Genomic DNA, 121,896 nt, shown 5'->3' with positions numbered 1-121,896 from the left:
GCTACTCGGGAGGCTGAGGCAGGAGAATGGCGTGAACCTGGGAAGTGGAGCCTGCAGTGAGCCGAGATCGTATCACTGCACTCCAGCCTGGGCGACAGAGTAAGACTCTGTCTCAAAAAAAAAAAAAAATATATATATATATATATATACATATATATATATATCTTTAAAATTCCTGGAGTTATCGTCTAAGATCACTGAAACAAGAGAGCCAGTATCTCCATTTCATCCTGAGCATAAAGCATTTGTAAGTAAGTGTAGATTCTGTGACAAATAAACACACGATTATATTTCAAGGGATAAATTTATTATTTTCACTACTGGGAGGTAGGTAATCTCAGTATAAGCATTCTTTTTCTCCTTTCTTGAAATCTGTAAACAGCACCCTGTTGTATGTACAAAAGGCTGTCTCAGTGAAATACATTTTTTGATGTGGTTGGTTTTGCTCTTATTCCTGAATAAACTAAGTCTCTCACCTAATCCATCTTTCATTTCAAATATCAATTTGCTTAGCAAACCCTTTTTGTGCATTTTACGTAGGTGAATCTCAGTCCTAGCTCCCTCCCCACCCGGTCAACACACCTCGCATAAATGCAGACATGCCTTTAGCCAGGCATGGTGGTGTGCACCTGTAGTCCTAGCTACTCAGCAGGCTGAGGTGGGAGGATCACTTGAGCCAGGAGTTCAAGACGCAAGTGAGCTATGATCATGCCACTGCACTCTAGCCTGGGTGACAGAGTGAGACTCTGTCTCAAAAAAATAAATATAAATATAAATATAAATGTAGACATGTAAGACACAGGGCTGCTTCTGCCGAGCGCTCGCAGTTCACAGAGGTTATAGGTGAATTAATCCCAAGTGTAAGGTGTACTGTAAATGAAATGAGGTCTATTATACATAGCAAACTATACTGTATATATTCTCAATTATTTAACTTGGCATATTGGTAACTGTATTGTTAGCCTGCTATTAATACTCCAAACTCAACATATTACAGGGATCCCTGAAACTTAAGGACTAGGTTAGCAATATGCTAGCAACAACATTTTTGTAACATTCCTGGTGCCAAGTAATACAACAGAGCTTCTCACATCTTCAGAGCATTTTTTACCAGAGAATTTCATATCACTCAAGCAGTAACTCATTGTCTATTAGACTAACACAACATGATCATGAAACTGGATGGCAACAAAACTCAAATGGACTAACAAAAGATGTCTATGCAGGAAAAGCAAATTTTAGTTTCAGGATTATTAGTAATAAGAACCTCCAATTTATCCCCACTGGAAAATATGCAACATGAAAAGTAAAAGGAAATTGTTTTAGAAAAATTCCATATAACACAAGATTTTCACATAGTCTCCAGTGGTTAAAAAGAAAAAAGAAACAAGGAACATGTTTAATATCTTAAAAAACAGCACTTAAACCTGCAAAAATGTGAATTATTTGATAAATACTTAAAAAACATGTTAATCATGTTTAGATTTGAAAATGTGGCATCAATGTGAAGCAGTGCATTCAACCCTCTGTATCAGGAGACAGCGGTGCTGCCTGCCCAAGACTGCAGAGAGCAGAGACACAGCTGCATCTCTCAGCACTCTCCCCGGCCCCCAAGAAGAGATTCCAATCACAGCATATTCATTTAAAAAGTATTCTAATATAGTAATTAGACTCATCAAATACAAACTTTTTTTCCCCTTTAAACTATTCTCTAAATTTGGCCAAACTAAGTACTTGACATAAAAATCCTGGCAAAGAGCAGGGGTCCCTGCGGGACTGTGTGGCAAACCCAGACATTCTCTTGCCTTAGCAGATAAGTCAAAACAAGGACAATCTAAGAGGCCATTCCCTCATCCAATTAGCAATTGAAGGGTTAGAACTGAAATAGTCACTGTTAGAGCACAGGAAACAGACACTTACATACTCAAACACACCCCACCAGCCCCGCAACGCTCACAGCTGACAACGGCTGAATTTCATTACAAGCAAATGATTTAATGATAGCTTTGTTAAGATGGTGAAACCCCATCTCTACTAAAAATACAAAAAAATTAGCTGGGTGTGGTGGTGGGCGCCTGTAGTCCCAGCTACTCGGGAGGCTGAGGTCAGGAGTTGGAGACTAGCCTGGCTAACATAGTGAAACTCCACCTCCACTAAAAATACAAAAATTAGCTGAGTGTGGTGGCACACGCTTATACTCCCAGCTACTTGGAAAGCTGAGGCGGGAGGATCACTTGAACCTGGGAGGCAGAGGATGCAGTGAGCCGAGATTGTACCATTGCACTCCAGTCTGGGAGAGAGAGACGGAGGCTCCGTCTCAAAAAAAAAAAAAAAAAAAAAAAAAAAAAAAAAAAAATCAAGTAGAATGCTCAAACAAGGATATTTCCCTTCAATGTAAGACAAAAAGCAGCAGCCACAATTGAAAACTTTACTCCATAATGAAATCAGCATGAATTCTGAAACTAAGACATTGGGAAATTGCACTGGTTTGCTGAGGCAAGGCCCATGTCTACCCCAAGGAGTTAGCAGTCTCCATGACAACCTGACTCCATTTTTAGTCTCCCAAACCTTTTTCTGCTTGAGAACCATGAGCTTGAGTTACTGCTGACAAATATTTGATTTTAACAATGAATTTAAGGTTTAATGATTTTTTACCTTTCCTCTGAAAGACAGTTGAAAAGGACACAAATGATTCACAACAGAGGTTTATGTTTGAGGTGATCACCACTAATACACACTTTGAAAAGTACCATCACCATATATATATTTGCTTTAAAAAAATTATGACAAGCTTCAGGTAAAAATAATTTTTAAAGGGTCCATTTTTCATTTACGTACAATCAATACATCTTATTTACATATATGACTGAATCTTTATTCTATTTTCTTCATATAAGATATTTTAACTGGTAGGTAACTGCTCTATTCTGTTTTTATAGAAAGACTAAACACCTTCTTATTTACAGGCAGTTTTGATGATGCTAGTTTGTCTCCAAATTACGTACTGAATATAGTTAAAATCTTAATGAATAACATAAAAATTAAGATCCGGTATTAACAGACTATTTTATGGGTCACACTGGATATTCAAGGAGTCAGCTGCCTAGTGTGTGACAATTACAGCTGCAACAAAACAGAAATCAAGTGTGGTTCTGAAGACCTTGAAAAAGAAGTCTGACTTCTAAGACATTAACCACTGCTTAATACTGCTACTGATGGCAAATTCTTACACTGGGTTCATTTCTTCCCTTGTAATAACACTGATTTTTCTAGTGATATTTAACTTTAAAAAGGTATTTTACTTCTTTAACCCTCAGAGAACTAGTATATTTTGGCAACTAACCAAAAAAATAATCAGACACATGTATCTTTGCCCATAGTTTCCAAAGGGTTAAAGTGCAGGAATTTTCTATACTGCTATATAAGGCACCTTATTCCACTTTTTTCTTAAAGGAAACTTTTTCTTTGGTTTCTTGTAACTTTTCAGTGAGTCTATCTTTTGTTTCTTCCATTTTCTCTGTGATAAGCTCCTTTGTCTCTTCCATCCTGTCCTGCAGATACTCCTTGACGGGTGGCGGCGTGGACATGTAGCCATGACTGCGCAGATACTTCACAGTGACAGATGTTCCTCCCAAAGTCACGGTATACCGAGCAGGTGTTGCAATCTTAAGCAAAAAGCAAACAGAGGCAAATCAAAACCTGGTTATTACTGTCATCTTAAGCAAAAACAAGTTAAAATTAAAATTCTTGGTAATAACCCATCAGAATAAATTGCCTCATTGTTTCACAAAGCTAATGTAGTAATATCCTATAGGGTTTTCCCTCCTAACAAGAGATATTTCTTCTGTAAACTCATTTTATGAATGTTTGTCCTCTACACAATCCTGACCCAGATAACAGAATCATAGCACTGATGTCCCTAATCGCATGCTAGTAAACTTGGGGGACAGGTCAACCTGGAAATCAGAAAGAGGACTCAGTACCAGTAAAAATAACAGAGGAACACATGTTTCTATTCTTTAAAAGCCCTGCCATCCTGCCAGATGCTTTCTATCTGGAGCTAAACTAGAACTGAATGTCTTCAAATGGTGAGAGGCAGAGCATGAAACCACTCTCTGTTGGATTTAGGTTAGCTTCACTTCCAAATCCCTTTCCTTTGACTGTTCTAAACCTATGCTACCTTCTCATCACAATCTACCCTGAGTCTCAAATCCTAGCCACTAATTTACAGGAGGCCAAAAGTAGTAAAATGGCACACCTGCTGCAGACATGCACAGGTTTAACGTTAATTGGAACTTTTAGGACCAATACCAAATAGCAGATGGATGACTGGTCAAAGAGAACCATAAAAGTAAAAAGGCTGCATCATATTCTAAGTCAAAAATCAGGTTGGGCGCAGTGGCTCATGCCTGTAATCCCAGCACTTTGGGAGGCTTAGGTGGGTGGGTCACCTGAGTTCAGGAGTTCAAGACCAGCCTGGCCAACATGGTGAAACCCAGTCTCTAATAAAAGTACAAAAATTAGCTGGGCGTGGTGGCAGGCGCCTGTAATCCCAGGTATTTGAGAAGCTGAGGCAGGAGAATCGCTTGAACCCAGTGGCAGAGGTTGCAGCGAACCGAGATCGTACCATTGCGCTCCAGCCTGGGCGACAAGAGTGAAGCTACCTCTCAAAACAAAACAAAACAAAACAAAAAACATAGGTGTTGGCAGGTACAATGGCTCACGCCTATAATCCCAGCACTTTGGGAGGCTCAGGCGGGAGGGCTGCTTGAGCTCAGAAGTTCAAGACTAGTCTGGGCAACATAATGAGACCCTGCCATCTATTAAAACAAAAAGAAAAAGAAAGAAGAAAAAGAAAAGAAAAATACTTAGCCGGGAGTAAGTGGCATGTGCCTGTAGTCCCAGCTACTTGGGAGGCTGATGCAGGAGGACTGCTCGAGTCTAGGAGTTCGAGGCTGCAGGGAGCTGTGATTGCACGACTGCACTCCAGCCTGGGAAACAGCAAGATCCTGTCTCAAACGAAACAAAACAAAATGCATAGGTGTGTTGTATAACAAAACCCTGAAAGAGCTGTCTGCTCTATCTCTAATTTCTCTCCTAAACTCACGTTAAGCAAGCTTTCACCCATACCTCTTCACCAAAACTGCTTTCAAAGTCACAGTGACCTCTACAAAACTAAATCCAGTTGTCAATTTGGAACCAGCCCCTGAACCACTGGAACCATCCCACACAGCTTTCACCTTCCCTTCACTTGGCTCCAGGCCCTCAACTTGCTGGGCTTCCTTCTAGTTCATGGCGGCTTCTCATTTTTGCCAATTCCTCCCCTTTCACCCACCTCTGAACATGGTGTGACAACATTCGATCCCTGGACCTCTTATTTTCTCTACCTATCTCACTCTCTGGTCTTTAGTGCCAACTGTACATGGATGATTCTTAACTTTAATCTCCAGACTGAACTTTTCCCCTGAATTCCAGTATATACAACCACCTCCATTTGCATATCTAATAAGATCTCAAACTTAATGCAGGTGAGTCACTTAATAGGGATACGGTCTGAGAAATGTGTCATTAGGTGATTTTATTGTTGTGTGAAACTTCACAGAGTGTACTTACACAAACCTAGATGGTGTAGCCCTCTGCACACTCAGGCCACAAGGTATAGCCTATTGCTCCTAGGCTACAAACCTGTACAGCACACTACTGTGCTGAATACAGTAGGCAATTTTAAGACCACAGTAAGTATTTGTATACCTAAACTATCTAAACGTAGAAAAGGTACAGTAAAAATATGACATTCATAAAAACATGGGACCTATGGGACCATCACTGTGGCAGTCCATGGTTAACCGAAATGCTGTTGAGTGGCACATGACTGCATGTTCAAAACTGACCTTCGGATCTTCGACTGTCCTACTTCAAACCTGCTTCTCTCAAAGTCTTACTCATCTCAGAAAATGGCAATTCTATTCTTCCAGTTGTCCGGGCCAAAAACTTACAAGAAAGCTTCAACCCCTCTTGCTTTTCCATAATTTATATCCAAACCATCAGAAAACCCCAGCAACCACGTCTTTAAAACGTATCGAGAATCCAACTACTTCCTGCTACCACCTGGGTTCTGGCCACTATTGCCTCTCAACTAAAATACTGTAATCACCTCACCTCACACCAGGTCCCTTGGCTTCTCCCCTGATCCCGCCATGGTCTGTTAATAGAGCAGCCAAAGTGATTTTGATGGAACAGAGGCAAGATGCTTAAAATTGGCCAGTGGCTTTCCATGTCCTCAGGGTAAAAAGCAAAGTCCTTTTAAGGGCCAACAAGGCTGTCCTGATCTGATGACACGCTATTCTCTGCCCTGTTCACTGATTCCAGTCACACTAGCTTCCCTGCATCCCTCAAATACTCCCAGGATCCTGCAGCCTCAGAACTTTGTCTTTCGGATTTTCTCTGTTTGGAATGCTCCTCCCTCTTGGAGGAGCAACTCTCTCACCTTCTCAGCAAGGTGTGCCATCTCCCATTGAAAAACAAATCCATACCCCCATCCCTGGTTTCCTTTCTTAGCAGTTACCATCATCTACGTACACATACTTTGTGTGTGCATGCATTTCTAACTTCATCTTGTCTCCCCAACCCACTACCACTCACTACACTATCAGCCCTATGAGGCAGGTATTTTGCACTGTCTTCTTTGATTCGTTTATTCCCAGTACCTAGAATGGTACCTGGCACACAGCAGAGGATGACTAAAACTCTGGGTGTATTTCAAAGAGATTATGAGGCAGTCAGTGAATACATCCCGTAGCCAACTGCCACCAGACCATACATGCCATACTTCATTTGGGGACTTTGTCTTGTTGAAGCAATAAATCTGTGTCTGTTGCTCTATTTGAGAAACTGGGGATTACAGATAATACAAAGGAGAATCCCCTCCATATCTCCTACTTCACAGAGGAATAGTGAGGGGGAAGAAACACCACTGGCACTCATCTCCCTACCATGACGCCTACAGCTTCATTTTCAATCCCAACTCCACAAACACGTGCTGAGCATTTTATTCACCTACAGAACATAATACCAGGTGCAGTGAAAAAAAACAAGAAAGAAGACATGATTCTGAGTTCCTGGGAGCTCCTAATCAAATAAAACAAACACTTAACACCTAGCACACACTGTGCTATCAACTGTCATGCTATGGGAGTGGGATAAGGAGCAATTAAATTAGGGAAGGTTTACATCAGCATGATAGTTTGACTTACTCGGGTTAAAATTATACCCACCATAATTAGAAACTTGATAATTTTTAAATTTAATACACTTTAATGTAGAAAAACTCAAAAATTAAATGTTAGCCCTCTCATCAAAATTATAATAAAAGAGGAAATCTACCAAGATTTCAGAGGATGCTAATGAGGATGACAGAATGAAACAATGCTACTTTTGAGTAATGCTGTAAAACTGTAATTCTTAGATATTCTTGTACAACAGAAGTAAAATAAAACATCTAGTTTCTGTGTTTTCAACTTCCTTAGGTAGAAGTTTCACAGACCCTCATAAATATTTGTCAGTTTAGAAAATGAGATTAATATGGCTAAACTCCACACTTTACAGTGAGTCTTCCCTTCCAAAATAAAGACCCATAGGCATAGAAGCTATCAAGATGATGCTGTCAGGCCGGCTGCAGTGGCTCTCATCTGTAATCCCAGCACTTTGAGAGGCCGAGGGCGGGCAGATCACCTGAGGTCAGAAGTTTGAGACCAGCCTGACCAACATGGAGAAACCCCGTTTCTACTAAAAAAATACAAAATTAGCCAGGCATGGTGGCACATGCCTGTAATCCCAGCTACTTGGGAGGCTAAAGCAGGAGAATTGCTTGAACCCGGGAGGCAGAGGTTGCGGTGAGCCGAGATCGCGCCATTGTACTCCAGCCTGGGCAACAAGAGTGAAACACTGTCTCAAAAAAGTTGTCTGAATCCGGAGAATAGTTATAAAGATTATCAACTTTTAAAATGAAACATATGTTAGGTTAAAATCTAACAGAAAAGGGTTTATCATATAAGACAATTTGGATTAAACCTATTTTACTTGCTAAGAAAAGATGAATTATTAAAAACAGTAAAATAGGGGGACCTCCTCTTTTGGCTTTGGAGGCCCCCCCCTTCTGTCTCTGTACAGGGGAGCTTCTTCCTTCTCCCTTCCTTCTTGCCCCTTCTTGCCTATTAAACTCTCTGCTCCTTAAAACCACACACAAAACAAAACAAAAAACAGTAAAATAAATGCTAAATTTTGCTAACAAGTCAGGTGGCATGCAGATCACTGAATAAGAAAAAACAAATATAATTATACTTAAAATAATTATATCTCCATTTATCAATGGGAGCAATGTCAAACAGATGACTACTACCATGGAAAATCACATAAGTCTAACAATTATCTGACCACAGGAAGTTATGAATGATCTACCAATTTTTAAGGCATTTCTTCCTAAAACCACATTTTTACTTCCACTTTATTTTGTTATCTTGTACTCCCAGCTACTCGGGAGGCTGAGGTAGGAGAATCACTTTAACCTGGGAGGCGGAGGTTGCAGTGAGCCGAGATGGCATCACTGCACTCCAGCCTGGCAAACAAGAGCGAAACTCCATCTCCAAAAAAAAAAAAAAAAAAAAAAAAAAAAAAAAAAAAAAAAAATTATCTTACATTATTCACCAGGCATATCAGAGATGAAATACAGCGTTTCAAGTTACGAAATACAATTGGAAGCTAACATGGAGTCTCATGGGAAAGTGAGCAGGTCACCACCAGTGAGTTCTGAGGAGCAATGGGTTTGTTACAGTACCCACCTTAAACAAGGCATATGCTGTGAGGGCATTTCCACTCTGGGAGTTTTTCAGGATGCTTACCACACTGTCAGGTAACCCAATGAGTTCTAGAAAAGGAACGACATTCACTCCTCTACAAAAAAAAAAAAGTAATTTTCATATGTACAAACTTTTAATGATATTTTCAAAAATTATATGAAAATACCAAAACCACACTATAATTTTATTAAATTTTGCTTAAAAGCTGATTCTACATTATCAAGCACTTTACCTTCACTCTAAGAGAACATCTTACTTGATGTGCAATATGCAACATGCACACAAACATCACATCACATGGTATCTTACCGCCTACAACTTCTATTTGCTTCATGTGGGCATCCTAGTATGTTTAGAAAAATAGAGGCAGTTATTAGAATAAAATTAACAGCTTTAAGTAAACTATGAGAAAAGGATCAGAATCATTTGCCTGGTCTTAGTTTCCTCAACCAAATACCACTTCCTTAGAATGCTCCAACTCACATTTTAAGACCTAAAATTTTTACCTTTAAAATTACATGGTTTGTTTGTTTGTTCTGTTCTGTTTTGAGACAGAATCTTGCTCTGTTGCCAGGCTGGAGTGCAGTGGCGCAATCTTGGCTCACTGCAACCTCTGACTCCCTGGTTCAAGCGATTCTCCTGCCTCAGCCTCCTGAGTAGCTGGGATTACAGACACGCAACCACCACGCCTAGCTAATCTTTGTATTTTTAGTAGACATGGGGTTTCATCATGTAGGCCAGGATGGTCTCCATCTCCTGACCTCATGATCTGCCCGCCGCAGCCTTCCAAAGTGCTGGAATTACAGGCATGAGCCACAGTGCCCAGCCAATTACATGTAATTTTATGTGTAAAATTGCACTGTAAAAGCAAGAGATATTTTAACATCACTTTAGTCTGTTATTATGCAAAGAATAAACGACACTATGGGTTTGATGAAAACTTCAATTACTCTAAAAGGATGCTTCTATTCTATTAAAAGACTTAAGGCAGGTGAAGGAGCAATTAACATATACCGCGACAAATTTCTGGAGACAGGAGAGAAGGCAGAGAAAGTCTCCAACTTGAGCTGCGACTTCTTCGTTTCCAGCTTCCTGATTATTAACATTCCTGAGCCCCGACTTTTATTTCCAGTTTCCTGATTATTAACATTCCTGAGCCCTGGCTTATTTCCAGTTACATTCCTGAGCCCCGACTTCTTTATTTCCAGTTTCCTGATTATTAAGTCTTGAGCCATGACTTATTTCCAGTTTCCTTATTAACATTCCTGAGCCCCTGACCTATTTCCAGTTTCCTGATTATTAACATTCCTGAGCCCCGACTTCTTTATTTCCAGTTTCCTGATTATTAACATTCCTGAACCCCGACTTCTTTATTTCCAGTTTCCTGATTATTAACATTCCTGAGCTCCGACTTCTTTATTTCCAGTTTCCTGATTATTAACATTCCTGAGCTCCGACTTCTTCATTTCCAGTTTCCTGATTATTAACATTCCTGAGCCCAGGCTTCTTTATTTCCAGTTTCCTGATTATTAACATTCCTGAGCCCCGACTTCTTTATTTCCAGTTTCCTGATTATTAACATTCCTGAGCCCAGGCTTCTTTATTTCCAGTTTCCTGATTATTAACATTCCTGAGCCCCGACTTCTTTATTTCCAGTTTCCTGATTATTAACATTCCTGAACCCCGACTTCTTTATTTCCAGTTTCCTGATTATTAACATTCCTGAGCCCTGGCTTCTTTATTTCCAGTTTCCTGATTATTAACATTCCTGAGCCCCGACTTCATTTCCAGTTTCCTGATTATTAACATTCCTGAGCCGTGACTTCTTTATTCCCAGTTTCCTGATTACTAACATTCCTGAGCCCCGGCTTATTTCCAGTTTCCTGATTATTAACATTCCTGAGCCCAGGCTTCTTTATTTCCAGTTTCCTGATTATTAACATTCCTGAGCCCTGGCTTCTTTATTTCCAGTTTCCTGATTATTAACATTCCTGAGCCCTGGCTTCTTTATTTCCAGTTTCCTGATTATTAACATTCCTGAGCCGTGACCTCTCTATTTCCAGTTTCCTGATTATTAACATTCCTGAGCCCAGGCTTCCTTATTTCCAGTTTCCTGATTATTAACATTCCTGAGCCCCGGCTTCTTTATTTCCAGTTTCCTGATTATTAACATTCCTGAGCCCCTGACCTCTTTATTTCCAGTTTCCTGATTATTAACATTCCTGAGCCCTGGCTTCTTTATTTCCAGTTTCCTGATTATTAACATTCCTGAGCCCTGGCTTCTTTATTTCGTTTCCTGATTATTAACATTTTGCCATGATGGCTCTTGCTCTCTTTGGACACTGTGACCCTTCGCCCCTAAATCAGAACGAAGACATTCACCTACATAAGCATCACATTTATAACATACACAATAGTCTACAGTTAATATATAATCTAGATTACAGTTTCCTAAATTGTCCCAGTATGTCCTTTATGGCTATTTTTCCTGTCTCTCTAGTCTGCTTTTCTCTAGAAGTGCTTCTCAGCATTCTATGGTGGAGGAGGGCAGCATGCAGGCTGGCTACTTGGAAGGACATCTCTCAACTACTTTCGCACAGGAAAACGACAGAATGGACACTGTCCACCTCAGCACATCACAACAAGGGACACATAAAGCCAGTCTGTCCATCCTTAGTGCAGCAGGACGAGCTGCAGACAAAACCCCTCAGACACTGAGTTAAAGAAGGAAGGGCTCTATTTGGCTGGGAGCATCGGCAAGACTCACGTCTCAAAAAACCGAGCTCCCTGAGTGAGCAATTCCTGTCCTTTTTTTTTTTTTTTTTCTTTTTCAGACAGAGTCTCCCTCTGTCGCCCAGGCTGGAGTGCAGTGGCGCAATCTCAGCTTACTGCAAGTTCCACCTCCCCGGTTCATGCCATTCTCCTTCCTCAGCCTCCCGAGTAGCTGGGACTACAGGTGCCCGCCACCACGCCCGGCTAATTTTTTGTGTTTTTAGTAGAGACAGGGTTTCACCATGTTAGCCAGGATGGTCTCGATCTCCTGACCTTGTGATCCGCCCACCTCGGCCTCCCAAAGTGCTGGGATTACAGGCGTGAGCCATCACGCCCGGCCCCTGTCCCTCTTAAGGGCTTACAACTCTAAGGGGGTCCGCGTGAGAGGGTCGTGATCGACTGAGTAAGCAGGGGGTACGTGACTGGGGGCTGCATGCACCAGTAATCAGAACAGAACAGAACACAACACAACAGAACAGAACAGGGATTTTCACAGTGCTTTTCCATACAATGTCTGTAATCTACAGATAACAGATTAGGTTCGATCTTTAACTACCAGGCCCAGGGTGTGGTGCTGGGCTGTCTGCTTGCGGATTTCATTTCTGCCTTTTAGTTTTTACTTCTTCTTTCTTTGGAGGCAGAAATTGGGCATAAGACAATACGAGGGGTGGTCTCCTCCCTTATTAGTATTACTGAGTTTGCCTCTTGGTGAAGGCAGGGTCGGTAGACCTCCACTGTAAAAGCAGCTTTCCCTATGTCATTAAGAAAGAGCGTTGCCTAGATCTATTATGATAACGGTAGCGGTAAACTCTTAATTTATTTTTAATATTAATTAGGGAAAAGATGTCCCACTCTGTGACTTCACCATAATACTAAGCAGTCAGGGAGCACCCTCGGTAGATATGGCTGATCATCCTCAAGAAAGGACTATTAAAATTACTTATCATCAGAAGTCAGAGGAAACCAGAACAACTTAAGGGAAGTTTAAAGAGATGAATTAAAAAATAAACTATGAGTCCAATCTCATTTCTTCTATCTTCTATCTTCAGTTTCAATTCTTTTTCAAATCTCTTTCTAGATAACAACTAAATCTCATTAAGATACGGTTTAGGCCAGGCGTGGTGTCAAGATTTGTCTCTATAAAAAATTAAAAAATAAAAGATCATACAAACAATGGACTGAGACTCCAAGCACAAGCTGTATTGTCACTGGCCTGCATCCTTTGTCAGATAAAGAAGCAAGCATCTAGTTCCAATTTTTTTTTTTTTTTTTAGATGGAGTTTCGCTCCAGGCTGGAGTGCAATGGTGAGATCTCGGCTCATGGCAACCTCTGCCTCCTGGGTTCAAGCGATTCTCCTGCCTCAGCCTCCCAAGTAGCTGGGATTACAGGCTCTGTAATTCTGTAGTGTAATGCACCACCATGCCTGGCTAATTTTTGTATTTTTAGTAGAGATGGGGTTTCTCCATGTTGGTTAGGCTGGTCTCGAACTCCTGACCTCAGACGATCAGCCTGCCTCAGCCTCCCAAAGTGCTGGGATTACAGGCGTGAGCCACTGTACCCGGCCCCACTTATTTCTAAACTGTTGATGACTTTTCTTAAAAATAACTTTCATTTCCTCTGGAATTACTGAACGTGAAGTATTAATGAGGGTCTGATTCAAACAGAAACATCTACTGTTTGTCACTTTCTACTCTGAAGTGCCCACAGCCAGCCAGGAATCTGTGCTTCTCAAACTGCCAGCTTTACAACTGTTTCCACAGATGAAGAAACACACAAGGACAAAAGCACATTCACCGTCTGGATAAAGTGCAGTAGAAATCAATCAGGGTTTTGCCTCACGGTGGATCTGTAACTTTAGGAACTTGAGGTCTCAAACACAAGGCATCTAAATGCAGGGACCACATCATCATTGCTGAGCCACACTTGATCAAACTAAAGCACTTCTGGACATAAGACACCAGATCTCTGCAAGGCTTTGCCAGATAGGAGCGGCAACAAAGCTCAGTTTAAAATAAAATCTATTAGCATGCACAATTTAGAACTCCCTGAAATAAAGTATTTCAAAAACCTGAGAACTTCATCACTCTGTCATTCTAAATATAGAATGACATTTTGCTCTACGGTGCCTAGAAAGGCAGTAATGCGAGCTGTCAGAGTAACCAAGACAAACACTGGTCAGTAATGAGGCGTGATGTCAAATGCCCATCTTTCCAGCTACAAACTATTTTTCTCCCCTTCTTTTAATAGTAAGTAGGCAACAAGCAAATAACACAGAACTTTTCCCAGTTAAACAAACGAACAACACTAAAATATAACTAGCCTCTTGTCAGGTGAATTGACAATCTGTATTTAGTATAATCAACTTCAATTTTTAAATACAATCATCCTACAGTGAAAATATTCGAATTCCTTTTTCTTTCATTCATGAGTTTGATTTTTTTAAGCATTACTTGTGATTAAGATCTTCATTTAGAATAAATTGACTTTCAAATTTTGAAGGATCCAATAAAAACCCCAAGGAGGACTGTTCTGGAAAGCAACCCATCCTGCCCATTATAAATTCTCTACGTGATGCTATGACAGAATTGACCCAGTGGTCGTGGCGGGGCAGTAGCGGTGGTCTAGCAACCCGATTCCTATGCTAACAAATAGCCCCGAAGCAAGGTGTAATGGGGAAGGGTATTATTTTAAAGTAGACAGTTGTATCACCATGTTTACATATAAGCATTCTGCAAAAAAAGAGGGAGGAAAATAAAACTAAGAAAGTTGCATTTTACAGGGGATGACAGAGCATCACCCACAACTGCTTTAGATGCCCACAGCACTGAAGAAATCTTAAGCATTATTAAGATCACTAGATTATTCTGGGTCTACTTTTTCAGTTACAGAACTTTTACCAGAGAATAAGGAAAAGTTAAAGGAACAAAAATATTATTCTTAATAGCCTAAAGGAGAATCTCATATTCAATTAATTAAAAGCTTGAATTTCTCCCTCTAAGGCCAGCCAGGAGGCCGAATGCCTTGCCTTATCATACATGGGCAACCTGACGAGGGCAAAAGAAACACATATGTATTTTTCATGTCATCTTTCACAGACTGAATCACAAAAATCCTCCATGACTCAAAAAAGAAAATTTAATATGTAGAAATCCATTCATTACATAGCAGGACTGAATGCCTACAATAACTTTTGATCAAAATGGTAACTTTATTTTCTGTCAAAAAACCAAGGGCAGTTTTGAAGACTTCTATAAATATTAAACATGTCCAAAAATGTCATTAATAAACCAAGAAACAATTCCATAAAACATACACCTAAAGAATCTTCTGCAAGGAAAGATACAATTCTTAAAGAAAAGGATATGCAATGAAGAAGGATATAATTAAATAAGAGGAACATAATGTAAAGATACAAAGTGAAACAGAACAGCATCAATTACACAAGGTGAAAAAAAATCCTTTTAGAAATTTTGTCAAGAAACCTATGTGGTCCTGTGTTCCCAAAAATAGGTAGTTTCTATTCCATCATCCTGGAAGAGCTACTTATAGCTTAGTCTGCAATAGGCTGCTTCTAAAGAGTGAGCTTTACGTACAACACTAACCATATTTTGTTAATGTCTTGATATCAAGCCATTAAATATAATCAAGCACTGAAAACCACTCAACTCTGGAAAGTATAAAATAATTCTCAACCAATTAGGAGAGTTTACTGAAGTGTCTAAGTCCTTCATGCACACTGAGGAATGGGCACTCGGCCGACTAGTGGCAGAAATGGGAAATCACTGGTCCTCCTGCGCCTAAAGCAGTGTGAAGCAAATAACTTACCTTAAGGGGAAGGCACAGTACTAACAAGAGAGATGCACTTTAAATTGTATGTTTCAAAACACTGGGAGGCTAGACCTACTAGATTCATTTCTGATCAGAACAAAAGACCTTTCCTTGACACTTACTGGACTTGGGTAATATCAATGCAAACAAATTAGCTGGACTTTGGCAAAATCTTGCAAATTTCCCACCAAAACCATACATATGGCAAAATAGACATCTTTTCACATTTATGAACATTCTAAGAAATATATAATTATGGAGTCATGGTGCTGCCAAATTTCTGAAATTTGATTATTTTATGTCTGTGCTTTCCTGAATGCCAGGATGAGATCTGCATATAGGAGAGTGTATGCTTTGAGATCAGATGCACCTAATTGGGTTTTTAGTCCAGGCACCACTTCTTAGCAACTGAGTTATTTTGGGAAAAGCTGAACTATTTTTACTTCTCCTTGCCTAATCTGTTTTCTCATTCATAAAATGGGTGTAACTGTGTAACTTGCTTTATATGGTTGCTGGGAGGATTAAATAAGATGAAACAGTTAAAAACTGCACCAGATGCTTGCTCCAAACAGTAAGCAAATGTTAGCTATTATTATTAAAATGTGAAAAGAGCTATGAAAAACAGTTATCCTCTATTGATGAAAAACATTAAAGCATTTAAAAATCTAAAGCTATCATTAGTACAATTAAAAAGATTAATATTCTGGTAAGACAGGGAAAGACATTCAACTAAGCAAAAACTTACTTCAAGGCTGCATAATAAAATGTTCCAAACCAAACACCAGAAGTTATCAGATGCACTGGAATCAGAACTTTTCCATACTGTCTAAATGTCTTCTTGAATCGTTGATAAAGACTAATAGATTTGTCTTGCAAAGGATCAGGCTCTTCCTTTTTTTCCGGAGTTCCCTGAGCTGTGGCACTGGATGAAAAAACCCTCCTGAATGAAACATGTTGCTTCCCTTGCTTATGGCGAAGGACTCCTGGTTGGGGTGGATGAGCATCCAATGGCCTCCTTTCCTTTGCAACACACTGGGCAGCAGATAAATGCAACCATTGTTTTTGAGGGCCTTGTACCAAAACCACTTTGGATTCAGCACTGTATAAAAGTAAAGGTCCCTTTACATTTTGACAGTGTCCAAAGAGACCAGCATTATGTGGTTCCAAGCATGTCCTGCGTGCCAGTCGAGATACAGTCCGTGGTACATTCCATTGCATTTTGAAGAGTGTTGATAGGTTTCAGCTTCTACAAAGACAATTTTTCAAAAAAATTAGGTAATACTTAGGTTTCCATTTTAAATCAATTCATTTGAAAATCAATCATTAACCATTAGGAAGTAAAAAGACAGACACTGCTACATAATCCACAAAAACTGATGTTAGGGTATAGAGTTTAAGCACAGTGTAATTTTAAAATCTCATTAAGGCCAGGTGTGGTTACTCATACCTGTAACCCCAGCACTTTGGGAGGCCAAGGCGGGTGGATCACCTGAGATTAGGAGTTCCGAGACCAGCCTGGCCAACATGGCAAAACCCCATCTCCACTAAAAATACAAAAATTAGCCAGGTGTGGTGGTGGGCACCTGTAATTCCAGCTACTCAGGAGGCTGAGGCAGAAGAATCACTTAAACCCGGGAAGCGGAGGGTACAGTGATCTGAGATCGCGCCACTGCCCTCCAACCCGGATGACAGAGCAAGACTCCAGCTCAGAAAAATAAAATAAAATAAGCCAGGTGAGGTGGCTCATGCCTGTAATCCCAGCATTTTGGGAGTCTGAGGCAGGCGGATCGCTTGAGGTCAGGAGTTCGAGACCAGCCTGGCCAACGTGGCAAAACCCTGTCTCTACTAAAAATACAAAAATTAGCTGGGTACGGTGGTGTGTACCTGTAATTCCAGCTACTCGGGAGGCTGAGGCATGAGAATTGCTTGAACCCAGGAGGTGGAGATTGCAGTGAGTTGAGATCATGCCACTGTACTCCAGCCTGGGGGACAGAGCAAGACTCCGTTTCAAAAATAAAATAAAATAAAATAATAAAAATCTCATAAAACACACCATTTAAATATGATATGGTAAACTAGTCCAGCTGACACCATGGGGAATAATGTTTTGAGGCCTCTTGTTCTATAGAAGCAGTGTAGTACAGTGGGGGAAAAAATAAGATCTGGGTTCTGATGCTTTGGGGATATAATTCCACATAATTCCCTTTCAGAAACCAAGCCCAGGTCCACTACTAAAATGAAGATGACTTTACAGGATTGTCACCAGGAATTACACAAAATTTCTGATGTAAAGACACTTTTGTAAACTAATGAGCATCATAAATGTTATTTATGATTACAAATGTTAAAATCTGATGAATTGTTGATATTAGTTTTATTTACACTATAATGCCTTCGGACTAAGTTATCAAGTTATAAATCACTTATGTTATTGAATGGCGAGAAGAATTGCCTGGTATTTATTTTCTTCCCCACCCCCATATCAATGGTGGAGAGAAAAAAAAGTGTACAGTGATGTCTCACTATTTGATCTGGCATCAGCATAGAACAAAGATTTACAAGATGGCGAGACACAGTGGCTTCGGCTTGTGGTTCCAGCTACTCGGGAGGCTGAGATGGGAGGACACTTGAGCCCAGGTATTTGAGGCTGTAATGCATTTGTGAACAGCTACTCCACTCCAGCCTGGACAATACAGCAAGACTGCAAGCCTTTTTTTTTTTTTTTTTAAGAATTATAGAGACTTCCAGATAATTACTTAGCCTCTCTAGACAAAGGTTTTCCCAGTGGTAAATGTAATTATAGTAGCCATTACCATATAGTCAATCAGTCCCCTTCCTTCAACATCAGGTGGTACCACACATGCCTTCCCACTCCCAACGCCAGCTCTACCTTACTACTAACATGTTGAGAACAGACACTTTAACTATATCCTAAATAACAGACAGTGAGATCTGAATTAGCACCCCTATAAATGAGCACTGCAATAAATACAGATACTCCATCTTACACGAATATTCTTTATCTGGTGTACAAAGTTGACTGGCAAAACAAAAACTGTCATCATATAAAAACATTCATTAGTAATTATCCACCTACAAAAATTAATCCCCTGACTCATCCCTCCCAAATGAATAATTAACATCAGCTCCTAACAGACTCTCACAGATAATCCAACAACAGTACAAATGAGTTCATAAGGGAAACTGCAAATCTTGCAAAATAAATAGGCTCCCAAGAAGTCTTTTAAAAAGTGATACTGGGCTGGGAGCGGTGGCTCACACCTGTAATCTCAGTACTTTGGGATGCCGAGGCAGGCACATCACCTGGTGAGGAGTTCGAGACCAGTCTGGCCAACATGGTGAAACCCCATCTCTCCCAAAAATACAAAGAAAAAATTAGCCGGGCATGGTGGTGCACGCCTGTAATCCCAGCTATTTGGGAGGCTGAGGCAGGAGAATCATTTGAACCCCAGAGGCGGAGGCTGCAGTGACCCGAGGTCGCGCCACTGCACTCCAGCCTGGGCAACAGAGTGAGACTCGTCTCAAAAAAAGAAAAAAAAAGTGATACTGGAGATTAACTTCAGACAAAGCAGACTGCAAACATTCTTTGATTATAAGAGTTAAAGAGGGGCACTGTATAATAACAAGAATGAAAAGAAGACATAACAATCCTAAACACGTATATACCTAACAAGAGAGGATCAAAATAAATGAGGTGAAAACTGACAGAACAGAAAGGAGGAAAGAAATCCACTCTTAGAGACGTCAATACTCCGGTCAACAACCTTGATAAACCCAGCAGGCAGAATGTCTGTAAGGATAGAGTTAAACTAAACAACAATGTTAATCAATTTGATCTAACTGACATTTATAGAATACTCCATTCAACAACAGCAGAATACACATTCCACTCAAGTTCATATGGAACATTCAACAAGCAGACCCCATGCTGGGCCATTAAATATACTGTAACAAATTCTAAAAAATGAAAATCATGCAAAGTTATGTTCTCAAACTACAAGAGATACTAGAAACCATTAACATAAAGATAGCCGGGAACTCCCCCCACCCCCAATTATGTGGAATTTAAACAACATACTTCTAAAAAAAAAAAATCTTCAAACTTCTAAAAAGAAATTTAAAAATATTTTGAAGTAATTGAAAACAAAAATACAACTTAACAAAATCTGTGGGATGCAGCAAAGCAGTGCTTTGAGGACTAAACTTTGACCTTTTTCCTCTTGTCCAAATTCCTATCTAAGGGGTCTGGGGAGTCACACCCTGCAAACCATGAAATTCCATCAGAGGGGTTTTATTTAACCCTATATAAATGGCTACTTTCCAACTTGACTCTGGCATAACATCACATGACAGATAGAGAAGGAAATCAAAATATTTTACCCCAAAACATGTTTCTCTGCCATATTTTGAAATGACCCTGCAAAGCCATTTTTTTTTTTTTTTTTTTTGGTGGAGAAAAACTGTATTTGTAAAGACTCTATTAACATAATCAGATCCCTCCTTCCAGGTCCTCTCAATCCTGAAGCGGTTAACTGAGAGTCTAGCACCTTTTAAAGGTCCGAATAGGAAACATTTGCCATCTATTGTCTCTAAGGGCGGTCACCTTTGAGACTTCATCTATGTATTAAGAACCTTGGTATCCACAACCCCTTATCTTAATTCAGACACTCTTTTCTATTGATTCCAGGTCTTTAGATAATAACTCTTCCAACCAATTGCCAATCAGAAAATCTTTTAATCCAGTTATGACCCATATGTCCCCACTTTGAATTGTCCTGCTTTTCTAGGTGGAACCAATGTCTGTGTATACCCTACATATACTGACTGATATCTTATGCCTCCCTAAAACGTTTAAAGCCAAGCTGTAACCCAACCACCTTAGGCACTTGTTCTCAGAACTTCTTGAGACTGCCTCAGACCCTGGTCACTCATTTGGTTCAAAATAAACCTCCTTAAACATTTCACAGAGTTTGACTCTTTTATCAACAGTTTACAAGAGGAATGCACATATTAGAAAAGAAGTAAGATCTAAACTCAATAAGCTAAGTTACCTCCTTAAAAAACTAGAAAAGAGGAGCAAGCAGAAAGAATCAATAAAAATCAGAGCAGAAAGCAACGAACATGAGGAAAAGAAAACAAAAAATATCAACAAAACCAAAACCTAGTTCTTTGGGGAAAAAATGAATAAAATTCATAAATCTCTAGCCAAGATAAACTAAGAGAGAAAACAAATGACCAATATTAGAAATAAAAGAGGAGTCATAACAACTGATCCCACGGATATTAAAAAAGCAATAAAGGAATACTATGAATAACTTTAACTCTATGCCTGTGAGAAAAGATCTTATCTGAGGAATGCAAGTCTTTTTAACTATCAGGCCCAAAGAGACATTAAAATGAGACTGAAATCACGCCCCACCTCCCCTCACCAACCCACCTCCTCTGAGCTGTGTATTCACCTCTTGAAACTGCTTGTTATTGCCATAAGTAACTATGAATTAACCTAATAATGCTATAATTCACAATCTATAGCTTAACGTATAGCCAATAACTCAATGCTACGTCTGTAAACCAGTGAGAATTCCTGACAAACAACTCTTTATTAGTTCATTCCCTGTCCCCCACAATTTTGCCTTTAAAAATCCACTTACTTATACCTGCTGCTAGTAAGTGTGTATATTCAGGGCAACTTGACTCTATGCTCCTGGGTTGCAATCCTTAGGCTTTGCCCAAATAAACTCTTTACTTACAATAATTTTGCTTCAGCTTGTTTCAGGTTGACACCCACAAATTATCAAACTTAGATGAAATGGACCAAGTCCTCAAAAAGACAAACTGCCAAAACCCACACAAGGAGAAATAAAAGACTTTACTAACCCTATATTCATTATTCATTAAAGAAATGGAATCAAAAATTAATATCCTTTCCAAAAACAAACAAACAAAAAAAGATCCCAGGCTGAGATTGATTAGCGAATTCTACCAAACATTTAAGGAAAAAATAATACAATTCAGAAAACAGAGGCAGAGAAGACTTACTAACTCATTCCATGAGGCCAAAAGTGGCCCTAATACCAAAACCAGCTACATATAATCCAAGAAAGGAAAACTACAGACTAATACTTCTTATCAACATAGAAAGTAAAAATCCTCAACAAAATATTAGCAAGTCAAATCCAACAATGTCTAAAAACTATCATACACCCAGACCCAGTGGGATTTAATCCAGATATGCAAAGGTATATCTAAGAATCAACTTAAAGGTATATTTAAGAATCAACTGGGAATAAAAATGAAATTGTAATCTCCCAACTGACTGAATGGACCTCTCTTGGCCAAGGGGACCCTGGTGAAACCTTGGAAGCTGAGTTCAGGTCACACGCCTGTTACCAGTAGTTAGACAGGTATGGCGGGGCAGGAGAGGGCTCTTTCCCACCCACTAGAGATGTCAGGTGATGGTTCAGCAATTATCACACTACCTTTCTAAAAGTGATAAATTGGCAGCAGGGGCCAGAGAGAGGCCATTTCCTGATGGCCCACACCTGTTACACTAAAGTGTTAATTGAATGAAGGCACCAGGAAGAAGCAAAAAGGGCTTCCAACAAAATCTCAGGTATTGGACGAGTGAGCCGGGCACATGCATTAAGAGACAAAATGGCAGAGTATGACCTTCCAGGGGCACTCCACAAGAAAAGGGAAGAAAGCCTCAGATGGACGTGCATACAACTTCCTAAACACACTGCTCGTGCTCACTTCCCAAGTGTAAGGAGGGCACTGTACATGCAGGTAGCCCACCCTAAGGAGAATCATGGGAAAAGTGTGCAAAACACTGGAAGTGGGTCAGCCTATAAAGTCCTAGGATCATGGTTAAACACTGCACTTACCCTTCACATGCCCGCTTGGGTCTTTCCCAAGCATACTTTCTTTCTTGTTCTACAGCTTTTTTGAAAAATCTTCCACTACTTCTCTGAAACTTGCCTCAGTCTCTTTTTCTTCCTTACGCCCATCAGTCAAATTCTTTCTTCTGAGGAGGCAAGAAATGAGATTGCTGCAGACTCGCATGAATTGGCCACTGGTAACTTTTGGATACCTTCCACCAGTAACACACCCTTCAATATACCCCATCTCATTAACCTCCATTAGGCTTTCTTCCCTAGGAGATAAACAGAAACCAGCTCTCCAAAAGACTCCACACTGATAATGTCGATTACTAGCTTATCTTCCCATGTACAGAACAAAGACAAGATGAGATTAATTATTCTGATACAATGATAGGGACAGGAGGCAGAGAAATTCTAGGCAGACAGGGACAGGTCCCTGGCAAAACCCCACCTTTGAGCAGGAAGCCTGAAACCCACAGCCCAAAGTGAGAACTTCCAAACGTGTGTGTCCGCTCTCTCCCAATTGGTTCTTTCTGAATGTCTTTTTACCAATCGAATGTTGTCTTTTCCAAAACTACCTACAGCTCGGCCCCATCCTGTGCCTACAAAGACTCAGACTCAGCTGACAGAGAGGAGAAGTGGCTGGACGTCAGGAAAAAACAGCTGGACATCAAGACAGGCACCTTGACTTCAGAGACGATGGCTGCATGAGGCAGAGAGGCAACTTAATTTCAGGCTGCCCTTCTCAGCCCCTTTCCAGCTCCTCTCCCTGCTGAAAGCAGCTTTCATCACTCAATAAAATTCTCCATATTCATCATCCTTCAATCGTCTGCATGACCTCATTCCTCTTGGGCACTGGACAAGAATGCAGGAGGTGCCAAGTGTGGGTGCCCAAAAAGGTTGTCACTCTGGCTCTTTGCCCTCACTGGCGGAGAGCAGTCACCCCACGTGACGAGCCAAAGGGTCCACTGAGCGGATAACGCTGCTGTCTGTAGATGGCGGAGCTAAGGCAGCACTGTATCATGGCCTCTAGGGCCTTGGGGTTGCAGGAACCCCCACCTAGATGCTACCACAAGGCCTGCACGGAGTTCGCTCCAGCTGGTGCTAAAGCAGCCGGTTCCTGCACTCACTTGCCTGCGTGCTTTCTCCTGTGATGGGTGGAGCACAGCAGACCTGAGTGAGCAGAGTTTGCTCCTGCTGGCACCAAAGTGGTTGGCCAGTTCCCACGCTCATTTGCTCACATGCTCCCTCCCGTGAGGGGTTGAGCGGGGCAGGCCGAGTAAACAGGGCACCCCTGTCGCGAGTCCTGTGAAGGGGTTCAAGAAAATATCCTGCATCACTTCCTTCATCCCTCCCTGAGGCATCTGCTTCCTTTGTTCTCTTTTCCTTCAGAGGTTCACCTTATCTTGTGTAAAACGTACATCTACTGGGCACTAACTAAAACCTCACAAATATGCAAGTATTCCTGTCACTAAACCTCCTGAGAACCAAAAAATCAGCCACAGATGTGTCTGTAACTTGTGTTTTTTCTGGGCACGCCTTCGAGATGGCCCAATAAGCCTCCACTGACTGTGACACCTACCTCAGTCACTCATTTTGGTTATCACAATCAATGTAACCCACCATATCAACAGGCTAAAGAAATCATATGATCATATGAATTGGTGGGGCAGCAAAAGCCTGACAAAATCTAACACCTATTCCCAACACTTATTCATGATTAAAAACAAATTTCTCAGCAAACTTGGAGGGGAACTTCTTCAACCTGATAAAGAACATGTACAACAAACCTATTGCTAAACTCATCCATACTTAATGGTGGGAGGCTGGACGCTCACCCCCGTGGCTGGGAACAAGGCAAAGATGACAGACAACGTCTACTGCCACCGTGATTCAACATCATACTGCAAGTCCCAGCTAGTGCAACAAGGCAAGAAAAAAAATTTAAAAAGTATACCGATTGGAAAGGAAGATGTAAAACTTTTTATTGCATATGGTATGATTGTCTTTGTAGAATATCCAAAAGAATCTATTAAAAGACTCCTAGAAGTAATTAATTGGCTGTGGTTCCAAGACGGCCGAATAGGAACAGCTCCAGTCTGCAGCTCCCAGCATGAGTGACGCAGAAGATGGGTGATTTCTGCATTTCCAACTGAGGTACCGGGTTCATCTCACTGGGGCTTGTCAGACAGTGGGTGCAGCCCATGGAGCAGGGCAGGGCATCACCTCACCTGGGAAGTGCAAGGGGTCAGGGAATTCCCTTTCCTAGCAAAGGGAAGCCGTGACAGACGGTATGTGGAAAATCGGGACTCTCCCACCCTAATACTGCGCTTTTCCAAAGGCCTTAGCAAACAGCACACCAGATTATATCCCGTGCCTGGCTCAGAGGGTTGCACCCCCACGGAGCCTCGCTCACTGCTAGCACAGCAGTCTGAGATCAAACTGCAAGGTGGCAGTGAGGCTGGGGGAGGGGCATCCACCATTGCTGAGGCTTGAGTAGGAAAAGAAAGCAGCAGGGAAGCTCGAACTGGGTGGAGCCCATCGCAGCTCAAGAAGGCCTGCCTGCCTCTGTAGACACCACCTCTGCGGTCAAGGCATAGCCGAACAAAAGGCAGCAGAAACTTCTGCAGACTGAAACGTCCCCATCTGACAGCTTTGAAGAGAGTAGTGGTTCTCCCAGCACGGAGTTTGAGATCTGAGAACAGACAGTCTGCCTTCTCAAGTGGGTCCCTGACCCCCGAGTAGCCTAACTGGGAGACACCTCCCAGTAGGGGCCGACTGACACCTCATACAGACGGCTGCCCCTCTGAGACAAAGCTTCCAGAGGCAGGATCAGGCAGCAACATCTGCCATTCTGCAATATTTGCCGTTCTGCAGCCTCTGCTGGTGATACCCAGGCAAATAGGGTCTGGAGTGGACCTCCAGCAAACTCCAACAGACCTGCAGCTGAGGGTTCTGACTGTTAGAAGGAAAACTAACAAACAGAAAGGACATCCACACCAAAACCCCATCTGTACATCACCATCATCAAGACCAAAGGTAGATAAAACAACAAAGAAGGGGAGAAACCAGAGCAGAAAAGCTGAAAATACTCATCAGAGCACCTCTTCTCCTCCAAGGGAACACAGCTCCTCACCAGCAACAGGACAAAGCTGGATGGAGAATGACTTTGACAAGTTGAGAAGAAGGCTTCAGATGATTGGTAATAACAAACTTCTCCAAGCTAAAGGAGGATGTTCGAACCCATCGCAAAGAAGCTAAAAACCTTCAAAAAAGATTAGACAAATGGCTAACTAGAATAAACAGTGAAGAGAAGTCCTTAAATGACCCGATGGAGCTGAAAACCATAGCACGAGAACTACGTGACGTGTGCAAAAGCTTCAGTAACCAATTTGATCAAGTGGAAGAAAGAGTATCAGTGATTGAAGATCAAATGAATGAAATGAAGCAAGAAGAGAAGTTTAGAGTTAGAGAAAAAAGAATAAAAAGAAATGAAGAAATCCTCCAAGAAATATGGAACTATGTGAAAAGACCATATCTACGTCTGATTGGTGTACCTGAAAGTGATGGGGAGAATGAAACCAAGTGGGAAAACATTCTTCAGGATATTATCGAGGAGAACTTCCCCAGCCTAGCAAGGCAGGCCAACATTCAAATTCAGGAAATACAGAGAACGCCACAAAGATACTCCACAAGAAGAGCAACTCTGAGGCACATAATTGTCAGATTCGCCAAAGTTGAAATGAAGGAAAAAATGTTAAGGGCAGCCAGAGAGAAAGATTGGGTTACCCACAAAGGGAAGCCCATCAGACTAACAGCTGATCTCTCAGTAGACACTCTACAAGCCAGAAGAGAGTGGGGGTCAATATTCAACATTCTTAAAAGAATTTTCAACCCAGAATTTCATATCCAGCCAAACTAAGCTTCATAAGTGAAGGAGAAATAAAATACTTTACAGACAAGCAAATGCTGAGAGATTTTGTCACCACCAGGCTTGCCTTACAAGAGCTCCTGAAGGAGGCACTAAACATGGAAAGGAACAACTGGTACCAGCTACTGCAAAAACATGCCAAATTGTAAAGACCATCAATGCTATGAGGAAACAGCATCAACTAATGAGCAAAATAACCAGCTAACATCATAATGACAGGATCAAATTCACACATAACAATATTAACCTTAAATGTAAATGGGCTAAATGTTCCAATTAAAAGACACAGACTGGCGAATTGGATAAAGAGTCAAGACCCATCAGTGTGCTGTATTCAGGAGACCCATCTCACATGCAGAGACACACACAGACTCAAAATAAAGGGATGGAGGAAGATATACTAAGCAAATGGAAAACAAAAAAAAAGGCAGGGGTTGCAATCCTAGTCTCTGATTGACTTTAAACCAACAAAGATCAAAAGAGACAAAGAAGGCCATTACATAATGGTAAAGGGATCAATTCAACAAGAAGAGCTAACTCTCCTAAATATATATGCACCCAATACAGGAGCACCCAGATTCATAAAGCAAGTCCTTAGAGACCTACAAAGAGACTTAGACTCCTACACAATAATAATGGGAGATTTTAACACCCCACTGTCAACATTAGACAGATCAATGAGACAGAAAGTTAACAAGGATATCCAGGACTTGAACTCAGCTCTGCACCCACCCAATGGACCTAATAGACTTCTACAGAACTCTCCACCCCAAATCAACAGAATATACATTCTTCTCAGCACCACATCACACTTATTCCAAAACTGACGACATAGTTGGAAGTAAAGCACTCCTCAGCAAATGTAAAAGAACAGAAATTATAACAAACTGTCTCTCAGACCACAGTGCAATCAAACTAGAACTCAGGATTAAGAAACTCACTCAAAACTGCTCAACTACATGGACAACTTGCTCCTGAATGACTACTGGATACATAACCAAATGAAGGCAGAAATAAAGAGGTTCTTTGAAACCAATGAGAACAAAGACACAACATACCAGAATCTCTGGGACACATTTAAATCAGTGTGTAGAGGGAAATTTATACACTAAATGCCCACAAGAGAAAGCAGGAAAGATCTAAAATTGACACCCTAACATCACAATTAAAAGAACTAGAGAAGCAAGAGCAAACACATTCAAAAGCTAGCAGAAGGCAAGAAATAACTAAGATCAGAGCAGAACTGAAGGAGATAGAGACACAAAAAACCCTTCAAAAAAATCAATGAATCCAGGAGCTGATTTTTTGGAAAGATCAACAAAATTGATAGACTGCTAGCAAGACTAATAAAGAAGAAAAGAGAGAAGAATCGAATAGACGCAATAAAAAATGATAAAGGGGATATCACCACCGATCCCACAGAAATACAAACTACCATCGGAGAATACCATAAACACCTCTACACAAATAAACTAGAAAATCTAGAAGAAATGGATAAATTCCTCGACACATACACCCTCCCAAGACTAAACCAGGAAGACACTGAATCCCTGAATAGACCAATAACAGGCTCTGAAATTGAGGCAATAATAGCCCACCAACCAAAAAAAGTCCAGGACCAGACGGATTCACAGCCAAATTCTACCAGAGGTACAAAGAGGAGCTGATACGATTCCTTCTGAAACTATTCCAATCAACAGAAAAAGAGGGAATCCTCCCTAATTCATTTTATGAGGCCAACATCATCCTGATACCAAAGCCTGGCACAGATACAACCAAAAAAGAGAATTTTAGACCAATATCCCTGATGAACATCGATGGAAAAGTCCTCAATAAAATACTGGCAAACCAAATCCAGCAGCACATCAAAAAGTCATCCACCACGATCAAGTTGGCTTCATACCTGGGATGCAAGGCTGGTTCAACATATGCAAATCAATAAACATAAACCATCATATAAACAGAACCAAAGACAAAAACCACATGATTATCTCAATAGATGCAGAAAAGGCCTTTGACAAAATTCAACAGCCCTTCATGCTAAAAACTCTCAATGAACTAGGTATTGATGGGCTGTATCTCAAAATAATAAGAGCTATTTATGACAATATCATACTGAATGAGCAAAAACTGGAAGCATTCCCTTTGAAAACTGGCGCAAGACAGGGATGCCCTCTGTCACCACTCCTATTCAGCATAGTGTTGGAAGTTCTGGCCAGGGCAGTCAGGCAAGAGAAATAAATAAAGGGTATTCAATTAGGAAAAGAGGAAGTCAAATTGTCCCTGTTTGCAGATGACATGATTGTAGATTTAGAAAACCCCATCGTCTCAGCCCAAAATCTCCTTAAACCTGATAAGCAACTTCAGCAGGATACAAAATCAATGTGCAAAAATCACAAGGATTCCTATACACCAATAACAGACAAACAGAATGCCAAATCATGAGTGAACTTCCATTCACAATTGCTTCAAAGAGAATAAAATACCTAGGAATCCAACTTACAAGGGATGTGAAGGACCTCTTCAAGGAGAACTACAAACCACTGCTTAACGAAATAAAAGAGGACACAAACAAATGGAGGAACATTCCATGCTTATGGATAGGAAGAATCATTGTTGTGAAAATGGCCATACTGCCCAAGGTAATTTATAGATTCAATGCCATCAAGCTACCAATGACTTTCTTCACAGAATTGGAAAAAACTACTTTAAAGTTCATATGGAACCAAAAAAGAGTCCGCATTGCCAAGACAATCCTAAGCCAAAAGAACAAAGCTAGAGGCATCATGCTACCTGACTTCAAACTATACTACAAGGCTACAGTAACCAAAACAGCATGGTACTGGTACCAAAACAGAGATACTGACCAATGGAACAGAATAGAGCCCTTGGAAATAATACCACACATCTACAACCACCTGATCCTTGACAAACCTGACAAAAACTAGAAATGGGGAAAGGATTCCCTATTTAATAAATGGTGCTGGGAAAACTGGCTAGCCATATGTAGAAAGCTGAAACTGGATCCCTTCCTTACACCTTATATGAAAATTAATTCAAGATGGATTAAAGACTTAAATGTTAGACCTAAAACCATAAAAACCCTAGAAGAAAACCTAGGCAATGCCATTCAGGACATAGGCATGGGCAAGGACTTCATCACTAAAACACCAAAAGCAATGGCAACAAAAGCCAAAATTGATAAATGGGATCTAATTAAACTAAAGAGCTTCTGCACAGCAAAAGAAACTACCATCAGAGTGAACAGGCAACCTACAGAATGGGAGAAAACTTTTACAATCTACCCATCTGACAAAGGGCTAATATCCAGATTCCACAAAGAACTTAAACAAATTTACAAGAAAAAATCATCCCCATCAAAAAGTGGGAAAGGATATGAAAAGACACTTCTAAAAAGAAGACATTTATGCAGCCAACAGACACATGAAAAAATGCTCATCATCACTGGCCATCAGAGAAATGCAAATCAAAACCACAATGAGATACCATCTCACACCAGTTAGAATGGCGATCATTAAAAAGTCAGGAAACAACAGATGCTGGAGAGGATGTGGAGAAATAGGAACACTTTGACACTGTTGGTGGGACTGTAAACTAGTTCAACCATTGTGGAAGACAGTGTGGCGATTCCTCAAGGATCTAGGACTATAAATACCATTTGACCCAGCCATCCCATTACTGGGCATATACCCAAAGGATTATAAATCATGCTGCTATGAAGACACATGCACATGTATGTTTATTGCGGCGCTATTCACAATAGCAAAGACTTGGGACCAACCCAAATGTCCATCAACGATAAACTGGATTAAGAAAATGTGGCACATATACACCATGGAATACTATGCAGCCATAAAAAAGGATGAGTTAATGTCCTTTGTAGGGACATGGATGAAGCTGGAAACCATCATTCTGAGTAAACTATTGCAAGGACAGAAAACCAAACACCGCATGTTCTCACTCATAGGTGGGAACTGAACAATGAGAACACTTGGACACAGGGTAGGGAACATCACACACCAGGGCCTGCGGTGGGTGGGGGGAGGGGGAAGGATAGCATTAGGAGATATACCTAATGTAAATGACGAGTTAATGGGTGCAGCACACCAACATGGCACATGTATACATATGTAACAAACCAGCACGTTGTGCACATGTACCCTAGAACTTAAAGTATATATATATAAAAAGACTCCTGGAACTAATACGCAAGTACAGTGATTTTATAAGATCAAATATATAAAAGTTAACTGTCTTTATAGATACTAGCAATGATACATAAGAATTTGAAGTTAAAAAATACCATTTATATAATAATATACTCTCCCAAAATAGGTAGTATAAACAACATATGTATGAGACCTATATAAGGAAAACCTCAAAACTCTGAAAGAAATCAAAGGTCTAAATAAATGGAGAGATAGTCTACATTCACAGATAGACTCATTATTGTTAAGATAGCAGTTTTTGTCAGTATGATCTACAGATTCAACAATAATATCCGAATCAAAATCCTAGCAAACTGTTTCTTGTATCAACAACCTGATTCTGAAGTTTATATGGAAAGCCAAAATACCCAGAATAGCCAACAAAATACTGGAGAAGAACAAGGATTGACATTTATTAGCAGACTCACATTATTAGAATTCACCAAAAAGCAGGATCTATGAATGAAAAAATTGGTAAGTCGGACTTCACTAAAAAAACATCTACAACTCTGCAACACATACTGCTAGGAAAATGAAAAGACAAGTCACTAAGCAGAAAATATTGTAAAACATTTATATGATAAAGGACTTGTATCCAATACAGTCATGTATCACAGAGCTTCAGTTTCAGCCAGTGATGGACAGCATGAAAGACGGTGCCATAAGATAAAAGAGCGGAAAAATTCCTATTGCTTAATGACATCATATTCACGCGTTTGTGGTGATGATGGTGGAGGTAGAAGACAGTGATACTGATGATCCTGCCCCTGGGTAGGCCCAGGCTAATGTGTGTTTGTGCCTTCATTTTTAACAAAAAGTTTAAAAAATAAAATAAAAATGAAAATATTAATAGGCAAAAGCTTATAAGCATAAAAATAAAGGTAAGCTAAAGTCAATTTATTATTAAATAAATTTTTGAAAATAAACTCAGTGTAGTCTAAGTGTATGGTATTTATAAAGTCCACAGTAGTATACAGTTATGTCCTAGGCCTTCACATTCACTCACTGACTCACCCAGAGCAACTTCCAGTACTGCAAGCTCCAATTCATGGTAAGTACCCTGGTATAGGTGTATCATTTTTTATACTGCATTTTTACTGTAACTTTTCCCCATTTAGGTATGTTTAGACACAAAAATATTTACATGTTACAATTGCTTACAGTATTCAGTACAGTAATGCGCTGTACAGGTTTGTTGCCTAGGAACAATAGGCTGTACCATCTAGGTTTGGGTAAGTATACCCTATGATGTTCTCACAATGACAAAATTGCCTAACTATGCATTTCTCAGACCACATCTCTGTTAAGCAACGTGTGACTGTATACAAAGAACTCTTAAAACTCAACAATAAGAAAACAACCCATTTACAAAATGGGAAAAAGATCTGAACAGAGCCCTCATTAAGATCTACAGATGGCAAAAAACACAGAAAAAGATGTTCAATGCCGCATCATTAGAAAATTGCAAATTAAAAACACTAAGACACTACTACAGACTTATTACAATGCCTAAAATCCAAAAACATTAACACCACCAAATGCTGGTGAGGATGTGAAGCAACAGGAACTCTCACTTATTGTTGGTGGGAATGCAAAATGGTGCAGCCACTTTGGAAGAGAGTTTAACAGGTTCTTAAAAAGATAACTATACTCTTACCATACAATCCAACAATTGGCCAGGCATGCTGGCACACACCTGTAATCCCAGCTACTGGAGAGGCTGAGGCACAAGAATCACTTGAACCTGGGAGGTGGATGTTGCAGCCTGGGAGACAGAGTGAGACTCTGTCTCAAAAAAAAAACAAAAAAAATTCCAACAGTTAAGTTCTATTCACCCACCTGAATTGAAAACTTATGCCCCCAAAAAACTGTACATAGATGTTTAAAGCAGCTTTATTCATAATTGCCAAAACTTAGAAGCAAGCAAGATGTCCTTCAATAAGTGAATGGATAAACAAATTGTGGCACCTTCATACAAACAGAACATTATTCAGTAATGTGCTATTAAGCCATGAAAACACATAGAGGAACCTTAAATGCATATTGCCAAGTCAAAGAAGCCAGCTTAAAAAGGTTATTCTGGGAAAACACACTTTCTATACTCTCACACAACACCAAAACAGTTTTTGGTCAGGTACAGTGGCTCACATCTGTAATTCCAGCTTAAGAATTAAGAACTGGCCGGGCATGGTGGCTCATGCCTGTAATCCCAGCACTTTGGGAGGCCGAGGCAGGTGGATCACCTGAGGTCAGGAGTTCGAGACCAGCCTGCCCAACATGGTGAAACCCTGTCCTTACTAAAAATACAAAAATTAGCTGGGCATGGTGGCGGGTGCTGCAATCCCAGCTACTCAGGAGGCTGAGGCGGAAGAATTGCTTGAACCCAGGGGGCGGAGGTTGCACTGAGCCGAGATCACACCACTGCACTCCAGCCTGGGTGACAGAGTGAGACTCCATCTCAAAAAAAAAAAAAAAAAGAATTAAGAATTAATTCAGATTAAGAATATCTAAATATCCTAGAATCCTGAGAATATCCGAGGATCCTAAGATCAAGATCCTAAAATCAAGAATTAATTCAGAGTAAGAATATCCAAATATCCTAAGATTCATTCCTTTCCACCTCTTTTTATTTATTGCAGAGACAGGTTAGTCCAAACAGCTTTTGTAAGCCCCCCCGCCATTTTGCAGACCTTGGTCAGAGTGAACCATTCCGCAGGGGTTCAGGCCATGAGAAACACCCTGCCTAGCCACCTGACCAAAAGGCACAGGAACATTTTTATCATACCATGTCAGGTAAAGGCCCAACTGAAGGAACATCCGTATCATATCTTGCTGGGCAAAGGGCCTAAGGAACATCCTTGGCCAAACCGCCAGACCACAGAAACATCTTATCGATATCCTCCGGGGCAGCAAGGCATACTGCCTAGACCCCTCCTCCCGATACCTATAAGTACTCCAGCCTGTAAGCAGCAGTGAGCACTGGCATTAAACTGGTCCCCAACCTCTCAGGTTTATGCTGGACATAAATGCCTGCAGTTGCTGTAGAGCCGCCCTCTTTCTCTGTGTGTGTGTCTTTAACTCTCGTCTTCCCTTCAAATCCTAACAACAGGGACTCGCTATGTTGCCCAGGCTGGTCTCAAACTCCTGACCTCACGCAATCCCACTTCAGCCTCCCAAAGTGCTGGGATTACAGGCGTGAGCCACCGCCTGGCCTCAATCTCTTTCTTAATCATACTTTGGCTGCTGTTTTAAATCAAATTCAGTTTGCTGCTTAGAGAAAGTAAAAAGGTGTGAAAGTCTGTTGACAGTACTTTCTGGGTTCTTACTTTCCTACTCCCTAATGCACTGATGGCTCCAATTTAATTTCTACTATATAATCCATCTCCTTCAGCCTATTCTGCTTTGGGGGCTTTCTAATACCACATTTGAACCACATAAACAAGCTGAATTAAGGATGAAGCCACTGCCAAATTCTTAATTTTCAGAAAAGACTAAATTATGCCCCCCCTAGTGAATTCCTATGGAAGTTCATTAATAATTCATTAATTTCCAGAGCAGTCTTAAATGTCAAGTGTACCACTTAAAAAAAAAATCAATGATTTTTCCAAAATCACTAGATAAATCTACTCATTTATACAAAATATTTATATCTTTGTATCTTTTCAGAGGATCTAAGCCATGGTTATTATCTGTAATGGTGACATAAACCCAGAATCCACAGTTCCCTTGCATCCTTTCCTTTTCACTTCTGACAGGTTGCAGGAAGAATGGAGGCTTTGCCATCAGAAAGACCTGAGTGCTAACATTTTCTTAGCCTTCTCCTTATCAGTAAAATTAAGTTATCCTTTTATCGCGTGGTATTTATGAGATAAATGAGCTGGTTAAGTGTCTAGCACTTACTATGCTTTACCAATAATTATTAGTTCTAGCTCCCTTCTTCATCTTCTCATCTATGACCTGGTCAAACCAAGCTCATATTCTTCCTTCATCTAAACTTTTGCCATTATTTAATTTGGGTGACCATGCAAAATCCTACACTATGGGTAAAAAAACTCTTTTTCTCTCTCTACTCTCACACTCAATGTAGAATACTTCTACAACTAAATGTGAAGGAGTTTTCTCCACACATCAAGCAATACTCTAGAGGACACCAACTGGGTACCCTATAATTCAATATAATTCTAACACTGTCTTATTTGAGTTAAGAGTCAGAATCCACAGATCAAGGGCTCAGTCCCACAAGACTACTCCTACTCCCCACTTCAGATGCAAATCACAAGTAGTAAGTTGTTACCCATACTTCTCAACAGGCTATACATTCAAGTTCCCACCTTGGGTTCAATTAATTTGATAACCCTTCCATTGGAGAAACTAATAAGATTTACAAGCCAGATTTTAGGCAGAATTATAGTTAGGCCCTGACCAGGATGCATGCACTGGTGCACTCTGGCCCACTTCCCTGTAGCTGCTGAGAGTCACATAGCATGCTGAACCACCTACTCCCTGCTGTTCCTATAGACAGAATCTCTGACACCGGACCTTTTAACCTAAGAATTGGTTAAGGTGTTTTCCAGATCCTGAATTCCAGCAAAACAGCTGACACCAAACTGTCTGAAGACCCCCACCAAGGAACTAACTCAGCAAAGGAATGTAGTTTCTTCATCTCCCTGTCACCAGACTTTACCTCTCACTTCTCGATTAATCAGCAATCCCCACACTTTAGCCCATCACTTGTCCAGAATCCTTAAAATCTTCATCTCCAAACCTCTCGGGAAGGCAGATTTGAAGTTCTTAAAGCAAACTAAATATGGCCTAAGAAGGACTCCATACTTCTATATTTGAGTCCTTGTGGACGAACTGTAACCTAGCTTAAGAGGCAGACAAGACTGAAAACCAAACTTAGGAGTATGCACCTGTACAATAGCTGAGTCTTGACCAATTCCAGTGGCCAGCCATACTTCAACCACTCACAGACTGCTAAGTGTTCGAATAAGGCAAATGCCAACCTATAGCCAATCCAGCTGTTTCTATACGTTGCTTCTGATTTCCGTATATCATTTCCCTTTTTTCGTCTATAAATCTTCCACCACGTGGCTACATGGGAGTCTCTCTGAATCTGCTTTGAGCCTGGGGGCTGCCTGATTTGCAAATCATTCATTGCTCAATTAAACTCCTTTAAATGTAATCCAGCCTAAGTTTTTAACAGATGGTGTCAGAAGTGGGATCTGAAATAGAGCTTCTAATGATCTCCAGGAGCTCCAAATGAACAAGCAAGGTACCTGCTGGACCCACTTGTGTCCTTTGATCCCTCAGAGCAGCTGGGGATCATGGTAAGTTCTCTCTCAGATTTCGGAGCTCTACAGATTTGTGTTTTGAGCTCTTGAGTTTCTCTGAGCAAATTTCTGGTCCAAACTGGGTTTGGAAATCGCAACAGAAATCGAACTGGGTTCAGGATCAGATTGGATCTGGTAATTAACTGGTTTGGATCCAGTTAGAGGCCTCTTACATCTGACTGGGTCAGAAAGAAACTGAGAGTAAATGGTAATATTGCAGGGGGTGTAAAATTTGGCTTTTAAAAATTTGCAAGGATTTTTGTGTTCTACCCCTTTGTTTCATTTTTCTTGTGTGTTTAAGTAGGGAAAAAAAAAATCATTGGCTAAGTTAATCAAGGGAACCCAAGACTATAGCCAACATTTTAGGCAAAAATAGGATCCTCAATTTCTGGAAATCTAAGTTCCTTCCAGCTTATACATTAGGCAGAGAAAGCAGCAAAGTCTTACAGAATGGCAAAATCTTACTAAAGCTAACTTACAGTAGAATGTTCTGAATAAACCACAATGCATTGAAGTGCATTTAAAAATGAGGTCTCTCAGAAATTAAATCTACTAACCTTTTAGCTTAGTTATTATCCAGATCCAAAGGAAATAGACTGCAGTACCAATTGGCTGACTTTGGATAAGTTATGGGGTACATTTTACTTGAGTAAAGGATGGAACTGGGTTAGAGGCCCTCCCGTCAGTAAAGTCTCTCTTGGATAAAAAATGGGTTAAAGATGACAGGGCCCAATCAGGTGCAAATTTGAACCTTGCCAGTTCAATAATTTGGTGCCCCCATGCAGCTGGTTGGGCGGCAACTTGCAAAATCAAGAGACTTTTACCCGTGGTTCCACAAAACAGAAAAAGATGATTTTGCTTTGTGTGGCGGCTTGGCCCTCAAGGCTGTGGTGCAGCCAGCCAGGTCACAGGGCCACTCAGAGGAAGGGAACTCAGAAGCCTGGCATGCCAGCAAAAGGGTAAGACTTTCTTACCAGTCAGACTTCTACCTCTCTCTCCCTGTGCAAACTGGTTGAATGAATGGTAAAAATCACTATCTCCTGTAAAGTTTTGAGTAATGGGAAAAAGGATTTATGAGGCTAGTCTTAAGCTGTAGCCAATTTGGTATGCTTGCTTTATGTCTTCCTGTATCCTTCTGTCATAAAGACAGCTAACTTAGAATAGAACACGGGCTTGAAACCCCATAAGCCCACTGCTCAAGACAGCCCAGCAAGCTGGTCAGTAACGAACTTTGCTGCAGGTCCCTCACACAAACAAAAAAACTGTACGAGGTCTCCATCGTGTTTTATTTCCTTGGGAGCTTGATCCTGTGACCACATGGCTACACTTACTCTTGGTCTCTGCCTTCCAGGGAACAGGAATTTTAAGGTTCATGTCACGGGTAGCTCTAAAAATCATCCTGAGTAGTTAAAAGCCTTTGCAAGCTCAAAATTAACTACTCTAGACTCCTTCTGGAAAGGGCAATGGAGGCTGCCCAGTGCTGTAGCTCAGTAGCTCGTGTTTTCTCTTTCATAGTGGTGATCCGGGTCCAATACCTGGCTTAGGGAATGAGTTCTTTCCTGTTTGATATCTTCATAACCGTTACCATTTGTTGATTCTCTTCCCCTCCAGGAACTGCGGAATTCTCCTTTCTAAGAGCACCTGTGAGGTTACTTTTGATAAAGTTTAAATGCCAACAATATCAGCCATTTGGCCTGGCTAACGTTGGGTAATAGGAAATTTAAAAGGACTTAAAAAAAAAAAAGACTACTGTGGTTAAAAGTCAGCTTAATTACAAGCAGATATTCAAGCTCTAACAGCATGGGACCCCTTGGGAAAAACAGGAGGCACCAGAGACCCCATTTTGGGAAAAACTTCTGTTTTCCTCATGAAATCCCAGGAATTGGAAGTGGATAGATTTCTTTCAAAATCTAAGGCTCTGTACTGTTTTGCATTGCAATATCTAACATTTTTTACTTTTGGGGGTATCAGCAATTACTTCACATTATGAAAGAGCTTTGGTATGTAATAATTAGGTAGGAAATACACCTTTAGGGATGTCTAGTGCCAGCTATGGGGAAATACTGAGCTCTGCACATTTGGATCAGAGAAGCATGCTCTGGGCAACCTAGGAAGTATGGAGATGTCCCCAACCCCACTGAAAGATAAGACTCCTATAGGGGATGGGCTAATTACAAATGGGCTGATTGGTTTTGGGATGCCATACAATTAAATGCACAGTAAAAGCATTGCACTGTCTTTTCCAATAGTATCTCCCTCTTTCAGGGGACCCATAAAAATGGGACCCTTAATTTTGGGGATCTGTTTTTGCCTTCCAGCTGTGCCTGCTTATTAGGCACTAGAAACTGCATGTTTCCCTAGCCAGTTCTTCCAAAGACTCCACCCTAAAGCCAGTAATCCAATTAAGAAACTTAGAAACTAGGAAATAAAAAAATCTTACAACTACTTAATTTTTTTCCATCTGTGTAGTTATATATGTGTTGTGTGTATAGCGTTTACGTAAAAAAGCTCTAATTAATTGGCTTAAAGAAAAACAAGCACTTAAACATTTTGAAAGAAAAATAAAAACTGTAGTATCTTTTAGTTCACATAACTTTAGTGATCTTTGGGAAATAAAAACAGCTTGGAAGGTTATTGGTAAAATAAAAACATTTGGTCTAAATTGTGCAGGTCTGATATTAGGTTTCCTAAATGCTTTAAGGTCATAAACCACTTCTTTGACTTTTAAAAAAGAGATTTTATATGAGAAACAATCTTGTATGGTAAATTCTTTTCCCAAAGTAAAAACTAGTTGTTTAAAAAGAGGCATGTTTAGGACAAGTCAAAGTCCAAGCATGCCATAGATGGTCTAAGTCGTGAAAGAAATTTATGCACCAAAAGTAAAAGCTGCTAAGAGTTACCATAATAACATGTAATTAAAACTACTAAAAAAAATAGTTTTACATGCAAGGCGTGTGAGGAAAGTGAAATGTGTTTTTGATAAAAGATTATAAGAAGGCATGGGAGTGTAAGTTTTTTGCTTAGAGGGTGAAGGGGTTTTTAAATTAGATAACATAAAACTAAAGGTTTAAGTTGCATAAGGTTTATAAAAACTAATCTTGCAAAAAGAAATTCTGTTTGTGAACATATTGACTAAACTTAAAGGGGTGTTATTCAGCATTCCATAAATTAAACCTTGAAATAAAAGCACAATAGGGTTTTCTTAAAGAACTGATCTACTCTTTCACAAAAATTGCAAAGGGTTATATAAGGTTTATAAAAATCTCATCTCATGGTCAAACTGGTTAAGTATAATGTAGTGTTTTAAACCTTTAACATATTTGATAGGCTTCCAAAAATCAAATTTCAGCTTCAAAACTGTCTTTTCTAACTTCTAACTTTGGGATACTACAGAGGGCCCCTGAAGCATCCAAAAGAGAGGTAAGCACAGGATTATTTGACATGTTAAGTTACATGTGAAGAATTGTCAAAATAAAAAATTATGTTTAACTCTTTCAAGTTATATTTTAGTGAATGTTAACATATATTACAAAATTGCATTGGATTTCTAAAATTAATATGTCTGTGTATATGCTATCCATAATTACAGTTATTATGTTGTTATAGACCACGGAAATAACCACATTTCCTTGTCATCTGTGTCTTTAACTATAACTATTTAAAGTCATTTCCAGTTAATTGCTTAATGCGGTTTCTAAAAACTTCATAAGCATGTAAAATCCTAGAATATGGTGTCTTTTAGGAGATTCATGAAAGGATGGAAAGGACCCTAAAAAGCACTCTTGAATACAGGTTTCTAATAACCTTAGAATCATATCATTTAATCTGGGTAAGAATTCCTGGAACTTTAATAAAAAGACTGACTGGTTCATAAAACTGCTAACCCAAGTAGACAGAAATTAATTGAACACCAAGAAAATACTTTGCCAGATTTTCACGTTAAATCAGCTGGTACTGAAATTGTTTAAATATACAATTTAAATGAACTCCATAGTCTAAGTCAAATTGCCTATGATAACCCATCAGTTATCAGTGCTATGTACCTAATTTGGAAAAACAACTGGCATTCAAGAGGACATAAGTCTAACGTTAATTAAGCATGGACACATGGAGAACCAGGATAGCCACCTTGTCCTTCCTGAGTCCTTACAGCTTTTGTTACTAAAAGTTATGCTTTCCATGACTCATCATGGAAAATATAAAATAATTCAAATTAAATATATTGGTGTGGTACCTTATACATTGCTAAAATAATTTTTTTTTTCTTTTTAAGACAGAGTCTCACTCTGTCACCCAGGCTGGAGTGCAGTGGCATGATCTTGGCTCACTGCAACCTCTGCCTTCCGGGTTCAAGCAATTCTCCTGCCTTAGCCTCCCGAGTGGCTGGGACTACAGGCGTGTGCCACCATGCCCAGCTAATTTTTGTCTTTTTAGTAGAGACAGGGTTTCACCATGTTGGCCAGGATGGTTTCGAACTCCTGACCTCAGGTGATCCTCCCACCTCAGCTTCTCGAAGTGCCGGGATTACAGGCATGAGACACTGTGCCCAGCCTGCTAAAATAATTTCATAACCAATGTTTCGTTTGTCAAACCCATGTGCCTGAGAAGACCATGAAAGCTTCAGGTATATTTGGCTACCTGATGGGTCATTTAAACATTTGTAGAGGGATTTCATTCAATTGTCATTTTCAATGCATGTTTTCTGGTTGTATAAAAGCTTTCCCATGCAAGAGGACTGATGTTATAACACTAAGTTATTATGCCACAGTGTATTTTTATGGTTCACTGAGGAAAATCAACCCTTTCACAATCTAGAACCCAAAGACTGAATATTCTGAGAACATCAGAGAAAGATTGTCCTTGCTATCCATACTGCAGCAAAACTTCAGGACCTTGTATTTTGGCTTCATAATCTCACAATAGAGAAGGGTCCCTCCACAATCTTGGAACTGTACACCCACTGGAACCCTCAAGGTAAAGCTAACCAGGGAAATTTCTCCCCAGAAAAAGATGGCATCCTTGATGTGAACAGCTTTTCCCAAGATCACAGATCAAGAGTTCTACTACCATGAGACTCTTATCTTTAAATACTTTTCCCTTGTTTATGCCTCTATGAACAACAGAAATGAAAATGGGGGGGGATCGTCTGTTGTGTGAACTTATGGGGTATACCTTTATTTGAAAATGATTTTGCAGCCAGCCTTATATATGGATAACCTTATACCTTCATAGATAAAACATGAAGCCCCAATGTAGGTAAGAAACTTTAATGGTACATATGTTGCCTCATAATCAGTCTGAAACAGCACATTGATTCACTCCTCTTAACCCACATAGGTTAAAGAGAACATTGCCAGGAGGCCTTCACTCTTCTAGAAGGGCAACGTTTGTTAGGTCCTTTTTTCACGGTTTGGAATAAAAGAGGGAATGATTTAAAATGTGTCCTTCATGATCGGCTTTATAGCAGTTTCTACTGTAAAGGCTATTGTTGCACAACAGACTTTAAATTCTCTTGTGAAGGTTATGCTAAAAAACAGAATTGGCTAAACAGAAAAGTATCTGTGCAGCTGCTGGCACTTGTGGCCTATGAAGAAATACGTCAAATGTAGATTATAAAAATTCCGTTGTAGGGGATTAACAGAAAAAACCACTTAGTTAAGCCAGTAGACTCTTCATTTAGCTCATTCTTTGATCTATTTGATTTTAGGTCGTTTGATTTACTGGGACCCTAGGTAAGAAGCATACTCCAAACTCTTGGTACTACCCTCCCGACAGTCATGATAACAGTCTCCCTGGTGTGCTGTATTCTCTCAGAGGTTTTAAATGTTTTCATGTAGCCATCTCTAAAACGTCACATGGTCTCTCTTCAACTGGAATGACAAGAGCTGAAAGAAATGTGCAGCCATGAGGACACCATAACCTATAAATGACATGCTGAATCTCGAAACCCAAAATAATGGTAACTGAGAGTGGCACTAAGGCCCTAAGTTTTGGTCACACTCTCACCTAAGTGAGAACCAGAAGAGAAGGGGGAATTTTTTAAATTATAGGAGGCCATTGTTTTGGACTGAGCTCATGCACTAGGCCCCAACAGACCAAACCAAACAAAAGTGGAGCCACTCCTGTTAAATCTGACATAATCAAACTAAAACTTTAAGGAAACACATAGATCCTAGACCAGAACAGACCAGGTTTTGTTTTTCTCCTATAAACAGGACATTCTGGCATAAGGAGGTACCCTCTACTCAGTCCTTGTTCCTGCCTTTGCAAAACTCAGTTCTACTGTTTCCCAGTGGTTTTCAAAACCAAGTAAGTATATTTATGATGGTAATAGTGACATCAAGGACTAAAGTTTTGGTCAATCTCTCAAAATTGAAAGAATGACCAAAAGAGGGGAACTGTTAAAGCAAACTAAACATGGCCTGAGAAAGACTCTGTACTTCTACATTTGAGTCCTTGTGGATGAACTGTAACCTAACTTAATAGGCAGACAAGATTGAAAACCTAACTTAGGAGTGTGCGCCTGTAACAACAGCTGAGTCTTGGCCAATCCCAGTGGCCATACTTCAACCACTCATAGACTGCTAAGTGCTCAGTGTTCAAATAAGGCAAACGCCAACCTGTAACCAATCCAGCTGTTTCTATATCTCACTTCCGATTCCTGTACATCATTTCCCTTTTTTTTTTGTCTATAAATCTTCTTCCACCACATGGCTGCGCAGGAGTCTCTCTGAATCTGCTGGGATTCTGGGGGCTGCCCAATTTGCGAATAGTTCATTGCTCAGTTAAACTCCTTTACATTTAATTCAGCTGAAGTTTTTCTTTTAACAAGGTTTCATCTTCTCATTTTGCTGCCCTACAGTTATTGAACTCTTTCTCTGCTGCGGTTCCCATTGTTTCTGCATATTGGTTGTCGCCTTGCAATGGGCAATAGGACCTGGTAGTCCTTTAACACTGGGTTTGATTAATTTGCTAAGAAGGATTTACTGGATTATTATAAAAAATATTGCAGAGGATACAGATGAACAGCCAGATGGAAGAGATGCAGAGGGTAAGGTATTAGGGGGGTGTCTGGATGTCCATGCCCTCTCTGGGTGTGCCACCCTTTCGGCACCTCCATGTGCTTAGCAACATAGAAGTTTATCAAGTCTGTTGTTCAAGAGTTTTTGTAGAGACTAATCTCCAGCCCTAGCCTTTCCTGGAGGATGGTGGGGTGAGTCTCAAAGTTCCACCACTCTAATCCTCTGTATTTCTAGTGAGTCGCCCCATTCTGAAGCTACAGAAGCCCTACCCTAAGTTAGCTCATTAGCATAACCTGTTACGGGGATCGTTATTAATAAAACGTACTCCTATCACTCAGGAAATTCCCAATGGTTTTAGCAGCTCTGAGACAAGCATGGGGGAAAAAGACCAAATATATTTCATATTATACTATACCTAGCTTCTTCAGCAATTCATTTCACTGGTCATGCCCTTGGCCTTGAAATCATCTGATACTGCTCCACAAGTGAAATTCTGAAAACTACACTATCTCACTTTTAGCTACCAGCCTCCATTCCCTTCTTTTCTCCAGAGCCTAGTACTAGCGCCTTGCCCGACCCTGTCCTTTTCCTAGTTCAAATCTAACAGTTTCTCCTGGTTTCACGCTGAAATCTTTAACCAGCCTAGATTCTACAGCACATTACTTGAATTACTACCTTGCCCTTCAGCAAATCCAGTCCTATTATCTGTTTCTTCCACAGCCACATCTCAATAACTAATCACTGCTAACAAAACAACAGAGTAAAATAATGCCAGCATACATGATAGTACATCATCATATCTCAGACTGGCTCTGTCTGCTCCGTGACAGTCCATGACAATTTCTGATCAGATTCCTCTCACATTCTGCTCAGAAACTATTCCATACCTTTCCAAATCTCTTCAAGCCTCATATATAAGCTGACCATATATATGGCATCTAGGTCAGATCATGACTCTCCTCTTTTTAAAACTTTCCCATTTTTCTTTGAGTAACAGCCAAAGTCCTTAAACTGTAAGACCAGGTCCTAAGTAATCTGTACCCCCTCCACACACCCCTACCCATGACGGCATCTCTCTCAGTGTTCTTGCTCACTCTGCTCCAGCCACACTGGGCTTGCAGTTCTGCCCATAGGCTGAAAAGGTGCCTGCTTTAAGACTTTTTGCAGTTCCCTCTCCTTGGAACAAGTCATTCTCCAGATACCTACATGGCCAACTGCTTCGCCTCCTGGAAGCCTTTGTTCAATTGCCACCTGCTCTGTAAAGCCTACCTTGACCATCTTATTTAAAACTATAGCACCACTCATTTCTGGCCCCAATATCCCAGTCTTCCTTACCTTGCTCTATTGGTTTCATTTTTCCTACACCACTTATCTTCTAACTTCTTATATAATTTACTTATTTATTATGTTTACTACTTATGGTCCCCCAAGAGTAGAGCTTTTTCACTGTTTTTTTCATTGCATCCCAGGTGCCTAAAACTAAGGCTTGCTGGCACACAGGAGGCACTCAATAAATGTTTGTTGAGGGAATAAATAATTAGATGAAACTATTCCCTCCTCCCTTTGAAAGTGAACCCAAGTTATTGACCCCATTTTCCTTGTATTTTTCTACTGCCATTCTCTTTCCTGTCCCTTCAACTGCTCACTCCATCAAAAGTGCCTGTGCAAAGATTATGTCAGTGAGAGAAATCTAGCATGGCTGACTCCATCTTGCTGCTAGCCTTACTAGCTGGCTGTCTTCACTTGTTCCTGGGTGTAGAGCAAGCTAACCAGGGGAGGAGTTTAGTTGACAGTTTAACTTTGAAGCCAAGATAATATCCCTCCCTAAAACTGATGTCCTCCTTGTTTGGGTACTGAAATTGCCTTTGTAAAACTAATGAAAGGCCACAAGATTAGAATTATGGGAAGGGCCTAAATTCTGATTAAATGTAGGCATAGTTTCTTTTTTCTTTTTTTTTTTGAAACAAGGTCTCACTCTGTTGCCCAGGCTGGAGTACAATGGTGCGATCTCAGCTCACTGCAACCTCCACCTCCCAGGTTCAAGCAACTTTCCTGCCTCAGCCTCTCGAGTAGCTGGGACTACAGATGTGTGCCATCGTGCCCAGCTAATTTTTGTATTTTTTGTAGAGACAGGGTTTCACCATGTTGCCCAGGCTGGTCTTGAACTCCTGAGCTCAGGTGATCTGCTCACCTCAGCCTCTCAGAATGCTGGGATTACAGGCATGAGCTACCGTGCCCGGCCTAAATGTAGGCATAGTTTCTATAATCCCTTACTTCATGAGTCATGGGGTTCAGCAGTCACGGGGCCAGCGGTCACAAGATGTGTGACTTCCCTAATGGTTTCTATGGATAACATCATTATAGTACAACCTAAGATTGGTCTTCCTAAATATTTTTTATACTGACTCCACCTGGACTTGTGACTCATGACTCAACCAGTCCTACTGCCCCCATCCAGAGACAGGCTGGGCACACAAAGACCGTTTTCCACACCCTATGATTTCATCCTCAAAGCAATCAGCAGCACCCATCCCCTAGTCTTCTGCCCACCAAACTATCCTTGAAAAACCCTAACCTCTGAGCCTTCAGGGAGAATGATTTGAGTAATAACTCCATCTCCTGTATGGCCAGCATGACATTAATAAAACTCTTTGTGTACTCCAATAGCACAGTCTCAGGAAACTGTTTTCCATGCAGTGGGCAGGAAGAACCCACTGGGCAATTACACTACTGGCTTCTTTCCTTCATTGTTGTATAGATACGCCATCAAGAAAGTAGGTCTTTATGTGATGTTTGCCCAATTTCTCGTCTTCCTGTTACCAGCGAAGTGTCTTAAAACAACAGCCTTGGCCTGGCACAGAAGCTCACGCCTGTAACCTCAACACTTTGGGAGGCCAAGGCAGGCGGATCACCTGAGGTCAGGAGTTCGAGACCAGTCTACCAACATGGTGAAACCCTGTCTCTACTAAAAATACAAAAATTAGCCGGGCATCGTGGTGGGTGCCTGTAATCCCAGCTTCTTGGGAGGCTGAGGCAGGAGAATCCCTTGAACCCAGGAGGCAGAAGTTGCAGTGAGCCAGGATTGTGCCACTGCACTCCGGCCTAGGGAACAGACAGGCTCAGTCTCAAAAATAAAACAAAAACAAACAAAAAACAACCCCCCGCAACCAAAAAACAAAATAAACAAAACAAAAAAACCAGCCTTCTCTTTTTCACTACCTCCCATACCAAAATGCTCCTATTAAAATCAGCAAGGAGCTTCTATTGATACCTTTTGGGCCTTTCATTCTGTTACACATAATTACCCTCACTACTTGCGTCCTACTTGTTCAAAGTCTTTCGGACTTTCCTTTCTATAACTCCAGCTCCTTTCTTCTGCTTTTCTTATCATGGAGGTTCCTTCCTGGTCTTGGTAATAGACTCCTTTTTCTCTTAAATCTGAATGCAGGCTCTATACATTTTATCTGGGCAATAACTTTTATATCCATTAGGTGATGAACCCCAATTTATGTTTCCTGTCCAGATCTTTTTCTGACTCTCAGCATCCACCTGGATTGTTCAACATCTTTTGTATCTGGGACACAAAAGATCCTACATGGTACTCAATGACTACCTCTTCCTCCCACTCCCCAAATATGTGCCTCCTTTGGAGCCCAAGTTGTCCAAGACAAAAAGCTGTATCAAATTCAGCCAAGGATCTTCCTATTCCCTTGTACTCAGCAATTTATCAAGTCTCCTAAAATCGGTACTGTGGAGAGTACTGTGCAAACTAGAGAAGCTGTGTAAGAATAAAGAGAAATTGGTCAAGAAGATGAAAATGACAAAAAAAGTTCACAAATACACAGATTCAAAAGAGATCTTAGGTTTCTAAAACTACAATTAGAAAAATAATGGTGAAAAGACCCGAGACTGCAAAATCAACAGGTTCAATATGTTTAAGGCAAATTAAATTCCTTACATGAACTTGTTTAAATTATAAGAAAAATATACTATTAAGACACAGGGAAAAACAGCTTGTCTTCATAGACCTAACTATCATGCTGGCCTTAGACTTTTCAGCTTTATTACGAACCAGAAAACAACAGAGCAATTAATGCAGAACTTAAAGAGAAAAGCATGTGACCTAAAAATTGTAAGAAAATTCAATTTGACAGTCATGTTAAAGACATTTTCAAATATTTAAAAGCTCCTAAATCCTGCACACATGCTATGATCTGAATGTTTGTGTCCCTCCACATAGGAAGTCCTAACCTCCAAATTATGACATTAGGAGGTAGGGCTTTCGGGGAGGTGATTAGGTCATGAGGGCAGAGCACTCCTGAATGAGAATAGCGGCCTTATAAAAAGAGACTCAAGAGAGCTCATGGACCCTCTATCATGCGAGGTTACAGTGAAAAGAGGGCTGTCTGTGAGCCAGCAAGTGGGCTCACACCAAACACCTTTATCTGCCAGTACCTTGCTCTTAGACTTTCCTGCCTCCAGAACCATGAAAAATAAATTTCCATTGTTTATGAGCCACCCAGTTTACAGTATTTTGCTACAGCAGCCTGAACGGACTCAGACACCACATATCCTTCCTGAGAAATTCCATCGATAGAAGGACTCAAAACTAAGTACTTCAGAACATGAAAGCTGCAGTATACAAAGACTGATAGCAGTGTGCTAACCTGAAAAAGGACAGATAGTGCTTGTGGACTTGGAACAGACAGGTCACCTACTGAAGTAGCTCATTTGCCGCCCTGGCTTTCCTCCAGCCCAGCTCTATCTTTCGTTGTTACAAACCCCGGAGATGTTAACAGCTAAGATGCTCAGATCCTGAAGGGATGACTTGGAGATACTCTTATCTCTACTTACAAGTTTGAACTATACATCTATAAGAAAGCCTCTTTCCTTACAGCACAACCTTTTTACCAATAAAAAATTTAACTTTTTTGATGTTAAAACCATTACCTTCTCCTTAAAGCATAAATTAACTTTTGCTGTTCTTGCCTAAGTCTAGAATGTATGTTTGTATGTTGATACACAAATTCAACATAACTTAACAACATAACTTACAATTTCCATACCTGAGATAAGATTTTATGTTCTGCCACTCTCATCCTTTATGGCCTTTTGTCCAAGTTAGCATGATATATTTCTTCTATTCTTAGTCCTCCTCTTCCTTACTACTGATTTAAAATCTCTCAACCTTCAGAGTACTTCTTAAACTAGGTAAAATTCACACCAATACTAAAATCACCCCATGTGTACACATACATAAATAATCCTGAATACATTTAAACATGTGAATTAACAAAAATATATTTGCAGTTTCTGAAGGTAATGCCTGGTGAGTGAGCACAGACCATCAAACGATGTCTGAGGACAGAGGAAGCAGCTCCACCTCTTTCCTATCATCACAGTGAAAGGACAATGATTCCTCTACAGTCATTCCATCTTCCACTGCTTCCGTGATTAGTAGCGGGGAAGTATGTCACTACAAAACACACACACACACACACACACACGTTTAGAGACAGGGTCTTGCTCTGTCACTTAGGCTGTAGTGCAGTGGCACGATCATAGCTCATCAAAACCTCTGACACCTGACTCAAGCGATCCTCCTGCCTCTGCCTCTCAGGTAGCATACCACAGCTCCTGGCCTGAAATATTTACTAAGCATCTCCCAGTTGCCCAACATTACTCCAGGAAATTTAACTCTTAGTTTTCTCAACTAAATTATAACTCCTCCAGGGGTACGAACCAGGGGATTTTCTTCTATATCTTCAGAGTACCTAAAATCTACCAACGTAAAACAGTTACAATAGAACTTAACAGTGGAGCTTTTCACTGACCCCCTACCAAAGGGTGGACATTACACAGAACTGTAACCCTTTTGGCACCTAGAACAAATTAGTATAATATGTGTTTTCACTGTCTTTAAGTAGTTTACAATCTAGTTATAAATGGGTAATTAAATATTCCAAGATAGGAGACATGTCAGACATGAGTTACAAGTTTATAAACATACTATGTATTAGGGGAATAAAGAAAAGGCTAACTGAACTACAGTGGTCAGTTGAAGGCTGCAGGATACCTTTGAAAGAAAAACTTCAGAGCACTGGAAAAGAAGATGGAAAGTCATTCTAGGTTAAAGTGGAAATGGTACTTGGAAAGGCACAGAGTGTCAATATGTAAAGATGGGCCTTTTCAGGGTAATGAGAAATGAGGCTGGAATTCTAGAGGATTTTTTAATTCCTAAGGAGTAACTGAAGTTTTGAGCAAGAAAGTGATATGATAAAAGCAGGTTAATATACAGCAAGAAGCATAAAGTGAACTCAGTTGCTTCTGAAACTGTATTTTACTTTACAGAGAAATCTGCTCAAAACAATTATCTGGCTGTTCAGTCGTCTTTGACCTTGGATTTTGTACACAGGAGCCGGTTGAGAACTACATGAACTTAATTTAGATCCTGGATTACCGCTTTCTGTATTACATGTAATTTTGCATTCTTTACCATCACCTTATGCATACACCATTAAAGAGCTACAAAAATATGAGTTTGAACAGCTGGATAAGAAATAATTCATTATCTTGGGGGATTTAACACCCCATAATTGATTTGGTTATTCTCTTACTCTTAGAAGCTTAGATTGTCCCCAGTTTTAATGCACTATGAATAGCATCCTCATGTATAACATTTTTGTCCATATTTTCAGTTCTTCAAGAAATTCCTAGGAGTAGTATTACTAGGTTATTGAAGATATATTGGTTACTGGATATATAATATGCACATCTCCAATAACCTAGTTATATAATGTACATATATATATATAATATTATACATAAACATTTATTTATTTTTTCAGAGACAGGGTCTTGCTATTTTGCCCAAGCTGGGAGTACAGTGGCTATTCACACATGTGATCCCACTACTGATCAGATGAAAGTTTTGACCTGCTCAGTTTCTAGACTGGGCTAGTTCACCTCTCTTTAGGCACTCTGGTGGTCCTCTGCTCCAGGGAGGTCACCATATTGATACCGAACTTAGTGCAGACACCTGATCAGCACTGCACACTACAGCCCAGAACTCCTGGGCTCAAGTGATCCTCCCACCTTCCCACTAGCTGAGACTACAGGGGGACATAACTATTTTTAAGATACTTAATATAATAATTCTTTAGCCCTAATTCCGGTTTGACAGATACGGCCTCAGAATAGTGGAGACAGGATTATATCAAGCACATCTGTGATTGCACTAATACATATTCATCTACATTCCCTGAAAAGTTTAGCAAACTCTACTAGAATGACAAACTGGGCAGTCACTTTCATTATACTGTGAGATTCATTATCATGGGTATGTTACCACCACATAAAGTTGTTCACATTACAACATTTTCCATATTCTGAACTTCAAGATATCACCAAACTTGCACAGAGTTATTACACAACAAAAAATAATTTGTACTTTCTCAATGGAAAAAAGTATATTTTTAAAAACAGCTCTGATATTTTTAAGTCCTAAGTAGTATCAAACATTATATTCAATCACCTCAACATGAATGAATTCCTATTTCCCATTTCGGCTAAATTTCAGATCCTATAATCCCCAACATAAGATGAAAACCTAGTAAAGGTGCTATCCTTGTTTCTACTGCGGCTCAATGCTTACACAAAAACTTTACCTGAAACAATTTAGAGCAGCTCTGTTCAACAGATTTTTCTGAAATGATGAAAATGTTCTATATCTGTGCTGTTCAATAAGGTAGCCACTACACACAGCTGCCTACTCAACACCCAAAGTGTAACTAGTGTGACTTAAGTACTAATTTTTCTATTTTAATTTTAATTAAGTTACAATACAATAGTAACAAGTGGCTGATGGCTACTGTATTAGACAACATGGCTTCATAGTATACAGAAAGACTTCCACTTTAAGATTGTCTATAGTTACAAAAAAGAACAATAGATAAAACAGTGTTAACTAAATTACTGGTTAGATAAGGTAATGGAAAGTGTTGGCTGCCTACTAAGCATCCTCTCCCCTCTTCCCTGTTCAGAGGCCCTGTTCTGCTCAGGTAGCTGTCTACCAGAGCCCCCAGCTCCAATGATGGATCCCGATCAAAAGGACAGGGCTCATAGCATTGTGTGGCTGGCTGACTGTTATTGGTCCAGGGACGGGCATGTGACTTAGGGGAGTCTAAGGATTTTGAGAACTTACATTCCATGGTTTGGGGACCTAATTCTCTCTCCTAAACTGGGGGTGAGCAAGGAAACATATGGATTCTGGGGGTTCCAGCAGCCACTCTGTAACCTTAAAGGGACATAGTTTGGCTCTGTGTCCCCACTCAAATCTCATCTCAAATTGTAATCCCCATGTGTTAAGTGATGGACCTGGTGGGAGTAATTGGATCAGGGGGCAGTTTCCCCCTTGCTGATCTCATGATAGGGAATTCTCACGAGATCTGATGGTTTTAAAAATGGTACTCTCCCCTGTGCCCTCTCCCTGCCTCCTGTTGCTGCCTTGTGAAGAAGGTGCCTGCTTCCCCTTTGCCTTCCACTACTATTGGAAGTTTCCTGAGGCCTCTCCAGCCATGCTGAACTGTGAGTCAATTAAACCTCTTTTGTTTATAAATTACCCAGTCTCAGGTAGTATTTTCACAGCAGTGTGAGAATGGACTAACACAGGGAGCCCGCCTAAGGACAAAGCTGACATGGACAAGGCAGAGCGGGAGCTCTGAACTGAGGCACTGGAGTGTGCTCTGCTTGCGGACTTCTTGTTACTATGTCCCTCTTTATTGTTAATGCCAACTTGAATCCAGTTTCTGTTACTTGCAGCTGAAAGCAGCTTACTGATGAAGCAAGGCTGGGGTGGATAGATAGCATCCAATCCTCTTAAGGCTCTCCAGAATGCAGGAAATACCATCTGCCCTTTCTTACATTATATGTTAATCCCCCCAAGCAATGTTTACTATATGAAGTCTTTCATACTTGAACTGATAAAGGATCATTTTGAACTAGAGATTAGTGCCCGAGATTAGTGCCACCTGTCACCTACATTCAAGTCTAAGTTCTTTTGTTTGTTTTTTAGAGACAGAGTGTCACTCTGTTGCCCAGGCTAGTCTCGAACTCCTGGGCTCAAGTGATCTTCCCACCCTAGCCTCCCAAAGTGCTGGGATTACAGGTGTGACCCACTGTGCCCAGCCCAAGTCTAAGTTTTGAACTTCACCACTGCACCGCTAACTACAAAGTAGGGTTTGCAGAATTACTCGAATTCTAAAGCACTTTGGACTTATGTTGGTCAGCTGCGTGACAGACTGTGAAAAGAAAGGAAAAATACAGAATGTTTAGAAATCTACTATCAAAAGTCTGCCAAAAAAATAAAGTACAGAGAGGTGAATAAGAGGAAGATACATTTTGAATTATGGATTAGAGAGCAAAAAGCATACTCCAGTGAGTCATTTGGTAACATAAAGGTTAATCAACTTGCATGAAAACTGCAAGGGCCCAATGCACCAGAATGTCAGGTTTAAAAAGCAGTCTAACAGGCTCAAGAAAAGACTTATGGTATAGTAGACTAAATGGTAGAAAAGATGGAAAGGACTTCATCTTAGCAGACTGGAGACAGAGTTTTCTGCTGGCCTCAAGGAAACAAGGTACCATATGATGAACTGCCTACGGACAGGGCCGCATACAGGGAACAGCCTCTAGTCCCTGAGGGAAGCCACCAGTCAACAGGAAGAAGACAGCGCCCTCACTCATATAGGCACAAAAGATGAACTCTGCCTACAACCTCAATGAGTTTGCAAACAGATTCTTCCACAGTTGAACCTCCAGATGAGAATGCAGCCTGCTTGACACTTTGAGATGCTAAGCGGCAAACCAGCTAAGATGTGCCCATACTCCTGACCCAGAAAAACTGCGAGACAATAAACCTGTGTTGTTTTAAGCTGCTAAATGTGGGGGTAATTTGTTACACAGCAATAGAAAATACAAGCCTACTCTCCTTAAGAAACCTTCCCACTGCATGAGTAAGGATTGTTTTTACCTTCTCCAAGTCTTTGTTACAGGGACTACAAAAATGGAAGGCCACACAGACCCTGAGTACAACTGTATAAAAGCAGCAACCTTAGGTTTAGTCATAGTTGTCTGCATTAGAACTACTGAATGTTAAGAGTTGGAAGGAAACTGAGAGGCCCTAGTATCATCCTTTATGTTTACAGACAAAGAATGCAAGGACATGTAATAGTTCATAACTTGTTCCTGATCACATAGCTGATTAAAGGCCAAAAAAAAAGAAAAAAGAACTGCTAATCTAGTGAATTTCCCACATCTTCACAAATTGCTCATATGTATAAATTGTGTCTTTTCCCTGAAAATAAAGGATTGAGAGCCAAACTATATAAATTCCATTTCTATCTTCTATCATGAAAATCAGTTTTAACATAAATTTATTGTTACTAGTTAACTAAAACATGCTTAGCAATAGGAATTTACTTGATGAATAAGGACTATGTTTGTTAAACCAAAAAAAGACATATGAGAAATTATACATATATTTTACACCAAGTAAATCGCAATAGAACCTGTTTCAGCTTGGCTTTGGTGAAAAATACTAGTAACCTTCTCTGTGGGGTTAACTAGTTTTGTCAGTGTTTACTGTATCCAGCATATTTCAGAAAATGTCATTTGATCATCAGAGTACCAGAAGCCATTGTTGCAATAAAGAGCTCTTGTATTCTGGGTCCAATTTTAAAATATCTTTTTAAAAACTTGCATTTATAGTGATGAAGATGGCAAGAAAAGTAAAATAAAAATTTGCATTTAGAACTTGACATAGGTCTCCTTTATTTTATAAAGTGTGCCACACAAATAAAATTTTTCTTAACATTATATATGACATTCATTTGGCAAACACTACATTGCAAACCCATCACTGTTTATCTAATTCCTCTAATTTTAAGAAATGACTCAAATTACAATGCAGCTTACTAATCAGCTCAAACTAGAACAAGAATTGCAGTATTTCAGATAGCAAGGAAGAGTTACTATAATTCATGCTTATGTTAAAAATCAAGGAATCCAAATAAAATACCACGTTTAATTCAATTTATCACGTCCAAGAAGTTACAAAGGCAATGTAGAAGAAGTAAGTAAAAATGGGGAAGCCCTAATTTTTAAGTCTGCCTTGAAAACAATTTTTTCTTATCAATGAGACTTTCTAATAGGACTCATCTTGCCATTGGCACCCACAAAATCTAACCACCCACCTCCACTTCTCCGGGAGGATCCCTTCCTAATGTCTGATGCCTCTTCCCTCACCTCCATTCTTTGCCCACTGCTGCACATGCTTAAAGCCCAGCCACCCTTTCACCCACAGAGGTCATAGACCACTGCTACTATGGTTAATTCTCAGAAGTAATAAACTCAGAACCTAAAAGCACATAATGCCTACAAGACTGTTCACTATTTCAAACTTCTGCTCTGGTTTACATGAATTAAAAAAAAAAATCACTCTATTTTTTCTGCTGTACCAAGGCAAAAAAATTCTACAATCACATTTAAAGGCATGGACTAATGACTTCACAAGACACTGCAGTAGCAGTTTCAGTTGTGTTAAGAGAAGCTAAAAATTAGCAGGTTCTGTGCTAAGCACTGTATCATCTCATTTATTCTATAAAATCACTCCATGAGGAAATCAAAACACAAAGTTTGGTCACTTACTCAAGGATGACATGCTTAGTAAATATAACATAACCAGGATTTGAACACATGCCATCTGCTTGTGCTCTTAACTGCTGAAATATTCTAGTCATTTTTCTAGTCAGGTTGCATAACTTGGTGGCCCACGGTTAAGCGTAGAGTTTCTATTAAGCCCAGTAGCAAGCCCAAAAGCTGTTTCTTAAAAGAGCGGTTACCTGCAAAGGATGGAAAGGCTTTGCTCCAAAATCCTAAGGTTCTACACTGTATCTCCTATAGGGCCTGCAAAAGGTTCCTAACAGCATTTCAATCTGCCACTGACATTTCAAGCACCAGAAGATCTGCTGGGTCATATGGCCTGAGTGGCAGAGCAGTTTGCACTGCAGCCTGTACCTGTTGTAGAGGCGCCTTTTGTTCTGGGATCCACTCAAAACTAGCAGCATTTTGGGTCACTCAGTAAACAACCTGAAGTAGCACACCCAAATGAGGAATTTGTCATCTCCAAAATCCAAAGAGGCCCACTAAACGTTGCTTCTCTTTTTGTTATAGGTGGGAACATGCCCTACACTACTCCAGTGGACCCCTAGAAATTTCACAGGTGGAAGGCCCCTGAATATTTGTTGGATTTCCCACCCTCTGACATGCAAATGTCATACCAGTAAGTCTAGAGTAGTTGTTCCTTCTTGCCCACCAGGTCCAATCAGCATAATGTCATCAATGTGATGGGCCAGTATGATGTTTTGTGGAAGGGAAGCGCAATCAGGGTCTCTATTTGTTTGCTACAGCTGCTGTAATAGAGAACCACAAACTGAGGAGCTTACAAAACAGAAATGTACTGTCTCCAGCTCTGGGGTTAGAAGTCCAAGATCAAGGTGTCAGTAGGGTTTGTTCCTTCAAAGGGGGTGAAGAAGAATCTGTTTCATGCCTACCCCCTTGCTCCTGATGGTTTGCTGGAAATGTGTGACATTTCTTGGTGTTCCTCTACTTCAGTTTCATATGGCATTCTCCCTGTGTGAATGTCTGTGTTCAAATTCCTCCTGTTTATAAGGACACCAGTTGTGTTGGATTAGGGGCCCAGCCTACTCCAGTATGACCTCATCTTATCTAATTACATTTTTAACTACCTTATTCCCAAATAAGGTCATACCCTGAGGTACTAAGGGCTAGGAATCCAGTACATAAATTTTTAGAAGACACAATTCAACTCATAACAAGATCACAGAGATCTTGTTATGAGATAGTGTTGGAGAGTTGACATTCCCGAGGTAGGACAGTGAAGGTGTATTTTTGGCTTTGTTAGTTGAAAGAAAACTGCTTTTGGTGATCTTTACTAACAGATACTAAGACAAAGCACTCAGCAGATCAATAACTGCATGCCAGTTACTAGGGGATAGGTTCTCAAGTAATGAAATGACATCTGGAACAGCAGCTGCAATTAGTCACCACTCAGTTAAGTTTATGATAATCCACTGTCATTTTCCAAGATCAATCTGTTTTCTGCACAGGCCAAACAGGAGGGTTGAATGCGAATATGTCAGGAATCATCACCCCTGCATCCTTAAGTGCACTAATCTCTGCAATTCCTCCTGGAATGCGGTATTGCTTTTGGCTTACTATTATTCCAGGAAGAGGCAGCTCTAGTGGCTTCTACTTGGCCTTTCCTACCACGATCGCCCTCACTCCACAGGTCGGGGAACCAGTGTGGGGATTCTGCCAGTTGCTGAGTATGTCTATACCAGTTATGCATCCTGGAACTGGCAAAGTAACCATAGGATGAATATGGGGACCCACTGTGAGGAGGACCTGGGTTAAACTTCCATTGACCACCTAACCTCAACAAGTCCCTACTCTGAATGGCGGGCCAAAATGACATTTTGAGTGTCCTGGAATTAGTGTCAGTTCAGACTTAAGAGTTCAGTAATCTGTGAGAAGTCTAATTATTTCCTCTTCTCCAATGCACACTTACCCTGATAAGCCATAGGTCCCTTTGGGAAAAGCTGAGAAAAAAATTAACGGTATGAATTCTTAGCAGGGCAATGGGGTCCTTCCTCAAAAGGATCCTGCCTCCCCTCAGTCAGGGGGTTCTGGGTCTGTAAAATGACTCAAATCTGGGAATTGATTGAGGGACCATGACTCTTTCTTTGGTAATTAAAGTAAGGCTTCCATTCACTTGACCTAGAACTCTTCTGCTTATAGAGATCAAGTCAGAATTCAGTAGACTGCCCATCGAGTTCTCTTCTAGGGACACCATGACCACCTACCCAATTAGGACCCCCAAGTCAGGCTGTTCAGATTGTTGCTTTGACTCTGCTGTCCCCCATGATGGCAACACACCTACTTACTCTTTGGTGATCACATAGCCCCTGCCATCCTAGATCCAACCATCCCTGCTGCAGCTAAGGACCCCCAGTCAGTGGCAACAACTCCCACTGCAATCTCTGACCTGAAGAGAAAAGCAACCCCAGAGCTCTTCACGGATTCCTGAGGAGAACCGGCAATGTCTTGCAAGGTAACTACCTCAAGGGAGGTCATTACAGGTTCTTCAGGCAAAGCAGAGTTAACCTCCTCAGAGGTGGAAGAATTGCTTCTACTGGCAAAAAAGAGTGAGTCAAATTTAGGAGTTTAACATCCCCAGCTTCATCAGGATGTTCCCATATGGCCCTATTCCAAATGTGCAGATCCCATTCCTTCCCAATCAATGCCCTCATTTTAATAGCAGACCAAGGTGAGAAGGGAATTCAGTTAGCACTGTAATTCAACCACCTACAGGATAAGACCCTGGATTTGGTTTTCACCAACCTCAGCTCTGTAGCTACAAGAGATACGGGTTTCTTTAGGGCAGACACAGAAACTTTTCAGGTCACTTATGTGGAGCTTCAATCGGGAATTTGAAGCCTTAAGCTCCCCTTTTCTTTCTTTTCTTTTTTTTTTTTTTGAGACAGTCTCAGTCTGTCACTCAGGTTGGAGTGCAGTGGTGCAATCTCGGCTCACTGCAACCTCCGCCTCCTGGGTTCAGGCGATTCTCCTGCCTCAGCCTCCTGAGTAGCTGGGATCATCCTTTTCTTTTCTCACTTTACCCAGCACAGTTAAAAGCAACCAGCCTATCTTATTGTACTCATTAATTCGATTAAAATGTTCTAAGGTATCAAATACCTGATCATTCTGAATCTTGTCTATAAGCATGAGTGGGAGTATCTAATAGTGATCTTTTGCATATCTTTGTTGCCATATCACACCAGGGACTATCAGAGCCCTCTTTTCTACTGGGAATACTCATTATTGCCTTTGAATCTGATCAGTTTGGAAAACCAATTCCAGAAACACTATAATCAATTCAGAAAACTCATCCTTAAGATTCTGCTCACTAGAAGCACTCTCAGCACCCGAATTTGAATCAGTCAGGGCTCTACAGAGATACAGAACTGATAGGAAAAAATATATAGATGTAGATAAAAACATAAATATCTTCATCTACATATAGACAGATACAGAGATATTGGTATTTTAAGGAACTGGCTCACACAACTGTAGGGGATAGCAACTTCAAAATGTGTAGGGTAGATCTACAGACAGGAAACTTAGGCAGGAATTGATGCTGCAGTCTTGAGGAAAATACTGTCTTCTTCAGGACACTTCAGTTTTGGCTTTTTTAGCCTTCAATTGATTGAATGAGGTCCACCCACATTATTTAGGGTAATATCCTTTAGTTTAGGTCAACTGATTATAGATGTTAACCACGTCTTCAGAATACCATCATAGCATCAACCAAACTAGTATCTGATTAAATAACTAGGTATTATAGCCTAGCTAAGCTGACATAATAAAACTAATCATCACACACGGTATTACTCAACAAAATCTTATTTTCAACTGAAGGAAAAACCTTTTAAACAATAATATTTTATTTGTTCCAGAAAGACAATGAAATTTCAGTAGGAACACTTTCCTGAGTGGAACAGAGGAAAAGTCCTTCATCCAAAACTATTTGGAGGAACAAAGCTTCCATGAACCACCTCTCTTCACAGAACACTATCTTAGGAAACTATAACATTGTTTCTACATTTTTAAAACAATCTCTATGTTTCAAAAATATGATCTTCAACTCTACAACAGAAATCACACTTTAAAATTATACCTCTGAGAGAAGTTCTCTCACTTTCTTACAAATGGGTTGAAATAAATCCTGCAGGTCCTTTCCTCGTCTTGGTGGAGCTCACATTCCAGCAAGATAACATCCTTATCTAACTATTTTCTCTTGGGACATCATAACCCAGGCATTAAGAAGTATCAAAACACTTTCTGAAAATCTACTATTTGCTAGGCAACGTCCAGTTCTGAGTATGATCTTCTAGCCAGCACTGTTTCATTATTAGCAGAGTCTGGTCAATCAGCCAGACTGCCTGGGTCCAAATCTTGATCCCACTACTTAACAAGCTGCATGATCTTGGCCAAGTTACTTAACCCTCATCTGTAAAACAAACACTCATAACTATACCACTGGGTTCGGTTAGAATTAAACGAGTGCAAATGAATAAAGCACTAACCTTGGCACCTAAAAGGTACTCGAGTATTAGCTATTATTATTTTAATGTCCAGAAAACCAGAGATTACTCAGGCAATAATGAGGGAAAAATAACACCAATGGTAACTTTAAAATCATTTTTATCTGGCTCATTTACTTACATTAACTGCTTTCAAGAATCCTTCCCCTCAATTCTCAAATGAATTTACACGACTTCTAGTTAAGTTTTATAAAAACTGAAAAATGTAATCTCTATATATCCCATCATCGTGGAGTTTTCATAAACACATAGTTAAGAGGCTTTTAATCTAATAACTTTTTTTGTTTTGTTTAGTTTTTTTTGAGACAGTCTTGCTCTGTCGCCCAGGCTAGAGTGCAACGGCGCAATCTCGGCTCATTGCAACCTCCGCCTCCCGGGTTTAAGCGATTCTCCTGCCTCAGCCTCCTGAGTAGCTGGGATTACAGGCACGCGCCACCACGCCTGGCTAATTTTTGTATTTTTAGTAGAGACGGGGTTTCACCATGTTGGCCAGGCTGGTCTCAAACTCCTGACCTCGTGATCCAACCGCCTCGGCCTCCCAACGTGCTGGGATTACAGGAGTGAGCCACTGCACCCGGTGTTTAAAAACATTAAAACATGTTTTTAAAAGTCAAAATTACACTCATTTTCTGTAAAATTACAACAGCAATTATCTCAAGAAACTTAAGCATCAGGAACAGGGACTGTAATTGCCTGGTTCTAATGCTTGTATATGCCTATAACGCATTCGATCTGTAAGACCTACACTTTTGCAGTTGTCAATATTCATGAAATGAGATTAATTCTCAACTTACCTCATTTCATATAATAACAAATACAAGCAGTCATCAGAAATTGATGGGTCATCCTTATTTGTGAAAAATAGGCCTCATTCTTGGTTCAAAGTTTGTAACCTCAAACGGGCTAATGCCCACAATTTAGAAGTGATTAGATTGGAAAGCACGACGCTGCAAATGCTGCCTTCTCCAAAGCCAGGTCTATTCATTAATATACCTGTGCCTACTGACAAGAAGGCAGGCTGGTAAAGCACATTTTCAAAGCTGTTTTAAATGGATCAATTTTGGTAAAGAGTAAGTCAAGACGGATTGTAAATCTGATCAGTTTTACAACCTTGGAAGGTGGGGACTTGACGCACGACGCTAATATGCACACGCTTCAATAATCTATCCACAGGTAGTTTTGACCCTGATCTCAGGTTGAAAGTCCTCAACTATGGAGCTTTCGAGTTTCAGTACAGTAGGCACTTTCACTCCCCAGTAGAAATCTGGGGTGATGGCCAAAAAAAGTGTGTTGTCTCCCCCAAACCACACCATGCCAAGTTCAGCCAACGCAGACTAATGCATCCTTAGGTATTTGTCAAGAAGAGGTATAGGCTGTCCCTTTTCTCAGAATCTAACAGGTAAGAATGGCCTCTTGTGGCTTCCCAAACACGGCGGTAAGGACCAGTCTGCCAGTCCCTAATAAGAAATTGCTAATTTAAAAAATCATTCCGAACGCGGGCGCTTCCGGGCCCCTCTTCAACTGGCTTCGGAAGAAGAGAAGAGAACACGGTGAAGGGTTACAGCAAAGGAGGCTGAAAAACAGTCCCAAACCAAGATTTGCCAGGACACTGGCTCGACCCGGAAGGGCGGGGGGACCTCTCTCGGCCGCCGGGGTCTGTGGGGTCGGCGAGTGTGGACGACCCGTCTGGCAGTCGTACACTGCCACAGCCCGAAGAGCGGCGCACGCGGAGCAGTTGCCGGGTTCGCGCCGCGAGTCAGCTCCCGGACACACGCCCAGGGTTGAAGGTGCCCTCTAGACCCCTCCCGCTGCCCCACAGAGGCCTGGGGCCCATGCTACCTCTTAGGACGCTGGAGCCGCCGCCGCCGCTTCCCGCCGCGCAGGCTGGACCACAGCTCCTCGGATGCCACGGCGGTGTCACTCAGCAGAGCAGCCCGACAGAGCGTGGGTCCGCGTGCAGGAACCCGCCGGGCTCAGCCGGACGCTAGCCCCCTACCGCCCCCGGCCCCGCCAGCCGCGCCCACTAGCAACGTGCTCGCGACCTCCAGTGCCCGCTCAGTGAAGCTTCTGCATGCCCCGCGCGGCACGTCGGGACTCGTAGTTCCGGCGCGGAGGACGTGCGTCGCGGCACTCTCGCCTGACCGTCGCCACGTGACTCTCGCATCTCCGGAAGTGACGTAAGCAGACACGCGTGGCGCGGGCCGCCGTTTCCGCAAACAGAATCGCGTTTGGCTGTGCTGGTGAGTGTGATGGCTGGAACTCCGGCCCTTCCTTTCTTTGTGTTTGTCCCTCGGCCGCCGTGGAGGGGTGGAACTGGCACTCCCACCCCTGACATGGGCTCACTTCGCATTAGCCCTGTGCTTCACTACCCAACGCGTGGGTCTATTGCCTTGTGTCCTCAGTCCCAAGCAAAATGGGAACTCCTTGGGGTGGGCGGGCGCTGTTCCTCCTCCAGACTGGGCGAGCCCGGGTGGGAGAAGCAGCTCGAAGAGCTGCTCCAGCTCGCGCCCCAGGGCCGTGCTGGGGAGGGGCGTGGGGTCCGCAGGTTTGTCTTCAGCGGCGCTTCGGAAACCTGATCCAGAGGTTGAGTAACAGGCCGCGCTAATGACGGAGGGGGTGAACTCGGCTGGAGAAGTCCCTTCTCGCCTCTGTGCGTCCACTCGGGCCCCGTAGTAGAGGGTCAAGCGGGCGGGTCGGGGCTTAGAGCTTATCCCGCTTGGGCTTTATCCCGGCGGCCCTGGCGGCCTGCTCGCTCGTACCCTGAGGAGCTGAAATGACGCAGAGACATAGCTTGCTTCGGAGGTGTGACTGGAAAGCCGGGTCGAAATGTTCGTGTGGTTATTTATCGCGTGTCCATCTCCATGTCAGTCGACCACCTCCCGAAGTTTTCTTCTTGAAGATTCTGAGGGACAGCTCTCTTCCCTATGGAGTGTTTTCATTATTCCACTTTGAGTTTGGTTTGGGGTTTTTTTCCTCCAATTTGTTAAATTGATACATAGAAGTTGCACATATTTGCAGATGCAGGTGATACTTTGATACATGCATACAATGTGTAACGACTAAATCAGGGCAATTGGGATATTTGTCATCTCGAACATTTATCTTTATGTTGGGAACATTGCAATTTTTCTTTTAGCTATTTTGAACTACACAATAAGTTATTGTTACCTGTGTCCACTCCACTGTACTATCAGGCACTAGATTTTATTTCTTCTGGGGTTTTTTGTACCCATTAACCAATTTCTCTTCTTCATCCCGCTCCTCTTCCTGCTACCCTTCCCAGTCTGTGGTAACCACCAATCCACTCTTTACCTCCATCAGGTACACATTTTTAGCTCCCACATGAGTAACAACATGATATTGTCTTCATGTGCCTGGCTTATTTCAGTTAACATAATGACATCCGGTTTCATCCATGTTGTTGCAAATGACAGGATTTCATTCTTTTTAATGACTAATATTCCATTGTGTATATATGCTACATTATCTTTATTCATCTGTTGGTGGACGCTTAGGTTGATTCCATATCTTGACTATTGTGAATAAACTTGAGACTGCAGATATTTCTTAGATATACTGATTTCCCTTCTTTTGGATCTGTACCCAGATTTGCAAAACTATTCATCGGACAGGGGATTAACAACCAGAATATAGAAGAAACTCATCTCAATAGCACTAGTTCTATTTTTTGTTTTTTTGAAGAACCTCCATCATACTTTTCCCAGTATGTAAATTAGTGGCTGTGCTAATTTACATTCTCCCTAACAGTGTACAGGTGTTCCCCCTCTTCTGCATCCTGCATCCTCATCAGCATCTTTTTTTTTTTTTTTTTTTTTTTTTTTTTTTGTGACGGAGCCTTGCTCTGTCGCCCAGGCCGGAGTGCAGTGGCTTGATCTCAGCTCACTGCAACCTCCACCTCCCGGGTTCAAGCGATTCTCATGCCTCAGCCTCCCGAGTAGCTGGGATTACAGGCGCACATCACCATGCCTGGCTGATTTTTGTGTTTTTGGTAGAGACGGGGTTTCGCTATGTTGGCCAGGCTGGTCTAGAACTCCTGACCTCAAGTGATCTGCCCACCTCCGCCTCCCAAAGTGCTGGGATTACAGGTGTGAGCCACCGTGACGGCCTCAGCATCCATTTTTTAAAAATCTTTTTGATAAAAGCCGTTTTAACCGAGATGAGATGGTATCTCATTGTGGTTTTGACTTGCATTTCCCTGATATTACTGATATTGAGCATTTTTTACATATATACCTGTTGGCCATTTGTGTGTCTTTTAAGAAATGTCTATTCAGATCTTTTGCCCATTTGTAGTAGGATTGCTTCTTTTTTTTGCTATTGAGTTGAGTTTCTTCTGTATTCCGGTTGTGAATCCCGTCAGATGAATGGTTTTGCAGCTATTTTCTCCCATTCTCTAGGTTATCTCTTCACTCTTGTTTCCTTTGCTGTGCAGAAGTTTTTTAGCTTGATGTAATCCCATTTGTCTGTTTTTGCTTTTGTTGCCTGTGCTTTTGAGGTCTTACCACAAAAATCTTTGCCCAGACCAGTGTCTTGAAGCATTTCCACAATGTTTTCTTCAAGTAGTTTCATACTTTTGGGTATTAAATTTTTCAGTCCATTTTGATTTGATTTTTGCATATGGTGAGAGAGAGTGGTCTAGATTTCCCAGCACTGTTTTTTGAAGAGACTGTCTTTTCACTATGTACGTTCTTGGCACCTTTGTTGAAAACAAGTTGGCTGTAAACATGATGCTTGGTTTTAAACATTCTTACTCATTTTTGTGGTCATCTGGAATGCTGTGTCATTTCTTCTGACCTAATTATGTTTTTATTATGTCACATCTGTGATATCATGAAAGTGACATAAGTAAAATTCATGCTTAAATCTCAATATTAATTTTAGGTAATAAATATAGCTAAAGATAAGTCACATTTCTTTATTTGAATTTAAAGCCAATTTCCATTAGGAAATCAGTGGCAGAGGAGGAGAAATAGGAATTTGATAAGTTGGTATCCAGTTTTTCTAGATAATCATTTTAAGTATTTGTTCTGAAAATTACTTTTCTGATTTGTTGTTGTTGTTCTCTGATTCAGTTCTATTTGGTACCTCTTGGTATTTTGTTACCTCAAATGGTGGGTCATGAAAACTAATAACCATTGAAACCCTTACCCATTCATAGTGAGTGACTTGTTACCCATTCCTTTAAGCAACTTGATTTCTTATTCTTTTTCGTTATCCAAAAGGCTTTTTATTTATTTACTTTTTTTTTTAAGCACAAACACTTCCTTCATGAAAAAGCTTTTTTTTTTTTTAAGTGGGGTCTCACTTTGTTGCCTAGGCTGGAGTACAGTGGCACAATCATGGCTCACTGCAGCCTGGACCTCCTGGGCTCAGGTGATCCTCCTACTTCAGCCTCCTGAGTAACTGGGACTAAGGCATGTGCCACCATGCCCAGCTATTTTTTGTAGAGACGGGATTTTGCCATGTTGCCCAAGCTGGTCTCGAACTCCAGAGCTCAAGCAGTCTGCCCACCTCGTTCCCCCAAAGTGGTGGGATTACAGGTGTGAGCCACTGTGCCCAGCGAAAGCTTAACATTTTAATAGTGGTGTATAAGCTATAAACATCTTGAAAACATGATTTACATTGAGCTTCTCCATAGTAGGAGGTCACTAAATTTGTTGAATGGCTTAATAAATGAACCACCATAATTCTTGCCCAATAGATAGTTCAGTTATTTCTCTCGCTTTCCCATCTTAATGTAGGTCTAAAAACATATTTGAAAGAGACTTAATGGTCATCAAACTGCAGGCTGAGTCCTGAAACTTGTCTAAAGCCATTTCTACTCTCTCCACTTTCTACCTAATTGGAACACCCATTATGAAATATGATTTCAGAATTCTTGCTGTAGAATCCCAAACTTTTTCTGTTCTTGATGCCCTTAGTGTCCATAGGCCAAAAGAAATATAACAGTTCCATTTATTAAGTAGTTTACCCCAAAGAATTTAAAAGTATTTATGGTCTAACAACTTTATGTCTGTTTAAAAAATTAACACATAAATTGGGGGGAAAGGTAATGTTTCTGTTTTATTCTTGATTAATCACAATCCCTTACTAACAGGATGTGTGAACCTATTGGGTACTGTACAACTTCAAGCCTCGAAATCAGATAGGCACCACCAACCTCATTTCCTGTTTCACCTTGATTTTCTGTGATACCAAAATCTCAGCTTCACAAAGTCATTGAAAGGTATGTAGTGCAATCTATTCAGCTGGAACTGTGCTGTACTTAAAGCTGGTAGTTTCTGTGATATCTTCCACATTAGGTTCTGTGGTGCCTGTTTGTTATGGTGCCAACCATGCAGAACCAGGGTTATAGAGTAAGGATCAGAACCAAAATGGAACTGGTGCATGTGTATCCCCACTTCATTTGTCAGCTTTAATGCCAACAGTGACTTTTATGAATAAGATTATAGAATTTTGGGGGGATTATAATTAGTACTGCCATATTCAGAAATTCATACATAGTATCAGTTAACATTTTTTAATATGCTCTCTACAATGAGATTTTTTTAAACTCCTAGTTGATCAAATTCTAGTTAAAATTATTTTAGGCCAGGCGCAGTCGCTTACGCCTGTAATCCCAGCACTTTGGGAGGCCGAGGCAGGCAGATCACCTGGGGTCAGGAGTTAGAGACCAGCCTGCCCAACGTGGGGAAATCGCGTCTCTACTAAACATACAAAAAATTAGCCGGGCGTGGTGGTAGGTGCCTGTAATCCCAGCTACTGGGGAGGCTGAGGCAGGAGAATCACTTGAACCCCAGAGGCGGAGCTTGCAGTGAGCCGAGATCATGCCATTGCACTCCAGCCTGGGTGACAAGAGTGAAACTCCGTCTCAAAAAAAAAAAAAAAAAAATGTTTTAAAGTCTTAGTGTTTACAAGTAATACCAATTTTTTTCCTATTCTAGTGTTGGTTCATGAAGTTTTACCATCAATTCAAGTAATCATAAATGGCAAATTCTACAAAAGCAGAAGAATATGAAAAGATGTCTCTTGAACAGGCAAAAGTGTCAGTGAATTCTGAAACAGAGTCTTCATTCAATATTAATGAAAACACAACAGCTTCTGGGACTGGGCTTTCTGAAAAGACTTCTGTCTGTAGGCAAGTAGACACAGCAAGAAAGAGAAAAGAGTTTGAAGATGATCTTGTAAAGGAAAGTTCTAGTTGTGGGGAAGACACTCCATCCAAGAAGAGAAAACTTGATCCCGAAATTGTCCCAGAGGAAAAAGATTGTGGTGATGCTGAAGGCAATTCAAAGAAAAGAAAAAGAGAAACTGAGGATGTTCCAAAAGATAAATCTTCTACTGGAGATGGCACTCAAAATAAGAGAAAAATAGCATTTGAGGATGTTCCTGAAAAGCAGAAAGTATGTTCAGTGTATTTTCATTTATTCATAATAGAATATGTAAGTTTGAAATGTGGAACACCCGTGGATTCATACTGGTTTTTACATAATAGCTTAAGAATATTCTATTTTTAATAGATATGGTCTTAAGACAAAGTAGGCTTTTAACTCTTATGATTTCTGTTAAGGTGAAACATCTCCTGCTAATGAGATAGATTTTTTAGTTTTTGTTTGTTTTTATTTTCTAATGAGATAATGTTTATCTTATTTTAGAATATTTAACTAGAAACTTTTTTTTCCAAGACGGAGTCTTGCACTGTCGCCCAGGCTGGAGCGCGATGGTGTAATCAAAGCTCACTGCAGCCACAACCTCCTGGGCATAAGCAGTCCTCCGGCGTTTTTAAAAAGACTAGAGTATGAGATCCAAATGATTTACCTATTTTTCTTTTTTATTAGGTGTTCAGCTCCAGTTTTTTTGTCAGAGGTTATCACTTAAAGGGATAACTTTTAAAATTATACCTAGCTTTACATCCCTTTATTAATGTAATTCCTTAAACAGTTTTCAGCTTCTTATTAATGTATTTTACATACTGTTTTAGTTAAGTGAATGCAAATGCCTAATATTTAGCAAAGATATTATAGGGCAAGTTGTTTTCATCTGGAAGTACCACATTAGAAAGGAATTTGAGGCAGAATCTGGAGTTAGAGGAAAAGATTACTTTAATGAGTAAATAAAATTCTGCTATTGGCCCTTATGAGGAAAGTGACTGATAGTGAGGCTTTTTTTATCAATGGAATGTGAATTCTTGTAACAGAGGGGAGCCCTTTTTTTTTTTTTTTTTTTTTTTTTTTTTTTTTTTTTTTTTGAGACAGAGTCTCGCTCTGTCTCCTAGGCTAGAGTGCAGTGGTGTAAACTCAGCTCACTGCAACCTCCACCTCCCGGGACCTCCACCTCCCGGGTTCAAGCGATTCTCCTGCCTCAGCCTCCCGAGTAGCTGGGACTACAGGTGCCCACCACCATGCCTGGCTAATTTTTGTGTTTTTTAGTACAGATGGGATTTCACCATATTGGCCAGGCTGGTCTTGAATTCCTGACCTTGTGATCTGCCCACCTCAGCCTCCCAAAGTGGTGGGATTACAGGCATGAGCCACTGCGCCCGGCTGGGAGCTTGTATTTTAAACATAGTTTTCAAACTTTTACTAGCCCCAGAACCCCTTTTTCAACTGAAAATCTTACACTTAAACCTGTTACGTAAAATAGGTCAAGGATTTGCTGAAAGGCCTTTCGGCACATCAGTGAGATTCAGCACTTTGGCCGAAAAGGGAGGTAGGAGGATCCGAAGCCCTTTACCTATCATGGCATTTTTACAGGATTTCTAGGGCCTCAGGAAGCACAAATTGAAAACTGTTGGGTTACATGTAACATATATAATAGCATTATTATAATAGAAATCACTAACACTGCACATAGCCTACTGAATTCTAATATCTCTTTTTTTTTGAGAGTCTCGCTCTGTTGCCCACGCTGGAGTGCGGTGGCCTGATCTTGGCTCACTGCAACCTCCACTTCCTGGGTTCAAGCGATTCTCCTGCCTCAGCTTCCTGAGTAGCTGGAATTACAGGTGTGCACCACCATGCCCAGCTAATTTTTGTATTTTTAGTAGAGATAGGGTTTCACCATGTTGGCCAGGCTGGTCTCAAACTCCTGACTTCAAGTGATCCTCCCACCTGGGCCTCCCACAGTGCTGGGATTATAGGTATGAGCCACCTCACCCAGGCCTAATCTCTTTATATACATTATCTTATTTAATTTTCACAACAGCTTTATAATAATAATGTAATTATAGCTTATTCCTAATTTATTCCTTTGTAGAAACACCAAACATTGACTGTCATTTATTGAACTGAATAAATCAGAACTCTGGAAGAGTACTGGGTTTATTAAGACATTGACACTAAAATTAATGCAGATGAAATATCACAATGAAAATTTTAAACCTAGAGATGTTTTTCAAAATAAGGTGATATGGTTTGGGTGTGTCCCTACCCAGATCTCATCTTGAATTATAGCTCTCATAATTCCCACATGTGTGGGAGGGACCTGATGTGAGATAATTGAATCATGGGCGCAGTTCCCCATACTGTTCTCATGGTAGTGAATAAGTCTCACGAGATCTGATGGTTTTATAAGGGGTTTCCCCTTTTACTTGGCTCTCATTGTCTCTTGCCTGCCGCCATGTAAGACCTGCCTTTCACCTTCCACCATGATTGTGAGGCCTCCCCCGCCACGAGGAACTGTGAGTCCATTGAACCTCTTTTTGTTTATAAATTACCCAGTCTCCGGTACGTCTTTAGCAGCAACATTAAAATGGACTGATACACAGGGACACAGAAAACAAATCTTAGGTCTAATGATAATTAGTGAGACTTCTGTGGTTAATTGCCATTGTTTAGTGAAGTTTACCAATTCTAATAGCATTTTATCCATTCACAGGTCAGATGTTCTGAGGCTTATTTTTACCATGTTCTGATCCTTGATTTTTTTCTATTCTCTTTTATTTTCAGAATCTGGAAGAAGGACACAGCTCGACAGTGGCTGCCCATTACAATGAACTTCAGGAAGTTGGTTTGGAGAAGCGTAGTCAAAGTCGTATTTTTTACCTAAGAAACTTTAATAATTGGATGAAAAGTGTTCTCATTGGTATGATCCAACACCAAGCTACTGAGTCTTTAATTCCTATTCATTTAATTATCAAACCTTGACTTTATAAAGCTAGAGCCAAGACTAGGTCTTGAAGACAAATTCTTCTAATATTTACTTTTGGTTGACTGTGTAAGATTTTAATGAGTGTTTAATTATTATGTTAATCAGGTTTTCAGAAGGCAATATTTTTTTTAATGCACAGAATTAAGGTTACCTAGTACTATTAAGTAGTGATTCTATTTTACTCTAATAGTTTTGGAGCAACTGCATATTGTTGGTTAAACATTCAGGTTTCATTAAGTCAAGAAATAGGCAGGGTCTTGATTTGTTTAGGCCTTCAATTGGTTGATAATGATCATGTGTATTACATTGAGGATAGATAAAAACATTCAACTTTTTTGAGCCAACATTTTATCTATGGAAACTCACCTTTGAAATTAAAATGAAAGTGAACAGAAAAAATATGATTCAGAATACAATTCTTGTCGGCACCATAAGATAGGGTAAAAAAAAAAGAATATAATTATTGCTCTGTATATTTAGTGCATTAAGTAGACTCTTAGATAAATTTAGAGAACTTTAAAAAGTGGTTTGTTTTAAAATTTTTCATAATAAAGATTTTTTTTTAAGCCTGTCAGGAAGTGAGAATGCTTTCTTAATTATACTAGAAAGAATAAAGTGCTAATTATGGGTACTTCCTACTAGTTTTGATGATAATTTACTAATTTTCAAAGATAAATTACCTAATCTGATAAGTATTAGCAGTAGGAACTAACTAGGCTTACTTTGAACACATTTTAACATTTTGTATATCACTTGTTTTTAACATTCATGTTCTGTTACAAAAATATTTATTTGACTCTGCCATGTGTCAGCTTAGGCTAAATGAGTGTTCACTTTTTTTTTTTTTTTTTTTTTTTAAGATTAACGTAATGGCATTTTCAGTCTCTACTCACAAGGTTCTCTCTCTACCCCAGTCCTAATTTCTTTTCAGCCTTTCTCTTCCTTCATTATCCTCAATGATGCAGATAACTTATTGGATTTTTTATGAATTCTTATTTATTCATGTATTTTTATTGAATAACTTTTTCGAGTCCATATTTTCCACATTGTTACATGTATTATTTCTATAATCAGAAAAGAGGTATTTTTTTTTAAAGGACTGAAGTCAGAGTTGGCAAAATTGTCTCTTGGCATATACAGGGTATTCTTTCCTTCTTCAGCTGTTCTAGCAGCTCTCTTGATGTGTGCTTTGCACCTGTCTTTAACATCCTAATACAATCAGTGTGATCTGTGCCAAGCTTTCTCTCTGGCTTTTTCCTTTCTCAACACTCATTCTTTGTCACTCATTTTCTCTTTCTTCTTGGTGCTTGTAGCTTGGTAAGTAAACAGTTGAGTATAGTTCTTGAATGTGATAAAGGCTTTTTTGAAATTGTTTCTTGATGATTTCCTCTCTCGTTAGTCTTACTGTATATAAATGCAGAGATTTTATAATTGTTTTTCGCTCTTTCAGTATTTTTATGCTATTAAGATTCATGGCAGAAAGTTAAATATTATGGAACACTTGTGCTTCTGTTGAAGTTACTTTAAGTTCCTGCAGAAGGTGAAAGTACTTGTACAGGATATTTTAGCCATCAAAATAATGCACACCTGAAAGTGTCCAGCTCAGTGATAAAGACAAGGAGAATGTATCTAGGATTCAGTATTGTATCAAGTTTTAGAACTGTTGAATACTTAACTTGCCGGAGAATATTAATATGCTTTTAATCGACGTTTGAACAATTTGCCTATTGATGTTTGGTTGCCTACTGATTTTATCTGTTGGCTGTTAATGTCATTTAGTAGACTGGGGTCTACCAAATTCTGATGATGCTAAAACTAAAAGACATAGTGCTTTTTTTTTTTCTAGTTTTTATATTTCTCTTGGTGGTAAGCCTGACATCTTTGATAATCAGGCTCTTTTATCATTCCATAACAACTTTGATTTACTTACGTGTCTACTGTTAAACACCTAGCTATGGAAAGAGAAAGCTACAAAAAAAATTATGAATGATTAGTTTTTCTAATCCTTACTTAGCTTTTTCTCTCATCCTGAACAAGTTGTGTTGTCTTGTATTAGAATTTTAAATATCTGCTATTTAAAATTCATTTTTGAAAGTAACATTCAAAATGCTGCCTTTATTTTCCAAAACACCAGACACATACTCTTTAATGATAGAGGATCAGATTAATCAACTCTTAGTCATATTTTTAGTTACTTATCAAAAGTTACAAATTACATAAATGGATGTGTAATAGTTTATGTTACATATTGGGCAAAAGATAGTAGGTTATTAGAGGTAACAGTTTATACTTCAGTAAAATTGAAGAAGGGGTAGTTTATTGTGACTGATTTCTCTCTTTTAGGAGAATTTTTGGAAAAGGTACGACAGAAGAAAAAACGTGATATCACTGTTTTGGACCTGGGATGTGGTAAAGGTGGAGATTTGCTGAAATGGAAAAAAGGAAGAATTAACAAGCTAGTTTGTACTGGTAAGATAAATAATGATATGGGAAAGAATAATTTGTAGTCAGATAAATGGAAAATAAGAAGGATTGTCTCTAATTGCAAGATATCTGGGACTATGCATGAGATGGGTTTTTTTAAAATTAATTACGGCCTGACGCGGTGGCTCATGCCTGTAATCCAACATTTTGGAAGGCTGAGGTGGGTGGATCACTTGAGGTCAGGAGTTTGAGACCGGCCTGGCCAACATTGTGAAACCCTGTCTCTACTAAAAATACAAAAAATTAGCTGGGCATGGTGGTGCACACCTGTAATCTCAGCTACTCAGGAAGCTGAGGCAGGAGAATCACTTTTACCTGGGAGGTGAAGGTTATAGTAAGACAAGATCACACCACTGCACACCAGCCTGAGTGACAGAGCAAGACTCCATCTCGAAAAAAAAAAAATTAGTTTCCTGATAGTTTCATAGTAAGATTAATAAGCCTGGGATAACGTTTCCTTCCCAAAAGGAAGGAAGCTATCAAAGATGGTCGGAGTCATGTCTAAAGGGCAGACTTGAAAAGGTTTCCATTGGCAAAAATAGGACAATTTTAACATTAAAATAGCAGTTGGACACATCAAATCAGAAAAACACATTGTTCACCCTTGAAGGCTGCTAAGAAACTATTCTGAAACTGATAAATTAAGGGGAGGAAATCAAACATTTGTAATCAGATGGTTGAAAAGGGCAGTTGTTTTTTTTTTTCAATCAGATAAAGAGGAATTATAGAATTAGAAAATCATAACTTTTTTCATTCTTTATGAAATAATAGATCTAGGCAATAATTTTTTTTTTTGCTACGGAAGCCATTAAGGGAAAAGTCGATAGTAACGCAATGAATCAATCCATCAATCACCTTAGCCCGGTGGTTAGTCTTAACACTGAAGTGGGACAAGCAGACATCAGCGTCTTTCTGATGTGGTGAGTTAAAAGAGATACATACCCCCACTACTGAAGTACTGCCCAAATTAGCAGTTCTCAGATTTTTTGGTTTTATGAGCCCTGTATACTTAAAAATTATTGAGGACCCCAGAAAGCTTTTTTGTATGTAATTATGGTAAGTAGCTACTGATATTTACTATATTAGAAATTAAAGCTGAGAATTTTGAAAATTTTTTTAGTTCATTAAAGTAAAAGTAACAAGGCTGGCTTTTACATTTTTGTAAATCCCTTTAGAGTTTGAAATTGCAGGAGACAACTGGATTCTCACACCTGTTTCTGCATCCAATATGTTGTGATTTTATTTTGGTTGATAAGTAGTTGTAAAATAAAGAAGTATTTTAACCGCCTTTTTTGATAATTGTAGATATTCCTCTGTTACTACATCAAAACTCAGTAAGTGGTGGTTTCTTAAAGAGTAGTTACAATATGGAATCTGAAACCTTAGTGATGAACTTTTTATACTGTGTAACATTAAAATCCATTAATCTGTCTTGCACTTCCTGCATGATTTTATAGTACTTGGAAAATACTGTTCACTAAAGTTATGCAGATCTAATTGTTGAGAATCAAAAAATCACGTGTTTAATATCACTGCCAATCAGAAAAGTATTGGGAAGAAGTCCAGCCCACAGTGATCAATACGAGTTTTTCAGGGTTGTAATTCTTATTTGAAAGTCAATTTTATTTTTGGCAACAAATACACTGTCCCTTGTCTCCCTTTAAATTAGCGGTCCCTAACCTTTTTGGCACCAGGGGCCGGTTTCATGGAAGACTGTTTTTCCACAGAAGCGGGGGGATGGAATTCTACCTCAGATCATCAGGTGTTAGATTCTCATAAGGAGTATGCAACCTAGCTTGCCTGCCACTCACCTCCTGCTGTGCAGCCTGGTTCCTAACAGGCCGTGGACCTGTACTGGTTTGTCGCCCAAGGGTTGGGGAACTTTAAGTGACAGGTTCACTTTGTTCATTTTCAAGAAAATATGTGCCAGGTTCTCAAGTCTGCATAACTGTAGTTTGTCAGTCATTCAAGTCAAAATAATTTTCTCAGAAAAAAAGTGGCCAGTACAGCTCAAAACTCAGAACAGTCATATCAGTACTGTTCTTGAAGATGACCATCATACTTTGTTAGGTAGCAGAAATGTTTTGTTACTTCCCATTTCATCACACAACATTTTAAAAAGTGTATTCAAAAGCCCAGGTTTAATAAAATTAATTTTCACTATTTTATAAAGGGTATTCTTAAATGAAACTGTTTTTCTCCCCCTGCATATTGTATAGTGGTGAAGAATACATGAAGTACTGCCAGTACCATTTAGTGCTGCTACTTTGTATTTGTGATAAGATCCCATTGCCTTTGCATTATCAGTGTGAATTTTTAAACAGGGAAAAGGGCAGGCTGGGCACAGTGGTTCATGCCTATAATCCCCAGCACTTTGGGAAGCAAAGGAGGGTGGATCACTTGAGGCCAGAAGTTAGAGACCAGCCTGGCCAATGTGGTGAAACCCCATCCTCTACCAAAAATACAAAAAATTAGCTGGGCATGGTGGCACACAACCTATAATCCTAGCTACTCGGGAGGCTGAGGTATGAGAATCACTTGAACCCTGGAGGCAGAGGTTGCAGTGAGTGAAGATTGCACCACTGCACTCCAGCCTGGGCAATACAGCAAGACTCTGTCTCAAAAAAGAAAAAAAGAAAAGGGCTAATAACATTTTATTATAAAAATATACCCTTGGTATTTCCAAAACTGGGCTTATTGATAGTGTTAGGTTTTATAATTCAGATTGGAATAAAACTTTCTCCTTTTTACTTTGAATAAGCATTTAAAAATCATGATAGAACTTTCATAGCGTCCGTACCTATTGAGACGCTTTTAGTTCCTCTTGAAAACTGATAGGGTATTTGCGTCGGAACAAAGCCCTTTTCTTTTCTTTTAAAGGAAATAAAACCTTTTCACTGGTACTAAGGCCGACTTTTATGCCAGAGTTTGTCAGTTGAGATCAATGTCTAGATTTCTGGCATTCTGTGTTGATACTTACTAATACCCTTCCATCCTTCCAGATATTGCCGATGTTTCTGTCAAACAGTGTCAGCAGCGGTATGAGGACATGAAAAATCGTCGTGATAGTGAATATATTTTCAGTGCAGAATTTATAACTGCTGACAGCTCAAAGGTACAGTTTCTTTGGTCAATTTATTTTTTACTTTTTTAGTTTGGGTAAATAATTTGTTTTAAACATCAACTCAATTTTTACTTTTTTAAAAAAATTTACTCTAATTTTTGAGACAGGGTCTCACTCTGTCACCTAGGCTGGAGCACAGTGGCACGATCTCAGCTTACTGCAACCTCTGCCTCCCAGGCTCAAGTGATTCTCCTGCCTCCCAGCCTCCTGAGTAGCTGGGACTACAGGCACATGCCACCACACCCAGCTAATTTTTATATATTTTGTAAAGATGGGGTTTTGCCATGTTGCCAAGGCTGGCCTCAAACTCCTGAGCCCAGGTGATCTGCCTGCCTCCCATAGTGCTGGGATTACAGGCATGAGCCATGGTGCCCAGCTACTCATTTTTTAAAATGTGTTTTGAAACTTTAAAAATCTTGGAATATGCATTTTCACTTTCGACTGGAAATTCTAGTACGATAAATTCCCTTGAATGACTCACTGAATACTTGTAATTTTTTGCTTTTAATAATTTGAATTGAAATTAGCTGTTGCTTTTCTGTATGGACATCATTTATTTTCCAGTATTTTGAAATAGAACTGAACTTATACTATGTTTTGTTCACCTTGTAATTTATTAGTTTCCCAACATATCAGAGCCTGTTTGGTTTTTTCCTACCTTCCACCTGTTTCTGAATTTCTTAAAAAGAACTGCTTCAAGGGTGAAAGTCTCACCATGAACTTTTTGTTCTTCATTGACTTATTGACTCACTGAACTGTTATAGATACCTTTAATCATACACGTTTTGTTTGAAATTTGAAAGTGAAAAAGATAAGTGGGAGTATATTGCCAGAAAGTTGTAATACCTTTAAAACATTTTTGCATTTTTTAAAAAATGCCAAACGCCAGATGTTTTTTAACTCAATGTTGAATGTCATTTTATTTTAGCTGTCAAGTAAAGTGATGAAAGGATCAACTTGAAATGTCATAATTGACTAATATATTTTAAACATGATTTCAGAATTCCTCAGTTTTTAAATACTGTGAAAGTGGGAATCAAATTATTCTGTTAAACTAGAATACATGCATGATTTCTGTGTGTCCTTTATTGTACAAGGGAAAGATTGTGAGGGAAAGGAAGAACCTTACATTCTAGAAGTTAATTTACTAAAAAGTTTTTAATCTTTGTTGTAGTTACCTCACAATCTTAACTCATTTTAATTTGTTTCAGGAACTTCTGATTGACAAATTTCGTGACCCACAAATGTGTTTTGACATCTGCAGTTGTCAGTTTGTCTGTCATTACTCATTTGAGTCTTATGAGCAGGCTGACATGATGCTGAGAAATGCGTGTGAGAGACTTAGCCCTGGGGGCTATTTTATTGGTACTACTCCCAATAGCTTTGAATTGATGTAAGTACTTTTAAATATATTGTGGTTTATAAAATATTCAGTATTAAGTAGCAAATGTTTATCAGAGGTAGATTTTATTAAAATACGCTATTTTAATTTTATAAGTGTTGAACACTTTCATAAGATATTTGAGTAGACATTCAAAATTTAAATTCAATAGACAAATTTACAGATGAACTTTTAACAGTTCATCTTTGTGTGTAAGTTAGAGACTGAAGTTATAGTGATAGACAAACTGCAGGTCAGATAGACAGGCACAGAGATGAACCAGCTGTCATGAGAGTGATACCTACTTCCAGCTTAATTTTATTGGTGTGACTGTTGGTGATCTTTTAGTATATTGCTTCTTAAAAGTAGCTCAAATCAGGAGAGTGCAGTGGCTCATGCCTATAATCCTAGCACTTTGGGAGGCCAAGGCAGGAGGATTGCTTGAGGCCAGGAGTTTGAGACCAGCCTGGACAACATAGTGAGACCTTGTCTTTACAAAAAATTTACAAATTAGCCAGCGTGGTGGCACGCCCCTGTAGTCCTTGCTCAGGAGGCTGAGGCAGGAGGATCACTTGAGCCCAGGAGTTGGTGGCTGTAGTGAGCTATGATCACACCACCACACTCCAGCCTGAATGACAGATTAAGACCTTGTCACTTTAAAAAAAAAAAAAAAGGTAGCCCAGATCTAATTAAAAAGCTAATCAAGTGTGCATCATGTAGTTTTTCACATGCATAATCTGATCAAAATAAATCTACACTAATCACAATTTTAATCTTTTTATTTTGGTTGGGCGATAACCTTGATAGAAGACGCCTTGAAGCTTCAGAAACAGAATCATTTGGAAATGAAATATATACTGTGAAATTTCAGAAGAAAGGAGATTATCCTTTATTTGGCTGCAAATATGACTTCAACTTGGAAGGTGTTGTGGATGTTCCTGAATTCTTGGTCTATTTTCCATTGCTAAATGAGTAAGAAGTCATTAATCTGTTCACTCTTTTCTTTTTGTCTTAAGGGAAAGAAAAGCGGGGAAAAGCAATATTTATTTTACTCTTTATTTTAAATGAGGGCTAAAGAAAAAGTATAATCTTGTTTTTTTGTTTTTGTGTTTTAAAAAAAAAAACAAACAAACAAGACTAGCTTCACATCTAGGGGATTATTGCCATAGGTCTCATAATAGCCTAACTTAGTTTTCTCTCATTCCTGGAATTTTTTAATCCTATGGGTGAAAAAGGGAACCAGTTGCCTTCAGCTTGTGGCACAAAATGCCTGACACAAATAGCAAAAGTTTTTTTTTTTTTTAGTGACTACTGGTAACTTTGATGATAAACAATGAGTCTTCATAAATCAAAGATCCTCTGTTGACAGAGATGAGTATTAAAAGTTGTTTGCATTTCACTATAACTTTGAAATTGCCTATGTCCCACAGGCAATGTTGATGATAAAATCCTGATTCAGGAATGTATTCTCCCATGTGCCTGAATTCCTAGGAGTCCTGGCAAACTGTAGACACAGGAAAAGCTGGGGGTAACTGGGCCTTACCAGGTAAGGCTTCAAGGCCTTGTGATACACCTTGGTTTCCAGAGTTTCCCCGGTGGGGAGAGTATAAAAGTCAGCTTAAATGTAGGCCATGTCATGATTGATTGAACTTGATTTTCTACTTTTTAGAAACAAAAATCTTTTGTTTTGAATATTAACTGAGAAAAGAGGTATATTGTCTGCTTACTTCTGCTTGGTGCTTATTTTAATTGTAACTCAGTCAGTCTGTAAAATTAGGGTTACAGTATTTTCAGGAGTTCTATAATAGCTTATTCAATAATATAAGAAAGCCAAGTAGCATTGTGACTGAACATGAGGAAAATACTGTGCATAATTTTATAAATATAAACCATTTACAAAATTTAAAAATATCAATTACATTTTCCTTTTAATTTTTAAAACTAATAAACTGGGGAAATGTTACTGCTCTTCAACTTTATTTAAAAAAGAACTTGTGGAATGTTATTGAGTATGTTTAATATGTTAGCTTGAGATTTTAGTTAACAGTTTGGTGATTTTAATATAATCAAAAAGATAATGAAAGATTTGTTTTAAATGCTAAACAAGACCTAGCGGTCTTCTTTTTTTTTTTTTTTTTGACTTAAATTGCCTAATGATGGTAAACCTAAGTCATCAGTTTAATGTCTAATTTTTTAAAAGATTATTTATTGAAACAGTATTGGATGAAATAGAATCTGAAAATGTGTGGGGGTTTTGAGATGCCTTTTTGCCATTTCATTAAGAAATTTAACAGAAATAAGCTTTTTGTGTGGCAAAACTTATTCAAATTGGGCCTCAATTCTTTGAATCATGATTTTTTTTAGGTGTAAAACTTGGTTTCATTTCTAAAGGCTTATTTTAGAGATTTACAAAAGAAAATGAACTGCCTGGAATAAAAAACTTGGTTTCATTTCTAAAGGCTTATTTTAGAGATTTACAAAAGAAAATGAACTGCCTGGAATAAAAGACTTAATTTTGCTCATGTTGCGTTTCCAGGGAGGATTAATTGAAGTAACAGAATCCTGCCTTACGTATACCTCTTACATAGAAACCTCAGTGGCCCTCCAGTGTTTGCCCTTACCCTATCCCCTCAAATGCCACCCTGTACACGAGCTCTCCCACCTAATTTTCAGGGTTTCTCCCCTTCCTTCCACTCTTCCTTTAACTGCTGCCTGAAGTCATCTCCAGGCTCCCTCTTGTTGTCTACAGATACATGATTATAAACTTGGCAAATGCAGTGAGGAAAAAAACTACCTGAGAGTCTAACGGAGAGACCTAATAATAATTAAGATTTAAGGAAGGTACCTGTAAAGAAGCGATGTTTGAGTCAGGATCTAAAGGATGGAAAAGTAGGTGGGCAGCTGAGGACTGGAGGGAAGAATGCTCCTGACAAGAGGACAGCGTGTGTGAGGGCCCAGCAGTGGGAAAGCTAGGCTAGTCCAAGATGTTGAAAGAAGGCCCATCCTGATTTATATCGGGGGCTGTCCCAAAATGAGGCAGCATTCCTTTACAGATGAATGTCTTCGAGACCATATTCTGTATCCTAAGTGCACTGGAGCCCAGTGGAGGGTGTTAAGGGGGGTAGTGACATGACTCAGGTCTGCATTTCTGAAAGCTTAATCTGGCTGTGATTGGAAAATTCATTGAGGGAGAGTAAGAATGGAAGCAGGGGACAAGCAAAGTGAGTTTATGGACTGGTACCACTGAGTGGTGATGGTGAGTGAAGCAGCAGGATGGTGCCAAATGCAGGAGGTAAGAAGTGGACCTATTTGAAATTGATGTTTTCTAGGTAAAATAGAAAGGACTTAGTGATGTGTATTGAGCACAGTGGGTAAAAGAGAAGGGGAGATGGCATGGATCACTAGATGGATTTACTGAAATGGCAAAGATTGGCAGAAAAAGAGCAGTGATGTTCAGCCTTAGATGTGGGAAGTTAGAGAGTGCCAGTGACACATGCAGGTGAAGATTTCTAATAAGCAGTAGAATCCATGAGTGATGAGAGACAGCTGAACTACCGATAGCTGGGGGGTGGAAGTGAGTAGGGCTCTGGACTGTACTCTACAGAACCTTGAAGTTTAGAAGTTGGGTAAAAAAAAACCTGTAAGTAAAAAGGAAAAAAAAAAAAAAACCTGCAAAGAAGCAGTTCATGATGTAGGGGAAAAATTAATAGTGTATCTTGCCAGAGAAGTCGAGATGAAAGTGAATCTTTAAGAAGGAAGTCAGCAGCTGTTTGCAGTGCAGCTGTGAGAGATCAAGTAAAGTGAAATGGAATCAGTAGAAAAGAGTTTCCTACACTTCTTCTGCATCTCACAGCTCCGGAGACTCTCATTTGCTTCCTGACCTTTATGTTATACTAATAGAGCCCTCTGAAACCCCTGAGATTTAGAATGCATGTTTCTTTTAGGTGTGATATGTTACTCTTGATTCATTTTGTATTACTCTATTGTGAATTTATCAAGGAAATGGTAGCTTTTTTAGTTAAGTCCGGAAGATGTCATTGCTGTACAAAAGTAAGTTGAGGAATTACAAACATGTGGAAGCTTTTTCATTAAGTATTCTTTTTTGGACAGAATGGCAAAGAAGTACAATATGAAACTAGTCTACAAAAAAACATTTCTGGAATTCTACGAAGAAAAGATTAAGAACAATGAAAATAAAATGCTCTTAAAACGAATGCAGGCCTTGGAGGTGAGTATTTAGAAAAGATGTACAAATTTCAGTCATGGTGAACTTGTTTGGCTGTTCTTGAGATCCTTGCAAGGCCATCTGAAAATGAAATAGTTATGTGTATTACGCTCTTCAGCACCTAGGACGGAGCTTGATACAGAAACTGCATGGTGAGTGCTCAGTAAATACTTGATGAAAGAATGAGTACTGGTGTTACCAAATTCTGTTTCTAAATAGTACTGCTTTAAAATAGGATTTCTCAGCCTCAGGACTGTTGACATTTTGTTCTGGATAATTCCTTGCTGTGGGATGCTGTGCATTGTAGGATATTCAGTAGCATTCCTGGCTTCTACGCACTAGATGCCTTCCAGTAACACTCTTGTCCCCAGTTACGATAACCAGAAAACTCTCTCCAGACATTGCCAAATGTCCCCTGGTGGACAAAATTGCCCCAAGTTGAGAACCAGTTCTTTACAACAGTGCCTTTTGGTTACGACAGTAATTTAGAACCTTCCTGGCCAGTGTCCAGACAAGCTCAAACCATACATAATTTTATTGTATGGTAATTCTTTAGCAGGGTTCCAGTCTTTTAGACTGTGTTGTTGCTGAGACCTCTCCTGTCCTAATGCAGCAGTGAAGGTATCTATATAAGCTTCAATTACACAGCCATTGATTGTTTTTCCTTTTTCTCCTTACCAGACAATGTTTGGTTGGACAGACCTAAAATATTCAGTGAGCATTTTTATTATTGATCAGTAGAATCATATTCATCAAATGGACATTAAACTTCCTTAGAGAGTTTATTCAGTTTAAGTACTTTAAGCATACTCTGACTTATTTATCCTTATAATTACCTCCATGAAGTAGGCAGAATGGTAACTTTTCACTAATTTTTTTCCTTTTTTTTTTTTTTTTTTTTTTTTTGTTAATGACAGGATCTCGCTCTGTTGCCCAGGCTGGAGTGCAGTGATGTGATCACAGCTCACTGAGGCCTTCACCTTCTGGAAGGTGATCCTCCCACCTGAGCCTCCTGAGTAACTGACTACAAGCGTGTGTCACTACACCTGTCTCAGTTTTAAACTTTTTGTGCTGATGAAGTTTTGCCGTGTTTCCCAGGCTGGTCTCAAACTCCTGGCCTCATCTAGCAATCCTCCCGCCTTGGCCTCCCAAAGTACTGGGATTACAGGTGTGAGCCACTGCACCTGGCCAGTTTTCACATTTTTTTAGTGGGCAGCCTGAGGCTCAGAGGATAATGACTTGCTCAAGGCATACTAACCTTTAGATTTTCTTCAGTTTTTGTAGATGATACTCAAACAGAAGTCTCCTGTTGAAGTTGCACCTGCACCCAGCCACTCCCACAATGTTGAGTGGGAGGACTTTTTATAAATTCTAAATTGTCTTTTAAGATACATAATCAGTAAAATTTCATATTCCTCATTAGTTATATTTCCTATACTTTAGATCTAAGAATGTTTTTATTGGCTTTATATTAGGAATGGATGCTTGTTTTGTTTGACTTAAGGAAGAGGAGAAAACTAGCAAAACTATGTGTGGATAAGTCCCCCTGTCCCACATATACAGCATATCTTTAGCATATTGCCTTTATTTGATGGTGCTTTGCATGATAGTGGTCAATTATTTAGCCTTTCTCTTAGCATATGGGTAGTGAATTCACTTGTGTAATGTATGTCAAAATCTACTTAGGTATGGTAGGGTATGGGATAACAAGAATTTTATGGCATGTTATTTCAGTGAATAATGCAGTCCATGATGGGAACTGCAGTATTGAAGCATTCCAAGTGCAGTGAGTTTATAAAGGGCCTTTTGGGAAGGAAGAAGATTGGTAGAGGACAGGCAGAGAAACCAGAGTGCACAGGAGATGTTTGAGGAAGTAGTACTAATGGCCTTCACAGTTCTTCAGCAGTCTTCCTTCTCTCCCAGTACTGCACTTGGGGATATGACCTGTTACCATGGCTGTCTGGGGACAGAAGCAGTAATAGCATGTAGTTTGAAAAATCCTTTGGTTTTCCTACTTCTTGACTAAGTCACTCTGGTGGGCGTGTAAAGGACTTGGAGCAGGAAAGGACATGACCAGATAAGAGTTAGGACACTACTTGGGTGGCATAATGGGGGATGGTTTGGAGGGACTTTGAGACCAGACCAGAGGTGGAAAGAGCAGTCGGATGCCACTGCTTTCGACCAGGTCAGAGGTTTAAATGGATCTGTTTCTTGATATTTGTCCCAAAAAGTCTTTTCCTGAAGCATCCAGCTTTTATCTGGGTTCAGCACTAGAACCAGTACAACTTTTCTGCTTTCCTGGAGCGTTGGAACAGAGAGAAGAAAGAATGAAAAGATGTAGGCCATGGAACTGTAGGTCCTGACACCTGTTTTCTTTTTTTCACCAGCAAACATATTCTAGGGACAGTTCTGGAAAAGTAACTCCTTTTAGAGGAGACACTAAGATATATATGTTTTAATAAGTTTTGGTCCTGGCATGGTGGCTCATGCCTGTAACCCCAGCACTTTGGGAGGCCGAGGCGGGCAGATAACCTGAGGTCAGGAGTTGTAGAGCAGCCTGGCCAACATGGTAAAACCCCGTCTCTACTAAAAATACAAAATTAGCCAGGTGTGGTGGTGCGTACTTGTAATCCCAGCTACTCAGGAGGCTGAGGCAGGAGAATCACTTGAACCCAGGAGGTGGAGGTTGCAGTGAGCGAAGATCACGCCACTGCTCTCCAGCCTGGGTGACGAAACTGAAACTCCATCTCAAAAAATAAAATCAATTTTAAAAAATAACGATGTTTTACAGCTTTATAATCATGTATTGGTTGGTCTTTCAAAATGATCAGTAGAGAAGAGAAACTGGGTGTCCAGTGATAAGCAGATAATCACATGGAGGATAAGTTGAAGAACAAGTTTACAACAAAATAGTTTGGCAGGCATTCAAAAACGAAGTTCTGAAGCTTTGTGATATGGTAAAACTACAATATGTGGAATTAAAGTTCAAAAAAAGTGATTGGTAATCTGTTCTTTCTTAGAGCCCTGTGTTGGGATGTGATACAAAGTAAAGTGGTTTATGCTAATGATACAGCAGTCTCAAATAGCTGAGTACTTTTAAAACAGCAAATAAATAGGTTAATTTCTAATGCCTAAACTTGCTGCAGGATGTTTATAAAGAAAAGAGACAAAGAAGATTGCAAAGCAGATATTCATAGATCATTTTCTTAAAAGTTTATTTGGGAGTTGTAAGTTTAAAGTGCCTCCTTTCTAGCTGGTTTATTGCAATAAGACAAATAATTATAAAAAATTATAAATGAATTATTAAAAACATAAACTTTGTAGTGTAGATGGTTCTATTAAATGTTTTATGTAATTTATTGTGTTTTGATTTGCATGTATCTGGTTTGTTTTTTGGTGAGGGAGTTGGGGAGACAGAGTCTCGCTCTGTCATCCAAGCTGGAGTGCACTGACACCATCTTGGCATCTTGGCACACTGCAACCCCTCCCCTCCGACCCTTCTCCCCCAGCCTCACCTAAACCCGGCCTAAGTGATCCTTTCACCTCCCCCTTCTGAGTAGCTGGGACTACAGGCACGTGCCACCACACCTGGCTACTTTTTGTATTTTACGTAGAGACAGGATGTTGAAATGTTGCCCAGGCTAGTCTCGAACCCCTGAGCTCAAGTGATCTGCCTTCCTCGGCCTCCCAAAGTGCTGGGGTTACAGCATGAGCTACCGAGCCAGGCCTGATTTACATGTATTAAAAGGCAAAATGCAGATACTATAAAGGGATATCACTTAAAATGAATTAAAAATGGCACTTGAAGTAACTTGGATAAACATTTGGCCAGCATACCCTTAAAAACACAGCATGTTTTTCTGACCCTTTTCCAGAGTCTTAGGTAAATATGGGAAATGTCGGTATTTTGGAGGCTGGATTATTAAACAGCGTTCTGTGTTGGCTTGACTTTTTCATTTGTATTATTTGTAATTGCTATTTATGCTTTTCGTGGCTATTAAATTGCCATCATTTTAATATTTAGCTCTTTTTATGACATCTTTAAGCTTTGTATTTATATACAAAGCCTTTGGCTAACAGTAGAGAAGGTGCAAGTGTTTGCTGCTAAATGGTTCTTGGTGGTGATTAAATTATGTAGCTTCTTCCAGCTGTGAATATCCTAAGATTATGATAAAAGTTGACCATAAGGCTGGATGTGGTGGTTCACACCTGTGATCTCAGCGCTTTGGGAGGCTGAGGTAGGAGAATTCTTTGAGACCAGAAATTTAAGACCAGCCTGGGCAACATACTGAAACCTTGTCCCTACAAAAAAATTTTTAAAAATTAGCCAGCATAGTGGCTTGTGCGTGTAGTCCCAGCTACCCAGGAGGTTGAGGTGGAGGATCACTTGAGCTCGGGAGGCCAAGGTTGCAGTGAATGGAGATCCTGCCACTGCAATACAGCCTGGGAGACAGAGCAAGACTCTGTCTCAAAAAAAAAAGATGCTAGTTTACATCTGATCTTTGACAAACCTGACAAAAACAAGCAATGGAGAAAGGATTCCCTATTTAAGAAATGGTGCTGGGAAAACTGGCTAGCCATATGTAGAAAGCTGAAACTGGATCCCTTCCTTACACTTTATATAAAAATTAACTCAAGATGGATTAAAGACTTAAATGTAAGACATAAAACCATAAAAACCCTAGAAGAAAACCTAGGCAATACCATTCAGGACATAGGCATGGGCAAAGACTTCATGACTAAAACACCAAAAGCAATGGCAACAAAAGCCAAAATAGACAAATGGGATCTAATTAAACTAAATTAGATGTACTTATGCACAGCAAAAGAAACTATCATCAGAGTGAACAGGCAACCTACAGAATGGGAGAAAATTTTTGCAGTCTACCCATCTGATAAAGGGCTAATATCCATAATCTACAAAGAACTTAAACAAGTTTACAAGAAAAAAACAACCCCATCAAAAAGTGGGCAAAGGATATGAACAGACACTTCTCAAAACACGACATTTATGCAGCCAACAGACACAGAGGAAATGCTCATCATCACTGGTCATCAGAGAAATGCAAATCAAAACCACAATGAGATACCATCTCACGCCAGTTAGAATGGCGATCATTAAAAATTCAGGGAACAACAGATGCTGGAGAGGATGTGGAGAAATAGGAATGCTTTTACACTGTTGGTGAGACTGTAAACTAGTTCAACCATTGTGGAAGACAATGTGGCGATTCCTCAAGGATCTAGAACTAGAAATACCATTTGACCCAGCAATCCCATTACTGGGTGTATACCCAAAGGAATATAAATCATGCTGCTATAAAGACACATGCACACGTATGTTTATTGCAGCACTGATTCACAGTAGCAGAGACATGAAACCAACCCAGATGTCCATCAATGATAGACTAGATTAAGAAAATGTGGCACATATACACCATGGAATACTATGCAGCCATATAAAAGGATGAGTTCATGTCCTTTGTAGGGACGTGGATGAAGCTGAAAACCATCATTCTAAGCAAACTAACACAAGGACAGAAAACCAACCACCACATGTTCTCACTCATAGGTGGGAGTTGAGCAATGAGAACACATGGACACAGGAAGGGGAACATGACACACAGGGGGGCCTGTCATGGGGTGGGGGTCTGGGGGAGGTATAGCATTAGGAGAAATACCTAATGTAAATGATGAGTTGATGGGTGCAGCAAACCAACATGGCACATGTATACCTATGTAATAAACCTGAACGTTTTGCACATGTACCCTGGAATAATATACCCTAGTATAATATTTAAAAAAAATTGGTTTAAGAGAGGATTCTTCCTTTTTTTTTATTTTTTTCTGTATTTCAAAAGTATGTATAGTTTGTATTCCTGAAGTAGTACTTACAGATTATTCTCCTAATTATGTTATTTCAGTGATTTAGCATGTTTAATTCTGAATTGTAAATTTTAGTTATTGTAACTAGGACTTTCATTTCTTTCCCCAGCCATATCCTGCAAATGAGAGTTCTAAACTTGTCTCTGAGAAGGTGGATGACTATGAACATGCAGCAAAGTACATGAAGAACAGTCAAGTAAGGTTACCTTTGGTAAGTTTTAATTTATGAAAGTATTTCATAGAGAATGAAAAAAAGAACATGCTTATATGGAGACATAGGAAATTATTTCACTTGTTTACAATACTTAGGCTCACTGACTTACAAATCAGTTTTTTCCACTAAGTGATGTTGACTTGTTATAACCACAGAATATGGAATAAAATTTATTTCAGTGGACTGAGAATGGAGTGCTATATCTAAGGCAGTGAGGACAGTGAAAAAATTACAGGGTTGGTGTGCAAGTTCCCTGCTAATGTAGGCACCAATGAATCACAGCATTTCATACATAGAATGCAGCAGTCCAGGAATTTAAATGGGAAAAAATTACATCTTCACCTATACTAATTTCTGTGTAAAAGTTTACATTTTAAAAATGATTACTACAATAGTACCACAGTGGTATTAGCTGCTGCTGTGACTTTGTCATCAGTAGAAGTTACAGATATTTTCATAGCACATTTTTGCTAATATCTTAGAATATTGTTTTCATTTATCACATCTGGAAAAATGACATCACTAGAACTGCCACTAGATCTTGTTATTATAGTTAATGGTGTGTGCAAAGCAACACATATCTTTAATATTTTGATAGCTACATAAATATAATTTATTTCCTTTGTGTAGTATGTACTTTATTTTGTTATTCCTTTGAAAAAACACAAAAATTGTATTTTTTCCACCAGTGCTGTTTGATATTTCAAGATAGGCCTTTTTTATTTTTTCATTTTCCAAATTAAGAATACAAGATAGGGCCGGGTACAGTGGCTCACGCCTGTAATCCCAGCACTTTGGAAGGCCGAGGCAGGTGGATCATGAGGTCAGGAAATCGAGACCATACTGGCTAACAGTGAAACCCTGCCTCTACTAAAAATACGAAAATTAGCCGGACGTGGTGACGGGCCCCTATAGTCCCAGCTACTTGTGAGGCTGAGACAGGAGAATGGGGTGAACCCGGGAGGCGGAGCTTGCAGTGAGCCGAGATCGCACCACTGCACTCCAGCCTGGGCGACAGAGCTAGACTCTGTCTCAAAAGAAAGAATACAAGATAGGCCGGGCGCGATGGCTCAATGCCTGTAATCCCAGCACTTTGGGAGGCTGAGGCGGGCGGATCACAAGGTCAGGAGATTGAGACCATCCTGGCTGACACGGTGAAACCTCGTCTTTACTAAAAATGCAAAAAATTAGCCACGCGTGGTGGCGGGTGCCTGTAGTCCCAGCTACTCGGCAGGCTGAGGCAGGAGAATGGCATGAACCCAGGAGGCAGAGCTTGCAGTGAGCCAAGATCACGCCACTGCCCTCCAGTCTGGGCGACAGAGCAAGGCTCTGTCTCAAAGAAAAGAAAAAAAAAATACAAGATAGATGCATTTTCCAGTTACACACACACACACACACACACTATGCCCTCTTCACACACATTCACCCTTTGGATGAGAATTTGAGAATTTGGCAGGAGGATAAAAGTGTGAGAAGATGACTTTCAAAGTGAATCTCACCGATTTCTTTTATATGCTCAGGTCACAATATGATTAACAGTGAATCGAATGTGTATTTACAGTGAAGTTAGGGTCTTTTGGCCATCTCTGCCCATTATTTAGAAATAAGCATATGTTTACTTCCATATTGAATCTAAAATTTTCTTTTTCTCTTTTGTAATTTTAGGGAACCTTAAGTAAATCAGAATGGGAAGCTACAAGTGAGTATATCATCAGCATAGATTAACTGATAATTTCAAAGGTCCTGTTTCAAAGTGATCATTAAAACCTGAAAAAAGCCTGGGCACTGTGGCTCACACTAGTAATCTCAGTATTTTGGGATGCCGAGACAGACAGATTCCTCGAGCCCAGGAGTTGAGACCGGTCTGGGCAACATGGCAAATGCTTGTCTCTACCAAAAATACAAAAAAATTAGCTAGTCATGGTGGCATGTGCCTGTAGTCCAGCTACTCAGGAGGCTGAGGTGGGAGGATTCCTTGAGCCTGAGAAGTCAAGGCTGCAGTGAGCTGTGATTACATCACTGCACTCCAGTCTGGGCAACACAGCGAGACTCTCAAAAAAAATCTGAAAACTTGGAGTTTTTCTGACATTTTAGGTTGTGTTTGTGTTTACACACACACACAAATACGTATGTCTCTACATATGTCTAATCCTCCTTTCTTGCACAGCTGTGTAGTGCCAAGAGAAGATACACTGTACACAGGGTCTTCCTCAGCATAAACTTCAGTGAGCATGTGTAAACATTCTCATTGCCTATTTGTTACTAAGTAGCCATCTCCATTTGAAGTGTTTACCTCAGATTTCTAGTGGAATTTTTGGCTTATAGAATACTTGCATGTCTTTTTTTTATTTGGCCACTCTGATGTGACAGTGAAGGCATAATAATACTAGAACATTCAATGAAACATCCATGAGCAGGATGTGTTAGAGGTGTGCATGATAGGGGACAAATGTGGTGCAAAGATATTCTGAAGTGAAGTTCCTGTGTTCAGAAGAGAAGCCAGAAGCACAGCAAATCTGTGAAGGCCTGTGGTTCTTCAGCAGTGGGTGTTGAGGAAGTCAGGTTGCAGAGCCTCATTGTTACTGTAGGAATCCCCTTACATGGTTGTTGGTGATGTTGAGGCACAAGTGGTCATTAAGGACAATCCATTTGATAAACATTATTGATTTACGTGAAGTTCTGTGAAAGGTAAAGTAAAATAAAGATGTTAAATCTCTACCTTCTAGAAGTCTACACTGTAATGGAAGGAACAGGCACAAATAAACACTGCTAGGCAAAGTTTTAAGTGCTAATGATACTGTAGTGGGGCACAAAGGTGAAAGAGAGCTTAATGAAAACTAAGCTAATGACATCTGGGATGTAGTAATAATATTGATATTACTGAGTGTTGAACACGTGCAGGTGCGTGTAATGTTTTTAATCCTTGTAATAACTCACATGTTGTAACTCATTTAATCCTCACAATGACTTTATGAGTAGAGTATTATATCTCCTTTCACAGATGAGAAGACTAACAACTTAGCTAAGATCACCGAGCTAACCTGTGGTTAGCTTACCTAAGTGATCTGTCATTTTCACTATGGTTTCATGGAAGCCTGGCAAAAGGAAAATCTAGTAAGACTTCCTGAGTTGGATAGAGAAGAAGAGGAAAGGAGTCAAGCAAGACCAGTATTTTGAGGCTATTTGTCTTTGAACATTGGTACTATTACTAGAAATCGGACTGGAGGATGTTATACACATACGATCATGCTTGACACACTGGTGAGCATGTGCATAAACTATGGATTTTATTACTTTTTCCCTGCAGTGGAGACTGGTTGCCTGTCTTAGACATCCTGCTGGTCCCAAAGTAGAGTGTAAATTTTGATCACGAGTCATCATGATGGCGGTACTGGCTGTGGCTTAGAACTGTATTTTTATATTATTAAGTGTGGACTTTAGTCATCATGTACAAATGAAAAATTAGATGGCCCCAGACAATTGGAAGAGATGGGCTGGACATGCGAAGAGAGCAGTGGCCAAATTGCACCTCGGGTGTAGCACCCCAGGATTGTTTGGCTGTTTGATGAATTGCTCTGTTCTAAGCTAGAGGGCTTCATGGGTTGAGCGTATTTTGCATGCCATCACGAGTCTAAAAGGCCCAGGCTACATTTTAGACTTCTACTGGTCTGATCATTAAGCTATCACCAGAGCCGCTGCTCCTCTAGAAGATGGCTTTAAATGAGAAAGGAGAGAATTGCTATTGATTTATTTCTGGAAGTGGAAGTGGTTCACGATTTGATTTTTTAAAATCCCAATTGAAATGCCTGCATAGAAGGCATTTTATACAATAAGTGGGACTTTTTAGGAGTTTCAAGTTAGAAAGAAAGTTGCTATTATGTATTGAAAATCAGACTCTAGCATGTTAGTGGTTTCAAATGACCCTAAATGAGGACAGGACAGGACTGAGGGGTTGTTTGCAATTGGTATGGGTGTGTGGGGGGTGGGATTTGGCAGAGCTGGGCTGCAGAAAGGTCACACAGAGTGGGGGACAGCATGAGTGATACTGGCCAGCTGTGAGTGCTGACATGCTGTGCACGCTGATGTGTTGCAAGTGCTGGGGACTGCTTTGTCTCCTTACCTTCTGGCAAGAACCACAGAATTGATGAACACCCTGCCTGTTTTCTGTCCTATCACTGTGCTACTAGCCACATTTCATTTCAACTAAAAGAAATTGGAAACCGGTAAATAAGGTGACCAAAGTAGTATTTTGGAAAAACTGCTATGGTATTCCTGTACAAGTTGGGTTGGAAGAGCAAGAAGCTGGAGTCTTGGGAGGCCATCAGGCAGTTAGCTGTGTTCATCTACCCTCCCTTCAGAAGAAGTCATCTCAAGGAGTGAGGCCTCCAGCTTAGATGGACTTGATCTTGACTCACTGTTGAGTATCCTAGCACATGCCCCAAACATCCTTGTGATGTTTGCAGGATTTGTCACCTTTGCAGGTATTTTCTTGCCCTAAAATCTATTGGTATTTTATTAGAAGATATACAGGCATACCTTGGAGATACTGCAAGTTCAGTTCTAGACCACCACAATAAAGCAAGTCACTCAGATTTTTTGGTTTCCCAGTGCATATAAAAGTTATGTTTACTGTAGTCTGTTAAGTGTGCAGTAGTGTTGTGTCTGAAAACAATGTACATACCTTAATTTAAAAATACTTCATTGGTAAAAAAATGCTGATGATCATCTGAACCTTCAGTGAATCTGAATCTTTTCTGCTGGTGAAGGGTCTTTCCTCCATGGCGGAAATACTCTTGATGGATGGTGGTTGCCGAAGATTGGTGTGGCTGTGGCAGTTAAGACAATGAAGTTTGCCTCATTGATTGACCATTCTTTCACAGAAGATTTCTCTGTAGCATGCAGTGCTGTTTGATAGCGTTTTACCCACTGTAGAACTTATTTCTAAATTGGAGTCACTCCTCTGAAACCCTACTGGTCTTTATCAACTAAGTTTTTGTAATATTAATATTCGAAATCCTTGTCATTTCAACAATGTTCCCAATGTGTTTACCAGAAGTAGATTCTATCTCAAGCTCATCCATAAGAAGCAGCTCTTCATTTATTCAAGTTTGATCATGAGATTGCAGCAATTCAGTCACATCTGCAGGCTCCACATCTAATTCTGGTTCTCTTGTTGTTGCCATCCCGTCTGCAGCTACTTCCTCCACTGATGTGTTGAACCCCTTGAAGTCATGCATAAGGGTTGGAATCCAGTTCTTCTAAACTTGCGTTCATGTTGATATTTTGACCTCATCCCATGAAGCATGAACATTCTTAATGATATCTAGAATGGGGAATCATTTCCATCAGGTTTTTAATTTACTTCATCCAGATCCATCAGAGGAATCATTATCTATGGCAGCTATAGCCTTACAAAGTGTATTTCTTAAATAATAAGACTTAAAAATGAAAAGTACCCCTTTATCAATGGGCTGCAGAATGGATGTTGTATCAGCAGCCATGAAAATAACATTAATCTCCTTGTACATCTTCATCAGACCTCCTGGGTGACCAGGTATATTGCCAATGAGCGGTAATATTTTGAAAAGAATTTTATTTTTCTGAGCAGTAGGTCTCAACAATGGGCCTAAAATACTCAGTAAACCGTGATGTGAACAGATATGCTGTCATCCAGGCTTTGTTCCATTTATAGAGCATGAGCAGAGCAGATTTTACATAATTCTTAAGGGCCTCGGGATTTTTGGAATGATAAATGAGCATTGGCTTCACCTTAAAGTCACTAGCAGCATTAGTCCCTAACAGGAGAGTCGCCCTGTCTTTTGAAGCTTTGAAACCAGGTATTGACTTCTCTCTAGCTATGAAAGTCCTAGATGACATCTTCTAATAGAAGACTGTCTCGTCTTCATTGAAGATCTTATTTAGTGTAGCCACCTTCATCAATGATCTTAGCTAGATCTTCTGCATAACTTGATGCAGCTTCTACATCAGCACTTGCTGCATCATCTTGCACTGTTACATTATGAAGGTGGCTGCTTTCCTTAAACGTCCTGAACCAACTTCTAGTTTCAGACTTTTCTTGTGCAGTTTCCTCACCTCTCTCATCCTTCATAGAATTGAAGAGAGTCAGGGCCTCTGAATTAGGCTTTGGATAAAGGGAATGTTGTGGCTGGTTGATCTTTGCAGACCACTCAGATTTTTTCTGAAAATCAGCAGTAAGGCTGTTTGCTTTCTTATTCCAGTGTGTTCATTGGAGTAGACTTTTATTTTAAGAACTTTTCCTTTGCATTCATAACGGCTGATTTCAAGCCTAGCTTTTTGCCTATTTTAGCTTTTTACATGCCTTCTTCACTAAGCTTAATCATTTCTAGCTTCTGATTTAAAGTGAGAGATGTGCAAGTCTTCCTTTCACTTGAACATGTGGAGACCATTGTAGGATTATTAACTGGCCTTATTTCAATATTGTTGTATCTCCAGGAACAGAGAGGACAAGGAGAGGGAGGGAGAGAGATGAGGGAACAGCTGATTAGTGGAGCAGTCAGAGCACACATGACATTTATGAGTTCTCCATCTTATAAAGGCACCTCGATAAAGTTTGTGGCACCCCAAAACAATTACAGTAATAGCAAAGATCACTGATTACAGATCATCATGACAAATAATAATGGAAAAGTTTGAAATAATGCAAGAATTACTGTAATATGACATAAAAACCCGAAGCGAGCATGTGCTGTTGGAAAAATGGTGCCAGTAGACTTGCTTGATATGGTATTGCCACATACCTACAATTTGTAAAAAATACCAATTTGTAAAGCTAAATAAAGCTAGGTATGCCTTTAATAGGTTTCAACTTGATTCAGAACAAGGAATCCTAAATTCATTTAGCTGTCTTTGAGTCAAAGCAGGAAACCTTATTTCAGGGAGAGAGCTCTTGGGGCTGATACATGTAGAAATAGAAATAATATCTCTGAAGTATTAATTGTCATAGAGCTTTTGGCTTACTTTCTTCACAAGGCCCTACAACACAATAATTGGATAATTGGGTGAATTGTTAACATGTCATGTTATGTATGTTCCTTTAATTCTAGTTTTCTAAAATATCTTTAATATTTTTAATTCTAGTTTTCTTTGTTATACTTATTTAAAATTTAATTTTATTATAATTTTAATTTGTTATACTTTTAATTTAGTTATACTTTTATTTTTCTTACCTTAAACTGATTTTTAGAGCTGTTGAACTGGTTTTCCCATGGGCTGCAATATCACTGAGTATTATAGTAAGTAGATAATTGTTTTAAAGTAAACAAATACCATCCCATGTCTGCCTAAAAATGATTCAAATAATAGAGGAACTCTTAGAATTAACGGGGATTTTCCTCTTCAGAAGCTGCTTGAGAGCCTAAGAATTTTCACCAAATTATGAACAAGACAGATTGTTTTATTTATTGTAATCATATGAGAAACTGAACTCTTATTTATTTCTTCTTTAGGTATTTACTTGGTGTTTGCCTTTGAGAAACAGCAGTGAGCACATAGGCAGTAGTCCCAGAGGGGCCGTGTTCTGTCCTGCACAAATTTGAACAACTCATCTCGATATATTTGATATTTCTCTGTCTGTTGATTTTAATTCTAAATGTGCAGGATGCTGCCAGAAACTCCAATGTAGAAATTCAACATTTGCTGTCTGTGACAGATGAACTTTTGCATGTGTATATAAGAATGAGTTGGGACCTCTGTCTTTAAAAATCTATTTTTAGGTAATGTTCTAAGAATTCCATTTGCCTCTATGATCTTAGCTCATAAAAATATAATATGACTTGATAAAGCAACTAAACTCTTTCCACAGTGTTCAGATTTGTCCTGTGTGTGTTTACAGTATTCAATTTATTGCAGTTATAGAATTGGTCAGAGAGCATTTTCATAGTGTGCTCATTTCTATGGTTTTGTTATATAGCATTTTTCAACATTTAATGGTCTGTACAGTTGAATGTAAGTGTTCAATATGTATTGCTGAAGTTATAAGTTTAAAACTCAATTTCAGATGCTCATAAAAGTTACTTAGCTAAAATTTTAGCAATTTATTGCATTTTGAAATAATCATTAACATGCTGCATTTCAGGAGCTGGTTAGAACATTTTAAGTGGCAGCATAGAATTTTGGAATTTTGGGGCTTTCTTTTGAGAAATTGCTACCATAGTAATTAATGTTTCCAGTTATCAAGATTGTGATTAGACACATTTACCTTTCTTCATTGAACAAATGGTGCCATAGTTATTTTTCTCAAAATTTAGTGAAAATCCCTCCCATGTAGACATGTTGCACATTTTTTCCAAATTTATACATGGAACTGCAGTAGGAATATTTTCACCATCTGATGCCATGTACCCACTTCAGAAATAAGCAATACTTGTTCCTCTGTTACAACCTCAGCACTTTGCACCGTAGGAGCCATTGTTAAAGTTGTCACTTGTGTAACTGACTGCTTTTCCAAAACTGGTACTTATGTGAACTGTTGTCCTTGCTTTACACCACCATTTGGAAAACTTGCCAGTTTTTAGATGTAGATGTAGTGAAAAACTTCAAGAATGAAGCAGAGCAATTGAGTATTCTTTTTTAAATTATTAAGCCATGATTTACAAAAACATTACTTTCTGTAATTCACAATACTTGTTTTAAAAACAGTGTCTTCATTAGTGTACATCTATTAACTGTTCATGGTGTTAGAGTTGCAAACTTTTTAGCAAGAAAATATGGATTTCCTCATTTCAGTTCCTTCTGCAGCCTGTGAATCTCCACAAAGTGTTACCAGTTTACAAAAATAAGTCTTTTTGCCTTAAGTCATTTTGGAAATAAGTAATACTGCATCTGACTCTGGTGGCTGTATTAGCTAGGAAAGGTTTGTAAATGGTGTCAGTGAGGTGGGGAAAGGAAGTCTTCCTGTCACATATGCAGGTTCGTTTTCATTCTAGGGCAGTGCCAGGAAGTATATTGATAGCTTTGTAGGTACAGGAAAAACATCATCATTATTTCCTCTGTTCACATTTACTGGTCTTAATTAACAGGTAATAATAATACATGTACTTTTAGCCTGAAACCTCTTCCATGCCATGGGTAACTTGGGGGAGAGAAGAATCCTCCAAACGATGGAGTAGCCAGTGGTAATACAAAGCAGGGAGAACAGAAAGGTAGAGTTACTAAGGCCTTCAGTGAACAGAAAGGAGCAGAGAGCAGGATTAGATCTGAGAAGATGCTCTGGGGACTGAGCCCACTGTTGTTGGTGTCAGGGAGGCTTACTGGAGCCACACCTGCAGGCGCTGTGTTCAGGCACCACCTTCCTCCTTGAGCTTTGCCTGTCTCTTGCCTTATCAGTTCTTCCTCCACCACCCTACACCCCCCTCTCCCCGGCCCCAAGCCCCTGTGTCTCCTTGTTACAATTAAGTTTCTGGATATTGACTTAAGAACTGTTAGGAAGAGGACTAGAAAAGGCTTCCCCTGCCTATCCTCTCCTATCACCAAGGTGGAAGGGAGCTAGTAGGACTCTTCCTTGACACACCTTGCAGTCTAAATGTTCGGTATTCTATTCAGGACTTACAGTAACTATTATGAGGGGGGCATGGCTTTCCACTGTCGGGCCAGGAAGAGCACCTGTTGCTGCAAGCTCAGTGAAGTGGGGCACTCCCAGACCTGCCATGCAGTTTATCCTCTGAGAATGGAATTAGAAATGAAGACCTAACCAGCTATTGGTGGGAATGATGGAACTGGGGATTGTGATGATTGATCTAGGAACATGGCTGGATTGTGATTTAACCAAGAATGCTGATGTTGAATTCTTTGGGCCTAGAATATACTTGAGAAAGCACTAGTGGCTTGTGTTCAGGGAGAGGAGCTGGCAGTTTTTAACCACTTCTGTGGGAGCCGTGTTCTAACCTGCGGAAAGTATTGCAATTCTGTGAGAGTGACTCTGCAGAGTCACTGCACCATCAGGCTTGGCCCTGCTGTGCCTTCAGTACCCAGCCAGGTTCTCTGGGTCCAGGGTGACTCTCCAAAGAAATTGGCCTTCAGCTGGAGAAAACATTGGGTGGAGACTCTCACTTATGTTAATGCAATCTTGAAATGACTGAAAGGTAGATTGCCAGCACAGTGAGTTTCCCAGCCTGCTCCCCCATCCACACTTGGAAATTGAGGGAGCATGACCGCTCTCTGCCTTCACATGTTAATAGAGGATCAGAGCAGAGTTGGGAGTATATTGGTCAGCATCATAGAAAAGAAGACAAAGCTTGCTCAGCCATGAGATGGCCAGGTATCCAGTTTTGTTAACTCTATTTGGGAATTTCTTTTTCAGCCTGTTTTTTAGCTTAGTGCCATTATGTCATTTTGATTTGTATTCAAGTACTCTTCAAGTATCTTTGTAATGAAGGTTTGGCTACTTGTATAGGTCTGCCTGCAGGGTGAAAATGCCAGTGTGAATATTCTCGCTACCAAACATTATTTTTTGTTGAAAAACTGACTTTCTGTTGTCTACCTCAGGCCTTGTGCATTTGGGTTATCTCGAGCCAGTCACCACAGAGGGTCTCTAGGGTCTGCAGAATAGAGGCCAAATCCAGGGACCAGGCCCCAATAATAGAAGTTGTACCAAAATGCCTGTGGTACTTGATGGCCTGTTGGTCAAATAGGAAGTACAAGTGTGTGATGTTAGAACCTCCCTAGTTGCTGCTATATCAAACACTGCACACTTGACAAGTGTTTTCATTCCCCGCCCTCTGACAGAACGACATTCCTAATTCTTTGAAGGCAACCAGTGCAAAGGCTACTATACTTGTGTAATGATATTTAGCAGATGCATACAGGACTGGATCCCAGGGCACTGTCAGTTCTTCCCTCCCTCTTGTGCTGCTCAGTTTGTCCTCTGCTCCCATGTAGGCCTAAAGTCACCCCACTCCTTAGTGCCTGCGCCTCACCACGATATTGAGGAAGCACAGGACATCCAAGGGTACTCTCCAGTTTGGCTGTGGAGACTTGAGCAAGCCCTAAAGTCCCCTGCTCCCTGGACTTCTCCTGGGTTGTGCTTTTTTGGGGGCAACATACCTTGGACAAAGCTGAGCTGACAGCTAATGTTTATTAGCCTCCTACCTAAGTCAGTCACTTTGCTAAATTCTTCACCTGTGGTAACTCATTTTGATTGTTATAACATCTCAGCACCATTATTCCCATTTTAATGATGAGGAAACTGAGTCATAGAGGATACAGACTTGCCCAAAGGAGAGCCAGGATTTTCACACCCCCTCCTCAAGCTGGGCCTGCCCTCCAAGTGCTTGTTATATACCTCCACGGGTGTCAGCCCAGATGACTCCTCACCCATCCACCACCTGCAGCTTGAGATGTTAACTATTAGAGCTCCATTCTTTTGGTTCAAAACGTTGATACTTACTTAGATGTTCCCTGAGAGGAGTGTTTATTTCTGAGTAAGGGGCTTTGTTGAAAGAGGGGGTTAGAGAGAGCAAGACAGCACTTGAGTGCACTGGCAGGAAGCAGAGATAAGACTTGAATTTCAGTTTGGTAGACCTCCTTCTTTAGCAGCCCAACCTGTAGCAAATCTAGTTTAGCCTGCATGGCAGGGAGAGGGATTCTCTTCCCACCCTCACCATTTGCAAGTGGCAGGAGCTGAGAATGCCAGTATGAGAGTGTAGCCAAAGTGAGAGGCTGAGAGCAAAGGAGACATTTTTTTCAGTTTTGAGTCGAGTATCCAGACAGAGGCAAATCATTTTAACTTTTTATTAAAGTGTAACTGTAGAAACACATCAATGATTTTTCACAAGTGGAGCACGTGCGTACAATCGGCACCCCAGAAGCCCCCCGTCAGATTCCCTTCCAGTTAACTACCTCTCCAAGGGAAACCACTATCCTGAGTTCTAAGCGCATAGATTAGTTCTGTCTGGTTTGGGGAGATATATAAATGGAATTATGCATTCTTCGTATCTGGTTTCTTTTCACCAATATTATGTTTGTGAGATTTTTGTTGCATGTATTTGTACATGGATTTTCATTCTCATGGTTGTATAATATTCCATTGTGTGAATAAACCACATACTATTTATCTGACAGCTGTTTGGTTCATTTACCATTTGGAAACTAGTACTGATCCAGATATTCTAGTACATGAATTTTGGTGCACATAGGTACATACTTCTGCTTAGGAATGTGCTACAATTTGAATGTTTGTCCTTCTAGATCTTATGTTGAAATTTGATCCCCAGTGTTGGAGGTAGGGCCTAATGGCAGGTGTTTGGGTCAGGGGGGGCGGGTCCCTGATGGATAGATTAATGCCTTGCGGTGGTGGGAGTGTGAGTTCTCGCTCAGTTAGTTCCCAAGGACAAGTTAATTGTTGTTGCCGATTAACAACAATGACACCTGGTTGTTTAAAAGAGCCTGGCACCTCCCCCATTTTTTGCTTTCTCTCGCCATGTGATCTCTACAACCAGCTCTCCTTTGCCTTCCACCATGAGTGGAGGCAGCCTGAGGCCCTCATCAGAAGCAAATGTTGCAGGATCTCACTGGGCCTTTGTCTTCTATGCCTACATGTCCACTGCTCGGTTACTCTCTACTGCTCCTTTGCCTTTGCTCTGTCACCCTGTTACCTGCAAGTGTTGGGAGATATGTAGGGAAGATACCAGTACACTCCAGAACCAGGAAGTGGAAACAGAGGAATACCAGAACATTGAAGATCAGTACAATAATGCTTGGAGAAATCTAAGAGAGTTGGGGAGGGAGCTAAGATGGCTGACTAGATGGGGCCAGGAAGAGCATCTCTCACCAAGAGACCAGACCATCAAAAAAACTGGCACACTCTGAGCAGATCTTTGGAAGGAAGGTGTTGAGAGTGGACAGAGGGAAAATACAGACACTGGGCTCAAGGGGAAGGAAGCTGGGAACCCTGCCCAGGGCAGGTGAGCACTAGGATTTGTTCCTGGTCCCCAGTGGCTCCTGGGTAAGGGGTGGGTTAAATAGGCGAGTGACACACTCTCACCATGGACCTCCAGAATCCTAACTGCAGGAAACCCCACAACCCCTACGGACATTTAAGCTGACGGAGAGTTGTTTGGAGCAGTGGCAGGGAAAGGACTCCAGCCTTTGCAGAACCCAGAGGGTTTGGCACGGGAATGGCTACAGCAGAGTGCAACCAAGGACACCCATCCCTTAGGGCTCACCACACTCCTCTGGGTGACTGGCTTTGTCAACTGTCAGACCTGGACAGAGCAGGGTGGTCTTGCCCTTGGGACAAGGCCAGTCTACCTGAGTGCCCCTGCTCCTCTAATCTGCTGACCTCTCTGGGGGTCCCTTCCTGGCCATGCCCATTTGCAGTGCAGCCACAGATGCCCAACCAGGGTGCTCCCCAGTGGCGGCCAACAAAGCTCCTTTACAGGCCGACCATATCTAACTGCTAGAGAGCTCCAGCAGACTGGCCTCTACCGGTGGGCACCCACACACCCACAGCCTCCTCCCACCACAACCTCCCTGCACCATTTGCCGGCATCCACGGGTGGTCTCACTATCCTGCTCCCACCAGTACCCGACCTCTGCTGACACACGCACACCCCACTGCACTGCCAGTTACACCACAGTCAAACCCTCAAGGGCATCAAAGAAGATAAAAGCAGGCCGGGCACAGTGGCTTACACCTATAATCCCAGCACTTTGGGAGGCCAAGGTGGGCGGATCACAAGATCAGGAGTTCGAGACCAGCCTGACCAACATGGTGAAACCCCGTCTCTACTAAAAACACAAAAGTTAGCTGGGCGTGGTGACGCATGCCTGTAATCCTAGCTACTCAGGAGGCTGAGGCAGGAGAATCTCTTGAACCTGGGAGGTGGAGGTTGCAGTGAGCTGAGATCACGCCACTGCACTCCAGCCTGGGCAACAGAGCAAGACTCCGTCTCAAAAAAAAAAAAAAAAGAAAAAGATAAAAGCAAAATACCCTATCAAAAAAAAAAAAAAAAAAAAACAGCAACTTCAAAAGATTAAAGGAGCATCAGCACACACAGGTGAGAAAGAACCAGCACAAGAATTCTGGCAACTCAAAAAGCCAGATTGTCTCCCTACTTCCAAACAACCACACTAGTAACCCAGCAATGCTTCTTAACCAGGCTCAAATGGCTGAAGTGACAGATACAGAATTCAGAATTTAGATAGGAACAAAAATCATTGGGATTCAAGAGAAAGTCAAAACCCAATCCAAGGAATTGAAGGAATCCAATAAAACAATATGAGACCTGAAAGACAAAATAACCATTTTAAGAAAGAACCAAACAGATTTGCTAGAGCTGAAAAACTCACTGCAAGAATTTCATAAAATGATCAGATTTATTAATAGCAGAATAGATAAACTGAGGAAAGAATCTCAGAGCTTGAAGACCAGTTGTTTGAAACTTAAAAATAGAGAACAAAGAATATAAAAGAATGAACAAAACCTCTGAGAAATATGGGATTATATTAAAAGACCTATGACTCAAACCTATGGCTCAGTGGCATCCCTGAAAGAGACAAGAGAGTAAGCAAGTAACTTGGAAAGCATATTTGAGGATCTCATCTACAGAAATTTCCCCAGCCTCAGTAGTGAGGTCAACATTCAAATTCAGGAAATGCAGAGAACCCCTGCAAGGTACTATACAAGACAACCATCCCCAAGACACATAGTCATCAGATTCTCCAATGTCAAGATGAAAAAGTATTAAAGGCAACTAGAGAGAAGGGGCAGGTCACCTACAAAAGAAACTCCATCCGACTAACAATGGACCTTTCAGCGGAAACCCTACAAGTCGGAAGAGATTAGGGCCTTATATTTAGCATTCTCAAAGACAAGAAATTCCAACCAAGAATTTCATATCCAGCCAAACTAAGCTTCATAAGTGAAGGAAGATTATTTTCAGACAAACAAATGTTAAAATTCATTACCACCAGACCTGCCTTACAAGAGGTCCTTAAAAGAGTACTAAATATGGAAATAAAATATTGTTAACAGCCACCACATAAACACACTGAAGTACATAGCCCATTGACACTATAAAGCAACCACACAAGTCTGCATAACAACCAGCTACCAGCATGATGACAAGATCAAATCTGCACATATCAATAGTAACCTTGAACATAAATGGGCTAAACACTCCACTTAAAAGATGCAGAGTGTCAAGTTGGATAAAGAAGCAAGACCCAATTGTATGCTGTCTTCAAGAGATCCACCTCATATGCAAATGACACCCATAGGCTCAAAGTAAAGGGATGGAGGAAAATGTATGAAGCAATTTAAAAAAGAACAGGGGTTGCTATTCTAATTTCAGACAAAACAGACTTTAAACCAACAAACATGAAGAGACCAGGGCATTACACAATGATTAAGGGTTCACATCAACAAGAAAGTTAACTATCTTAAATATGCACCTAACACTGGAACAACCAGATTCATAAAACAAGTTCTTAGAGACCTCCAAAGAGACTTAGATAACCACACAATAAAAGTGGGAGACTTCAACACCACATTAACAGTATTAAACAGATCTTTGAGGCTGAAAACTAACAAAGATATTCCAAGACCTGAACTCAACACTTGAGCAAATGGACCTAATAGACAACTACAGAACACTCCACACAACAACAGAATATACATTCTTCTCATTTGAACATGGCACATACTCTGAAATTGACTATACATTGGCCATAAAACAATTCTCAGAAAAAAACATGAGAGCAAAAACATATCAATTACACTCTGAGGCCACAGTGCAATATAAATAGAAATCAATATTAAGAAAATCACCCAAAACTATACAATTACATGGAAATTAACCTGTTCCTGAATGACTTTTGGGGAAACTATGAAATTAAGGCAGAAATCAAGAAATTATTTGAAATGAATGATAAAGATACAATGTAGCAGAATCTGGGACACAGCAAAGAGTGTTAAGAGGAAAGTTTACAGTGCTAAACACCCATATTAAAAAGTTAGGAAGATCTCAAATGAACAGCCTCACATCATACCTAGAGGACCTAAAGAAACAAGGCCAAACCAACCCCAAAGCTAGCAAAAGACAAGAAATAACCAAAGTCAGAGCTGAACCAAATGAAATTGAGATGTGAAAAACCATACAAGAGATCAATGCAACCAGAAGTTGGTTCCCTGAAAGAATAAATAAGACTGATAGACTGCCAGCTAGACTAATAAAGAAAAAGAGAAGATCCAAATAAACACATAGATGACAAAGAGGACATTACCACTGACCCCACAGAAATACAAAAAATTCTCAGAGACTGTTACAAACACCTCTATGTACAAAAACTAAAAAACCTACAAGAAATGGATAAATTCCTGGAAACACACAACCCTTCAAAATTGAACCAGGAAGAAATTGAAACCCTGAACAGATCAATAACAAGTTACAAAATTGTATCAGTAATAAAAAGGCTGCCAACCAGAAAGTCCAGGGCCAGGTGGATTCATAGATGAATTCAACCAGACAGATAAAGAAGGGCTGAGTGGCGGGCGGTGGCTCACACCTGTAATCCAGCACTTTGGGAGGCCGAGGCGGGTGGATCACGAGGCCAGGAGATCAAGACCATCCTGACTAACACGGTGAAACCCTGTCTGTACTAAAAATAAAAAAATTAGCCGGGCGTTGTGGCAGGTGCATACCAAAAATTAGCCAGCATGGTGGCGGGTGCCTGTAGTCCCAGCTACTCAGAAGGCTGAGGCAGGAGAATGGTGTGAACCCGGGAGGCGGAGCTTACAGTGAGCTGAGATCACGCCACTGCACTCCAGCCTGGGCGACAGAGCGAGACTCTGTCTCAAAAAAAAAAATAAAAATAAAAAAGAAGGGCTGGTACCATTACTACTGAAGCTATTCCAAGAAAAATTGAGGAGGAGGGACTCCTCCCTAATTCATTCTATGAGGCTAGCATCATTCCAGTACCAAAGCCTGGCAGAGACACAACAACAAAAACTTTAGGCCAATATCCTTGATGAGTATAGATGCAAAAATACCGAACAAAATACTAGCAAACCAAATCCAGCAGCACATCAAAAAGCTAATCCTAATCCACCACAAAAATGGAGGCTTTATCCCTGGGATGCAAAGTTGGTTCAATGAACACAAATCAATAAATGTGATTTATCACATAAACAGAAATGAAAACAAAAATCTTATGATCATCTCCATAGGTGCAGAAGAGGCTTCCAATAAAATTCATCATACCTTCATGTTAAAAACCCTCAACAGACTAGGCACTGAAGGAGCATACCTCAAAATAATAGAGCCATCTATGACAAACCCACAGCCAACATCACACTGAACAGGGAGAAGCTGGAAGCATTCCCCTAGTGAACCAGAACAAGACAAGGATGTCCACTCTCACCACCCTTATTCAACATAGTACTGGAAGTCCTAGCCAGAGAAATAAGGCAAGAGAAAGCAATAAAAGGGATCCAAATATAAAAGGAAGTCAAACTATCTCTGTTTTCAGATGATGTGATTTTATACCTAGAAAAGCCCATAGTCTTTGCCCAAAAGTTGCTTGATCTGATAAGCAACTTCAGCAAAGTTTTAGTTTACAAAGTCAATGTATAAAAATCAGTAGCATTTCTATGCACCAACAACATCCACACTGAGAGCTAAATCAGTAACATAACCCCATTCACAATAGCTACAAAAAATTAAAATACCTAGGAAATACAGCTAACCAGGAAGGTGAAAGGTAGCTACAATGAGAAGTACAAACCACTGCTGAAAGAAATCAGAGACAACACAAATGGAGAAACATTCCTTGCTCATGGATAGGAAAAATCAACACTGTTAAAAGGGCCATACTGCCCAAAGCAATTTACAGGTTCAGTGCTATTCCTATCAAATGACCAATGACATTTTTTACAGAATTAGAAAAAAAAGTATTCTAAAATTCATATGGAACCAAAAAAGCCTGAACAGCCAAAGCAATCATAGAACAAAGCTAGAGGCATCACATTACCCAACTTTATACTAGAAGGCTACAGTGACCAAAACACCATGGTGCTGGTACAAAAACAGACACATAGAGCAATAGAACAAAACAGAGGACCCAGAAGCAAAGTTGCATATCTACAACTACCTGATCTTCAACAAATTTAACAAAAACAAGCAATTTGGACAGGACTCCCTATTCAATAAATAGTGCTGGGATAACTGGCTAGCCATATGCAGAAGATTGAAACTAGACCACTTCCTCACACCATATGCAAAAATCCACTGAAGATGGATTAAAGACTTCAATGTGAAACCCAAACCTACAAAAACCCTAGAAGAAAACCTGGGAAATACCATTTTGGACATAGGCCCTGGCAAAGATTTCATGATGAAGATGCCAAAAGCAATTACAAAAAAAAAGACAAATGGTAACTACACAAAAAACTTTCTGCACAGTGAATGAAACTATCAACAGAGTGAACAGATAACCTACAGAATGGGAGAAAATATTTGCAAAATATGCACCCAACAAAAGTGTATTATCCAGAGCCTATAAGGAACTTACACAAATTAACAGGCAAAAACCAAACAACCCCATTTAAAAATGGGCAAAAGACATGAACAGACACTTCTTAAAAGAAGACATACAAGAAGCCAGCAAACATAAAAAAATGCTCATCATTACCAGTTATCAGAGAAATGCAAATCAAAACCACAATGATATATCATTTTCACACTAGTCAGAATGACTTTTGTTAAAAAGTTAGAAAAAAGATGTTATGAAGCTGCAGATAAAAGGGGGCACTTATACACTGTTGGTGGGAATGTAAATCAGTCCAGCCACTGTGGAAACCAGTTTTGAGATTTCTCAAAGAACTACCATTTGACCTAGCAATCCCATTACTGGATATATGCCCAAAGAAATATAAATTGTTTCACCATAAAAACACATGCATGCGCATGTTTATCATAACACTATCCATAATAGCAAAGACTTGGAATAACCTAAATGCCCATCAATGGTGGACTGGATAAGAAAAATGTAGTACATATACATGATGGAATACTATGCCGTTATAACAAAGAATGAAATCACGTGCTTTGCAGCAACATGAATAGAGGTGGAGGCCATTATCTTAAGCAAATTAACACTGGAACAGAAAACATGTTCTCACTTCTAAGCAGGAGTTAAACATTGAATACACATGAATACAAAGAAAGGAACAGTACATACCAAGGCCTACTTTAAGGTTGGGAGTGGGAGGAGGCTCAAAAAACCTGTCTATCAGGGAAGTCCCATTCTGGCTCCCCTCTCTCTTGCAAGAGAGAGAGCTGTTCTCTTTTCTTTTTCTTTCACCTACTAAACCTCCACTCTTAAATCAAAAAACAAACAAACCTACCTATCAAGTACTATGCTTATTACCTAGTTCACAAAATAATCTGTACACCAAACCCCATGACATGGAATTTACCCATATAACCTGTACATGTATGCCCTGAACCTAAAATAAAAGTTGGAATAAAAAAATGAGCAAATGTTGGTACCATGCATCTTGTACAGACTGCAGAACCATGAGCCAAATAAACCTCTTTTCTTTACAAATTACCTAGCCTCAGATATTCTTTTATCGCAACATTAGATAGATTAAGAATGGAATTGCAGGGTCATAGTACATACATCATGTTCATTTTTAATGAATACTGCCAAACAACTTTCCAAAGTTCCAATTGTCCAACATCTTCAGCAAACTTAGTGGTGTCAGTCTTTCATGTTATTCTGGTAGGCATGTAGTGGTACCTTATGGCATTAGTTTTCATTTCACTGATTATTAATGAGGTTGTGCACTTTTCAGGTGATTATTGGTTTTTGTCCTGGTGTGAAATAGCTGTTCAAACTCTTGCTCACTTTAGGAGGCTGAGGGTTGCTTGTCTTTTTTATACTGACATGTTAATTTTTTAAAATATATTTTTGTGTTCTGTGTACAGTTCCTTTGTTGAATATATTGTGTTGTGAGAATATGTTTAATGAAAAAAGCTCTTAATTTTAAGGTAGTACATTTACCGATGTTCTTTATAGTAAGCATATTTTGCTTAAATGTTTGTCTGCTCCAAGGTCATGAAATGTTCTGTATTTTCTTCTTTTTTTCATTTTTTTTTATTATTACTATTTTTAGACAGTGTCTCACTCTGTCACCCAGGCTGGAGTGCAGTGACATGATCTTGGCTCACTGCAACCTCCACTTCCCAGGTTCAAGCGATTCTCCTGCCTCAGCCTCCCGAGTAACTGGGACTACAGGCGCATGCCACCACGCCCAGTAATTTTTTGGATTTTTAGTAGAGATGGGGTTTCCCCGTGTTAGCCAGGATGGTCTCGATCTCCTGAGTTTGTGATCCGCCCACCTCGGCCTCCCAAAATGCTGGGATTACAGGCGTGACCACCGTGCCTAGCCCTCTATGTTTTCTTCTAAACTCTTGTTTTAAATATTTAAATATGAAATCTTACTGAATTGATTTTTGTTGATAGTGTGAGGTAGGGTTTAAGCTAAAAGTTTTTCCTTATGAATTTCCAGTTGGCCCAGCATCATTTTTTTTCTCCAAGCAACATCAGAACAGACCAGCACCATTTGTTGAGAAAAATCATCCCTTCCTTGCTATACCAGTTTTACCTTTGTCATGGGTAAGGTGATCATATATGTGTGAGTATATTTCTGGACTCCATTGTGTTCACTGATCAGCTTGTTTCTTCTTACACCAGTAGCATACTGTCTTAATTATTATGTTTTTATAATCAATCTTGATAGTATATTGTGTAAGGCCTCCATATCTGTTTCTTGGTTCTTTGCATTTCCTTCATGATTTTAGAATCAGCTTATAGACAGGGCAATCTTGATATGCATTTGCTGCCACCCACCAAACGCATCATTCAACTGCCTCTGCAGTTTTTACCAGACAACTAAGAGTAATTTATTCCTCTTTTCACCTTAAATGTAACCACTTAAATGAGGCATTCTAAGCTTCCTAACAACACATGAACAAGCAGGACTGAAGCAGCCTCTTGAGGCACAAATCCATAGGTACTTAGGAAATTTAGACATACTTTCTTTATAAGGCCATTCTTGTATGGCTATAAAAAAATACTCAAGACTGGGTAATTGATAAAGAACAGAGTTTTAATTGGCTCACAGTTCTTCAAGCTGTATGGTAAGCATGGCAATGGTGTCTTCTTGCCTTCTCAGGAAGCCTCAGGGAACTTTAAATCATGGTAGAGGGTGAAGTGGGAGCAGGCACATCACATAACGACAGCAGGAGCAAATGAGAAAGAGTTGGTGGAGGGAGAAGTGACCCACATTTTTAAACAATTGCATCTCATGTGAAATCAGAGGGAGAGCTCACTTATCACCAAGGGGATGACCCAAACTAGTAATGAGGAATCAGCCTCCGTAATCTAAACACCTCCCACCAGGCTCCATCTCCAGCACTGGGGATTACAACTCAATGTGAGATTAGGGCAGGAACAAATATCCAAACTGTCATTCTGCACCTGACCTCTCCCAAACATCATGTCCTTCTCACATTGCAAAATAAAATTATGCCTTCCCAATAGTCCCCCAAAGTCTTGACTTACTGCAGCATTAACTGAAAATTCCAAAGTTCAACGTCTCATCTTGGACAAAGCAAGTTCCTTCCAACAGTGAGCCTGTAAAATAAAAAACAAGCTATTTACAATGGGAGTATAGGCATTGCATAAACAGTCCTGTTCTAAAAGGGAAGATCTGGCCAAAAGAAATGGGGCTACAAGCCCCACACAAGTCTGAAACCAAGCAGGGCAGTCATTAAATCACAAAGCTCCAAAGTCATCTCCTTTGACTCCATATCCTACATCCAGGGCACACTGGTGCAAGAGGTGGGCTCCTGTATTAGTCCATTTCTTACACTGCTATAAACCTACTACCTAAGACTGGGTGATTTATAAACAAAAGAGCTTTAATTGACTCACAGTTCTGCATGGCCGGAGAGACCTCAGGAAACTTACAATCATGGCAGAAGGTGAAGGGAAAGCAAGGTATATCTTACTTAGTGGCAGGAGAGACAGCGTAAGGGGGAACTGCCAAACACTTTTAAGCCATCAGATCTTGTGAGAACTCACTTACTATGATGAGAACAGCAAGGGGGAAACTACCCCCATGACCCAGTCACCTCCCACCAGGTCCCTCCCTTGACATGTTGGGATTACAATTCAAGACGAGGTTTGGGTGGGGACACAGACCAAACCATACCGGTTCCACAGGCCTTGGACAGCTCTGTCCCTGTGGCTTTGCAGGGTGCAACTCTCCCAGCTGCTCTCACAGTCAGGAGTTGAGTGCCTGTGACTTTTCCAGGCACAGAGTGCAAATTGCTGGTGCATCTATGATTCTTGGGTCTGGAGGGTGGTGGCCCCCTTCTGACAGCTCCATTAGGCAGTACCCAGTGGAATCTCAGTGTGGGACTCTAATCCCACATTTTCCCTTGTCACTGCCCTAGTAGAGGTTCTCTGTGGTAGTTCTGCCCTTGCAGCAGGCTTCTGCCCGGACACCTAGGCTTTTTGATACATCCTCTGAAATCTAGGTGGAGGCTGCCAAGCCTCATTCACTCTCACATTCTGTGCACCCGCAGGCTTAACACCACATGAAAGCCATAAAGGCTTATGGCTTGCATTCTCCAAAGTGGCAGCCTGAACTGGCCCCTTTAAGCCCTTACTGGAGCTGCAGTCGCCTGGATGCAGGTAGCAGTGTCCTGAGATTTCACAGTACAGCAATGACCTGGCTCTGGCCCATGAAACCATTCAGCCCTCCTAGGCCTCAGGGTTTGTGATGGGGGGGTGCTGCTGCCAAGGTCTCTGAAATGGCATTAAGGCCTTTTCCTTATTTTCTTGGCTATTAGCACTTTACTCCCTTTTAGTAATGCAAATTTCTCTAGCAAGTCATTGCTCCACAATCTGCTTGAATTCCTCTCTCTCAGAAATTGCTCTCTCTCTCTGAGAAATTCCTTCCAATGGATACCCTAAATCGTCATTTTGAAGTTCAAACTTCCACAGATCCTTAAGGCATGAATGCAGTGCAGGCAGGTTCTTTGCTAAGGCCTAACATGCACGACCTTTTCTCCAGTTCCCAGTAAATTTCCCATTTCCATATGAGACCTTGTCAGCCTGGAGTTCACTGTTCATATCACTATCAGCATTTTGGTCACAACCATTTTACCAGTCTCTAAGAAGTTGAAAACTTTCCCTCACCTTCCTGAGCCCTCCAAACTCTTCCAACTTCTGCCCTGTACCTAGTTCCAGAGTCACTTCCACATTTTAAGGTATCTTATAGCAATGCCCCACTCCTTGGTACCAATTTTTTATGTTAGGCCTTTCTCGAATTGCTATAAATACGTGAGACTGGGCAATTTATTTTAAAAGAGGCTTAATTGGCTCACAGTTATGCAGACTGTACAGAAATCATGGCAATGGTATCTGCTCAGCTTCTGGGGAAACCTCAGGGAGCTTTCAATCATGGCAGAAGGCAAAGTGAGAGTTGGCACATCATATGGCAAAAGCAAGAGCAAGAGAGAGATAGTGGTGGGGAGGTGCCCCACACTTTTAAACTACCAGATCTTATGTGAACTTAGAAACGAGAGCTCACTTATCACCAAAGGGATGGCCCAAGCCATTCATGAGGGATCTGCTCTTATGATCCAGTCACCACTCATCAGGCCCCATCTCCAACACTGGGGATTACAATTCAACATGAGATTTGGGTAGGGCAAATATCCAAACTATATCACTTTCCCTTATCAACCATGGCTTCTCAGATTTAAAGGTAGATTTCCTACCACCCTTATCAGTGGGATACAATTTACTTTGTAAAAGCAAACACTCGGGGAGTAGTCAGCAAAGAGCAATTGGCCACTTACATAAAGGTTAGATGTCAGGAGGTAGTAAGCCTGCAGAAAGAATTGTAAAGGCAAAAATGTCACAGCCTGGCTTGTAACTCTTTTTTTTCTTCGAGACGGAGTTTCACTCTTGTTGCCCAGGCTGGAGTGCAATGACATGATCTCAGCTCACTGCACCCTCTGCCTCCCAGATTCAAGTGATTCTCCTGCCTCAGCCTCCTGAGTAGCTGGAATTACAGGCACGCACCACCGCGCCTGGCTAATTTTTTGTATTTTTAGTAGAGACGAGGATTCACCATGGCCAGGCTGGTATTGAACTTCTGACCTCAGGTGATCTGCCCACCTCGGCCTCCCAAAGTGCTGGGATTACAGGTGTGAGCCACCATGCCTGGCAGCTTTTCTCCAGACAACTTTTCATATGATTTATAACTATTAATTTTTCCAGCAATGGCAATCCAATCATACCAGTAAATTGAATGGAATTTTTAAGAGTTTTTTCCTAAGATTTTTTCTTTCTTTCTTTTTGGCATGTATCACTTCTCCTAAACTGGTAATAAAATGAAGTTACCACTATATGCAAATACATTGCTCTTCTCACAAAAGTGAATATATCACTTTTAATCACATGGTAAATGTTTTCACTATTTTTTTTTTTTAAGAGATAAGGTCTTGCTCTGTCACCTAGGCTGGAGCACAGTGGTACAGTCATAGATCACTGCAGTCTTGAACTTCTCAGCTCAAGCAATCCTCTTGCCTTAGCCTCCCAAATAGCTAGGACTACAGGCACATGCCATCACACCTAGCTAATTCAAAAAATTTTTTGTATAGACAGGGGTCTTGCTATGTTGTCCAGGCATGTTGCAAACTTCTGGCCTCAAGCTATGCTCCCACCTCAGCAGTTGAAAGCACTGGGATTACAACCATAAGCCACTGTGTCAGGCCTTTTCCGTTATGTGATGATAATAGTGATAGCTAATATTTTAAAGCAGATACCATTAATTACATCATCTTTTAACTCTTGCCAGCATTAATACAAAATAAATGCTGTATTATTATTATTATTATTTTTCTTTTTCTTTTTGAGACGGAGTCTTGCTCTGTCCCCCAGGCTAGAGTGCAGTGGCGTGATCTTGGCTCACTGCAAGCTCCGCCTCTCGGGTTTACGCCATTCTCCTGCCTCAGCCTCCTGAGTAGCTGGGACTACAGGTGCCCGCCACCACTCCTGGCTAATTTTTTTTTTCTTTTTTAGTATTTTTAGTAGAGATGGGGTTTCACCATGTTAGCCAGGATGGTCTCGATCTCCTGACTTCATGATCCACCCGCCTCAGCCTCCCAAAGTGCTGGGATTACAGGTGTGAGCCACCATGCCCAGCCTATTATTATTTTTTTAATGATGCTGATGAAGAAAACAAAGTTGAATGGAGCTAAATGGCCCAAACTCAATGAATGAGTGTTGATGCTGAACTTCCATCCAGACCTGTGAGAATACAAACCCAAATTTCCTAACCTCACTATATTGTGTGTATTGACTATGTATTTATGGTCATCTGAACTCCAAGAAACCTTTAGAAATTATACAGTCTTGCACCTTTACTAGGGAGCATTTGAAAGTGAACACTTAAAGCATCAGGTGGATGAACATGGATTTAAATTTAGCACCAGATATTGAGATCTCTTGGTGAACTACTCATGATTTATCAAAGAGGCATTCCAAGAATAATTATTGTTATTTACATTAAGTCTTCATTCTGGAATTTTACTGTACATGGCAGATAATTAATTTTACACTGTATTGGCTGAATGGTATTAGAACTTTTCCAGATTTTTCTTTTTTAGAAAACTTAAACAGAAATATTTTGAACAACACAGGTTTGAACTGTGAGGATCCACTTTTCTGCAGATTTTTTTCAACCAAACATGGATTGAAAATACAGTATTCACGAGATGTGAAACCCACATATACAAAGGGCTGACTTTTCATGTACACAGGTTCTACAGAGTTAACTCCGGGACTTGAGTATGCAGGGATTTTGGTATACTTGAGAAGTCCTAGAACCAATCTCCCATGTTTACTAAGGGATGACTGTATATAGTCTTTCAAATTTCTTATATGATAGAATATAATTTTAAGTTACGTATGTTTAATTTAGATCAACATATTAAAGTCCTATAAATGTTGTTTATAATGTCTTTCATATATAGAAGGATATTTTTTTCTGTTTTTTTCATTTACTAAGTCAAATGCCTTTATTTTAAATCATGAAAATATTAGTATAATTTGTTAAATATCATTTGAAATGATACAGTGTTTGGTTTGGGTACAAAATATATATTAAAATATATTTAACTTTTAATTTTTAAAATATATTTTACAGGTTATGCCATTAACTTAACATATGTTTTTAAAGTTAATGGCATAACCTGTAGAATTAATGGCAATTTCAATCTGTCCACATATGTTCTAAAAAACACACAGGTGGCCAGGCGCAGTGGGTCACTCCTGTAATCCCAGCATTTTGGGAGGCTGAGGCGGGTGGATCACAAGGTCAGGAGTTCAAGACCAGCCTGGCCAAGATGGTGAAACCCTGTCTCTACTAAAAATACAAAAATTAGCCAGGCATGGTGGCGGGTGCCTGTAATCCCAGCTACTTGGGAGGCTGAGGCAGGAGAATCGCTGGAACCCCGGGGGCAGAGGTTGCAGTGAGCCAAGATTGCACCATTGCACTCCAGCCTGGGCGACAGAGTGAGACTCTGTCTCAAAAAAAAAAAAAAAAAAAAAAGAACAAAACAAAAAACAAACAAAAAAATCCCCCACATAGGCTAACAAGAAGAGTAAATAAAAATTACCCATAGCTCACACATACGCTTAACTAGGAGACAGAATACTATAAACTACAGTTTCCATTGAAGTAGTTGGAGGTTGGGGTGGCGTAAATAGAAATAGCTCCAGAGTCTACACCAGAGCAGTTTCAGAAGGAGACAGTACATAAAATAGAGAGGGCAGTAATAAAATAACCATCAGAAATTGAGAGTGCCACCCTGAGTAGACGAATGATGAAAACAATAAATTTCTCCCGTGGACTCATGAAAACAGCTATTATCTGGCAAGCCCAGCAGGTGGGCCAGGGTACAGAATGACCACTGGTAAATTTAGATAGTGACAATGCATAAAGAAAGTCATCAGAATGATTTGATAAAAAAGACTTAGTGGAGGCGGAGTAGAAAACAGGTTTGAAGCTGGGCGCGGTGGCTCATGCCTGTAATCCCAGCACTTTGGGAGGCTCAGGCAGGTGGATGATGAGGTCAGAAGTTTGAGATCAGCCTGGCCAACATGGTGAAACCCTGTCTCTACTAAAAATACAAAAATTAGCTGGGTGTGGTGGTGCGCATCTGTAATCCCAGATACTCAGGAGTCTGAGGCAGGAGAATTGCTTGAACTGGGGAGGTGGAGGTTGCAGTGAGCCAAGATTGCACCACTGCACTCCAGCTGTGGGCGACAGAGCAAGACTCCATCTTGGGAAAAAGAAAAAAAAGAAAGAAAGAGAGAAAGGAAGGAAGGAAGGAAGGGAGGGAGGGAGGGAGGGAAGAAAGAAAGAAAATAGGTTTGATTGTTGGAGAAGATCTCAAGAGGTAGCATTTGAGCTCAGACCCGAATAATCATATAAGGCAAGAATGCCCCAGTCTAGGAGAATAGCAAATGCAAAAGCTTAAGTCAAGAATAAGACTGCAATTTCAGAAAATGAGAGTAAGTTATTTGAGTTAATTGAGTAAAGTGATGAGTGTTATATAATGGATGCATAGAGATAGGCAGGGACCAGGTAATGTAAGACCCTGTAGGTGGTTGAAAAAGTCTGGATATTTTTCTGAAGTCAGTGGAAAGCCACAAGGGGTTTATGAGATATGAATGTAATCATCCATTCTATGTTTTTGGTAACCAAAGCAGCAGGATATTGGTATAAAAATAGATACATTGACCAATGGATCAGAATGGAGAACTGAGAAATAAAGCCACATATTTACAGCCAACTCATCTTCAACAAAGCCAACAAGAACTTACATTGGGGAAAGGGCACCCTCTTCAATATGGTGCTGAGAAAATTGGAGAGCCAGTTGCAGAAGAATGGCGCTGGACCCTTATCTCTCATCATATACAAAAGTCAGCTCAAGATGTATTAAAAACTTAAATGTAATAACTGGAACTTTAAAAGTACTAAAACCTAGGAAAAACTCTTTTGGACATTGGTCTACGCAAAGAATTTATGACTAAGACCTCAAAAGCACAGGCAACAAAAACAAAAATAGACAAATGGGACTTAATTAAACTAAAAAGCTTCTGCACACAAAAAGAAATAACAGAGTAAGAGACAATTTATTGAATGGGAGAAAATATTTGCAAACTGTTCATTCAACAGGATACTAATATCCAGAATATACAAGAAACTCAACAGGAATTCCATTAAAAAGTGGGCAGAGGGGCCGGGTGTGGTGGCTTATGCCTGTAATCCCAGCACTTTGGGAGGCTGAGGCGGGTGGATCACGAGGTCAGGAGATCGAGACCATTCTGGCTAACATGGTGAAGCCCCATCTGTACTAAAAGTACAAAAAATCAGCCGGGCTTGGTGGCGGGCACCTGTAGTCCCAGCTACTCAGGAGGCTGAGGCAGGAGAATCGCTTGAACCCAGGAGGCAGAGGTTGCAGTGACCTCAGATCATGTCACTGAACTCCAGCCTGGCAACAGAGCAAGACTCCATCTCAAAAAAAAAGTGGGCAAAGGATATGCATAGACATTTCTCAAAAGAAGACATACAACTGGCCACCAGGTATATGAACAAATGCTCAACATCACTATCAAAGAAATTCAAATGTCAATAAATTTTAAAGTATTAAAATCATATACAATATTTTTCTACCACAACAGAAATTTATAAAAGAAGAAAATTTGGGAAATCCACAAATATTTGGAAATTAATACACTTTTATTTTCATGGACCAAGAGAGAAATCACAAAATATATTAAGTGGAATGGAAAAAACACATCAAGACACATGGGATGCAATGATAGCAGTACTTAGAGGGAAATTTATAGCTACAAATACATATTAGAAAATATGGATGTCACATAAATAAACTAAGCTTTCACTCAGTAACTGGGAAAAAAAACTAAACTCAAGACAAGAAGAAAGAAGCAAATAATAAAGATTAGAGTGAAAAATCAATGAAATAGATAACAGAGAAGCAATAGAGAAAGTTGGTGAAATTAAAAATTAGTTTTCTAAAAAATTCAATAAAACTGACAGATCTTTAGCTAGACTGATCAAGAAAAAAAGACAAATTAGTAAAATGAGAAATGAGAGGACTTCACTATCAAATTTATAAAAATTAAGGGACTATAGTGGAATAACATGAACATATTTAGGTCAACAAATTGGACAACTTAGATGGAATAGACTAATTTCTCCAAAGATAAAAATACACTCAAAATACTAAAAATGACTCAAGAAGAATGAGAAAATCTGACTAGTAAAAAAATGTAATCAGTGCCTTAAAATCTCACCAAAAAAGCCCAGGCCCAGATGGTTTCACTGGTGATTTCTCTCACATTTAGAGAAATAATACTAACCCTTTATAAACTCTTCCAGAATAGAAAGGAGAAGGGAACAATTCCCAACTCATTCTATGAAGATAGTATTTGCATATCAGAGGCAAAAAAAGGGCATTATTTTTTAAAAACCTACGGACAAATATTTCTTACAAATGTAGATGCACAGATCCTCAACAAATCACTAACAAGCAGAATGTGGCAGCATATACAAAGAATTGTACACCATGATCAAGTGGAATTTATTCCATAGTGCAAAGGTGACTTAACATCTGAAAAGTAATATATTGCACTGTACTAATAGAATGAAAGATAAAACCACATAATCATCTCAATAGATGAAGCATTTTTACAAAATCCAACATCCCTTCATGATGACACTCGGTAAAACTGGAATAGAAGGGAGCCTCTTTAATCTGATAAAAGCATCTACAAAAACCTACAGCTAACATTATAACTAAAGATAAAAGAAAATAAGAAACGAGGCAAGGATGTTCAATCTCATCACTCCTATTTAACATGGTACTGCAGGTTTTAGCCAGTGTAATCAAGCAAGAAAATCAGATATGTATAGATAATCCTTGGAAATTCACAAAACTGTGAGTTCAGCAAAGTTACATGATACAAAATCAATATGCAAAAGTATTTGTATTTCTATGTCTTAGCAATGAACAAATTAAAGATGAAACTGAGAAAAAATGTAATCGACAATAATAATAATGCAGGAATAAATGTAACAAAGTGTAAGGCTTGTACACTGAAACTATAAAAAGTATTGCTGAGGGAATTAAAGATCTAAATAAGTGGAGGGATATTTCATGTTCGTGGATTGGAATGCTCAATATTGTTAAGATGTCAGCTCTCCTCAAATTAATCTATGGATTCGACATAATACGCATAGAAACTCCAGCAGGCTTTTTTTTTTTTTGCAGAAATTAACAACCTGATCTTAAACTTTATAAATTAACGCAAATGACCCAGCATAGTCAAAACAATTCATAAAAGAACAAAGTGAAAGAACTTATACTTCTTGATTTAAAAAATTACTATAATTCCAAATAAGACAATGAGTGTGGTATTGGAATAAAGATAGACATCCAGATCAATAGAATGAAATGTAGAGTACAAAAATAAACCCTTATATTTAGGTCCATTGATTCTCAAGAAAGGTGCCAACACATATGGGGAAAGAATAGTCTTTTTGACAAATAATGATGAAACAGTTTTAAATCTTACCTCACACTATATGCAAAAATTAATTCCAAATGGATTTAAAACCCAGTTTAGGAACTGAAACCATAGGATCTTTAGAAGAAAACATAGAGAAAAATCTTCATGACCTTGGGTCAATCAAAGGTATTTTGGATATGACACTAAAAGAATACATTACAAAAAAATTGACAAATTGGACTTTGTCAAAATTTAAAACTCTGTGCATCAGACAATGTCATTAAGAAAATAGACAATCTACATAACGGTAAAAAATATGTGCAAATAATATTTATGACAAAAGTCTTCTATTCAGAATATACAAAGAACTTTTACAACTCAATAATAAGGCAAACAGTCTTGTTTACAAATAGCCAAATATTTGAATAGACATTTCACAAAAGATATGAATGGCAAAAGGCACAGGAAATGATAGTCAACATCATTAATCATTCAGAGATTCAAATTAAAACACAACACAATACCACTTTTCACCCGTTAGAATGGCATAATCAAAATAAACAGACAGTACTAAGTATTGGGGAAGATATAGAGAAAAAGGAGCTCTCGGCTGAGTGCAGTGGTCAAGCCTGTAATCCCTGCACTTTGGGAGGCTGAGGCTGGAGGAGCACGAGGTCAGGAGGTCGAGACCAGCCTGGCCAACATGGTGAAACCCTGTCTCTACTAAAAATACAAAAAATAGCTGAGCGTGGTGGCGGGCATCTGTAATCCCAGCTGCTCGGGAGGCTGAGGCAGGAGAATCATTTGAACCCCAGAGGCAGAGGTTGCAGTGAGCCCAGATCGCACCATTGCACTCCAGCCCGGGTGATAGGTGATAGGGCAACACTTCGTCTCAAAAAAGAAAAAAGAAAAAAGAAGAAGAAAAATAAAAAGCAGCTGTCATACACTGCTGATGGGAATGTAGAATGGCACAGCCACCACTTTGGAAAGCAGTTTAACATTTTCTTAAAATGTTAAACATAAATTTACCATATAACCCAGCAATTCCACTCCTGGATATCTACCCAAAGAAAATGAGAACATATGTCCACACAAAGACTTGTTTAGGAATCATAACAGCTAAAAGCATTATTCACAACAGCTAAATGCACATGTCCATCACGTGGTGAATGGATAAACAAAATATGATATATCCTTATAATGGAATATCATTAAATAATAAAAAGGAGCTAACTTGTTATCCACGGGTGAACCTCAAAAACATGCTAAATGAAAAAAGTCGGATTTGAAACATTACATATTATATGATTCTATGTACAGGAAATGTCCAGAAAGACAAGTCTACAGAGCAGATATCAACAAACATTTGGCATAAAGGGCAATACAGTAAATATTTTAGGTTTTGTTGGCCATAAAACAAAGCTCTCTTACAACTATTCAATTCTGCATTTTTCAGGAGAAAGCAGCCACAACATATATGTAAATGAATGGGCAGAACTGTGTCTCCATAATACTACAGTTGATCCTTGAACAACACAAGTTTGAACTGTGTGGGTCTACTTATATATGAATTTTCTTTCACCTCTGCTACTCCTGAGACAGCAAGATCAACCCCTCCACTTCCTCCTCTTCCTCAGCCTACTCAATATGCAGATGACAAGGATAAAGACTTTTATGATAGTCCACTTCCACTTATTTGTGATAGCCCATACTATTATGAATAGTAAATATATTTTCTCCTCTTCATGATTTTCTTTATAATGTTTTCTCTAGCTTACTTTATTTAAGAATATAATAGATAATACATATAACGTGCAAAGTGTATGTTAATCAACTATTTATTTTATTAGTAAGGCTTCCAGTCAACAGTAGGTTATTAGTAGTTATGGAGTCAAGTTATATGTGGATTTTTGACTGTGCATGGAGTTGATGTCCCTAACCCCTACGTTGTTCAAGCATCAATTGTATTCATAAAAACAGGCCACAGACTGGATTTGGCCCATGACAGTAGTCTGCAGACTCCTGCTATAGAGGAAAGAGTACATTAATGGTTGTCTGGAGCTGGGTAGGGGTGAGGAGGGTGACAACTGCAAGTAATTGAAAAAGGTGAAGGGGAATATTTTGCAGATAACAGGAGTCTGCAAACTACTATTAAAGAAGAGCAAGAGGAGAAAAGTCAAAGAAGAATATGCAACAGAGAGGATTCTGTGAAGACAATGGAGTAGGAAGCACCAGGAGTAATCTCACATGCCCAGGGAAAGGCACAGACTCAGAAAATACCTAAGAAATCTTTAAGTTTACACCTCAAGCTAATCCTTGGCACAGAGACAGCCTACAATAATAAAAATCAATACACAAATAAAAACAATAACAAAAAAACACCCACAGTTCTCTCTCTGTGCAGCAGTCTCCTCTCTGGTGCTGTGCCTGGAAGTGCTCCAGCCACTCTGACTCCCAGCTCTGCCTGACTCCTGGCTAGCTGGCTAGCCCAACTAGCAGCCTGCCTCCCTGAACTTCCAACTCTGCTCCTCAACTCAAGGAGGCTGCCTGTGTTCCCAGCTCTGTGCCATATCCTGGGAACTCTCTAAGCAATAAACTGAGGCGATCATAGGACTCACCCGGATAGTGAACGTTGTACCAAATAGGTAGTTTTTCAGTCCTTGCCCTGGCCCTCCCTCCCTCCCTACTTTTGGAATCCCCAGTCTCTACTGTTCCCATCTTTATGTCTGTGTGTACCCAAGGTTTAGGTCCCACTTATAAGCGAGAACATGCAATATTTGGTTTTCTGTTTCTGCATTAATTCTCTTAGGGTAATGGCTCCCAGTTTCATCCATGTTGCTGCAAAGGAAATGATTTCATTTTTTATGGCTGCATAGTATTCCACAGTGTATATATACCATATTTTCTTTCTTTTTTTTAATTATTGTACTTTAAGTTTTAGGGTACATGTGCACAACATGCAGGTTTGTTACATATGTATACATGTGCCATGCTGGTGTGCTGCACCCATTAACTCGTCATTTAGCATTAGGTGTATCTCCTAATGCTATCTCTCCCCACTCCCCGCACCCCACAACAGTCCCCGGTGTGTGATGTTCCCCTTCCTATGTCCATGTGTTCTCATTGTTCAATTCCCACCTATGAGTGAGAACATGAGGTGTTTGGTTTTTTGTCCTTGCAATAGTTTGCTGAGAATGATGGTTTCCAGCTTCATCCATGTCCCTACAAAGGACATGAACTCATCATTTTTTATGGCTGCATAGTATTCCATGGTGTATATGTGCCACATTTTCTTAATTCAGTCTATCATTGTTGGACATTTGGGTTGGTTCCAAGTCTTTGCTATTGTGAATAGTGCCGCAATAAACATACGTGTGCATGTGTCTTTATAGCAGCATGATTTATAATCCTTTGGGTATATACCCAGTAATGGGATGGCTGGGTCAAATGGTATATACCATATTTTCTTTATCCAATCCACCATTGACAGCCACCTAGGTTAATTCCATGTCTTTACTTGCTTTTTAGAATCAATTCCTTACCCATACTTTTTCAAAGTTGTTTAGTTTTTTTCTAGCCTTTTGAAATGAATGCTCAATTCAGTGATTTTAGTCTATTGTGTATAAATATTACCTCCTTTAAGGCTATGAATTAGCATCTGAAAACAGCTATATAGTCAGCCCTTCATATCCATGGGTTCTGCATCTGTAGAGTCAACCAATTGTGGATCAAAAATATTTGGGGAAAAATGATGGTTGCATCTGTACTGAACTTGTACAGACTTTTTTTTCTTGTCATTATGCCCTAAATAATAGAATATAGCAAATATTTGTAAAGCATTTACATTGTATTAGGTATTATAAGAAATCTAGAGATGATTTACAGTATACAGGAGGATGTGCATAGGTTATATGCAAATACTGTACCATTTTACATCAGGCACTTGAGCATCCACGGCTTTTGTTATCCATGGGGAGTCCTGGAACCAATTCCCCATGAATACACAGAGACAACTGTATTAGCATATTGGTTGTTATGCTTCAAGCTACAAGGAATGGAAAACAACTACAAGTAGCTTAAACAAGAGAGAATTATTATCCCATTGTATTAACTATATTTTCTTATCTTCTGCATTCATGATAATCTGGCATTTGAGGCCTTGATGCTGGAGAAACTGCCCCTCCTAGGATTAGCTCGTTCCTAAAAAGCAAATGACTCCCCTGCAATCACACCTTTTTTATACAAACCAACCGATCCAGAGCCCACAGTTATACCTACTTCATAGGACTGGTGTAAGGAGTAAATGATTATGTATGTATGTATGTATGTATGTGCATATGTATGTATGTATGTGTCTATCTATCTATCTATCTATCTATCTATCTATCTATCTATCATCATCATCTCTATGTATAGGCCAAGTTAAAAACATATAGTGGATTCTCAATGTTTATTTCATTCTCCCTTTTATAGTTGTAGCTAATATAAAATCAAAAACTTTTCACATCTTGATTCTTTTTAACAACAGTTATTTGAGATATACTCCACATAATAAAAATTCACCCTTTTAAAGTTTATAATACAGTGTTTTCTTAGTATATTCACAGAGTTGTGCAACCATAACCACTA

At 39.9% G+C, this 121,896-nt stretch overlaps 2 protein-coding genes across 3 annotated transcripts; one reads left to right on the top strand and one right to left on the bottom strand.

The window, feature by feature from the left end:
* Positions 1 to 2,414: 2,414 nt before the first annotated feature.
* FAM210A (family with sequence similarity 210 member A) lies at positions 2,415 to 61,221 on the bottom strand. Its single transcript, XM_003807802.5, has 4 exons — positions 60,957 to 61,221; positions 16,202 to 16,702; positions 8,838 to 8,949; positions 2,415 to 3,665 (listed from the first exon to the last, which is right to left on the bottom strand). The coding sequence occupies exons 2-4, from the start codon at positions 16,672 to 16,674 to the stop codon at positions 3,432 to 3,434; spliced, it is 819 nt and encodes a 272-aa protein (XP_003807850.1). The 5' UTR covers positions 16,675 to 16,702; positions 60,957 to 61,221; the 3' UTR covers positions 2,415 to 3,431.
* A 10-nt stretch (positions 61,222 to 61,231) lies between these two features.
* RNMT (RNA guanine-7 methyltransferase) lies at positions 61,232 to 98,697 on the top strand. Of its 2 annotated transcripts, XM_003807798.6 has the most exons (12): positions 61,275 to 61,357; positions 65,236 to 65,364; positions 66,083 to 66,541; positions 69,086 to 69,221; positions 71,631 to 71,756; positions 74,774 to 74,886; positions 76,107 to 76,288; positions 77,084 to 77,248; positions 80,387 to 80,504; positions 86,497 to 86,598; positions 88,267 to 88,300; positions 94,089 to 98,697. In XM_003807798.6, the coding sequence occupies exons 3-12, from the start codon at positions 66,125 to 66,127 to the stop codon at positions 94,124 to 94,126; spliced, it is 1,431 nt and encodes a 476-aa protein (XP_003807846.1). In that variant the 5' UTR covers positions 61,275 to 61,357; positions 65,236 to 65,364; positions 66,083 to 66,124; the 3' UTR covers positions 94,127 to 98,697. The 2 variants fall into 2 exon arrangements, with proteins under 2 accessions (XP_003807847.1, XP_003807846.1); XM_003807799.5 differs by lacking the exon at positions 65,236 to 65,364 and having other exon boundaries at positions 61,232 to 61,357.
* Positions 98,698 to 121,896: the final 23,199 nt, after the last annotated feature.

Source organism: Pan paniscus, chromosome 17, assembly GCF_029289425.2.
Source record: "Pan paniscus chromosome 17, NHGRI_mPanPan1-v2.0_pri, whole genome shotgun sequence".
Classification (NCBI taxonomy): Eukaryota; Metazoa; Chordata; class Mammalia; order Primates; family Hominidae; genus Pan; species Pan paniscus.
The sequence above is the reverse complement of the archived record's forward strand: the minus strand, read 5'-3'. Positions and strand labels throughout refer to the sequence as shown.

Excerpts from the sequence above, each read along its gene's own strand:
- FAM210A (XM_003807802.5), bottom strand. The coding sequence starts at position 16,674 with ATGCAATGGAATGTACCACGGACTGTATCTCGACTGGCACGCAGGACA. Across the intron at positions 8,950-16,201 it reads TTTTATTATGCAGCCTTGAA|AGGAGTGAATGTCGTTCCTT; the intron begins GTAAGTTTTTGC and ends TTTTTTTTGTAG. Across the intron at positions 3,666-8,837 it reads CAGCATATGCCTTGTTTAAG|ATTGCAACACCTGCTCGGTA; the intron begins GTGGGTACTGTA and ends TTTTTGCTTAAG.
- RNMT (XM_003807799.5), top strand. The coding sequence starts at position 66,125 with ATGGCAAATTCTACAAAAGCAGAAGAATATGAAAAGATGTCTCTTGAA. Across the intron at positions 66,542-69,085 it reads ATGTTCCTGAAAAGCAGAAA|AATCTGGAAGAAGGACACAG; the intron begins GTATGTTCAGTG and ends TTTTATTTTCAG. Across the intron at positions 80,505-86,496 it reads AACGAATGCAGGCCTTGGAG|CCATATCCTGCAAATGAGAG; the intron begins GTGAGTATTTAG and ends TTCTTTCCCCAG.